Source organism: Odocoileus virginianus, chromosome 8, assembly GCF_023699985.2.
Source record: "Odocoileus virginianus isolate 20LAN1187 ecotype Illinois chromosome 8, Ovbor_1.2, whole genome shotgun sequence".
NCBI classification, from domain to species: domain Eukaryota; kingdom Metazoa; phylum Chordata; class Mammalia; order Artiodactyla; family Cervidae; genus Odocoileus; species Odocoileus virginianus.
In genome coordinates this window covers 15,718,719-15,862,897 of record NC_069681.1, presented here as the reverse complement: position 1 = coordinate 15,862,897, position 144,179 = coordinate 15,718,719, and the positions used below count along the sequence as shown (strand labels likewise).

Below are 144,179 nucleotides of genomic sequence, written 5' to 3'. Positions count from 1 at the left end.
AATAGTCAGATTGGAGGGGGGGAAATGAAATGTTCTTGTATGAAAGTTTACTCAATTTCAGATCAAAGGGCAGACACTAAGAATATGGCAGGGTGGGAAACCCTGGAGAAGAAAAAATTCATTTGTCAAAGACACTGGTTTGGGAAAGGAGAGATATTGTCTTACTGTCAGGCAAAGTTCTCCACTACACTTTGCAGTTTTTCTGCCTCTGATGTCTTAACGCCCAGTTGGTGGTAAAGTGAAAGTGTCAGTCGTTCAGTTGTGTCTGACCCTTTGGGACCCCATGGACTGTAGCCTGCCAGGCTTCTCTGTCCATGAGATTCTCCAGGCAAGAATACTAGAGTGGGTAGCCATTCCCCTCTCCAGGGGCTCTTCCCAACCCAGAGATTGAACCCAGGTCTCAAGCATTGCAGGCAGACTCTTTACCGTCTGAGCCACCATTCTGGTTAATCCGCTATCAATAAGAGCAACATTTAGTCATCAGTGGAAGAGCTTTAGGTACTCTTTTCCTTTTGATGTCTGTTCTAATCTACATTGAAATCAGCTTTCCATCAGTCTGGATTCCTGAACAAGAAGAGCAGAGAGCACAGCCTGTGATGGGTATGAGGCACAAGGGAAGATAGGCCATTACCACCTGAGCTTTCATAACCTACTCTGAATGAAAGCAGAAACTGGTACCAGGAATATGGTGACCCACATCATAGAAGGATAACATCTGACAAAATGATCATCTATGACAGTTTGGAAAGCTAACATATTAATACTTAGTGAACATGTTGAGCTTCCCTAAGTGGCTCAGATGGTGAAGAATCTGCCTGCAATGCAGGAGACCTGAGTTTGATCCCTGGGTTGGGACAATCCCCTGGAGAAAGGAATAGCTACCTACTCCAGCTGGGAAAACAGCTGTGAAAACACTTACTGACTATAGAAAGCGACATAATAATAAATGCTAAGTATTATCTTATTCTGTTCTTATTCTTGCCTGGAGAATCCCATGGACAGAGGAGCCTGGTGGGCCACAGGCCATGCGGTCACAAAGAGTCGAACTCAAGTGAGCAGCTAACACTGAGAACAGTGAACGTGTATCTCCGGAAGTGGTCAGTTATCAGAACAGTATAGCATGTTCTTAGCATCCTTAGCTTCATCTACGGGGTGTATTAATTTGCTATCACAAACTGGGTAGCTTTTACAATAGAAAAGTATGCCTCAGTTCTGGAGTTTAGAAGTCCAGGATCAAGGTGTTGACAGGGCTGGTTCTTCCTGAGTATTTAGAGGGACAATCTGTTTCATGTCTCTGTGCTATTTTCTATTGCCTTGATGACAAGTTTTGGCATTCCTTGATTTGTATGTGCATTACTGAGAGATCGGCCTTCATCTTCTCATGGTCTCAGTGTCTAAATTTTCTGTCTTTATAAGGACGTATGTTGTAGTGTGCATCCAATGACTTCAACTTGATTACCTCTACAAAGATGCAATTGCCAAATAAGGTACATTCGGGGTCAGGGAGGTCTGTGGGGTTAGAACTCCAATATGTCCTTTGTGGAGAATACAATTCAATTCATTACATAGGTATGACAAGAGTTGAAATCAGGCAAGAATAACCACATTACATTCCTAAAGATGCTTAATCAACACAGTGTTGCTTTCCCAATTAATCTTAGGCATATGTGATAACCAACATCACAAGTGTGAGCCCTTTCTAGGGTCCTTTGCTCCTTAGACCTCTTGAGCTGTAGCAAGAGGCATGACTGCATGGAATAAATAGACTCAGAGCAAAGCTTCCTAACAGAATGAAGTTCAAGCAAAAAGAGCTTAGAAATGAATCCCCATTTTTCCTAATGCAAACTTGTGCTAATTCTGAGTCTGAATTCTCCTCCTGCTGCACACATTTCTCATGGGGGATAAATGGTATAACTTGAGGTAATGAGCCTTTGCAGTTAGGAAACTGATGGGAAATCTAACAAATTGCAAGATCTTCAAGTGGTTCTTTTGGCAGAATCCAGCATCATAGTGAAGGCAAACAGAAACAAATTCACATAAAGCAAGAGGAACAGTTCATATGTTTTTCCCTAAGGATGAAAGAATGTATTGTTCTGTGTTTCTTCCAGCAACCATTTTATCCCACAGTTGTACATGTCTCTGGCTTATAAAATGAGTGAATCAATCAAAGGTGATTAGGCACAAGCACATTCTGTTATCTGGAGAGTGTAAGCAACCCCTGCCATTCTTACAAATCTAGGATTCCTGAGCTAGGATAACATTTCTATGGTCTGAATCTAGGGAAGTTCAAGTAACACATGTTTTATAAAGCTGACCTGAGGAAGCTGTAGGCTGATTCTCATCTAATGGGATTTATTCAACCTCTACTGACCTTTCTCTGCTCTATGATATTTAGATTCTTATTCATTATCACTTAATAATTCTCTAGCAGTTCCATATTTTAGTTTTTCTCTCCCAAATTATTCAGTGTAAGCTTTTTGAAAACAGAAAGCATATCTAACAGAGGTTATAGCTGTGAAAACACTAACTATAAAAAGCAACATAATAATAAATGCTATTATCATTTGTACCTTATTCTAAAACAGCATGGAAAATACCATCATTCAAGCTCTGTTTAACAAATGATTACATTTCTCTCAAGTCTACCAGAAGACTAAAATTAATTTCATACTAATTAACTCCAATCCACAAACTAAATCTCAGTTTTCAGCTTTAATCTTGGCTTTACATTTATGATCACCAAGAAAAAAGGCCACGGGTTACAGAAATGTCATGATTTCACAGTTTCCAAGGGGGAAAATTAAGATATGATGATAAACTCATTGAGAGATTTCGAAAGTTAGCTCTTTGATGTCATTGTTATTTTTTCAGGAGAGAGGAGACTTTCAAGCTTTTTAAGATATGAATGCATATTTAATCGGAAATGATATCACAGTGACAATGAACTTGGTGCCTGAGAACACACTCAGTAAACACTTTCCAGCTGATTAATAGGTGTGAGGTAACAACATGCCATACGCTTCAGCAGGACTTTTCTGACACAGAAGGCACGACCCACAACAGACAGTTCCTATTACTACCCTCGAAGAATTCTCAAGCCTGAGGACCTTCCTGGGGGTAAATGTGCTTGTGTGTCAAACCAGCAAATAAAACTGAGAATACAGAAAAGGCCATGGAGGCAGACGTGAAGCAGAGGCGCTGTGAGGAGGTGGCTATGAGTCAGAATCTGGAAAATGAAAACAAGGCAGACAAGACATAGATCAGGACATTGGAATGTAAGGCAAAAAACCTACAGCAGAAAAGAGAACGGAACGTATATCCAAAATAAGGAGTGAATATAAGCAACGGCATCTTACACAAAGCCTAGTTCACAGTATGCACTTGGTAAGTGGTTGGGGTTTTTTAATGATGATGTCATAGTTCATGGGCTCAGATGCACTGCGTTTCTGCCAGACTCCATACAGGGTCCTTTTGTCCTTGCCCATCGCTGTAAGACACACTCTGACATACAATGGTGTGATAACCTGACAACAACCAACAACGGATGCTAACAAATTACATCATGAGGAATATTTGGCTGAAGAGAGCGGTTAAATGACAGAATCTTCTCTCCTAAGGATTCATCTTGGATGCTCTGCAAAAGACTGTTCTGTCACCAGCACTCACCCAGTGTCTCCCACAGACACAGCCGGATACCAAAGTGGAGGGATGCTGCTGACAGCAGCTCATCACAGCTCAGTTCCCTTCTTCCTCCTGGCCAAAGCTGTTACCTCAGACACTGCAACCAGAGGAAAGTCTCCTGAGTTTTACAGAACTGACAAAAGATCAGAAGTTCAGTCTGGGGACAGACCCAAGTCTGGCCACCATTGGTACTAAGTCAAAAATCAGGGTGTATCCGAGGAAACCAGATCTGAAAGAGACACGTGCTCCCCAATGTTCATCGCAGCACTGTTTATAATAGCCAGGACATGGAAGCAACCTAGATGTCCATCAGCAGATGAATGGATAAGGAAGCTGTGGTACATATACACCATGGAATATTACTCAGCCATTAAAAATAATTCATTTGAATCAGTTCTAATGAAATGGATGAAACTGGAGCCCATTATACAGAGTGAAGTAAGCCAGAAAGATAAAGACCAATACAGTATACTAACACATATATATGGAATTTAGAAAGATGGTAACGATAACCTTATATGCAAAACAGAAAAAGAGACTCAGATGTATAGAACAGACTTTTGGACTCTGTGGGAGAAGGCGAGGGTGGGATGTTTCAAGAGAACAGCATCGAAACACGTATATTATCTAGGGTGAAACAGATCACCAGCCCAGGTTGGATGCATGAGACAAGTGCTTGGCCTGGTGCACTGGGAAGACCCAGAGGGATCAGGTAGAGAGGGAGGTAGGAGGGGGGATCGGGATGGGGAATACATGTAAATCCATGGCTGATTCATGTCAATGTATGACAAAAACCACTAAAATATTGTAAAGTAATTAGCCTCCAACTAATAAAAATAAATGGAAAAAGAAATCAGAGTGTAGTCTGAAAAGGAAGGAATATATTGGAAACTGGCACTGCAATGAAAAGACAAGGAAATCAATCTAGAAGTCAGACAGATTGATTTCCTCATTTTACTGATGAGGAATCCAGGTTTGGGAACTGCTCCCAGGTGCCTCAGCTGGCTGGTAGCAGAGCATGGGACTAGAGGCACATTTCCCAGAACCCAGAGGCAGCATCTGTCCTGCCACGCTGCGGCTCCTCAGGACAAGGGGTGGTGAACACACCTGGCTAGGAATGCTCAGGGACCAGGCATGTTCTGGTGATGTGTCTCCTAAAGCTCCCCTTCCCATCTCAAAACCAATCACCCTTCCTCCATCCCCAAAGTAAGGAGGAAGAGCATTTCTTCTTTTATTTTTTTAATTTCCAATGGCACTATTATTATACCCATTTTAATGCCTTAAATTTTACTTTTTTCTTTTTAAATTAATTTTTATTGGAGTATAGGTGCTTCACAATGCTGTTATAGATGATCTTATTGCAGTCAAGCATGACCAAAGTGACTTAGCACGCATGCCAAGTATACACTGCTATATATACTAGGTTGGCCAAAAAGTTTGTCCAGATTTTTCTGTTGCATCTTATAGAAAAAGCCAGATGAACTTTTTGGTCAACCCAAGATGTATAATGCTCTATATTGTATTTCCATATATTAGTGTAATATTATATTTTAAAATTCTACATATTTTAAAGTGCAAAATTATTTGCTCTAAAACTGAAATCACTAACAACATGAACACTAGTATCACAAGTTATTAAATTCATCACAGGTTTTCCTAAACCAGGGACACCAAGAAATCTGGTCATACCCAAGATTTCAATCTTCAGGCCCCAAATTGAACATGTTTCCAATTTCGTTCCTTTGATTCCTTGGTTTTCCTAGAAATCTGGTAACAGAGAAAATAGGAAGAGTGACTAAGATGATAGATCTTTGATACTGTGTTCTCACTCTATTTAACTGTGGTAAAAACACAACCTGAAATCTACCCTCTTAAATTTGCAACTGTGCAGTGAAGTCTTGTTACTTACATGCACATTGCTGTACTGAAGATCTCTAGAACTTTCTCTTCTTGTGTGGCTGAAACCTACGTCCACTGAGCTCCACCGCCCCTCAGACTCAACATCATCTCCAGCTGCTGGCATCCACCATTCTACTTTATGTTTCTAGTTGGACCACTTTAGATACTTCATTAAAGTTGAATCGTGTAGTATTTGTCCTTCTGTAACAGGCTTCTTTCACTTAGTATGGTGTCCTCAAGGCTCTTCCATGTTGTATCACATGATAGGATTTCTTTTGTTTTTAAAGTTGAATGATATTCCATTGTGTATATAGGCCATTTTTTTTAACCCATTCATCTTCTGCTAGACATTTAGGTTGCTTGCACCTCTTGGCTATTGTGAATGAGGCTAAAATAAACATGGGTGTAAATATCTATTCAAGATCCTATTTTTAATTATTTTGGATAAATACCCAGAAGGGAATTGGAGGATCATATCACAGCTCTAATTTTAATTCTTTTTTTAACCTTCATGTTGTTTCCCACAGCATATACACCACTTTTCATCCCCAGTAACAGTGTTCAAGGGTTCCCTTTTCTCCACATCCTCTCCACCTGCTTTTCAAAACTATACTATAGCCATCCTAACACGTGTAAAGTGGTGTCTTTTGGTTTCATTTGCATTCCTCTAATGATTAGTGATACTGAGCACCTTTCCACATGCCTATTGGCCATCCACATGTCTTCTTTGAAGAAATATCTGTTCAGTTTCTATTTAAAATATCTGTTTAGTTCAATTTAAAACCCATTTTTAAATTGGGTTTTGGAGAGTGTTTTGCTGTTGAGTTATATGAGTTCCCTATTTTGTACATTAATCCCACTTCCCTGATGGCTCAGTGGTAAAGAACTTGCTTGCCAATGCAAGAGATGTGGGTTTGATCCCTGAGTCAGGAAGATCCCTTGGAGAAGGAAATGGCAACCCATTCCAGTATTCTTGACTGGAAAGTCCCATGGTCAGAGGAGACTGGCAGACTACAACCAATGGGGTCACAAAGAGTTGGACACGGCTTAGCAACTCAACAAACAAACAAAACAGATGATTTGCAAATATTCTTCACTCTTTTGAATGTTTCCTTTGCTGTGCAGAAGTTTTTTTTTAGTTTTATATACTCCCACTTGTCTATTTTTGCTTATGTTCCCTGTGCTTTTGGTGTTATTTCTAAGAAATCTTTGCAAAGATGATGTTATCAAGATTTTATAGTTTTCTTGTAGGAGTGTCATAGTTTCAGGACTTATGTCTAAGTCGTGTAATTTTTATCCTTCCTTCTCTTTATGTGGTATATCATGCTGAATTTTTTAACATTGAACCATTCTTATATCCCAGGGATAAATCCCACTGCTCACATTGTACGATCCATTTAATGTACTGTTGAATTTGGCTTGCTAGCATTTTGTTGAGAATTTTTACATCTATATTCACCAGGGATATCACCTTGTGCATGTGAACTCAGTAGCTAAGTCATGTCCAACTCTTTGTGACCCCACAAACCGTAGCCCACCAGGCTTCTGTGTTCACGGAATTGTCTCAGAAAGAATACTGGAGTGGGTTGCCATGTCCTCCTCCAAGGAATTGTCCTGTAGTGGTATATTTTTTTGTAGTGTCTTTGTCTGACTTTGGCATCAGGGTAATGCCAACCTCAAAAAGTTAGTCTGGAAGTCTTTCTTCCTCTTCAACTTTTTGGAAGAGTTTGAAAAGAATTGGCTTTCATTATCCTTTAAATTTTTGGAAGAATTCTCCAAAATTCCTGATGGCTAAGCCATTAGTCTATGGCCCTTTCTCACTAGGAGGTTTTTGTTTATTGATTCAATCTCCTTACTAGTTACAGGTATGTTGAGATTTTTCATTTCTTTACAATTCAGTCTTGGTAGGTTGTTTCCAGGAATTTATCCATTTCTTTTAGGTTATCCCATCTGTTGTGGTATAATTGTTTATAGCAGTCTCACAATCCATTTTATTTCCATGACATTCTTATATCTCCTCTTTCATCTCTGATTTGGAGTCTTTTTTTCTTGGTTAGTCTAGCTAATAGTTTGTCAATTTGCTTATCTCTTTAATAAACCAACTCATTACTCTTTTTTTTTTTTTGCTTGTTTTTCTATTCTTTATTTCTGCTCCAATCTTTATCATTTCTATCTTCCTGCTAAATTTGGGCTTAGCTTGTTCTTTTTCTAGTTCCCTGAGGTGTAAAGTTAGGATGCTTGCAATTTTTTCAAATGTCCTTCATCTATATATATATAGTTTTAATAAGGAACATTTTTAAAGTCTTTATTGAACTTGTTACATTACTTCTGCTTTACACTTTGGTTTTCTGGCCACAAGGCATGTGGGATCTTAGCTCTCTGACCAAGGACTGAACATGTACCCTCTGCATTGGAACGTGAAGTCAACCACTGGACTGCCAGGGAAGTCTTGCCTTTTTAATGTAGGCATTTATCATTATAAAAGGAACCAAATTTCTACTGTTTTTGCCACTTTCATATGGTTTGCTTCATTGTATTTTTGTTTTCCTTTGTCTGAAGATATTTTCTAATTTGCCTGTCCATTTTTTACTTGACCCACTGGTTGTCAAAGAACATGCTGTTTAATTTTCACTTATCTGTGAATTTTCCCTTTTTTCTTCTGTTATTGATTGCTAGTTACATCTCACTATGGTAGGAAAATATACTTGGTATGATTTTAACCTTCTCAAATTTCTTAAGACTGGTTTGTGACCTAACCTACGATCTATCTTAGAGAATATTCTGTGTGTTCTTAAGAATGTGTCATCTGTTGCCTTTGGGTGAATATTACACATAGGTCAAAAAGCAGTCTTAAGAAATTTAAGAAGATTAAAATCATATCAAGTATATCTGCCTGGTCCATTGGGTTTATAACATTGCTGAAGTCCTCTGTTTTCTCATCTTCTGTCTGGATGTTCTATTCTTTCTTCAAAGTGAGATTTTGAATATTTTTTTACCACTATGTCACTGTCTCTTTCTCCCTTTAGTCTTGCTAATATTTGCTTCTTGTATTTGGGTGCTCTAAGGTTGAGTGCTTACATACTTATTATACATGTTATACTTCCCCTGGTAGATTGACTATTACTATGTAAAGTACTTATTTGTCTCTTGTGATGGTTTTGACTTAAAATCTATTTCATCGGATATAATTACAACTACTTCTGCTCACTTTTCGTTACCATTTGCATGGAATTATTTTCCCATCCTTTTACTTCCTGCTTATGTGTGTCCTTAAATCTAAAGTGATTTAGCCATATACCCCAATATTCCTAGTAGTATGATTTGCAATGTCCAAAACATGGAAACAACCCAAACACCAATCAAAGCTTACTGGCTAAAGAAGATGTGGTGTATATGTACACACAGAATATTACAAAGTCATAAAAAAGAATAAAATATTGCCATTTGCAACAACATGAATGGACCTAGAGAATATCTTAGTGAAGAGAGTCAAAGACAAATACTATCACTTATTTGTGGAATCTAAAAAATAATACTAATGAATCTATATACAAGACAAAAACAGACAGACATAGAAAACAAACTTATGATTATCAAAGGGGAAGGTAGGGGAATATTAGGAGTATGGGATTAACAGATATAAATACTATATATAAAATAGATAACCAACAGGGATTTACTATACAGCACAGACAGAGGAGCCTGGCAGGCTATAGTCCTTGGGGTCGCAAAAGACTTGGACACAACTGTATATGCATGCACTTGCAGGGAATTATATCTTGTAAAAACCTATAATGGAATGTGATCTAAAAAAATTACTGAATCATCTTGTTGTACATCTAAAACCAGCACAATATTGTAAATCAATTATACCTCAATTAAAATAAATTAAAAAAAAAAACAAAGTGATTTAGCATGTAGGTATTTTTTTAATTCATTCAGTCACTCTATATTTTGATTAGGGAGTTTAATTCATTTACATTTAAAGTAATTACTGAGAGGGAGGTATATTATTGTCATTTTGATAATTGTTTTCTGTCTTGTATTCCTTGTGTTCCTCTTTGTCTCTCTTGCTGTGTTTCCTGGTTCTTCATGGCTATTTTGTAGTGTCATGCTTTGATCCATTCTTATTTTCTTTTTTGAATCTTCCATAAATATTTTCTGTGGTTACAATAGGACTTACATAAAACATAGCTATCACAATCTATTTTGTTGATAATAAATTATCAATCACACACAAAATCATTTTTATTCTTCCCACACACTTTATGATATTGATGTCACAATGTCCAATAAGTATCTACTCATCAGAATTAAATTTGCCTCCCATTTTAAACTTAATTATGATGAGTAGAGACTTAAATCTGCCTCCCATTTTAAAGGGCTTCCTTGGTGGGTTAGTGGTAAAGAATCCGTCTGCAATGAGATAGTGCCAGAGACACAGGTTCAATCCCTGGGTCAGGAAGATCCCCTGGATGAGAGTCTGGGAACCCACTCCAGTATTCTTGCCAGGACAATCCCATGGACAGAGGAGCCTGGCAGGCTACAGTCCATAAAGTCACAAAGAGTTGGACATGACTGAATCAATTTCAAACTACTGCACAATTGCACTTATCTCACACGCTAGTAAGGTAATGCTCAAAATTCTCCAAGCCAGGCTTCAGCAATCCGTGAACTGAGAACTTCCAGATGTTCAAGCTGGTTTTAGAAAAGGCAGAGGAACCAGAGATCAAATTGCCAACATCCGCTGGATCATCGAAAAAGCAAGAGAGTTCCAGAAAAACATCTACTTCTGCTTTATTGACTATGCCAAAGCCTTTGACTGTGTGGATCACAATAAACTGTGGAAAATTCTGAAAGAGATGGGAATACCAGACCACCTGACCTGCCTCTTAAGAAACCTGTATACAGGTCAGGAAGCAACAGTTAGAACTGGACATGGAACAACAGACTGGTTCCAAATAGGAAAAGGAGTATGTCAAGGCTGTATATTGTCACCCTGCTTATTTAACTTATATGCAGAGTATATCATGAGAAACGCTGGGCTAGAAGAAGCACAAGCTGGAATCAAGATTGCCAGGAGAAATATCAATAATATCAGATATGCAGATGACACCACCCTTATGGCAGAGAGTGAAGAGAAACTAGAGAGCCTCTTGATGAAAGCGAAAGAAGAGAGTGGGAAAGTTGGCTTAAAGCTCAACATTCAGAAACCTAAGATCATGGCATCCAGTCCCATCACTTCATGGCAAATATATGGGGAAACAGTGGAAACAGTATCAGACTTTATTTTTCTGGGCTCCAAAATCACTGCGGATGGTGATTGCACCCATGAAATTAAAAGACGCTTGCCCCTTGGAAGGAAAGTTATGACCAACCTAGACAGTATATTAAGAAGCAGAGATATTACTTTGCCAACAAAAGTCCATCTAGTCAAGGCTATGATTTTTCCAGTGGTCATGTATGGATGTGAGAGTTGGACTTTAAACAAAGTTCAGTGCCAAAGAATTGATGCTTTTGAACTGTGGTGTTGAAGAAGACTCTTGAGAGTCCCTTGGACTGCAAGGAGATCCACCAGTCCATCCTAAAGGAGATCAGTCCTCAAGGAGATCCACCAGTCCATCCTAAAGGAGATCAACCCTGAATATTCACTGGAAGGACTGATGCTGAAGCTGAAACTCCAATACTTTGGTCACCTGATGCGAAGAGCTGACTCATTTGAAAAGACTCTGATGATGGGAAAGATTGAGGGCAGGAGGAGAAGGGGACCACAGAGGATGAGATGGTTGGATGGCATCACTGACACAATGGACATGAGTTTGGGTGGACTCTGGGAGTTGGTGATGGACAGGGAGGCCTGGCATGCTGCGGTTCATGGGTTGCAAAGAGTCATACACAACTGAGCAACTGAACTGAACTGAAGCAATTTAGCATGCACACATGTTCATTTTAAAGGTCATTTTCAACTTTTACAAACAAATTTAAATGTCTATTTTGTACTTCAAAACATTAAGGAAAAATGACTTCTCATAAAATTATTCTCATCTGAAATTTATTATGATTAGTTAAAACAAAGTAACAACTCCAATGCTGATTAGCATGATCAAAGCAACAATGATACACATATTTAAACTGAAAATATACAATCACAGATGCAAATTTATAAATGTATCCACTATCTTTGCTCCAGTTTCTACCATGCTCACCATTCTAGCAGCTTCTCAGACAGGAGAGCATGCATCTCAAGCTTTCTCTGCTGGAGGCTTAGCAATAAGAAAATTCAGGCAGCCACATATATTTCGTTCCTCTTTTGTCTGTACTATTATACACATAGTTTGACCTCTTTTTAAATGGCTTAAAGCCCTGCAGTAAACAAATGCTTATTGACAAATGCAACCATAATACTCAAAGAACAATTTGCCTACCTTCCAACTGTTCTTAAAATGAGAAGCCACAGAAGAAGGGTATCAAAAAAACAAAAAAAAGCACAGATCAAGCCAATGAGGAGCAAGTTTTCATGCTATCTCCAATTTCTTCCCATTAAAAGAGATGTTTCATAACATTTGTGCAGTGTAAAGAGTCCTGCATAATAAATACATACATGATGTATGTGTACTAAGTTGTTTCAGTCGTGTCCAACTCTTTGCAACCCTGCCAGGCTCCTCTGTTCATGGGATTCTCCAGGCAAGAATAGTGGTGTGGGTTGCCATGCCCTCCTCCAGGGAATCTTCCCCAACCCAGGGTCAAACCTGCATCTCCTGCATTGGCAGGCAGGTTCCTTACCACTAGCGCCACCTGGGAAGCCCTTACATACCTACAAGTTTTAACACATGTAGAAATACTAACTAACTTGTCTAAGACCTGAATGGTAAGAAGGAGTCTGGGGCTGAAGTTTCTGGAGGCAAGGTTTTCAGACAGAAAGAATAAACTGGGCACATGCCTAGAGGTCAGATGAGTTTGATGTACTTTAGGGAAGAAACCAGAGCAAGTGGCTGAAGGGGTTTCACATGTGATGGGAGAACAGCAAAAAAGAGCTTAGAGATGCAGACAAGGGCCAAGTCAGGTAGGAGACACAGACCTTGGCAGGAATCTGAATTTTATTCTAAGAGATGTAGAGAGCCATTTGACAATTTTAAGCTGGAGCATAAGAGATCTGGTGGATGTGCCAGAAGGCTCACCCTAGCTGGTATGTGGAAAACAGCTTGTGGGCTCTCTAGATGGGGTGGGAATGGAAGCTGGTAGACTATCATAAGCATCAAGACAGGAGGTGGGAGCAGTTTAGAATAGAATGGTATAGTGGAAGCTGGGAGAGAGGGAAGATTCAAGATAGATTTTGAAGATGCTGCTGATAAAGACATAATCAGGGGATAAAGGCAAGAGAGCTAACAAGAGTGACTCCTGGGCTTTGGGCTCTGGTGGCAGAATACCTATGCTAATAGAATATGGACAGTCTGAAGAGTGGGCTTAAACATGCAAGACAAACTTTCATAAAGATCAACTTAAAATTCTGTCCCTAAATTATTATTTTTTAACCCATTGCAAAAGTTTGAAAAGATTTGGTTTAACACAAGTGTATGTGGAAAATGTTTTGGAGTTTCCATTGAGTCCATGCTTAATAGAACCCCAGACAGCAAGCAACAGAAAATATGGTTGCTACTGTATCCATATGCATGTTTTAAATACATATGTGCAACACAAAAACACAGTGTTATAACTCAACATTGCATTACAGAATTGTTTGCTATTGAAAACCTTTCACAATGATCATTTTATAAACTGCATAATATTCTATTGATTAAGTATATCAAAACTTAAATATCCCTCTATGGAATATACAGATTATTCCCAGTTGCTCTACAATCTATGAGTTCTCACAGTGACTATCATGATGCACGTTGTATTTTCAATATTTGGGCTCATTTCCTCTGAGAAAAATCCTAGAGATAGAATTTTTTAGTTGATACCCATTAATTTCCAAGTGGTACATATTAGTACAGCCATACTGATTGATGCTTACATTTAGTCATACTGAAATATGTCCCTATAAGTTAGGCTATAACCACTGCCCAGCACCTCCTGAGTTTCCCACTCCCCTCCTTTGGAAGTATTTTGACATCTCCATGATCCCAAAAGGAAAGTGTCAACACCTGGCTGCACAAAGTGGCTCCAGCATTGTGACCAGGGTCCTGACTGGTCACACGCTATGCATTATTAGTTGTTAAATATCGTGATATTCTGGGGTCACAGGTATTTAAGATCATCATCGACATTGTGTAGTGTTCAGTTGTGTCCGACTCTTTGTGACCCCAAGGACTATAGCCTGCCAGGCTCCTCTGTCCTTGGGATTTCCCAGACAAGAATACTGGAGTGGGTTGCCATTTCCTCCTCCAGGGAATCTTCCCAACCCAGGGATTGAATCCACATCTCCTGTGTCTCCTGAATTGCAGGTAGATTTTTTACCACTGAGCCACCTGGGAAGCATTTAAGTTATAACATTTATATAAATTAGTCCAGCTTTAACAAGTGAACTGTAACTTTCATTGATAAATTGGTGCTATAACATTCACGGATGAATGACTATTTTATCCAATGCATTCTGATTCTTCTAGCCTCTTCTGGGGCTAAGACGACCTCATTAAGTTGCCCTGGGTGTTTCCCAGCTCCCACCCCGTTCTCCGTGTACCACATAGGGGCCTTTCTTCCTCCCCAAGACATTACAAAATAGTAGAGTCTATTTCTTTTTGGCCATTCCTCTCCTCACCTCCACTTCAGTACATTTTGGCCTCTACAAACAGGTTTTCTTTCCTCTCTCCTGTGTAGGAAGAGGTCTATAAATATTTTTATTTGTTGATGGTGTATGGTCTATATTTTTCCATTTTTGATTTGTTGGTGGTATACAGTCTATATTTTTTAGTGTTGTCCTAAAGACATTAGAGCTTTGGAAGATCACAAAAGCAGTATTTTCAGGGCTGGTAAGGGACCAGACAGCTCTGAACTCAATAAGTTATTTTTCTCTCTTTGAAACAAGTATTTGAAGATACCTGATCTTGACAAAATAATCATTGTCTTTATTTAATAAAAAAAATGCATATAAGTGATTTATGCTGAACATGTTTTTCTAAAAATGTTGAGCCAAAGCAATCAATCAGACATGGATTATTGCATGGTATGATAGTCACTACTCAGGCAGCTATTGCAACATACACTCTAAATTTAGTGTACTCCAAGTCACTTTTGGAAAATTTCCCACAGCTCATCTCCTTTCCTTTTAGCAGCTAGCTTTGAGAGTCACTTCTAAAACAACATGGTAAGTATTGATGTAGCATCATTCAATTAGAATAATAATAGAACAGGTGGACCCAGTTCTGAATGAGTGGTGATTTAATCCAGGGGTCCCCATCCTTTTTGGCACCAGGGACAAGTTTCGTGGAAGACAGTTTTTTTCTACAGACCAGGATAGGAGAATGGTTTGAGGATGATTCAAGTGTATTACATCTATTGTGCACTTTATTTCTATTATTATTACATCAGCTCCACCTCAGATCATTAGACATTAGGTCCTAGAAGTTGGGGTACCCCTGATTTAATCCACAGAGAAAATATATAATGGAAATCTGAGATGGTATGAGGCTATCTTAGGAAGAATCATCATGTTGAAATCTACTAAGGAAAAGTGTCCCAAAAAAAGTGAGGGTAGGAAAGATGATGCTCTTAGAAGAAAGATGGCAGCACTGGGCCAGCTCACACTCAACCCTATGCTTCCAATTACGCATTAAATTTAGTTGAGACAGAATTATGCTCCAGAAGAGGCTTCCTGCTTTGGATTTCTATTTTAATGACTATACCATGGCCTGCCCAGGAAGACTTCTCCTTGACAAGTTGAAATAGAAAACAAATAAAGGAAAGTAAGTATAATCCCAGTCCCTGAAATGAGGTATATACACGTACATACTTGAAGCAGAAAAAGAATGGCAATGGCAATCCAAGTTGACTAATAAATTTTAGAAAAAGTGATAAAAATCCATAAGTAAGAGTAATCACAACAAAAATAGTGATGGAATTGGTGCTTAAATAGAGTTCTTGGTGAATGTTCTGAGTTTAATCTCATATAACATCAGCTTGCTATGAAGATACCATGTAGATTAACTCAATTTAAGTACCAGAACAATTTTTAACTATTGGATCAAATATCATTCAATTTACAAGAAAGCAAAACAGATGGAAAAACAATAGTCCATGTCTTCTATTTAGTAAAAAATCCAAGAGTTTGGAACAACAGTGATGCTATATATTTAACAACCAGTTTTACAGAAAAGAAACTGGTCTGTAGTGCTTGCCTATTTCCATGGTGTAAATATCACTGCCATGGCAGATTTCAACCTGCTGACGCAAGTCACCGATTAGATTTGGAAAAAGATGAGCACAGTTGGCGCCTGCAAACTGGTACAAGCTATCTCTGGCACACCACTGAAATAGAGGGCCATGCACAATATATCATGTGAGTTCCAGTCATAAAAATAGCTTCATTAAGTATTTATAGTCTGGGGAAACAGTACAGCTTAGTGGCAAAAAGCTACACTTCAATGTTTATATATTTGGGTGATAAACGCTCCCCATTTACTATCGTGTGGTCATATACACACAATAAAGTTACAGTGGTCCCCCTGAGCCGCAGCTTCATTTTTCTAACTTTCCCAGTTACCCAGGGTCAACCACAATGGGAAAATATTAAATGGAAAATTTCAGAAATAAATAATTCATAAGATTTAAATTGTGCACCACTCAGAGTAGCCAGATGAAACCCTGCACTGTCCTGTTCTGTCCCAGCCGGGGTGTGAATCATCCATTCGTCCTGCTTATCCCACCCATCAGTCACTCAGTAGCCATCTGGTTCTCAGACGGAGTCTCTAGGTACTGCAGCTCTCATGTTCAAGTAACAATTATTTTACTTAATGATGGCCCCAAAGTCCAAGAATAGTGATGCTGGGACTTCAAACATGCCAAAGAGAAGCTATAAAAGTGCTTCCTATCAGTAAAGAGGTGAAAGTTCTAGACTTAAAAAGGAAGGAAGAAATCCTGTACTGAGATTGCTAAGATCTATGGTAAGAACGAAGCTTCTGTGAAACTGTGAAAAAGGAAAAAAAAAAAAAAAAAATTCAAGCTGGTTTTGCTGACACACCTCAAACTGCAAAATTACACCTGTGGTGTGTGACAAGTGCCTAGTTAAGATGGAAAATGCATTAAATTTGTACAAGAAGATACTTTGACAGAGATAAATACCACATTCACATAACTCTACTATACCATATTGTTATAACTGTTCTATTTGTAATTACTGTTGTTAATCTCTTACTGTGCCTAATTTAGAAATTAAACCTTATCACAAGTATGTACACATAGGAATAAACAAGTGTATATACATATATGCCCATGGAATTCTCCAGGCAAGAATACTGGAGTGGGTTGCCATTCCCTTCTCCAGGGCATCTGCTCGACCCAGGGACTGAACCCAGGTCTCCTGCATTGCAGGCGGATTCTTGACCAGCTGAAACATCAGGGAAGCCCTAAAACTACTTAAACTAATTTTATAATTGTTCTATTTTATAATTACTGTTGTTAATCTCTCAATGTGCCTAATTCAGAAATTAAACTTTATCACAGGTATGTACATATAGGAAAAAAACAAGTGTATATATATATACATATGTATATATATTTTTATATATATTTATTTATATATGTATATATACACACACACAGACACACATGCCACTTCACTTCAGTCATGTCCAACTCTTTGTGACCCTATGGACTATAGCCCCCCAGGCTCCTATGTCCATAGGATTCTCCCGGCAAGAACACTGGAATGGGTTGCCCGCCCTCCTCCATAAATATTCGCACTATCTGTGGTTTCAGGCATCCCCTGGGGGGTTTCTTGGAATGTATCCCCTGTGGATGGGGGGAACTATTGTATTTCAATGTACCTAGATTTACTTTTCTATACACACAATGTGCTAAGAATAGTATTCGCTCTATGTTATATAAGAATAAAACAATGCATGTAATCACTTGGCACAGGGCCTAGTACACGTGTGCTGTGTGTGCTTAGTCATTCAGTGGTGTCTGACTCTTTGTGACCCCATGGACTGTAGCCCCCCAGGTTCCTCTGTCCATGGGGATTCTCCAGGCAAGAATGCTGGAATGGGCTGCCATGCCCTCCTCTAGGGGATCTTCCCAACCCAGGGATCGAACCCAGGTCTCCGGTACTGCAGGCAGATTCTCTGCTGTCTGAGTCAGCAGGGAAGCCCAAGTACATAGTATAAAGGAAAAACTTACAAGTTCAGCTATGGATAGAATACACCCAAACTCCTTAGTATAATCAACATGTTCCCTTCCTAGCTACCTGGAAAACCACAGCCCTCACTTTCTTCTCTTACACCCCCTTATAGCCAATGACCAACTATAGTTCCCTGAACAGGCTCAGCAAGTCCAGATCTTGGTTTGTGTTATTCCGCCTTCCACTTCCCCCTTGAGTAAATACTTACTCTTCCTTTGCTAAGTCACTTCAGTCATGTCCGACTCTGTGTGACCCCATAGACGGCAGCCCACCAGGCTCCCCTGTCCCTGGGATTCTCCAGGCAAGAACACTGGAGTGGGTTGCCATTTCCTTCTCCAATGAGTGAAAGTGAAAAGTGAAAGTGAAGTCGCTCAGTAGTGTCCAACTCTTAGCGACCCATGGACCGCAGCCTACCAGGCTCCTCCATCCATGGGATTTTCCAGGCAAGAGTACTGGAGTGGGATGCCATTGCCTTCTCCTATTCTTCCTTCAAGTTCCTGCAAAAATCTTTGGCTCCTCTGCCAATCTTTCCTTGACCACTTAGTTCCTCAATCTTTTTTTTTATTATTGGAGTATAACTGTTTTAATGTGTGCATTTCTGCTGTACAATGAAATAAATCAGCTATGTGTATACATATCCTCCCCCACCCCCGCTCCTGAGCCCCCCTCCTGCTCTCCATCCCACCCCTCCAGGTCATCACAGAGCCCTGAGCTGAGCTCCCTGAGCTATACAGCCACTTCCCACTGGCTATTTATTTTACACCTGGTCATGTATATCTGTTGATACTACTTTCCCAGTTTGTCCCACCACCCCCTTCCCATCTAGTGTCCACATGTCCATTCCTCCTGTAAAACTGATCACTCCTTTCTCCATGCTTCTTCATCCCTTGTTCACATCTTTAACACTTATCACATTGTATCTTAATCATTTGTTTACCTATCTGTCCACCCAATACCTTGTATATCATAACTATTTTGTAAATGATAGTCTAGTGTCTTGACAGTAGGTTAGCATACTCCTCTTTATATCCCAATCCCCTGATACAGTGCTTGGCCTACTGCCTCACATATTTTTTGATGATTTATTGAATAGAGTCCAAACAATAACTGAAGAGCTGGAACAAGAGAAGGAACCCAAATTGAGTTCCTTTAAGCAAAACTAGTACTTATTAGAGAGTAATAAATTCAGAGAGCTTGCTATATTCATTGGGGTCTAATTAGAAGACAAAAGAACATACCAGTAATTTGAACAAGGACAATATTAATACCAAGAATTGTAAGCTGGGTAATAGGTAGTTAATTACTGAAAGATGTAAAAGAAAATGTTGAGGTATTAAAGGGTAGCAACTTCAGAAAGCTGTTGCCACTGATAAGCTCAAAGTGAATAGGGAAATTAGAAACTTAAAAGAGGGGTCTTCTCCCTGCAAGAGAGAGATTCTGACATTTGAGAAGGAACTGGTGGTTGCAGAAACACGTAGCCACTAACCACGGTGAAGAAACAGGCTCCAGTTTACTCGCCAGAACCACAGGCAAGAGACCCACTGAGCTCTGATCTGCCTGATGTCACAGGAGAAAAAGAGGCAACAGAAGGAAAAAGGTCCTTCTCATATTATCCTGCTGTCCTTTCCACAGCACCATCTATTGGCAGAGCTTAACATCAAGCCAGTTGGTAAAGGATAAATGCAGCCGTATAGCCAAAGCTATGGTTTTTCCAGTCTGCATGTATGGGTGTGAGAGTTGGACCATAAAGAAGGCTGAGCGCCAAAGAATTGATGCCTTTGAATGTGGTACTGGAGAAGACTCTTGAGAGTTCCTTGGACCGCAAAGTGATCAAACCAGTCCATCCTAAAGGAAATCAACCCTGAATATTCATTGGAAGGACTGACGCTGGAGCTCCAATGCTTTGGCCACTTGATGCAAAGAAGCGACTCACTGGAAAAGACCCTAATGCTAGGAAAGATTGAAGGCCAAAGGAGAAGAGGGAAGCAGAGGATGAGATGGTTAGATAGTATCACCGACTCAATGGACCTGAATCTGAGCAAACTCTGGGAGAGAGTGAAGGACAGGGAAGACTGGTGTGCTGCAGTCCATAGGGTCACAGAGAGTTGGACACGACCTAGTGACTGAACAACAAATGCAGTCAACAAAGCTAATATCCATTACCAAACATTAGGACAAACAAATAGTAGGTTTAGAGCTGAGACATAACTGATAGCCAGCACATTCCTGCAACTGGAATAAGTGCAACAAAGCCTAGGACCGCTGCTCAGATCTCAGGTGCTAGGAGCAGAGACTCAAACCATCAGCATCTTGCTTCTCCAGTCCCATCTTGCTCTTCTTTAGCAAAACCCTCATTCTACTGTTCAACCATGGATGGGCTCTTTCATGAGTTGAGTTCACGAGTTCATGAGAGATCATGAACACTGTCACCAGCCAGGACCATCCTTTCCAAATCAAGACCAAAGTGGAGGCTGAGGATTAGAAAGGATCCTGAAGAATCTCTGCCACATTATAAACAAACTCTGAAGGAATGTTGAATCATGGTCCCGACCCCTGCTGCCTTTTTTAATGCGTTTCTGTGCCCAAGAGAGTGTACAACTCCAGCATGTCTTAAATGACACGTGCTCATTTCTACAGGGAGGAGATAATGAGCTAGAACTGTAGAAGTGCATGGGGAGGAGACAGAAAAAGGAAGAGCTCCCCCAAAAGAAGGGGCAGAAGACGAAATAGCAACACCTGCTTCAAATACTTCAACAGTATCATCCTGTGCCTCATTTCTCTCTCCTTCAGGCCATTATTTAAGATCCTGCTACAAAGCTCAGTCTTCAGATCTACTACTCAGCAAGGCAATTCTGCTTCTACACAACTTACTTGTTCACTGTGTTTGATCTCTTCTGCTTCCATTTCAGCAATGACAGAAATAGATGGCCAAGGGCTGGTGGTGGACACCATGATCAATCACCGTGGAGTGAGTCATCACACTGGTCTCGCTTCATTGCTGCAGCTTCTTAATGCAGGGTGAAAAGAATTTGAAAGGCAAGTTAAAGTTTCATAGACAAGAAAAGATATGTTTAAAATTAAAAACCTCCTTTATAGAGAACCAATCATGATTATGACCAAGGGGGTTTTTATTTAAGGAGAGGAATACCCACTTAGATAGTACCTCATTTAGTGAGTCCAATTTATTCATCTATGATTTTAAAAACTTTCAAAATTGTTTTACTGAGCACCTGGACATCAGTTAGAAATGTGATTAATTAAATTCCCTTAAACTGTAATTATAAATTTAATATGATTGATTTCTTTGAAGGTATTAAAGTATATAAAATAGCAAATAACTGAAGTTCAGTGATTCCAAAATTTATAATACCTTAACATTAAAGCTAGTTATCAAAATGCTGAAAAAAAATACTTAACTTTGTTTCTTCTTGCCCCATACTCTGACACATTGCTAGTGCTATTTTCAGATGCTCTTAAGAGTTTTGTTAATCTAACCAGACACAAAAGAAAAAGATCATAGTCACACAAATCAAGGTTGCAGATTCTAGCTGTTGGCTAGGAAACTGCCTTGGGACCTTGATCTGACTGTAATGACCACAGTGATTCAAAGAAGTGACACTGAGTATCATAAGCTAAGTCTTTCTATGTAGTAAATGTTTTAAGTTTCATTTATTTTAAGTTGGTGCCTTTTCTGAAAATGATGTGTTCTTCAACTTTTGGATTTCTTGGTCCCTAATCCCTTGGCCTGACTCTGTGATATATGAATCTAGTCTATTTGCATTATTATTAAAAGTATATATTTTTTCTAGAATCTTTAAAATTTTAATTACTAGAGCCATCTAGGGTTTAATCTCTATGAATATCTCACTTCTTGAGCTGTTAGACTCAAGAGATTAGGCTATTAGAGATTAGGCTATTTTAGTAGAAATGAATTTTTGAAATTTCCATCTTCTTGATCAACAAGTCTGTTTAACTTTTATATTAATTTGCTGGTCATTTCATATGACCACAGTGCTGATCACTACTTCCTTTTCTTGGTAGAGCTCCTACTTTACACTGGATTCCTTTCCTCTTTACACAGAAACAAGTGTGTGTGTGTGTGTGTGTGTGTGTGTGCGCGCGCGCGTGCACACGTATACATGCATGCACACACATTTAATTAAAAAATACCACACATAGTAATATTTTCCACTGTAAAAAATAAAAACTTTAAAACTATCCAAATATATCTGTGCTCCTTTTATATGATAACTATTCTTTGCACACTTAACATCAACCATTTTTCAGATCACCAGCCCAGGTTGGGTGCATGAGACAAGTGCTCGGGCCTGGTGCACTGGGAAGACCCAGAGGGATCGGGTGGAGAGGGAGGTGGGAGGGGGGACCGGGATGGGGAATACATGTAAATCCATGGCTAATTCATTTCAATGTATGACAAAAACTACTGTAATGATGTAAAGTAATTAGCCTCCAACTAATAAAAATAAATGGAAAAAAAAAATAAAAATAAAAAAAATCAACCATTTTTCCTCAGGGTGTTAGAAATTAGCATCTGTAAAAAGCCATGAATTTATAACTATTACTATTATTTGATGCAAATTTCTAAGGGTTACTGTTCCTGAGTCTTCTTAAGTAGATCTCCTCACTCTTTTACTGACTCTTACATCTCCGAAAGCATTTTTGCTTTCTGACAAAATATTCCACACATAGATTGATTTCTTTCCTGGCTTGAGGAAGAAATCAAACACCTCCATGAGCTCTGGTCCCTTCTATGCAGAGGACAAAATTGGACATCAAACAAAATCTGGACACTAGGGTTACAGTATAGAAATGATGACGGGCAAAAGAAAAACATTATTGGACTTTTTTTTGAAGTGTCTGAGCAGGAACATGTATTTATCTTAAAAGTATGACTTCAAGTTAATTTTTCCAATTTAATGTATTGTATTTTCATTGCCACCTTTCCTTATAATATGCTATTTCATCAACCACTAGAATTTGTTTCTACATTGACTTAAGATCTCAATAGTTTAAAAAAAAAAAAAAACCTTGGAAAGGATAAAAGTTTAAGACTCTGCATTGCTTATACATCCAGATAATATTTACATGTAACAAACTAAAAGTAGAGTCATATGAGTAATTTTTTAAACAAAGTATAACTAAGAAGTAAAGAGAATTAGGAAATAGAGTATGGTTCATGATTTTGGAAAGCAGGATTATAATATAATAGTGGGAAATCCATGTCTGTGGTTCTAGACAAAGAATTATCATTCTTTTTTTTTTCATTTATTTTTATTAGTTGGAAACTAATTACTTTACATCATTACAGTAGTTTTTGTCATACATTGAAATGAATTAGCCATGGACTTACATGTATTCCCCATCCCGGTCCCCCCTCCCAAGTTCTAATGAGATGGATGAAACTGGAGCCCATTATACAGAGCGAAGTAAGCCAGAAAGATAAAGACCATTACAGTATACTAACACATATATATGGAATTTAGAAAGATGGTAACGATAACCCTATATGCAAAACAGAATTATCATTCTTAATCTTTCTTCTTTGAAAAAATGTAGAGCAGTAGAGGTTGGAGGAAAAGAGAAAAACATGAAACATGTTCACAAAATAAGTCAATTTCATGAGTTCATGAATAATGATGGTAGATAAATCATTCCCACTCAAAGGAAAATTTTATGGACTTCTATCACAAAAATATTTATTTCAAAATCATCTATTTGTTGAAAGTAATGCCATGGCTGATGATGTACTACTTCATTTTGTATTCATGAACGTAATAAAATTTGATTCAGGGAAGATGGTGGCAGTGGCAGATTAGTTTTTCTTAAATTCTTCTTAAGAAGAATAATTCTACCATTTAGAAGACTGATATCATGGCATATGGTCCCATAACTTCATGGTGGATAGATGGGGAAACATTGGAAACAGTGAGAGACTTTATTTTGGGGGGCTCCAAAATCACTGCAGATGATGACTGCAGCCATTAACTTAAAAGATGCTTGATCCTTGGAAGAAAGGCAATCTAGACAACATATTAAAGAGCAGAGACATTGCTTTGCCAACAAGGGTCTGTCTAGTCAAGGCTGTGGTTTTTCCAGTGGTCATGTATGGATGTGAGAGTTGGACTATGGAGAGGGCTGAGTGCCAAAGAGTTGATGCTTTCGAACTGTGGCATTGGAAAGGACTCTTGATGGTCCCTTGGACTACAAGGAGATCAAACCTAAAGGAGGGTCAATCCTAAAGGAAATCAGTCCTGAATATTCACTGGAGGGACTGATGCTGAAGCTGAAACTCCAATGCTTTGGCCACCTGATGCAAAGAATTGACTCATTGGAAAAGACTCTGCTGCTGAGGAAGATTGAGGACAGGAGAAGGGGACGACAGAGGATGAAATGGTTGGATGGCATCACCAACTCGATGGACATGAATTTGAGTAAGCTCTGGGAGTTGGTGATGGACAGGGAAGTCTTGTGTGCTGCAGTCCACAGGGTTGCAAAGAGTCAGACACAACTGAGCAACTGAACTAACTAAATTCTACTATATAAAGCAGGCAAGTAGCTAGAAAACAAAGAGATGATCAACATCTCCAACAAACTTAGGTGAGAAAGTATCTTCATATACCCCATAGTATGGGCTGGTATAAACAAACTTTTAGTAGCTATGAGATACATAGAGCATCTGCATCATAGAAAGCATAAGAAAGAGCTGGGTATTCTCCACAGTCTAAGACTACAGTCCTAAAATAGCCAGCAGAAACTCACTGGAAATTCCAGAGGCCAATGTGAGAACAGCAGCCAGCACTGGGTGAATTTTGCATAGTCTAGTGGTGGGTGAGGGTGTGGGCCCTGTGGAAAGTTTTGAAGAGACTGGAGCAGTCTGTATCCCTTGGACTCAAAGTCAACTGCCTAAACTCCCTTACAGGACAAAGTCCAACACTGAGCATGAAGTGCTAGGAACAAAATCCAGTTGAAAGACACAAGGTCAATGGAGAAAAACGAAGGAGGTGCTCACATAGAAGCTGGACATGAGAATAGAACCAGGAGATCAAGAAAACCCACAATACTTTGGGTGCAGTCAGTCATGTCCAACTCTTTGTAACCTCAGGGACTATAGCCCACCAGGCTCCTTTGTCCATGGTGTTCTCCAGGAAAGACTACTGGAGTGGGTTGCCATTTCATTCCCCAGAGGCTCTTTCTGACCCAGGGATCGAACCCACATCTCTTGCATTGGTAGGTGGATTCTCTACCACTAGTATCACCTGGGACTTTGTAACCCTACATAAAAGAGTTAGATGGGTTAGCTGTGGAGCATAAAGTTAGAGAAGTTATCTTGAACGAATGGCTTTCTAAAAGTTTAACAAAACTGATTGTATATAAAAATAAGCAACAGAGAAGGAAAGGTCAATCTCATAGCAAGTTAATTAATACACATATTAAGTTAATATAAGGAAAAAAAAGTAAAATATGCCCCTGTTACAGTAAGAGATTTGGATGTTGGAAAGCAAACAGGATATCTATGGAAAGATAAATATATCAAACCAACTTTGATTTTACACAGATCTGAAGGGTTTATGGTGTTTTTCTCCAGAGAATTGGAAAAGTCCACAGGACAGACATCAGAAGCAGAGCAGCCGGTCCAAGCAATGCAGATACAATCAGCCCAAGAATGAACAATATCCCTCCATCAGCCCAAGAATGAACAGAACCTTTCAAAGCAGCTGCACATGGTGTAATTTTTATTTCTGAAATGAAGATAGCTTTATGCTTGGCACAGAGATCAGATTAACTTTGATTACAAGGAAGCTAACCTCTATAGATGGGCTTCCCAGGGGGCTCAGTGGTAAAGAATCCACCTGTCAATGCAGGAGATGCAAGTTTGATCCTTTGGTCAGAAATCTCCTGGAGAAGGAAACGGCAACCCATTTCAGTATTCTTGCCTGGGAAATCCGATGGACAGAGGATCCTGGTGGGCTACAGTTCATGGGGTCGCAAACAGTTGGACACAACTGAGCGACCAAACACACACAACCTCCATAGAGGTTTCCTTAGAGAAATCTCTAACAAATTTCTTTCCAAGGAGACAGGTACCTATGAGAGTTGAACTTGAGCAAGTTTATAGTTATTTTAAGAGATCTGTGTATCTTACATGTTAGCAAGCAAATGCTTATAGGCTGAAAGAAGATGTCATCTACACAAAATGTTCTGACTGTTCAAATATAAGTAATTTATTTTATATTTAATAAAATTCAAATTATTTCAAAAATTATTGAACTCAGCTTTCTCTAACATTTAAGAGACTTTCATGTATGTTCAAATAAATAAGCAGATTTTCCCCTACTTTTTATTTTGAACAATTTCAAAGCTACACAGCAGTTGGAAGCATAGCACATGAACAGCCATCTGCCCTTCATGTAGATTCACCCATTTGTAACATTACTGGCAATACAGTCCCATTCTCTCTCACTCTCTTGGGTGCTCATCTATGACTTTTTTTTTTTCATTTTCCTGAAGTATTTGTAAGTGAATTTCAGACTTCACTTCTTCACCTCTAAATACTCTAATGTCTCTTAAGATTAAAATTAAGGAGGTATCAATTCTACAACCGCAATATGACTCTCATACCTATTGAAGAGAAGGAGGTGGGAAGGGAGGGGAAGAGAGACACTGAATTTAAATTTTACCAATTCCTAAAAATATTTTAAAAGTTAGGGCTTTTCCTCTGACCCAGGATCTAAACAAGATTTAGAAAATGAATGGTTGTTTTTCTTTCAGTATCTTTTAATACAGAAGTGTACCCTTTTTCTTATGGCATTGAGCTTTTGCCAGAGGCCAGGCCAATGGTCTTGTAATAGAACATGTCATGTAATTAACTTGTCTGATTGATGAATCCACTGACTAAAAGATTCAGCTAATATATTTTTGCAAAAAAAAGTTACAGGGGTGCTATCATATACTTATTTCACTAAATCAGGACACATAATAATCATTGTCTCACAATAAGGAACATTAATTTGATCATTTGGTTAAGTGAATCACATGCATATGTTCTCCAACGCAAAGAAAGATTCACTTCTGCCTCTGTAAATCATGTTATCTAATTTGCAACAAGGTATTAGCCAACTGAATGCAACAGCACATTAAAGAATCATTCATTATTATCAAGCATGATTTATCTCAAGATAGCTCAATATACACAAATCAATACATGTAATACACCACATTAACAGACCAAAGGTAAGAATCATATGATCATCTCAACTGATACAGAAAAAAATATTTGGCAAAATTGAACATCCTTTCATGACAAAAAACAGTAAGTTGGGTAAGAAGGAAGTCAAGTATAGAAGGAACATTACTTAGCATAATCAAGGCCATATACAGCAATGCCACAGTTAACATTGTGCTCAGTGGTGAAAAGTTAAAATCCTTTCCTCTAAGATCAGGTACAAGGCATAGAATATCACTTTTTGCCATTTCTATTCAATAGAGTACTGGAAATCCTACCCAGAGTAATTAGACAAGAAAAATAAAAGGCATTTCTATCAGAAAGGAAAAAGGAAAATTGCCTGTTTGTAGCTGATATGATTTTATATAGAGAAAACTCTAAAGACTTCATTAAAAAAAAAAACTGTTAGAATAAATCAATTCAGCAAAGTTGCAGGGTACAAAATCAACATACAAAAATCAGTTACATTTCTATACAGTAAGAGTAAACTACCTGAATGAGAAATTAAGGAAGCAATCCCAGTTATAACAGCATTAAAAATCAATGAAACACTTGGAAATATGTTTAACCAAGGAGGTGAAACATGTGTACAACAAAAACTGTAAGACATTGATGAAAAGATTGAAGAAGATACAAATAAATGGAAATAGATCCCATGTTCTTGAATTGGAAGAATTGATATTGCAAACATGTATACTACCCAAAGTGAACTACATACTTAATGCAACCCTACTCAAAATCCCCGTAGCATTCTTTACAGAAATAGAAAAAGATTACTCTAAAATTTGAAATCACAGAAGACCTTGTATTAATATATTCAAAGCAATCCTGAAAAAGCACAAAGCTGAGCCCATCACATTTCTAGATTTTAAGCCTTATTACAAAGTGATCAAAACAGTATGGTACTGGTATATAAGTAGGCACAGAAGGCAGGGGAATAGAACAGAGAGCCTAGACACAAACAATACATACATTGTGAACTCCCGGCAATCTTGATTCCAGCTTGTGCTTCATCCAGTCCAGCATTTCTCATGATGTACTCTGCATATAAGTTAAATAAGCAGGGTGACAATATACAGCCTTGACATACTCCTTTCCCAATTTGGAACCAGTCTGTTGTTCCATGTCCAGGTCTAATTGTTGCTTCACACAGACTTCTCAGGAGTCAGGCAGGTGGTCTGGTATTCCCTTCTCTTTAAGAATTTCCCACAGTTTGTTGTGATCCACACAGTCAAAGGCTTTGGCATAGTCATTAAGAAGAAGTAGATGTTTTTCTGTAGCTCTCTTGCTTTTTCAGTGATCCAATGGATGTTGGCAATTTAATCTCTGGTTCCTCTGCCTTTTCCAAAACCAGCTTGAACATCTGGAAGTTCATAGTTCCTGTACTGCTGAAGGCTGGCTTGGAGAATTTTGAGCATTACTTTACTAGCATGTGAGATGAGTGCAATTGTGCAGTAGTCTGAGCATTCTCTGGCGTTGCCTTTCTTTGGGATTGGAATGAAAACTGACCTCTTCCAGCTCTGTGGCCACTGCTGAGTTTTCCAAATTTACTGGCATATTGAGTGCAGCACTTTGACAGCATCATCTTTTAGGATTTGAAATAGCTCAACTGGAATTCCGTCACCTCTACTAGCTTTGTTAGTAGTGATGTTTCCTAAGGCCCACTTGACTTTGCATTCCAGGATGCAAGGAGATCTAACCAATCCACCCTAAAGGAAATCAGTCCTGAATATTCATTGGAAGGACTGATGCTAAAGCTGAAGCTCCAATATTTTGGCCACCTGATGCAAAAACTGACTCATTTGAAAAGACTCTGATGCTGGGAAAGATTGAAGGTAGGAGGAGAAGGGCACAACAGAGGATGAGATGGTTGGATGGCATCATTGACTCAATGGACATGAGTTTGAGTAAACTCCGGGACCTGAGGGAAGGACAGGGAGGCCTGGCATGCTGCAGCCCATGGGGTCACAAACAGTCGGACACAATTGAGTGACTGAACAGAACAGAATAAGGTTCTGAATTGGAACTGAATAAGGAACTGAATAACTAATTTTTAACAAGGGTTCCAAGACCACACAATGAGGGAAAAGGACAATTTCTTCAATAAATAATCCTGGGAAAACGGGATCAGTTCAGTTCAGTTCAGTCCAGTCGCTCAGTCGTGTCTGACTTTGTGACCCCATGAATTGCAGCACGCCAGGCCTCCCTGTCCATCACAAACTCCCAGAGTTTACTCAAACTCATGCCCATAGAGTCAGTGATGCCATCCAGCCATCTCATCCTCTGTCGCTTCCTTCTCCTCCTGCCCCCAATCCCTCCCAGCATCAGGTTCTTTTCCAACAAGTCAACTCTTCGCATGAGGTGGCTAAAGTACTGGAGTTTCAGCTTCAACATCAGTCCTTCCAATGAATACCCAGGACTGATCTCCTTCAGGATGGACTGGTTCGATCTCCTCGCTGTCCAAGGGACTCTCAAGAATCTTCTTCGACACCACAGTTCAAAAGCATCAATTTTTCGGCGCTCAGCTTTCTTCACAGTCCAACTCTCACATCCATACATGACCACTGGAAAAACCATAGCCTTGACCAGATGGACCTTTGTTGGCAACGTAATGTCTCTGCTTTTTAGTAGGCTATCTAGATTGGTCATAACTTTCCTTCCAAGGAGTAAGCATCTTTTAATTTCATGGCTGCAGTCACCATCTGCAGTGATTTTGGAGCCCAAAAAAAATGAAGTCTGACACTGTTTCCACAGTCTCCCCATCTATTTCCCATGAGGTGATGGGACCAGATGCCATGATCTTAGTTTTCTGAATGTTAAGCTTTAAGCCAACTCTTTCACTCTCCTCTTTCACTTTCATCAAGAGGCTCTTTAGTTCCTCTTCACTTTCTGCCATAAGGGTGGAGTCATCTGCATATCTGAGGTGATTGATATTTCTCTCGGCAATCTTGATTCCAGCTTGTGCTTCTTCCAGTCCAGTGTTTCTCATGATATACTCTGCATATAAGTTAAATAAACAAGGTGACAATATACAGCCTTGATGTACTCCTTCTCCTATTTGGAACCAGTCTGTTGTTCCATGTCCAGTTCTAACTGTTGCTTCCTGACCTGCCTACAGGTTTCTCAAGAGGCAGGTCAGGTGGCCTGGTATTCCCATCTCCTTCAGAATTTTCCACAGTTTATTGTGATCCACACAGTCGAAGGCTTTGGCATAGTCAATAAAGCAGAAATAGATGTTTTACTGGAACTCTCTTGCTTTTTCAATGATCTGGCGGATGTTGGCAATTTGATCTCTGGTTCCTCTGCCTTTTCTAAAACCAGCTTGAACATCTGGAAGTTCTCGGTTCATGTATTGCTGAAGCCTGGCTTGGAGAATTTTGAGCATTACTTTACTAGTGTGTGAGATGAGTGCAATTGTGCGGTAGTTTGAGCATTCTTTGGGATTGCCTTTCTTAGGGATTGGAATGAAAACTGACCTTTTCCCGTACTGTGGCCACTGCTGAGTTTTCCAAATTTACTGGCATATTGAGTGCAGCACTTTCACAGCATCATCTTTCAGGATTTGAAATAGCTCAATTGGAATTCCATCACATCCACTAGCTTTGTTCATAGTAATGCTTTCTAAGGCCCACTTGACTTCACATTCCAGATACAAAAGAATAATACTGGTCCTCTATCTTACACCACTAACAAAAATTCAAAACATACCATCTAAACATAAAACATAAAATTGTATAACTGCTAGAAAACACAGGGGAAAAGATACTTAACATTGGCTTTAGCAAGGATTTCTTGGATAAGACACCAAAATCACAAGCAACAAAGACTGCAATAAGTGGGACTAAATTGAAGAGCTTCTGTGTAGCAAAGAAAACAATGAATTGAAAAGGTAACATACAGAATGGGAGAAAATATTTACAAACTATACATGTGATAAGGGCTTAATATTAAAATAAAGAAATATTAATAACTCATAACTCAATAACACAAAAAGCAAGTAATCCGATTACAAAAAAGACAAAAAACCTGAAGACATTTTTCCAAAGATTACATATAAATGTCCAATATGCAAAGATGCTCAGCATCACTAGTCATCAGGGAAATGCACATCCAAACCAATGAGATATCTCCTCATACCTGGTAAGATGGCTTTTATCAAGAAGATAAGAGGTAAAAAATTCCTGGTAAGAATGTAGAAAATAGAGAGCCCTTGTAAACTGTTGATGAGAATGGAAACTGGTTAAGTGACAGTGTAAAACAGTATCAGGTTGCCTCAAAAAATTAAAAATTCAACCATCATATGATCTGGTGATCCCATGCCTGGAATATACATTCTAAAGAATCGAAACCAGTAGCTGAAAGTGATACCAGCACTCCTATATTCATTGCAGTGTTATTCTCAGTAGCCAAGGTACAAACACAAGAGCCTAAGTGTCCATTCACAGATGAATGGATTAAGATTTAATGTACCTTTACATATATAATGGAGTATTATTCAGCCCTGAGAAAGAAGGAAATTCTGACAGTGTGACCATAAGAATGGATTTTTAAGGCATTATGCTAAGTGACAAAAGTCAGGCAAAGAAAGACAAGTACTATATGATCTCACTTATGTAAGGAATCTAAAAAAGGTGAACTCATACACAGTAGAATTGTGGTTATCAGGGACTGGAGGTCTGGGGAAATGCAAGAAATGTTTAAAGGTACAAACTTGAAACCAGTAAGTAAGTTCTGAAGATCTAATACACGATATCATAATACAGGTAGTAACAATTTAGTATTACAAACCTTAGAGCTGTAATACAAACTTTAGATCCAGGAATACAAACTTCATGTTTATATACATATAAATATATCGTGGGTACTTGTGCTTAGCTGCTCCAGTCCTGTCCAGCTCTTTGAGACCACACGGACTGCAGCCTGCCAGGCTCCTCTGTGGGATTTTCCCGACAAGAATACTGGAGTGGGTTGCCATGCCCTCCTGACCCAGGGATTGACCTGCATCTCCTGCATTGCAGGCAGATTCTTTACTGCTGAGCCACTGGGGAAGCCCCGTAAATATATCAAATAGACACATTGTATATCTTAAAATTACACAATGCTATATGTCAATTACATCTCAGTATTTTTAAAGATAAAAAAAAAAAAAAAGCAAGTTATCTAAGGGATATTTCAAGACCATGAGAATTTCCTGATCCCAACAACCTTTGACCATCAACTTAAACAACTAATGATACACTTCTACTGAAAGTACCAAGACAGTGATTTTCTAACTTTATTATTCTTTATGCATTTATCTGGGCTTCACTGGTGGCTCAGTGGTAAAGAACCTGCTTGCCAATGCAAGAGATGTGGGTTTGATCCCTGGGTTGGGGAAGATCCCCTAAAGAAGGAAATGGCCACCCACTCTGGTATTCTTGCCTGGAAAATCTCAGAGGAGTCTGGCGGGCTACAGTTCATACGGTCGCAAAAGAATTGGACATGACTTCACAACTAAACCACAACAACAACGATGCATTCACTTACTAATGATCAATAGAAATGAAAAAAACTACTGTGATTTGAGAGTACAAGTCTTCGGAGAGGTTAGAAGCCACTTTGTCTAGGCAGACATGAGACATTAGGCTCAAGATTATGTAAATGTCCCACTTCCCCCACAAGCTCACCGCACCACTGCACAGGACAAGTATTTTTCCTATTAGAAGCTCTGATGATTGACAGCCCTGCTGTCTGAATTATTTGCAAAGATCTCATTATTAGATTTAATAGGGATAAACATAATTTTCTTTAAAAAACTAGAACCTCATTATTCCTGACACTTAATATTAGGATTCTAAAAAGCTGTATGAAGTAACTGAAAAAGCCGGCTTAATCTAGACTGTGAAAACACTAAGCAAGTGACTCCACAACCTCTACCTCCATACATGCTGAGAGCAATGAAATTTTAATATCTGCTACCTAATTTATCTTTATTTTAATTTCTAATATATTTGATACAAAGACTACATGAGGCCAAGTTGTTAAACTCTTGTACAAAACTGGTTACTTTGTAATTTGTGATTCCCTGGGTTTTTCTTGAAAACCAGCCAGAAATTGCTATAGGTACAGAATTTAGCAGTTTAAAAACTGTATTCAGGGGAAAAGAGGGACCAGTTTCCCTATGGAGATCCTTCAATAGGCTCTCATAAAAGAGCCGGACCTACACGTATTCAATGCCAAACCAAGGTCAGCATCGGTCCTGACCCTGTGAGGCTCTCAACACAGCATACGTTCAAACAGGGGTTTCATTCTTTAGAAATGTCTCCACAAAGGTGTAACAAGGTTTTTGTTGTTATTGTAAAGATTTCAAGATTTACTATCAAATCTGCCTGCATGATTAATGAGCCACTCTTTTCTAATCAGGAGTCATATTCTCCAAGGGAGATAGATGGTAGACATTTAAAATACAGCAGAAATCCAAGGTCATTATAGTCAATAGTCCATACCTACCTTCTGGATTCTGCTGTGTGATTTTTTATTTTCACTGTTAATCAAATTTGAAGGATAATAATGGAGTAAATACTTGTTGAAAACATTAATTTGTAGGAATTATGAAAATAAAGTAAGTAAAAGTAAATAATCCTTGAATGAAATTTAGGAATGGTTGAAATCTGGGGATGGATCCTGAAGAAGGGCCAGCTTCTTGAGAGAGTCAATTCCTAGGCAGGTTGGTAAGAAGTCTGGGGTCCTCAAGGAGGAGAAAGGGGTCTGGGGCTCTTGAAGCAGAGATAGGGGTCTAGAATTCTCAAGGAGGAGGAAAAGACAAACATTTTTTTTTCTTTTTTTTTTTCCATTTATTTTTATTAGTTGGAGGCTAATTACTTTACATCATTGCAGTAGTTTTTGTCATACATTGAAATGAATTAGCCATGGATTTACATGTATTCCCCATCCCAGTCCCCCCTCCCACCTCCCTCTCCACCTGATCCCTCTGGGTCTTCCCAGTGCACCAGGCCCAAGCACTTGTCTCATGCACCCAACCTGGGCTGGTGATCTGTTTCACCCTAGATAATATACATGTTTCCATGCTGTTCTCTTGAAACATCCCACCCTCGCCTTCTCCCAGAGTCCACAAGTCTGTTCTATACATCTGAGTCTCTTTTTCTGTTTTGCATATAGGGTTATCATTGCCATCTTTCTAAATTCCATATATATGTGTTAGTATTCTGTAATGGCCTTTATCTTTCTGGCTTACTTCGCTCTGTATAATGGACTCCAGTTTCATCCATCTCATTACAAACATTTTTTTTTTCCTCTCTACATTCCTTAGTCTTAGTCACACAGAATGTTTTCTTCTTTAAGCCCAGAACCAATGATTAACCAACAAACAACTCAGTTTATACTCTGTACTAAGGATTATATAACAACAATATATCCTGCCTGAGGAGAGTTTCTCCTTCCTGAAAACCTTCTAGCTAATCCTGTTATCTTAACATGTAAATTATGGGAGTGGGTCCAGTAAAATTTCTACAACCTTGAGACATTCTTTTGATTTATTGTAATAACTAATTTAAAAAGTCTATAACTCCCTTGCTAAAGACTAGGAGGGGGGCACTCTCTGTCCCCCTTCTGATGTCTATGTCAGAAACATTCTGTCCCTTTTTATACTTTAATAAAACTCTGCTATACAAAAGCTCTTGAGTGTTTAAGCCTGGTCCCTGGTCCCGAAGTTAAATCTTCTTTGGAGATCATAAATCCTACACCATTCACCGTAAACTATCATTCTCAAACAGGCAATGCTTTTTCAGAAAAGACTTTTTTTCAGATCAAAACAAACACTCTATCCTAATAGGATCCTAATAAATTTTTAAGTAGATTTCCAAGTATGTTTCAAACAGAATTCTTCTACTTAAAAATCAAACTGTAACTAGTAAGTTCACAAAATACATAGAAGTTTGCTTGTTAAAAGCAAAATGCATTTGTTCTCGAAATCTATCCTTTGAGTAACTATAAATAAGTCATTCATTTAAGATTCTCCACCTAACATTCAGCTTGGATTAGCATAGTTCTCACCAGAGTTCTTACTAAGAATCATCTGGTAAGATTTTACACACACACATACACACACACACACAAATACATGTGATGTACCCCAATGTTCATTGCAGCTTCACATAGCCAGGACATGAAACCAATCAAGATGTCAACTGAGAGATGAATGGATAAAGAAGTTGCAGTACATAAACAATGGAATATAACCCAACCATAAAAAGGAAGGAAGCTCAGTCAGTTGTAGTGACGTAGATGAACCTACAGACTGTTATACATAGTGAAATAAGTCAAAAAGAGAAAAACAAATATTGTATATTAAAGCATATAGATGGAATCTAGAAAAATGGTACTGATGAACCTATTTGCAGGGCAGGAATAGAGATGCAGACATAGAGAACAGACTCATGGGCACAGATGGAAGGGGAGGGTGGGACGAATTGAGAAAGTAGAATTGACATAAATACACTACCATGTGTAAAATAGCTAGCTAGTGAGAAGCCACCATATAACAGAGAGAGATCAGCTTGTTGCTCTGTGACAACATAGAGGGGTGGGATGAAGGGATGGGAGGCAGGCTCAGGAGGAAGGGGATATACATACTTATGGCTGATTCACACTGCTGTTGTACAGCAGAAAGCAATAAAACATTGTAAAGCAATTACCCTCCAATTAAAAATAAATTTTAAAAAGTACGTGTGCTGAAACACACACCCAGGCACTCAGATTTACTGGAGATTTACTAGAGTAAGGAATATACACATTTTAACAACTCCTCCAAATGATTCTGAGATGTACTGCCATTTGGCATGAGTCAGTGGAGAGAGTAAACATAGACAGGTTCAAGCAAATATTGCCTAGTTAGACAATCTTGGGAAAGATACTGAATATCTCTGAACATCCTTTCATTTGTATGTAACTGAGCCACACAGCCATGAAACGTCATCAAATATCATATTTCACTTTTAAAAACCATATTTGTAACTGTTTTAATTCTAAAAATCTGTCCACATATTTAATGTTTCATTTTTACTTTAAAAAGCTATTACTAAAGTCAAAGTGAGTCTTACAGTAAGTAATATCCTAGGATGAGGAAGGAAGATTTAGACTCAATGAAAATGCCCCAAAGTTGATGTTGCTGCTAGCTATTGTCTCTCTCTGCTATGCCTCAGTACCAGTCAAGAAGGACCTTAGAACCTTAAGAAAATTCAGTCTTAAAAGTCAAAGCAGGCCATTGGAGTCCCTGAAAATATGACTCTTTGTAGGAGTGACACCTAAATTGGGGTAGTCAAAGTCCATTTTTTTTTCCTTTGGTACCATCTCAGAATGTGACCTTAAAAATATGAGCTTAAAAAAATATATGACCTTAAAAATAAAAGTACCCAGAATTCATCCTAATCAAAATTTCAAGTCTCAAATTTAAGTTCTTATACAAGTTCTGCCTCTTTATACCATCTTCAAAAGACCCATATGCTCTTGCTTCTTTGTCTTAATTGCCTCTCCTAAGATACTTTTCGAAGAAGGCAATGGCACCCCACTCCAGTACTCTTGCCTGGAAAATCCCATGGACGGAGGAGCCTGGTAGGCTGTGGTCCATGGGGTCGCTAACAGTTGGACACGACTGGGCAACTTCACTTTCACTCTTCACTTTCCTGCATTGGAAAAGGAAATGGCAACCCACTCCACTGTTCTTGCCTGGAGAATCCCAGGGACGAGGGAGCCCGGTGGGCTGCCGTCTATGGGGTTGCTGAGAGTCGGACACGACTGAAGTGACTTAGCAGCAAGATACTTTTTGGGTAGGTAGCTAACCTTCATGTGCTTGGGACCATTGCATATTAATAGAGCTCATGGCATTCTGTTGAGGAGGAAGAGCTTTCTATCAGTGACACTGGAACACCTGCAGTAGGGGCTTCTCTTCCACAATGGACCGCTAGGGCTTGTTGAATTATGACCTCTCTCAGTGTATTAGGTATCTCTAAGTGTTTTAAATCCTACCTCTCTTCCATCTCCTCTCTATGAGCGATACTAGTGAAGGATGTTATGTTTTCACAAAGGACAGAATATTACAAAGTACAGGGTAAGAAGAGGACTCCACAGCAGAAATTTCTTTCATTATAGAATTGAATCTCCCTCCTATATATCTATGAGAGCTTCTAGTATAACAAAAAAGGGGACAGGGCAAGATGGCATCATAGGAAGCCCCTGAGCTTACCTCCTCCCATAGGCAGACTGAATCTACACCCACACATAGAACCACTCGTCCTGAAGAAGATCTGCGGGCTGAACAGCTACCGCACATCGAAGGACCACATGTTGAGAAGACAGACAAGGTATCCGTGGGAAACCTACTCCAACCTGCGTTTGGGGGGGGGGGGGGGGGCGGCGGATATAGCTGAGGGGCCTGAGCAGCTGGGACATAGCAAAACAAGCAAACACAAAAAACTCACAGCAGCTTAAAGGGCACCTAGACTATAGCAAAAGAAAAATCCATTTTTCTAACCCTACAGCTTCTACCAGAAGATCAAGGCACTGCTGGGGCCCTCTCCGGGGTCACCGGCTCTGAGGAGCATCACCAAGTCCCTTCATGAGTCATCTCAGCCCACACCTTCTACCGAGTGGGTGTGGAGATTAAATGATATGCTTTTATATGAAAGTATTAAACTATTCTTTTTTCCAAGAAATGCTGGTTTCTCCTGTTCTTCTTTCCTTCCTTCATTTCTTCTTTCTATCCTTTCTGTTCTTATTATCAGCTCCTCAAAGAAGAGACTAAGGCAAAGCTCCTCAAATAAGAGTTGCTGAAAGTAGGGTTAGAAGAGAGGTCTATTGAACAAATCAATGAAAACCCCAGACCACAGCCTCCTATCAGCTTCCACTAGATGTGAAATTCTTAGGCAAGTGGAAGTCTCAGAATCTCTACAGATGCCTGCCTTGCACAAGACTGACCAGACTTTAGTCTGAAATATAAAATTGAAAACTGCATTTATCCTGACAGATCTCCTCTTGAAATCAAGACAATACATCTCTGCCAATTCTCCTTGGTTCTTGGGATCTCAGAAAACTGTTTCTGTTCTCTTGGTGATAGTAAGTGGGATAATATTCAGGCCTGAGAGGCAACCCAAGTAGACCCTCATACACATTTGCTTCCACACTTGAGCACTAGTTGAGTTTCTTTGGTCAAAATGTACTTCTAATTGAGTTGTGTTGGCCTGGGAACAATTGTGAAAGAGAATGTTTCTGATTAACTCAGACTAAGATCAACAAGCTTTGCTATGGTAAATAGCAAAATACTGTGCTGCTATCTCTACATGAGTTAGTAGAAATGTCAGTCTTGTACTATGAAATCGACATTGAACAAAGACATAGACATTGGCAAGAAGAGCATAAGACTGCAACTTAGCCTATAACTCAGGTAGTAATTCTTAAGCACTTAAATGCCTAGTGGGGTATGATACAATAGATGGGAACATCACAGATTTCAAGTGAATCAAAATAAAATAGCTAGTAACTCTTGAGACTTATCTTCCACACTAGATTTCAACATCGAAATGATAAAAGAAAACATTTTATATTTCCTATGGCTGTTCCACATCCCTACTGGATAAACATCCTCCACTCAGTAAGCCCTGAATTCATCATCTGAAACAGAGACTGGCAAACCATGGTCCACAGGCCAGACACCTATTTTAAAATAGAATCTTACTGGAACACAGTCATACCATTCATTTGTGTATTGTTTATGGTTGCTTTTGTAACAGAAGAGTTGGTAGGGCAACAGAAATTGTGTGACCAAAAAGCCTAAAATATTCAGTATCTGGCCCTTTAGGGAAAAATAGTCAATCTTTAAATTCTAAGCAAAAGTTTCTGGCTCTGGGTAAGATGGAGTGAACAAACTCCTCGCTGTCTCTTCCATTGAAATCAGTTTTAAAACCTGGACAGAATATACAAGGAAATGATCAGGAGACTAAAAAGTAGTGGCAAGTGGGTTGGTGAAAAAGACTCAACTCAGAGTACCACCAAACCAGTGGTGAGTTTGCCATTGTCTCCCCTGTATTTGCAAACCCCATCATGTGTTCCCCTATGTGGATGCAGCAGTGGATATCCATTCCAACCAGGATAACTAAAGCCACAGATTTCTGGCTAAAAGTCTGAAAAGGAGATCCCCAGAAAGCTACAAAGTACTGAAGAGATTGTAGTGGTGAACAAGCATATGACAGCGACTTCACGAAGTTTATTAATTCCTAGGAACACCTCTGACCTGTGTACATATAAGCAGAAAATAAAATGTTTTGAGAACTGGTCCCAGGCTTGTCACTGGCTGATTCACACATGGCATACATTCAAATAACACTGCAAAGGCTTTGAAAGCTGAGTTGACATTAGTTGACATTGCACTACAGTGCAATGAAGGCAGTTTTAAACTTTCAAATTATACCTGATCAGGCATCCAAAAAAAATTTTTTTTCAACATCCACTGTAGGATTTAACAAGATCCATAATCTCACAACCTGATATTCAAAATGTGTCAGATTTAATCCTGAATTACTGAGCATATAAAGGATCAAAAAAATCCCATCTCCACTTCATATGGGAAAGAAAACCTACAGACATCAACATCAAGATGAGATGGATATTAGATCTATCTGACAGACTTTGAGGCAGCTGTTACACAAATGCTCCAGCAAGCAAGTCTAAATATTCCTGAAACAAATGAAAAAAGAAACAGAAAGTCTGCAAATAAACAGATAAAGAAAATCTGAAATTCTAGAACTTAAAAAACAAAATAAAAGAAATTTAATGGAAAGGACTAATAGTTAAAACTCTCCTGCCAGAGTCACTAGGATACTTTTTTTTTTCCTTACAACCCATACAGACATCGCTTCACCAAAACAGTATATATAAGTAAAAGGTCTGGGTCTTAAATTCTATAAAATTTTTCTAAAGATCCATTTCTGCCTTTTGAAAAACCTCTAAAATAAACTTACTAACCATGAAAAAACTTTGTTATTTTTACTTTATGGTTATATATTAGATTTTCTTGTTTGCTTGCTTAAACAAAACTAGTATCACCAAGATCTGTTTTTCATTATATGCAACAAAGTTTACTGGCAAATATGTGTCAGATATTTACCATATTTATTGGGACATTTTGTGCCAGTTAGAATGTATCAAAGACACCTGGGTTATATCAAGAAGGTAAGGAGCTAATTAGAAAGTTTCAATAAAGAAATGAGTGCAATTGATTGGAAAACAATGGACTTTTTAAAATTCATGAACTGATAATATTAATGTTAAGATAAGTAAAGGGAAAGACCAAAAAACTTTATTTAACAATTTTGTAAGTAACTGGGTCAATAATTTCTTATTCTGAAAGTTAACAATTAGAAAATAAGAGGAAAGAATTAGTCATTCTACCTTAACTTAGGTGAACTGGATAACTAAGTAGTCTTAATTGATGATGGAAAGCTGTTTCTTTAATCAAAATACTCTAGCTAAATCATGTAGGAAGGAAAAACAGATTTAGAAAATCACAATTTTATAGTCCCTAAGTAAAATAACTGAGCCAAGCAAACCGTCAATGGAAAGAAACCATTAGATGGAGAGTTGATGGGGAGCTTCACAATGGAGGGATCAGGATTTCAGGATTAAAACAACCAGACATCACTGTCTTCTTATGTGATGCAACAGGAGCACATAGCATCCTTCCTGTGAAGTATCCTTGCCAAAAATGTGGAGCCAGAACCAAATCAAGTGTCTAAAGCTAATGGTAATTTATCAAAGTAAAGCAAAGCAAAACAAACAAACCAAAAAAAAAAAAAAAACACGAACACAGGGAGTAGCATTAAAATACGCATGTTACCATGTATAAGAAAGATAGCAAGTAGGAAGCTGCTGCATAGCACGGGGAGCTCAGCTCCATGCTCTGTGATGACCTGGAGGGGTGGGGCGGGGTGGGCTAGAGGTGCAGTGGGAAGGAGGCTCAAGAGGGAAGACAGGTGCATGCTTACGGCTGACTCATGTTGTATGGCGGAACACAACCACACACAACTCGATTTTATGTAAGTACACAACATTGTACAGCACTTATTTTCTAATTAAAAATAAAATATTTAAAAAGCAAACACAAAAAACAGGAGCTAGACAAACACATTACATGACACCACAATGAAGCAAACAAAACTATTCTAAAATTAGGAACTTCTAGAGGTTTCTGTTGACAAGTCATTGACCAGGTGTTGCAACGAATCAAAATGTCATGAAAATGAAAAATAAGGATGGGGTCAATATAAAGGAAACCAGTCTCAGGATACATAACATCCAATGAATAGATCTTTCTTGGATTCTGACTTGAAGGAAAATTGCACAGAGACTTCTTTGCACCTTTGAAATGATGGTATGGCATAATCTTAAGGAATTAACATTTTATTAAGACAATGACACTGTAGCTATATTTAAATATGTCCTTTTTAGAGATGTATACTGAAGCATGAAGGTATAAAATGACATGATGTCTTATATTTGACTTCTAACACTTCAGAAATAGAAAAAAGAAAAAGCTATAGATAAAGCAATATGGAAAAAGTTCTGATAACATACCTTGATGTTGAATACATGGAAACTCATACTAGTCAGTCTACTTTGCTGCACGTACAAGTTTTTTTCTTAAAAATATTTTCGGTAAAAATTGCTACTGATCAAATCTTAAAAGAGACTCCAAAATCTGTCAACTAAGTTCTGAAAGCATCTCTGAAATAACAAATGATCTGGGTGCATTTGCACCCTCATCAAATACGTGGTTGTTCTCCCAAGGTGCATATTTTAAAGGAGCAAAAGAAGCAAAAGACTTTTGAGCTCTACGTTCTAATGTATTTTCTTTAAACTGCAGTCACTTTTATCTGTAATCTTAACGTGTCTTATTGTTTACCATAGGTAAAATCATCACACCTTTTTAAAAATATCAAAGCCCAGATCCTCCATTGATAATGGGAAAGAATATGAGGTAGAAGGGAGAACACTGACTATCTGAACCACATGACCATCCCACTTACCCAGAGATTTACCTTCTTATTACTTATAGCTGCTCCAAGGGGGCCTGCCACTCCTGTTTGATATTCCTACCTAGGTCACAACATGGGGGCTTCCCGGGTGGTTCAGTGGTAAAGAACACACCTGCAAATGCAGGAGATGTAGGTTCGATTCCTGGGTCAGGAAGATCCCCTGGAGGAGGAAATGGCAACCCACACCAGTATTCTCGCATGAAAAACCCCACAGACAGAGAAGCCAGGTGGGCTACAGTCCACAGGATGGCAAAAGAGTCAGACACAACATAGCAACTATTGAAAAACAACAATGTCCTAACATAGGACCCTTTTCTTACACCCTCAAGTAAAACTGAGTCAATGCTGAAACATTTACACAAGATTTTAGTTAAAAATTGGGAATAAAATGACACCAGGAGTAACATAAAACTAGATCAGGACTGCTCACACAGTGGCCATTGAACGAGCGGCATCACTTGGGAGTCTTTTATGAATGCAAATTCATGAACTCCCACCCCAGACATACTGAGTCAGAATATCTGGGGGTAGGGCCCAGGAATCCTTATTTTGAGAATTGTTGATATAATTCTTTTATAAGTACAAGTTCAAGAATCACTGAACTTGATAACCTCTAGAGATTCTGATTCAGTTAGTTTATGATAATCACCCTCAAACTTGGCAGCACATTAGAACCACCTGGGGAGCTTTTAGAATTCCTAACACCCAAGCCTTACAACAAACCAATTAAATCAGAACCCCGGGGTATATTCCAGGCATCGGTAGCTTTTAAAACTCCCCAAAGAATTCCAATGCACAGCCCAACTTGAGAACCATTGGTCTAGAATATGGCATGACCCAGACATCTGTATTTTTTAAAGAGCTCCAAGATCATGCTAAGTGCAGCCTGAGTTGAGAACCAGTGAATGATATAGTTTAAATCCAAGGTACATCAGTTTCAACAAGGGGTATTCTAAGTCATCTCACTGTCTGCTTTCACACATCATGGGTCATTTATCCCCTACATGCCAGGAATCCCCACAAGCACACCGGGATGCTGAGTCCAAGGAAATAACAGTGAAGATGGTCATTCTCTCTTCTAACTTTTTGTATGTGTCTTTCAAGTTCTGATGATTTGCCTTCCACAGACGTATAAGGTCAGGAGTATCAACCTGATTTTGAGAGGCCCCACTTCTTACTCACAGGGAGGAGAACTTATCCAAAAGACTTCAATAGAAATTGTATCAGAATCTGCCCCAATACAGTAGCTTCAACATTTGAACATGAGACACTAACTTAAAATATTAGATAAAACAGTTCACATTACCTATATATACCAAAAATAATGCAAATAAATATTTCAGTGTTCAGAAAAAGAGAAATAATTAAAGATATACATATACTATACATATGTGTAAGCTTCTCTGTGGTTTATACTTTAACTGATAATAGAGCCTGTGGGAATTAAATACTTTGTAAATTTCCAAGTTTTCTGAGAGCTTTACATTCTAAAGAATAAATCTGTCTCTTACTGATGCCATTCTGAACTACCACCAGGGAGATACCACCATATAATGAACTGTGTTTGAGATTAAGACAGACCTTCATTTGAACTGAACCCAAATTCACCACTTATTATTGAATATTGAATTAGTGATCCTGAATGAGTTATGTCCTCTATTTGAACTTTGATTTCATGTGTAAAGTGGGAATAATAATCATAATACCTACTTTGAAGGGCTTTTGGGAGAATCCATATATGTGATACACTAACAATTTGCTTACCATATGATTTGTGATCAATGATGGATATTTATTATTATTTCTAGAATACCCATGTCATTTCATGTCTCCAGGATTTTGACACACTATTTCCCCTGCCTGGAATGCCTTTCCCTTTTGTTAACCTGGTTCATTCAACTAATATATATATATATTAGTTGAATGAACCAGGTTAACTTCCCCAGTGGCTCAGACAATAAAGCATCTGTCTACAATACAGGAGACCCAGGTTCGATCCCTGGGTCAGGAAGATCCCTTGGAGAAGGAAATGGCAATCCACTCCAGTACTATTGCCTGGAAAATCCCATGGATGGAGGAGCCTGGTGGGCTACAGTCCATGGGGTCGCAAAGAGTCAGACATGACTGAGCGACTTCACTTTCACTTTTTAGTATTTACTATGTGCTGGACCTAACTAGGCACTGAGCATAGTTTAATTCTTCATGTAAAGATGACCCAAACTGACAAATGCTATGAAGGAAAAATATAGGATAAAATTCAAGTGAACCAAGGGGGCTTCTAGTCTGAGGTGTCATCAAAGAGTGACAAGGTTAAAAGCATGGACTGTGGAGTCACTTCCGGCTCTGCACTCCACTAGTTGTGTGACCTTGGGCACATCATTTCAACCTCTGTGTTCTGTTTCCATAGTACTTAACATATAACCTCATTGGGACAATTAAATACTGAGCAAACAGCATAATATCTGGCATATAGCAAGTACTTAAGTCTTAATCTGGTGAAAATCATCTTGCCTTTAAGTGTTATTTTTTTCTATGAAATTTTTCCTACCATTAGTGTAGTGCATATAGTAGAAACACAATAAGTGTTGAAAGAATCAATTCCACATGTACTGCAAATAAGTCAGAAGTTCACATCAAGTTATATATAGTATTTCAGCTAAGTATGGAAGCATTCATTTGGCCATCTAGCTCAAGGTCTTCCTTTTAACTTCCATATAATAACTGCTCATACATTCCACTGGCTTCCTCTCTATAGGAGTTTCAAAGGGAAGCTAAGTTTTAACATAGAAAACAGATTCTCTGTTTGAGGATAGTCTTCCTAAGTTTATTTGTGAATTAATTTTGTACCTGCCCATAATATTATCTTTTAACTTATAAAATTATATTTATCAATGCGTAATAAATTTGATTTTCTATGTATGGATATTATTAAAATTTCTATTTTATAAAGGAATAAATTACAGCTCAGAGGCTAAGTAACATGCCCATGTGCGTAACTAGTAAACAGCACAAACTTCCTCAAACACGTTTCCAAATTTCATGACCTTTCCACCTTCTTTCATTTCGAAAGACCCTTGTCATACTTAAACCCATCAATTTTAGTAAATGATTACCAACATCTACTAAATACTCCAAAACCTGAATCTGTCTTTATATTCACAGATGCTAATGCTCCACTACAACCAAGCCCTCATATAATTAGATTATGTCTAGCAAATCAGCTTTGATATAATTATAACAAGAATAAATCTTAACATTTATATTTATTATGTGCCAAGCACAAATCAAAACACTTTACAGGCATCATCTCTCTAAAGTCTCTCAACACCTCTGTAAGGTAGCCAGTACCATTACTCTATTTCACAGATGAGTAATTTGTAGCTTAGAAAATTTAATCTAAGTGACACAGTTCAATTTCCAGCTTACATTTATATTCAAAGCTCTAATTTTTAGCTGTTTTTTTCAGTCTTTTCAGCCTATCTGTGCTTTTGACTATGGACATAATAGCATTTTAACATTTCCTATTCCCAGTCTTCCCTATTGCTGGAATTGTAGTTTCCTGCTTTAAGATTATTGTTCTTCTTTATCATAAATCTTTTGTAAAATTTTTCCACTGAAAGGGTATCAGACTGGCTTTGAGAATCTCTCTGTTGAATTGTCAGACCCCATTCCTAAAGATTGTGTCTATCAGGGATCTGGGGGTAGGTGGCTAAGATATAATTCCTAAGCTATGCCTCTTTCTTAGAAGTCCATGAACCAAAAATACATCCCCACTGTGACTCTCAAGCAGATAAATGCAGAATACCCAGAAATTAGCTTGAATCAAGTCATCATGATCCTTGGGCACCACTTACAAGTTGAATAGAAATTGCTGAGCTGTTGTAGCACCATCATCACAACAGTTGGGGAAATGTGCTGTAAGTTATTGAGTGTTCCAGATATATGCATCACAGTACCAGTTACCATACCAGCTAAGTCTTGGATCAATTTACAGGTAGGACATTGTGTGTAACCCAACCTCTACAGGAACACAGATCCCTAAGAAATGGAGAGTTTAGGGAAGGAGAGATACAAGGCAGATATGTCTTGGCTAATTCAAGATCCCCACCCTCTTCCACCTACTGAGACAGGATTGCTTGAAAACAACTATTGCTGGGGCCAATTAGCAAGCAGACAAAGGATCCACTGGCAAGACCACGTACCATTAAAAACTTTCTCAGGAAGAACACAGGCAGGAATAAATAAGACCTGAGTTATGTGTGTGCCACTGAATAGTTATGGAGTATTTAATCTTGAAGGTAGCACGAATTTTTGTAAATCACATAATGTTTTGTGGCATTAGGGCATTAGAAGGGGCTTACTGGTGGCTCAGTGGTAAAGAATCTGCCTGCAATGCAGGTGACCCAAGAGACACAGATTTGATCCCTGGGTCAGAAAGATCCCCTGGAGGAGAGCATGGCAACCCACTCCAGTATTCTTGCTGGAAAATCCCATGGACAGAGGAGTTTGGTGGGCTATAGTCCATGGGGTCACAAACAGACAGTCAGACACAGCTGAAGCAACTGAGCACACAGCACACACAGGACATGAGAAGCTACACATGCTCTCAGATCCACACAAGCCTCCACTCCTCTGGCAAGATATCAAGTGGCATTTAAAGGATTAGGTGGTAAAAATGTCAAAAGTATTATTCAAAATAACATGAGAGAAGTATCATGCAGATAAACAAAATTGGATCCCTATCTTACATCACCCACAAAAATTAACTGGAATAGATTAAAAACTTAAAGACTTGAAACTATAAAATTCCTACAAGAAAACACAGGAGGAAAATCTCCTTAATATTGCTCTTGGCAATTATTTTTTTGGATATAATGCTAAAAAAACAAACAAAAAAGACAAATATCAACAAGAGACTTTGACACAGAGTGAAGTAAGTCAGCGAGAGAAAAACAAGTATTGAATAATATTGCTTATATGTGGAATCTAGAAATATGGTACAGATTAACTCATTTGCAAAGCAGAAACAGAGACACAGATGTAGAGAAAAAATGTATGAATACCAAGGAAGGGAGTGGGGAGAGGCGGGATAAATCAGGAGATTGGGATTGACAGATATACACTATTGATGCTATGTATAAACCAGGTAAATAATAAGGACCTACTGTATAGCACATGGGACTGAGTGCCCTCAGGTTAACTAAATGGGAAGGAAATTCAAAAAGAGGGGATATATGTATACATATAGCTGATTCACTTTGCTGTCCAGTAAAAATTAACACAAAGTTGTAAAGCAACTATATTCCCATAAAAATTTTAAAAATACCAAAATAAGAAAGAAACCATTCTGCTTTTCTACCTAGCACTGCCTAACACTGTAACCCAAACTCTGGGGCTTAAACAAACTCTTTGCATCGACCTCATAGTTTTGTGGGTCAGGAATTTGGAGAAAGCCTATCTGGGCAACTCTTCTGCACTGTGATGGCATCACTGTGGATCATTCATTGGTAATAGGCTAGTAGTGGGTAGGGATAAAAGGTCCAATATGTCTGTGTTCACATGCCTGGAACCTTAAGGTGAGTTGTCCTCACCTTCATGCATCCTCAGAGCCTCTCTGAGGGCCCTTCAGCAGGGCAGTCTGACTATGTGCTGGACTGGCCAAAAAATTCATTTGGGTTTTTCCATATGATTGAATAAGCTTGAATGAACGTTTGGCCAACCCAATACATGTGGCCCAGGAGCCTAAAAATGAACATTTAAGAGACAAATAGAAACAATGGCCAGGTCCGGAGCTGGTATGGGGTCACTTCCCCAAACTCTATTGGTTGAGACAGCACAGGCCAGCCCAGATTCAAGGAAAGTAGGCCCACCTCCCAATGAAGTCATCCTTCATCTGCTACCAAAGAAACAAGTTTGGTCCAAGGACAATTAGGTGTTTTCCAAGAAGATACTCTGCACATTTATAGAGTGTGCTATGCAGACTACCCGACCACCCAGCCGTATACACTGATTTTTATGGAGGGGAGCTACAGAACAGAATAAGCATGAAAGTCCTCAGGGTATTTGTAGAAAATTGAGGAGACCAACAGCTCTTCTTCAAGAGAAAACACAGCCCGTGTTGAGGAAGAGTGTCTTGTCAATGTCAGACATGGGAGAGACCAGGAGCCACTTGGACCCTCGGCCTCCCTTCTGCACCACAGACTAAGGTAGGCAGGGTACGGTCACCCCACACGGCCACCCCGTTACCTCACACAGGTAAGGTGTCCACAACCCCAGACCTCAGGGAGGAGGGGCTGATTTTGTGGGTGTAGAATGGGTCAGAGAATGCACTTCTATTGACACCCTCATGATCTCCCTTTTCTGTTGAGAAAACACGGGGCCATTGCTTAGAAGCCAGTTACCTTGAACGTCTACTGAGAACACAGAAGCAAAGTTTGCCCCCCAAGTGGGCTTGTAGACGTTGTGAAAGAAAATGGCAGTCATTTGGTCGTGTCTGACTCTGTGTGACCCCACGGACTGTAGCCCACAGGGTTTCTCTGTCCATGGGATTCTCCAGGCAAGAACACTGGGGTGGTGGCCATGCCCTCTCCCCTCCAGGGGATCTTCCTCACCCAGGAATCAAACTCGGGTCTCCTGCATTGCAGGCAGACTCTCTAACATCTGAGCCACCAGGAAAGCAGTGCACACTGCATGAATGGAAATAAGCAATTCCTAGTGAAAAATGGAGAAAAGGAGATGAGTGTGGCAGAGGGTGAGATGGTTAAATAGCATCACTGACTCAGTGGACATGAATTTGAGAAAAACTCCTGGAGATAGTGAAGGACAGGGAAGCCTGGTATGCTGTAGTTCATGGGGTCAAAGTGTCAAGCACAACTTAGTGACTGATCAACAATATTTAGTGACTGATCAACAAACAATGGCTTTCTTCCTCATTTCAGCATTATTGCCAGTCTGTCTATTCAAACGCTGCAGTAAAATGTTCTTAGGGATGTAGAGGTAGAGTTTCTTGTTACAATGGAGAGATTTTCCTTTACATTCATGAGAATGTAACACGATAGGTTCCCAGGATGAAAGTGAGTTCATTCACTAAGCAGACACAGTCTGCTCTCATAGTCCTGCAGACTCAATTACTTTACAGGCATCTCAGCACTGTACCAAAACCCATGCACATGGCAGCCAGCATTGACAGTATCATTTCTTTTAGAGGTGAGTGAAAATAATAATCTGAGGGAAGAAACTCAAGGGAAAAAAATACATAACAGACATATTTCTCAGCTGGTTTCCTCTCTTAGTATATCCACCCCTAATCCAAGCAGAAATGGAACTCCTATATGACAACCAGGACATTGTTTTTTATTACCATTCTGATCATCTGATACCCTTGGCATTTTTTAAAATATCTCATTTGTTAACTGTGTGATATAATATGAAACAGTGTTAGGACTCTGGCAGATGCAACTGACAGAAACTCAAAATCAAATGACCTTAAGCCTAAAGAGGGAATTATTGGCTCAGGAAACCAACAACTTTAAGGGAGGATGCTCTCAAACCCAGATAGATCTGGAAAAGCTTGAGTGATGTTGTTCACACTCTTTTACTTCACCTCTGGGCTCTGCTTGTGTCCATTTCTTTTTATATATTTATCTCATTCTTTCCTACTAGATGCTTACAGTTATTCCTCAAAAGCAAAAGACATTCTGTCTCCTAGGATCAATATTTAAAACCTCCCAAGATTCCACTTTAGTCCTCTTGTATCCGATATCCTCTCATCCAGTAATGAGAGACACAGGGGTCCCATGATCAGCCTAGCTGGGTCCTGTGATCACCCCAAGGTCAGCAGGCAGTATACAAGGTCCATCAGAATCCTGGGCTTAAGAGAGAACAATGTCCTCACTGAAAGTTGGGCACTGGGCAGTCAAAAACACATGTTCCCATCACATGATCAATCCTGTGTTTGGTTAAACTAGAAAGCGTGTGTTAAGAAATGGGGGGACAAAAAAGTAAAAAAAAAAAAATCTAAGTTTACAATGCAAATAAAAGATTTTGTTCATTTATTCTTTTCTATGCCACTCGAATCTGCTTTTATTTTGTTGTACTTCCATTCTATTCTATCCTATCTTAATCCCCATGTTATCCTACTTTACATAGAATGGATTTAATGTAGCTACAACTATCTCTTTTTTCATAACACTTTCAGTGCCCTTGCTATGGAATCATTCCTATCCTACAAGCACAATGCCAAGTTTCCATCAGAAGTAGGCCTACCTACAATTTAAGTACCTTGAAATTATCTGGATCCACCCAGATAATCCAGATAACCTCCCTGTCTCAAGGTCACCTGGTTAAAGACCTTAGTTTCATCTGTAGTTTACTTCCCCTTCACCATTTAATATATTCCCAGATTCCAGGGTTTGGGACGTGGACATGTCTAGGGGCTATTATTCTGCCGACCACAGACCCCAGGGCTGGCTGACCCCAGTTGACTTGCTGAGATACTCTTGTGATGAGGACTTTTGCTTCTTCTTCCCTCAGTTATCTTGATTTACTTTTTGAATAAAGAAATTTCCTAACAACATCAAAAAAGAAAAAAAGAGAGAGAGAGAGAAACAGCCTCCCCCTCACCCCCCACCAAGCCCCCCCCAAACTGTTCTGCCAACTACTCACAGTTTCTCGGCTCCTCTTTACAGTCCCAAGTTCCTCGCCAGGACCTGCAGAGCCCCATACGATCTGACTGCTGCCTGTTCTCCAACCTCATGTTTCCCCCCTCACCTCTTACTCTGTTCTCTATCTATGTCAGTCAGACTTTCATCCCACTCACATCCCAGACCGACCTCTTATCAACAAGGTCATAAAACAGTGCTAATTTTGAGATTCTCAATGCCCAATCCTCTCTTTGGTCATGCCTCCGCAGCATTTGGTGCTCCCTGGTCATCTTGGAAGACCTTCCTCTCGTGGACTTCACAGCACTTTTCTGTCCTGGGTTTCCCTCCATCTCAGTGGCCGCTCCTCCCCAGTTTCCTTTGCCAGCTGGCCCCCTGCCCCCCACTTCTCTTACTGACTTCTCTCTGGAGCACCTTGGAGCTCAGGCATTTTCTTTCTCTTCACTTCAGTTTACCCCTTAGGCAATTTTCTCCCAATCCTAGGACTTCAAAGATCATGTAAATAATGAGGAATCTCAAATTTATACTCCAATTCCAGGCTCATATATTCAATTACTTAATATCTCTATTTGAGTGTCTAAGAAGAACCTTGATTTAACAAATTTAACATTCGCTTTCCATCTCAATATATGTTTCTCCCATAATTTTTCACATATCAGCAGATGGCAACTCCATCTTAGTTACATGGGTCAAAAACTTCAGTTATCCTTGACTTCTATTTTTCTCTCATACCTCACTTTCACACCATCAGCAAGTCCCACTGGGTCTACCTTCATAATATATCCCAAATGCAGTGACACCTTATCACATTCACCAACACCAGTTGGCTCAAGCCTAGATTATTGCAGCAATCTCCACCTAGACTTTCTTTTTCTACTCTTGCTTCCTTCAGTCAATTTTCTATCCAGCTCAAAGCATTCTTGTGTTCTTAGGCGCCACACTTCTTACCAGGACCTGCAGAGCCCTACATAATCTGATAGTTGCCTGTTTCTTCAACTCCATATCCCACCAGTTTTCCCCTCATTCCCTTCACTATAGCTCCACTGGACTGTCAATTGTTCCTCAAGTATCCCAAGTCAATCATACATCTAGGATCTTCACAATTGCTTGTCCCTCTCCCCTGTTAGCTCAGATGGTAAAGACTGCTTGCAATGCAGGAGACCCAGGTTCGATCCCTAGGTTGAGAAGATCCCCTGGAGAAGGAAATCACTACCCACTCTAGAATTCTTGCCTAGAGAATTCCATGGACAGAGAAGCCTGGCAGGATGCAGTCTATGGGGTCACAAAGAGTCGGATACCACTGAGCCATTAACATTTTCTTTCTGGAAAGCTCTTTTCCCAGTTTCCCAGGATTCTCCTGGTTATTCAGCTCTTAGCTCTAACATAACCTCCTCAGAAAGATCTTTCCAAAGAATACAATCTAAAATACTGCCCACCCCTGTCTATCCTCTAACACTATTCCACTGTTCTCCTGGGCAGTCATCATCACCGGGCCCAATATTTACATATTAGTGTATCTATGGTGATCTACCTTCCCAAATAGAATGGAAGCTCTATAAGGGAGAACCATAACTGAATCCTGTTCACATAAGTATGGCTCAGCAGTAAAGAATCCACCTGCCAACGCAGGACAAACAGGTTCCATCCCTGGGTCAGGAAGATCCCTTGGAGAAGGATACGGCAACCCACTCCAGTATTCTTGCCTGGAGAGTCCCATGGACAGAGGAGCCTTGGCAGGCTGTAGTCCAGAGGGTCACAAAAGAGGTGGACATGAATTAGTGACTAAACAACAACAATCCACATAAGTATACCCAGCACCAAGAGCACTGTCTGGCTAGTGGGAGGCCACTAATAAATAGCTAACAAATGAGGAAAATGCCCGAGGCTGTTTAAGAGAAACTGGGAGGTGGGAGGGGAGGAGAGAATGAATAGCTGTCAGGGTAACTGGAACTGGAAAGAGGTTACAGAAAACATCCTTCTTTTCAATTAGAGCATTTTTATCAGACAGATAAAATCTAATTACATTTGCAGGAATCTAACTGATTTTTCAATACTGTTCAAAAGGCACAGCAAACACTGTAGAGAATGTCAAACTCCTGACAGGAAAATGACAGTTGAAATTTGTCAGGAATATGTAATGAACATCTTCTGCCGGAGGAGGCGATGATTAATAGATTGTATTTTAGAACTAATATGTTGAAGTGATGCATATGGAATCTGATAGTTTCAAAGATGTACAAAGATGGTTATATGGTATTTCTTCCTCATTTATTATTAAAGATTATTGATATTCATGATTTATTTATAGTTTAAAGTTTCTCTATTATAATCAAAAAGAAATATTCAATACCTCATGCCTCTCCATATTGAATGTGTTCATTTATACACAGTTCTCAGACTGCCCAAATATTGCAGAACTAAATAACTGTCATCTCTTCTCAGGAAGGGAACACATAAGGAATAAGGTAATAGTTCTTAAAAACCTTAAGAGTCTATATATATACACATATATATAGATAGAGAGAGAGAAATCATCTCCCAGAATAGCAGCCTGCTTTCACTATCCCAACTGAGTAGGTAATGAGCCACAGGACTGCTGACCTTCCTAAAGATAAGCAGAACAGATGTGGACAACTGATCCCCAAACAGACCATTCAGATGGTCTCCGCCTATAAATCTGAGATGGTCTTCAAAAATTCCAGCAAGAAAATTTTCACTTCCAAGAATAAAGAGTAGACATATTTTTTCCTATTCCTTCCACTAAGCATAGGTAAAACCCCTAGATGTCATATATAAAATGAACATAATACTCTGAAAGGTAAAAAGTGGGTGGCAGAATGCCGACGGCCCATGAGACCTAACAGTGGAACACACAGGTGGTTGAGTTTCTGGGTTTTCTTTTGCTCTCATGTAACCCAAACCAGTGCTGGAGAGAACAGCAAGCAACCTGGAAACACCAACAGTAATAAACAAACAAAAAAATGCTTCAACCAGAGCCTCTCTTGAGCCAAAGGATCAGGAAAGCAATAGCCTAGGAAGACAGAAAAGCTTTAAATAATAACCACTCTACTTTGCACACCAAAAAGTAAACTGTGGTCCCCATTTGGTAAACATAACTGTCGTCTTTAGAAATCGGTGTTGCAGTGGTAAAGAATCTGCCTGCCAATGCAGGAGATGTGGGAGATAGATTCAGGTTCGATCCACGGGTCAGATATATTCCTTGAAGTAGGAAATGGCAACCTACTCCAGTACTCTTGCCTGGAGAGTCCCATGGAAGGAGGAGCCTGGCAGGCTACAGAGTCACAAAGAGTCAAACACAACTTGAGCACGCACACAACCCCCAAGGATCTTGAACTAGAAGGACGTGGGAAATACTCTTATTACAGTAAACCCCCTACATACAAACAAGTTCTGCTCCTAGCGCATTTTCCTAAGTCCAAACAAGTTAGCCTTGGTACCCAACTAACACAATCGACTACTTAGCATTATTGATTATAATTGTAACCATGCCCTTGCCCAGAGTAATTAACCTATGATATAGGATGAGATGGTTGGATGGCATCACCAACTCAATGGACATGAGTTTGAGCAAATTCTGGGAGATGGTGAAGGACTGGGAAGTCTGGCGTGCTGCAGTCCATGGGGTCCCAAAGAGTCGGACACAACTTAGCAATTGAACAATTAACCTATAAGTATATAATGGCACTGAGATGTTCAATTTCAATGGGAAAACCTATTATTTTTCCAGTAGTTGACCCAAGTTGTTTTGACTCTACCTCACTATTTATCATTAGCTCATCTTCAATAATCAGAACCAAGTTGTTTTGATTCTACCTCACTGTTTATCATTAGCTCATCTTCAATAATTATAAAAATGAGAGAAGAATATTTAAGGGAAACATGATTGTTTGGAGGACGTATTTTTCCAAGCTGGATAGCATGAAGTGGAAGTTGCTCAGTCGTGTCCAACTCTTTTAGACCCCGTGGGGTGTAGCCTGCCAGGCTCCTCTGTCCATGGGATTCTCCAGGCAAGAACACTGGAGTGGGTTGCCATGCCCTTCTCCAGGCTGAATAGCATGAGTGGCCAACAATTTATACTACTGGGCTATATGGAATTGTCCAATTAGCCTAAGCCTAATTGTTATGCGCTTAGGCTTATGATCATTCTTATGTTCTCAATGTGTCCACAAATAAATGCAAAAGATGATTCTAATCCTGTCTTAAAAATAAAAAAAGAGAGAGAAATGATTCAGTGTAAGACATAATCCTCTCAGAAGCATTTTTCTCAGGTTTATTTAAAATAGCAATTATCCCTCTCTCTCATGAAATCCAGATTGACAAAAAATAGCTGCCATAACTGTTTCAGAACATGTTAGCTATATACTGCAAGGGACACTCACCCACCCAGGTATACACTTATTTAACACAGTTCTGTTCCTCACACTCTTACACATTAAGCTTGATCTACTAAATATAACCAGTTTTTAAGATTCTCACAGACAATAAGGGGACCACATCTGCAGTGGGTCAGAGAACTGACTGTCCATGAGTAAGCATTCTGGGATATGCAAAGGTAAGCAGCAAAAATTACTCTATTCAAAGTGAGACTGGTGAGGTTGTATTGATGACTTAGTGTATAAATCTAATCACATTGACCTATCTCATAGCTTGTTTTATGAAAGCAAAAAGTAAGCAGGCGCCTGTGTCCTATCATGAACTAGTCCTATTGAGAATAAAAAATTCAAACCAAAAAGCAATACAATATTTTAGAAATTAGAGACCTTGTACTATGACACTAAAAGAAAGTGAAAGTGAAGTCGCTCAGTCATGTCCAACTCTGCGATCCCATGGACTGTAGTCTGCCAGGCTCCTCTGTCCATGGGATTTTCCAGACAAGAATACTGGAGTGGGTTACCATCTCCTTCTCCAGAGGATCTTCCCAACCCACAGGTTGAACCCAGGTCTTCCACACTGCAAGCAGACTCTTTATCACCTAGGCCACCAGGGAAGCCCCATGACACTAAAAGTGCTTTTTAAATAGGGAGATATGAACCAAAATTGCATTATGGTCACACACACTGTGAATACCAGGATGGAACTTCATCCTATACTCTAATCTTAAGAGAAGTCTGGACCCCAGAAACGTTACCTTCAGGCAGTGTGACATTTTAACTCAGCAAATTATAAAACCATTATCCCTGACATTTTCTGTGAGAGGGACAAGTTTCCAACCTGCTTCTGCTCCTGTGCAAGTAAGGATTCAAACGAACAGACATTTTAATAAGATGAGCAATGCTATCTGAGTGTATCATACACAGCACCTTCCTTTCTTACCTCATAAAAGTGCTTTGTTATGGAAGCAGATTAACAGCTATCATAATTCTAATCCTCTCGGATTCATTTATTGAAGGCCCACCACACACCAGGTACTCTATTTGGTACTCCACAGCTGTCATCACATATAATCCTCACAATAATCCTGTGGGTTAGAAGAGGAAATGGAAGCTCAGAAAGATGAACCAGTCTAAGGTCACAAGCCAGAATACAACACTGCTGCCAAGAAAAGTCAGACACCTCCTGAATGCTTAGGAAAAGGGAGGAGAAAGATGGTGGTTGAGGTGGTGGGTGAGCAGGAGAGGTGGTGGGTGAACAAGTGGAACTTTTATTCCTATTTTCTATATCTGTGTTGTTTTTTTTAAAACTGGGAAAATAGGGTTACTTTTATAATTAAACAGAAACTACTGAATTCCTTGATCTGGTAAGATACTTGTATGGAAACTGCAAATCCCTTGAAAGTAAACACACAGCCTGCTTGAAGTAAATACTAGATAGAACTGAATAGGGTTAAAGTAATTTATTCTTCTTTCAAAACAATGAAAGCTAAAACCAGAGAACAATTAGCAAAGTATAAGTAATGTGACTGTATAATATGTATAAAGTACCATTAGGTTATAATGTATGCACAGATACCATTGTATAAAATATAGAAAATGTATCTAGAGAGTATTTACCATTGTTCTAACATTAGAAAATGTCAATGATTCTCAGCTTCTGCTGCACAAGTATTTCTATGGAGTTTTTGTTTCTTTTTTCATGAAGAAAATTTGGCCTCATTCCAGATGACCTGAATCTAAATTCCTAAGGTAGAATGCAGGCATAAGAATTTTGAAAAATCTCCATAGATATTTGTTGAACAGACCAGTGACTGAGAATCCTTACTAAAATTGTTCCTTTAAAAAAATAACTCAGGGTCCTCTCCACCTACACACTATAGTACTGCTGATTTTATTGGTATTTGAACTACAAAGAAAGGAACTGAAAACTAGAACTCAAATCTTATTTTGTTCTTTGTATTTTGATGAAAATTTTTGTTTTGATGACTTTTGCTCATGAAAATAGTGTGTTTGTTGTTCATTTAAAGTGGAGGCAAGATCATGTGAATTTTTTTTCATGTATGGGTATGAAAATCTTTTTTATACCAATATCTCAGTTGATAGAATATTAAATTTTTTGTACATTTTCCAAAACGTTTTAATAAATGTTTAGTGAGCATTTATATACCAAAAAATTCTCAGCAATTCTGCCCCTAAACACATGTTCAACAGAAAACACTTATTTACCAAAAAGGCATTGACTAGCCAAATAATAATTCATAGTAGCCCCAAACTGGATACTAACCAAAACCCTAGTAACAACAGAATGAGTCAGTTGTGGTCTTAACCTAGTAACAACAGGAAGAGTAAGTCACACAATGACTGGCAAAAATCAATCAAGAGCTACATGCAACAAGGATGAATCTCACAAAAAAAGATGTTGAATAAAAGTTGCCAGCAAAATAGTACATACTGCATAATTCTACCAACATAAAATTTAATAATTGATAAAACTCATTTTGCTGTTAGAAGTGGATAGAGTGACTGAAAGGGAAAATAAAGGGGATTTCTTATATGCTGGAACTTTGCTGTTTCTCAACCTGAGTGCTGGACACCTGGGTATGTTCATTTAAGGAAAAATGCATCAAGCTGCACACTTACAATATGTGAACTGGCTATAATATATTATATAGCAATATAATAAAGGCAAAATAAAACTAAAATGTCCATGGCAAAAGAAACAGCAGGCATGAGAAAGTTTAAAATTTAAAAACCAAGACATAATAAAATCCAAAATATATAGTCAAAGAAAATATGACCCAATAGATTAAGAAAAATGGAGACCCCAGTTAAGATTCCAACAGTAGCACTGGCCTGTGAGATTAAACTTGGACATACCTCTTGACTTCTGAGGGGCATCTGTGTCATAGACTCTTACTTCACCTGTCTTGCAGAGTTGCTGCCGGGACTATATAATAAATATGTAATGCATAGTACTTGTCACATGGTTCTATAAGCATTTATTTCTCTTCCTTGGTTTTAGAATAAGATATGACTGTAAGTTTCAAAGACAGCTGCTGGATGAATGAATAAAGAAGCTGTGGTACATATATATATATACAATGGAATATACTACTCAGCCATAAAAAGGAACGCACTTGAGTCAGTTCTGATGAGGTGGATGAACCTAGAGCCTATTACACAGAGTGAAGTAAGTCAGAAAGAGAAAAACAAGTATCATATATTAACACATACATATGGAATCTAGAAAGATGGTACTGGTAAACCTATTTGCAGGGCAGCAATGGAGATGCAGACAGAGAAAGACTTTCAGACTAGGGCCAATGGGAGGAAGGAGAGGGTGAGATAAATGGAGAGGGTAGCATGGAAGCATATACCCCACCATACATAAAATAGATAGTCAATGGGAATTGGCTGCATGACTCGGGGAACCCAAACTGGGGCTCTGGAACAACCTAGAGGGGTGGGAGATGGTTGGAAGGTTCCAGAGGGAGGGAACATATGGATACCTATGGCTGACTCATGTTGATGTATGGCAGAAATCAAACCAATATTGTAAAGCAATTATCCTTCAATTAAAAATAAATTTAAAGAAGACATCTGCTGTTATTCTTAAATGCAGGAAAAGTACATAACCAGTAGTCTAACTCAACATCAGTGCGGACAAGTGTACTACAAAGAATGTCCATGCCAAGATAGAATTAGACAAATCCATAAGATTTCTGAACATTTCCAACATTACATGCTTTTCTATGGTGGGAAAACAAATGGTAGGTGGTGACTAAGCTACCAGACAGACAGATATGTGTATATAGTGTGCTGCCTGAAAGAATATTGGCTGTGACACAGTTTTTAACAACGAGGAGCTGTGGTCCTGATTCAGTTGAGTGTCACTGTAATAAGTGTCAATGAACACTGAAGGAAGAAGTGATGATCAAACTCCAGGAGCCAAATTCCAATGCAGCAAGGGAAAAAAGAAGACCTGCATATTAAAAGATTTTTAACTTCATGGCAATTGGCGCTAGCATGTTTCCATTTAAATAAGGCAAGTCAGTATCAAATTTGACAAAAGCTAGTGTACTGTTAGGCTTGGTGCATTGACTGGCCTCAGGAAGTACTACTAAGAACAAAGCTAGTGGGATTGATGGAATTCCAGGTGAGCTATTCGAAATCCTAAAAGATGATGCCATTAAAGTGTTGCACTCAATATGCCAGCAAATTGGGAAAACTCAGCAGTGGCCAGAGGACTGGAAAAGGTCAGTTTTCATTCCAATCCCAAAGAAGGGCAACGCCAAAGAATGCTCAAACTGGACAACTGCGTTCATTTTACATGCTAGCAAGGCAAAAAGATCAAGCCCGAAAGCAGAAGACAGAAAGGGGAAACAGCCTCATTAACCTCATATTTCTACACAGTCATACTCAACCGCAGAAGACGGGGAGACAATATGTACAGTGCCCGTCTACCGCAGCCAAAAACATGAAAGCAAAGGAAATAAATGTTCACTGATGAAAGAATAAGGAAAACGTGAGGCTCACATACAATGGAATATTACTCAGCTTTTCAAAAGAAGGAAACGCTGCCATTTGTGACAGCATGCACGGCCACTGAGGCTTCCCCAGCGGCTCAGTGGTGAGGAATCCGCCTGCAATGCAGAAGGTGCAGGGGGCCTCTTGTTCAACCCCTGGCTCGGGAAGATCCCCTGGGGGAGGGCATGGCAACCCACTCCAGTATTCCTGCCTGGAGAATCCCATGGACAGAGGAGCCTGGCGGGCTACAGTCCACAGGGTCACAAGGAGTCGGATGTGGCTAAACGACTGAGCGTGCATGCATGCAATGGACCAGAGGACATTGTGTTACATGAAATCAGCCAGATCTAGAAGGACAAACACTAGGTGACACCACTTACATAAGGAATCTAAAACAGCCAAACACAGAAGAAAGTAGAATGGTATTTGGCAGGAAATGGGGAGGAGAGGGTAATGGGGAGGCATTAGTTGAGGGGTACAAAATTTCAGTTATACAATGTGAATAGGTCCTAGAGATGGGTCCTACTGTACTACACAATGCCTAGAGTTAACAACTCTCTGTTGCATACTTAAAAATTTCTAAAGAGGGTAGATCTTAAGCATCCTTATCACCATAAAAAAAGATAAGCGGGCAGGGGGACATTTTGAATGTGATAGATATGTTCATGTATATATTTATCACCTTATTTATGTCATAAACACAGATATGGCTGATGGTTTCACAGATGGGTACTGATCACCAGACTTCTCAAGTTGTATATATTAAATATGTATGGCTTTTTATATGTCAATCATACCTGAAAATGGCTATGTATCTCACTGATACAAATGCATACATATACTCACACACATGGGCTCCCATGTGTGGCACTAATGGTAAAGAACCTGCCTGCTAATGCAGGACACTTAAGAGACATGGGTTCGATCCCTGGGTCAGGAAGATCCCCTGGAGGAGGCATGGAAATCCACTCCAGCATTCTTGCCTGGAGAACCCAGTGGACAGAAGAGTCTGGCCAGCTACAGTCCATGGGGTTGCAAAAGAGTCAGACATGACTGAAGCAACTTAACACACGCATATAAATATACACATCATGTTCTCAAAAAAAGAAAATATGACAAGAATTTTAGACCAAAGTATAAAGATTGAGTAATGTTTTTGCACTATTAAACACTAAGGGAATACAGTTCCATGACTCGTTTTTTAAGAATCCACTAGAGAACAATCTTCAATCAACCAAGAGATAACTAGACAGCAATGGCAAAAATAGATGTTAGTAAGCATTCACCCCAGCAAACTGTAGGACTAAGCCTGTAGCAGGTGTGAGGACTATGATCACAAAGTGGATTTAATGTTATTGGGCCCCAGAATCATTTAGAAATTATATAATTAACAAAATTGGAAAAGTCAGAAAGAAGGTAAGAAGTAACATAAGCACGCTGATTTTCTCTTCCCTCATAGATATTATGTAAAGCTGATAAGTAAAGGCACATGTGTGTGCATGCTAAATCACTTCAGTCGTGTCTGACTCAGAGCAACCCTATGGACTGTAGCCTGCCAGGCTCTTCTGCTCATGGGATTCTCCAGGCAAGAATACTAGAGTGGGTTGCTATGCCTTCCTTCAGGGGGTCTTCCCAACCCAGGGATTGAGCCCGCATCTCTTACATCTCCCAGGTACACATACACTTAAAGTAAGGAGAGCTAAAAAGGCCTTGTTCACAGGCACAGCTCTGCGCTAGTCCTGCGTGTGTTACATTTTCACGGTGCATTCGTACGTGAAGTTATTTTCTCCAAATACATTACAGTCTTTGAGTTTTCTTTATGGCAAATTATCTAGAGGAAAGCACTTGATCTTTGTAGAGAAATTATGTGGAACCAAGTTCCTAAAATGCAGTTAACATGAACATTGATGGAAATGGTAAAAGCAGAGAATCTCCAACTGAGGGATAAAGATACTCCATGGAGAAGTCAGTGTTTTAAGTGGGTAAGATTGTGGCTTCCAAAAACTGTTATATTTCTTAGGCCTTGAAAGTTAACACATAAATGAAAAGAAATTTTTCATAAGTAGCAATTCTTCATAGACATTATATTCACAGAGAATATATATTCATAATAATATATTCATTAGAATAATTCTCTTTTATAGTGAGTCATTTTATTAGAGCCCAGTAGTGGTTCATAAAATGTGAAAATGTTTGAGCTGCCAATTTAAAGAACCCTGTGTTAGATGTGGGGAAAACATTAATAAATTGTTTGTATAAATATGTTAGTATATTATTTTAGATAGGTATTTGGTGGTATCTTTGAAATTTAATATTTTCAATACTAAGACATGATTTAGCCTGTTTAACAAGAAGAGACCGGTCAAATGAATCACAGTGTATCCTTCACTAGAGTTCTATTGCCTAAACTTTTTTAAAGTTATACATATAATTAAAGTTTTAATATATACACATATATATCATCTAGGCTTCCCAAGTGGCTCAGTGGAAGAGAATCTACCTACCAATGCAGGAGACACGGGAGACGTGGGTTTGGTCCCTGGATGAGGAAGATATCCTGGAGGAGGAAATGACAACCCACTCCAGTATTCTTGCCTGGGAAATTCCATGGACAGGGAAACCTGGTGGGCTACAGTCCATAGGGTCACAAAGAGTCGGAAATGACTGAAGTTACTTATAGCAGGCTTTATCCTGGAAAACAGTCCAGCGTAACTTGAGATGGAAAATAGAACAGAAAGAGTTATTGTATCTCCATGTGTAGTGTGGCCTTAGGAGAAACTACATTGAGGTAATGTTCTTTTCCATTTCAGGAGTTTATGGGGCCCTAGCAGATATTTTATAAAAGGCCCTGAGGAGTGTAACTGCCTGAATTATCAATATCAGGCAAAGAGAGGGAACAATAATTTGGCTTTAAAAAGTGACCTCAGGAAGGTGAAAACTTGCCTTTTCTGCTATGCTGTTATACTTCTGAGGAAGTCAATACTTCACATTGACTGATCTAGGGCTATTGAACCCACTGGAACTGATGAACCCAGTGTATGGTCCACTCATTTAATCCCATCAAAATTCAAGACTCCCTTTCTACCACATGGCCACTCACCATAACGAAGGGAGAGCTCCAATCTGGGTCAAGACCAAGGTCACAATTAGGCCATAAGTGCTATTTAATAAAAGATACAGCCTTCACTGAGAGGAACAAAAAGGTTAAAACAATCTATTCCAAGCAGTGAGCTCTGATTATTTGCTTTTTAGATCAGTGTATTTCCTCTCACAGGCTGTTTTTCTCATAGCACTAGTTTGGGAAAATTGACCCTAAGGGTTTCTGTTTCCTGGAAAGTACCTTAACCATCCATCTCCCCACTCCCCTCTGCCTTTTCTAGAACTTGAGTGGAATACAGATGAACTGTCCAAGCGGCTGTTAGGCATGGCTCTGACCCAACAAATTAACCCTCACAACCCACGTGGTTTAGTCTGGCTCACTGCGTTCCCTAGTTATGAATAAGAAGTAAATTTGCCTGGAATATTCCTTCGGCACATACCATAGACATCTAACTGGGTGTCTATGACCACAGTTGAGACAAAATTTGGAATCCTGCTCAAACATCTTTGAGATCCAACCAACAGACATATGTAAAATTGTATGAGGGCAATTCTTTGGGTCTAGCAAACACACTGCCTCACAATAGCTTTCCTGTCTTTTTGTAAGAAAGAGGTTATCCTTTTGCTCTATAGTGAGCACCTAAGAAACAATATTTTCATTCTTCCCAACTCTTGGATATGCCCGGTAGTAAAGTAGATATATCAGGAAACAAACTTGATACTTTTCGGACACTGACTGACTGGAGTACTATTTGTCTCTCCATTGAGAATGTACCAAGTGGCCTCCTCGTGATCTGAAATATGTGCAATGCCTCTTAAAGTACCTAAGTATGACTTGGGCACCAGAGCCAATCTGATGGAATAAAAACACATAGCAAAAAAAAAAAAAAAAAAAGGATAAGTCAAGTATTACCTTCCACTAACAGTGGACAGTCATTGTTTTACTAGTCTGGGCAAGAAATCTTTATTTGACAAAGGGGTCCATTCCATACAGTCCCCATGAAACAGTCAATCACTTTCCTCTCATCCCTCCCCACAGGTATGGGCAGGTGCAGGTCCCAGACTGGCCACCAATTCAAGGGCTCCGTTTCCCCAACCAAAAGAATCTGCCTGCAATGCAGAAGACCTGGGTGCAATCTGTTGGTTGGGAAGAGCCCCTAGAGAAGGGAACAGCTACCCACTCCAGTATTCTGGCCTGGAGAATTCCATGGACTGCATAGTCCACGGTGTCACAAAGAGTTGGACATGACTGAGTGACACTCACTTTTCATTCCCCTAGCCACCATGACTGGTTCAGAGACAGGCATGTGACCCATGCAGGTCCAATCAGGGTCCTTCCTGCAGGTAACATAGGAATGTCACAAGTTAAATCACAAATTATGTAAATTCAGAACCACCAACAACCATCTTTCCCAGTTGCATGAAGGAAGTTAGGTGTAGCTGAAGAGAATCAGGTTAGCCGAGAGGAAAACAGATTTCAGAGACAGAAATTGTCTGCATCTTTTTAGACCCTGGATCCAGCCATGCCTGAAGTATCAGTTCCATTCCTGCACTTTTCAGTTACATAAAAATCTCCTTTGAGCTTCTTTGTCTTGGATTTCTCCCATTTACCAATAATAATCTTGAATAATACAACTGCCCTGCTTAAAAGAGAAGCTATTTTTCTTTAACATCTCACCTTGAAGCCAGTGTATCTCAGTCATGTTCAGAACATAAGATCATTCCTGGTTCTCTTCTTATGACCTTTAATTAGTTTAAATATTTTTAAACCATTTTGTTTATAAACCTAACACATACACGCTTCAGAGAATTTATAAAATCCAAAGTAAACATAAACAAGAAAAAATGACTCTAACTCTTGACCTAGATGATTATTATGAATGCTTTCATGCATTTCCTTTCAGTCTAGGATCATGCGTATGTGTTTTTTAAAGCTGAGATCACACTCTATGGAATTTTTATCCTGCTCTTATTTGACACATGACTAACTTCCCACATAATGAAATGCTCTTCAACTATATGACTACTCTTAAAGCTAAATGCTCTTTCCTTTGCCTTCTCTCCTTCCTGAAATATCTCTTTCCCTTAGCTCCTAAGACTAAAGGAAGAGAATATTGCTGTTTTTCCTCCTTCCTCACCTCACCTCCACCCTAGCCTCCCTGACTGGTTCTCATTCACCTCTAAACATTGAGGTATCCCTAGATTCAGCTGTCCAACTGCTTCTTTGTCTGCTCAGATGTTTGGAGAATCTCATCCTATCTCATGCCTTTCACCATCATCTATACACTGACAATTTCCTAATTTACATTGCAGCCTCATCTATCTAGACCCTTGTATACAGTATAGTCACTTGTTGGTCACAAGACATCTTAAGTTTAACACATCCAAAACTGATCTGATATTCACCCAAATATTGCTCGCCCTTGAAGCACTTCAATGAAGGGCAATTCCATCCTTCCAGCTGCCCAGATCTAAAAACCTAGTCACCTCTCTTTCTCATATGCCACATCCTGTCTATCCATCAGCAAGTACTCTTGACACTGTCATCAAAATATACACAGAAAAAAAAAAAAATATATATATATACACAGAATCTGACCATTTCTCACAAACCCATTACCACTCTCCTAGTCCAAGCCACCATCCTCTCACGTGAAACGGACATCCTGCTTCCCTCCTACCCACTACCTAGCCCTCCTCTCATTCTGCTCCCAAAGCAGCCAGACTGATCAATTTAAATGTATCTCAGAGCGTGGCATACTCCCACCCACATCAAACGACCTCCCATGCCACTCAAGGATGAGGCAAATCCTTTCTCTGGCCTGTGTAAGGTTCTCCACAGAACTCCCAGCCCACTCAACACTACTCTAACCACACCGGCCTCCTTGTTTTCTCTCATCTGTCCCAGGCTTGCCCCACCACCTCAAGGTCTTCGCTCAAAAGAAAAACTTGCTGAACAATCTTCACCCACTCCCCACATATCTGCCCGAATCATTCTATTTCAAGTCATCAATCAAATACAAACTTCCCATAAAGCCTTCTCTGACCACCTACTATTACAAATCTACTCCAGTCCCTATCCCAGGCTTTATTTTCTTCTAATACCTATCACTTGTAAACATTATACAACTTATTATTTATATCCTTCCACCTCACACTCTCAGGACAAAATCCGCTCACCATCACCACATCACTCTTGTATATTTTAACATTTTCAGTGAAACTGTTCTTACTTCTTATTAAGGTGACCAACCAACCCATGTTGCCAATTTCAGTGGATTCTTCAATGCCTTCATCTAAACAGGCATCTCAAGATGGTAGACTTCTCAGTTGGCCTCTTTTGTTTTTTTAATTTTTATTTTATATCAGAGTATAGTTAAGAGTTGGCCTTTTTCTTTTTCTTGAGACACTTTCCTCTGTTGGATTCTATGATGTGGGAATCTCCTGCTTGTCTTCCACTTCTCAAAGGGATTTTTTTTTTCTTCTGAATCCTTCAAACCCTTAAGATTTAGAGTATAAATGTTGGCATGCTTGGTCCAAGGCTTCTGTTCTCCTCTGTCATAACCTCTGCTCTTTTAAGTACCATGATGTGGGTTGAGTAATGACCCCCAAAGATGTCCATGCCTCAATACTCCAAACCTGTAACTACAATACCTTAAAATGGTAAGCACAACTTCACAGATGTGCTTAGGCTAAGGGCCTTGAGATGGGGAGAGCAGTGTGCATTTTTATAGGTGAGCCCAATCTAATCATACAAGTCCTTGAAAGTGGAGACTCTTTCTCAGCTTCAGAGAACCAGGGAGGTGAGAGCATGAGAAGAAATAAACTTCTAGTCTCTAGCTTTAAAGATGGAAGAAGGAGCTACAGAAGCCAAGGAACACAGGTGTCCTCTAGAAACTGGAAAATAAGATTAGATCTAAGCTCCCCTGGACTCTCCAACAAAGATGCAGCCCTCTTGACTGTCCCTCTAAACCTCCCCGACTGGAGTAATCCAGGGCTCAGTCCTCAGACGTCTCTGCTTTCATAATCCCATTCACTCTCTGGCCGGTCTCACCTAGCCTCAGACCTCAAGTACCATCAACATACCACGGACAGCCAAGCTTATTCCTCAACTCTGTACTTACGCTTACCACCACCAAAGACTCCTTAAGTGAATGAATTAAGGCAGAAATATTGTCCATCTTCACAGTATTAGCTCCTCAAACTGTCTGACACAGCACTTAGTTTTTATCTGTGAAATTAATGAGTATTATTAAAACTAGACACCACTGTTAGCAAACTGAAAAGACAGACGACAGGGTCATTAGCTAATTTCAAGTAGTTGTTTCTTTCCACACGTGCCAATGGCATTAACAGAAGGCGATGCAGGACACTGCTTCCCAAGTGTGCAGTGGTCAGGGGGCCTGGCTTGTTCCAAACCTCAAAACTGGAACATCCAAAGGAAATGATGGATTACATACCACTTGGGAAATCTGTGAATTTTTTTTTTCTCATTCTTAGACTGTTAGTAAGATTTGAGTAATAGAAATCTCAGGGGTATATTGTGAAGAAAGAACATGGAATAAACAAATTCTATGCTGCCAATTCAGAACAAAATCAGATACAACTAAGTGGAGGTTAAAGTGGCCACTGTCTCTAAAAATAAAGCATAAAAGGACAGACAAAAGAAGGAGTGAGTTAGTCCAATGCTTCTTTGAGTAAAAACAAGTGACTGATGCCCCCAGACATCCAGGCCATTTAAGTTTCCCAGATTGCAATCTACTAAAAGAAAAATCAGTATTCTCACACAGCAATATGAATGACTCTTACGGTCATACTGTTAAGCAAAATAAGACAGACGCCAAATGAGCACGTACTACATGCTTCCATTTAAATGAAGGTCCAAAAAGGGCATAAGGGAACTTACATCATGATGGGAAATGGTAGAGATCTTGATTTGAGTAGCAGTTACATGAATGTATATATTTATCAAATGCATTAAACCATTTAAGATCTTAACAATTTAATGAATGCAAAATATAATGCAATTTAAACACATAGAAGTTTCCTGCAATGAGTACTCTGGGGGCTGGAAGGGGAGTGGGAAAAAATAGAAAACAAATGCCTTCACAGCAGGATCTCTCAGAACCTTTAACATGCTTTTGTGCACTGCTCAGTGGTAAAGAATCTGCCTGCAACGTGGGAGACCCAGGTTTGATCCTGGGTCAGGAAGATTCCCTGGAGGAGAAAATGGCAACCCACTCCAGTATTCTTGCCTGGAGAATCCCATGGACAGAGGAGCCTTGTGGGCTACAGTCCATAGACTTGCAAAGAGTCAGACCCATCCAAAGTGACTTAGCCCATGCACTGTAAATTCCTAAGATGAGGCTACAGGATACTGTATGTTCCAGACTCAATTGCTCAAAGAACTTTATTTTTTCTTACATATATTAACATTAATAAGGCACTAATATTTCAGAACCCAGTAACTTTAGCCTGGAAAAATTCAAACAAGGGCTATGAATACACTGTCAGTCACTGAAAACAAAAAATCAACATTTTTCAGTGAATCCCCCAGAATTAAACTAGTTGCAAAACGCACACTTAGACAAAGTCCAATTAAGTACTGGAGTAATTTGCCCAAAGTAATAAATTTCATTTTTATATTAGTGACCTCCAATTACTTCTGGCAATAATTAGAGAGTAAACCCTATCTTTACTACCTAAAAATAGTCTCTATTGAAGAACTCCAAGTTAGTAGCAAGAAAGCATTCATCGATATAGACAATGCTTATCTTTCTGTCTCTGTAAAACATGCAAGTCATCCTGAAGTGGCATAAAGGCACTGAAACACAAGTTTAAAAATGGAAGTCTTCGGTTGGGCTCCTCAGGAACCCTTGTGTGTAGATTCACTAGGGAAAGCCCCAGACCAACAGCTGTAGGGAAGCAGGGCCAGACAGGGGGAGAGTTTGAACTGTGATGCAGCCACAACAACGGTGGGGCACTCTGGAACAGGGGAGGCCATTAAGGGCTGTCCAGCCTTGAGGCAAGAGGGTCAGACTTTTATACCCTCACAACAGACCAATCACTGTTTGCTGGCTGCCCCAGGAGAGGGGCACAGCTATGGACGAGGTGGCCTCCTTGAGAGTAATTTTCACAGCTGAGAGCTGACAGCTACCAACACTTCCGGCAGCACACAGAGTGAGAGCCTTAGTCCTGAAGGGAAAATGAGTCACACATCACAGTGTTCACAACAGCCGCCAGGGCGCACCCTTTTCACCAGGCCCAAAGGGGAGTCTGATCTGCAAGAAACCATCCTAACCAAGTCTAAATCTTGTGCGACTAATAAACAATCTCTGTTTAAGTACCAGGAGCCAAGGACTGAGATTTCTGCCCACACTGTTTTGTCCTTGACAAGAATTCATGAAACCACAATAGAAACTACAAATTATCTCAGATGGTTACTAACAGAATTCCCTCATAGTATAAACTCTATATCAAGAAACTCACATGACTACCTTTACCATGACTGGAAGCCTAACTTTTTTCAGGTAGAATAATGGTCTGAGAACATCAGCTTTCTTTAAGACTGATAACACAGCACTCAGTATAACAAGATTTAGCATCAAACAGCTTTAGAGTCACTTTCCAACACTAAAGTGTTTTTTTTTTTAATATATCATATTCTCCTTTGCCTTTCTTTTCATTTGTGATTTTCAAAGTGATTCAATTTTATACTTTAATTTTTAAATTGATGTATAATTGATGTACAATGTTGTGTTAGTTTCTGATGTACAGCAAAGTGATTCTGTTATATATATATACACATATGCATACATATACATATATACATACATATATATGTATGTAAATATATATTCTCTTTCATATTATTTTCCATCATGGTTTATTATATGATATTAAATATAGTTCCTTATGCTACACAGTAGGACCTTGTTGCTTCCTTTGCCTTTTATAAACAAAATTAATTTAGTATCCCGTTGGACAAAACAATGAGAAAGGAGTTAGAATTTTCTCCCTGAATCAGTTCATTTATTCCTTAATAATGCATCTACCAAGGACATCCCATTAGGGGACATTATGTTTGGTACTGAAGGTACAGAGATGAATAAGATGTTCACCATCTAATAAAGACGACAGACATGTAAACAAGTGACTATAAATCATTCATTCGTTCCACGTCGTTCCACAAACACATCTAAGCACCAACTATTTATACCATGAATAACAAAAACATAGTCTTTGCCCTTCCAGCGCTTGCATGCAATGTGAGACATGTTCAAATAGAAGGTGCTATAGACTCTGCCTCCATGGGGAAAGAATACCATGGAAAGCTTTGTAACAGGAAGATAAACAACAATAGTTACAATAGCAACTAACCTTTACTGAGGGTGTAAAATGTTCCAGGCAATTACATAAATCTCAACCCTCACATCAATCCTGGGAGGTAGGTTCACAGAGGACAGAACATTGGAACTGAACCTTGAAAGCTGAGTAGCAGTTTGCAAAATGGACACAAAAGTGGTGGGGGGAGTATTCCAGACACAGTGAACTAGAGTAAAAATGCTTAAAAATCATCAGAAATTGACGAACTCATCTGCATGTAGGCTGCTGGTGGGAGGCGAACAAGAGTCCCAGCCCGAAAAGTGGGAGCAGTGAGGGATGGGCACAGACAGGAGCCACGTGCCCTATGGAGACTGAAGGAATGTTGGCACAAAGTGCCATGTTTAGTAATATCACTGAGAATATTAAGAAGAATTAAAATGGCTAACATTCTTCCAGAGCAGCCAGACATAGGTTAAATATTTCTACTCCTTATCACATTTTAGTTTTATTACAATCAAATGAAGCAACTTGACTGTCTGGGGTTCTACTCCTTGTGAGTAACAGCTGTGGTTCAAGCCTGGGGAACTCTGATTCAAAAGCCCGTGCTCTCTCGGCAGCTGGCTCTCCAACACGTGGCAATCACCCCCCACCCCACCGCACCCCTACCAGGGAAGCAGAGGAGTCCGGGAAGACAGGGAGGGCAGACAGGGGTGGCTTCCTGCTCCAGCCCAGGAGACAATGAGAAAGTGAAAGTGTTCATCGCTCAGTCCTGTCTGACTGTTTGAGACCCCATGGACTGTGGCCCGCCAGGATCCACTGTCCATGGGATTCTCCAGGCAAGAATACAGGAGGGGGTTGCCATTTCCTCCTCCAGGGACTCTTCCTCACCCAAGTATTGAACCCCAGTCTCCCACATTGCAGGCAGATCCCTTACTGTCTGAGCTACCAGGGCAGCCCAGGAGAACATGATACAGCCTTTAATCAAAGAAGCGAGGTTTGTAGGCTGGAGAAGAGATTTGAGAAATATGTACACAGAGGTGGCCCTGGAGACTTCTTAAGATCAGGCAGTGAAAAGGAGGGAAGAGATGTGGAAAACAGCCAGTTGTCTGAGAGATGGTGATTCTTTAACCAAGTGGAAGGATGGAAATATGCACGAAGAGGTGGGGGCAGAATGGGAGGGGGGAAATGAAGATGCTCAGGTCAACGTCTCCCAGGCTAGAGATAAAAGGACCTGCTGGGCAACTAAATATCTGAGGCAAATGTACCATGACGGTACCGATTTGGCCAAAAACATGTTGAAGGAATGAGAGAGGAGGTGTATTTGACTAAGGAAAACGTAAAGAATAAAAAGATGAACAGAAACCTAGAAAACCTCAACTATTCAGGAAAGAATCCATTTTCCCATCTGTAAAAATAAGATACATACACAGAGATTCCTGACATATCTACCTTCTTTAAAAATCTGAGAAGGGGCTTTCTTACACATAAAGGTGACTGCCGTTAGTGTTATCTCTGGAAAAACTTATTCCCTTCCCCATGTGAGGTATTGGATTACTTCTAGGGGGTATATTTCTGCTGAAGAAAATAAGCTAGTTGAGTGGTGTGTTTAAAATTTTGAAGAAAAAAAAATAGTAGTAATAGCTTCTCAGCATTATTACCAAAAATCCTCTAACCGTTCTGAGCCCAAATCGCGGATGTCAGTAATTCCACTTCAGGAATAAGCTCTCTGCCTCGAAGCACCAGCGCTCCAAGGAAATACCATTCTCAGGCTTTATTTACATTCTCTCTTCACCCTTCACCCTAAATAATATCACAGTGGGGCTTACCTGCCTTAGGAATCTGTACCAAAGGCGATTTCTCCTGTTTCTCTCATTAAAAAAAAAAAAAAAAAAGGGAAAAGTTCCCACTGTTAATATGTAGCAAATGAAAAAAAAAACCACCAGCCCTCCTGGTCCGCCCTCCCTGACTGTTGCTACCTTGCAGTTTCTGACACATAGCTAGAGGGAGGGCCGCCGGAGTGAACCGGGCGGCGGTGGGGCCAAGCCCCTTGCCGGGGAAGCAGGCGTCCCTGGGGCGGGCGGCTCTGCCCACGGGTACCGCGCGATGCGGTCCGCGCGGCTCTGAGCGGCCCGGGGACCATGTCTCCGCGCGCCCCGCGGGAGGGAGGGAGCACCCAGCCGGGCGGGGGCAGAGGGAGCCGCCGCGGACCTGGCAACGCTGGCACTGGCTCGACTCTCCCAGACAGTTTTGAAGTCAGCAAAACAGAAATCGAATTACTATGCTGCTGGCAGTGGCCGCTTGGGGAGAAGGGGCTCTCTCTGCCGGCTTGATCACCAGGAGAGATGCAGCGAGTCACAGATGAGCCAAGCGTGTCTCCCGGGCGGACCCTGAGGACCCGTGTAAGTTGCCCTGCTCACCGGCTTGCTGTATTTTACGGCTGTGTCATTTTCTTTCTGACTTGAAAGGCTGCTTGGCCGCCATGGAATTGTTTCGATGAGAATTCCCAGTGTGGAAAGTTGTCTGCTGATCCTTAAGACTTTTTTTTTTCTTTTCTTTGATTAACTAAGCCACAGAATACAAGCTGAAATTCCTGACCGGCAGCCGGGGCAATGCAGCCCAAGACTGACAACTCTAACCCAAAGTACCACTATACTTACTACGGAATTAACCCTGGATGTGTTTTTAATAGCCTGCCGTACTGTAGGCTGCCTGCAGCCCCACTGTTTGGGATCGAATGCTATTTTAATGCTGCTGTGGCGAAACTAGTATGATCAGTGTAACCAACGGAGTGAGGTAGAGCTAAATGACAGTCCTGGTAGTTAACAAAACTTTTCCTTTTTTTTTTTTTTTTTTTTTGGCCAGGATCACATTTTTCTCCCCGACTCCTTAAAACTCAGCAACCTCTCTCTTAAAAGTCCATGCTGCTTTTTTGATCTTGCTTTGGAGAGAAAAAAAGAAAAGAAGCTAGACAGAGGACTCTACTGAAATTGTGAAGGAAAGCACTATAAAGAAGCGGCCGCAGTTCTTTAGCTACTATTGTAATAATGGAAGAAGAAACGCTAACCGATGGAGCCCAGCACAGACGCCAGCCTCGCGGTGACAGAGCTTGGGGACATAATGCTGAATGGTGACCAGAGCCTGTAACTGGTGAGGTTTTTCTTACACTTCATCTGCTACAAGTTCCGGCTTAGAAATGGATATTCTCTGTGAAGAAAACACTTCTTTGAGCTCAACTACGAACTCCTTAATGCAATTGCATGCTGACACAAGGCTCTACGATCCTGACTTTAACTCCGGAGAAGCTAACACTTCGGATGCATTTAACTGGACCGTGGACTCGGAAAATCGAACCAATCTTTCCTGTGAGAGCTGTCTCTCACCACCCTGCTTCTCCTTACTTCATCTCCAGGAAAAGAACTGGTCTGCTCTGTTGACAGCGGTAGTAATTATACTAACCATTGCCGGAAACATACTCGTCATCATGGCAGTGTCCCTAGAGAAAAAGCTGCAGAATGCCACCAACTATTTCCTGATGTCACTCGCCATAGCCGATATGCTGCTGGGTTTCCTGGTCATGCCCGTGTCCATGTTAACCATCCTCTATGGTGAGTGGCATTTGCTTCCCAGCTGTACCCACACGGCTAACAAAATGCGTGCATGTCATTAGCAGATGAGTCCGGGCTCAGGGGACCAACTAAGCGTAAGGCTTTGTTTATGGAGGAGGGGCTACCACGTTACACTACTTAAATTTTAAAATGAGATCACATTTTAAAAGATCAGACAACCTATACTCTGTGATCACTGGAGAGTTTTGTGCTTTGAAACATATACAGTTTACGTGGGGAGATAAAGTGTTGTGCTTAAAAGCACATACATTTTATGTAGAATTATAAAGGTCCCAAGACAGTCCTAAAGCAATAGCATCTGTCATATCTGAATCCACTTGGTTTTCAAGCCTTTATATTCCCAACCAAATATCCCAACCTTCAAGACAGGCCAGTTTGATCTTGGTCACACTGTTTTCAGCACTTCTAATGGAGTGGTAAAACCTTCCCAGTTCCCTTGGAACATTTACAGAGAGAACATTAGTGGTGCACTGGGTTTAATGTTAAAATATGCAGCGTCTCCATTAGAATAAATGACTTACACTAGTTTTAATTGTTCCCTGCCTGAAGAAGCATTAATTTGGAGGTGTGCCTTTGAATTCTACCCCTCAGCTCTTTAAAAATGCATGTGCATAAACTCCTCCCGAATTGTTTGGAGGGTGGGAAACACATGGGAAGAGATTCATCTTGCTTTCTTCTCAGTGGAGTTTGAAAGAGTCAAACCTCTCAGCAAGTCAGCAAACACTGGGACGGTTTCAGCGGGAAGCAGAATGTGATATTCTTTCCAAATTATGAGTAATACAGCCAGATTTCTCCCTTTAAAAGTGGAAGAGGAGGGGAGACTATTGAGATTGCCGACACGGCACGCCAGCCCGTCACGCAGAGCTAGAAACAGGTTATGGGCATTTTCAGAAGGGATTTTTCTGGCTATGTCTTAAGAGCTAAAATATGTGTATCAATCCATGCCCAAGGAGTATGGAGGAGGAAGGAGGTGAGCAAGGGAGCGTGGGCGTCGGGTTTGCACAGGGTCCACAGCGCTCCTTGGAAGGCCAGCCCCCGCTTGACGACTCAAAATGTCACACAAGGATGATCTGATTAAATTCTCTTGTCATTTCCCAGACATCCGGGAGAGGTTCCCGCTTCCTAAAACCCTGCCACGTGGAAGGCAAACTCCAGGAGTGGGAGATGGGCCCAGAGGGCCCATCCGGGAACCCAAGCCCGGGTGGGAGGCGGGGAGGGGGGGGTCCCTAGAGCGGCAAGTGGGGCTGGCAGCCGGCAGCCAGGTTAGTAAGTCGAGTCCAGCCGGGCGCCGCCGGCTCGGGGTGCAACGGCGCCCCCTGGTGGCCGCGGCTCTGTGCGTAGTTGATCCCCGTCGAGAGACGCGCCTCTCCCTTGGCTGGTCCCCAGGACTCCGCAGAAATGCCCCCTCCTTATCCTCACCACGGAAACCTAGACTACGGTCCGCCGCTGCTTCCTTACAGAGACAACTCCTCCCATGGTCAGCATCAGTTCCGACCAGGCAGAGGGTGGCTTCCTCCCAGGCACTGGGCTCTCCTTGAAGCTCAAGCTCTCTGCATGAAGCATGAAAGGCACCAAGTCAGACTTGTCTCCTGCACTTTTACTTTTCTAAACATCAGTGGTGGCATCTTGGTAGAGATGGTTTGTGAACAGAGAGTTTGTTCAGCTTTGTGGGTCCAGAGCATGGGGAAAGATGGTCTTCATAATTTTCCTTCTTAACATGTGCGCAGATCTAACACCATGGCTTAGATTGTCATCAAAACTAATTAAGGTTATATAACCGTTTGATCTCCCTCTAAAAGAAACAGATACAGGAGACTGTGTGTTCCTCAGGCATACCCTATCTTTTTAATATAGCAGGTGACTTCCTGCCCTGCATCTCAGAGTGGATCCTTTGGGTAGCTTTAAGTCAATTTAAAGTTGAGGTCCAACTTCCGCCCACCCTCCTGGGTATCAGGACCCCCAGAAAAGCTGTTCAGCTGATTCGAATGTGCACCCCCCGGGTGAGAACCACTGCCCCAGGCTGTGGCATCAGTACCAGCTGGGAAATTGTTAGAAATGCAATTCTTCCTGCCCCACTGCAGATGCATAGAATAAGAACACCTGGAGGTGGGCTCCAGTGGCTCATTTTAAGAAACCACCTCAAAGATTCTGAGGCTCCTTCAAGTTTAAGCATCACTTCCCTGAAACAGTTCTTAGAATACTATGCTTTTCTTCACCGTTGTCTTCATCCTCCTGCCCCGCCTCTCGTCCCCCCAGTTTGAGTTTAATCCCCAAAGCATTGTTAGGGAAGCTTCATTTTCATGAAGGCATATACCAGTCTGTGGAGAAGGGCATGGCAACCCACTCCAGTGTTCTTGCCTGGAGAATCCCCTGGAGAGAGGGGCCTGGTGGGCTATAGTCCATGGGGTCTCACAGAGCCGGACACAACTGAGAAACTTAGCATGCACACATGCCCAATCTGGATTTTTAATCATTTCTTCATTCACACCAATAGCAGTTTTGGCAGACTACTAAATGCCATCACTGTGCAAGCCTCAGCAATTGTAATAATGGCTAAGAGATGGTCTAACCTCAGGGAACCTACAGTCTGAAAAAAAGTCAGTCAATAAATAAGTAGCTAATAGGATTCTTTGACCAGGCTGCCCTGTCCATGGTATTCCCCAGGGTTCTTTGATAGAGGAACCCAAAGTACATCATAACTCCCGACCTAAGTCATTAAAAAAAAAAGAAAAGTAGATATTGTTAGGTAGAGGAGACAGAAGGAGAGAAACCCTGAAGAGACACAGCCTGAGTTTACAACACACCAGCATGATTCCAGCCATACGTTTTCAAATCGTGCGTTCAACCAGTGCAGTCTTTCTCTGCTTAAGTACAGTTGACATCAGGCTGCTTTGAAGTACTGAAAATATCTCGTGTTGCCCTTTGCTGTTAACCATGCCTTTTCCCAGGATGAAAACTATTCAAGCAGAGTAAATTTCATACGCCAGAGAAGTTCAAGGTCACTCACGAATGATAACCTTCTGCATCCCAGGGTACCGGTGGCCTCTGCCCAGCAAGCTGTGCGCTGTTTGGATTTACCTGGATGTACTCTTCTCCACCGCCTCCATCATGCATCTCTGTGCCATATCCCTGGACCGCTATGTTGCCATTCAGAACCCCATCCATCACAGCCGGTTCAACTCCAGAACCAAGGCGTTTCTGAAAATAATTGCTGTTTGGACTATATCAGTGGGTAAGTGGAACAGTATTTCAGACTCTCATTTCAAATGACAGTTCATGCCTTCTAAGTAGACTTCTGTTGTGGTTTTTTGTTTTTGCGCTGAAACCTGACATTCTCAATCAATTGTTCTATTTGCTGCAAGATATGTTATAGCATAGTAATTCTTAGCTTTGCTTTAGAAAAGAAAAATCTGTTAATGTCACTGGCTGACAATATAAATTTGTATTGTTTTGCACAAGTAAGAATATACATATACACCGACAGACTCAAAACTGAGAATAACTGTGCTATGTGTGTGTTCAGCACTAAGTCATGTCCAACTCTTTTGCAACCCCATGGAATGTAGTTTGCCAGGCTCTTCTGTCCATGGGATTTCCCAGACAAGAATAATGGAGTGAGTTGCTATTTTCTTCTCCAAGGAGATCTTCCCAACCCAGGTACTGAACCTACGTCTCCTGCATCGCAGGCAGATTCTTTACCACTGAGTCACCAGGGAAGCAACTGTGCTATAGCCATCTTCAAACACTTTTCCCATCTTACACTTTCAAATTCACAAAGTTCAAGTGTCTGAATTTCCAAATCTTGAGTTTCCCAGAGACCTCAATGTTTATAATCACTGGACTTGTGGTCAGTGTAAGAAAACAGAGCCCAATACTGGAGAATGCACAGTTTCTGGGGGTAGAAAAAGGTACCAGGTACCATAACTCAGAGGGAGAGGTAAGGGTGACAGAGGGTGGCTGGACTTAGTCAAAGAGAACCCAGCACCTCTGTAACCCTCCCTCATCCTGTCACAATACAACATGCCAGAAGATTTCAACCCACTTCACTTAGGTTGATTACAGACCTTCACCTGTTGCCAGCATTGATTTTCTGCCAGACACCTAACAGTCAGGAAAGCCCAGGTAGTGGAAGCCAGAGACAGCTCCCAGGCAGCAAAGTGCCTTGCACCTGTCACCTCAGCTGACTTGGTTCCTAACCAAAGACTCCCTGGGATTTTAACGTTTTAAAGTTGCCACGTGGAAACCACAATCCCACCAGGGCCACGTGGCTGCCGGTGTCTACTCACATGAGAAACTATGGGGTTTGTTGGCAGGCTTGACATCAAGGCTTGTGTGAGTCCAGGCACGGTTTTGTAATGATAAAACATGCAAAGAAATTATTGTTGAGTCACTCGGTCATGTCCAACTCTTTGCGGTCCCGTGACTATAGCCCTCCAGGCTCAAGACATTTCCCAGGCAAGAATACTGGAGTGGTTGTCATTTCCTTCTCCAGGCGATCATCCCAACCCAGGGATCAGATCCGAGTCTCCTGTGTCTCCTACATTGGCAGGCAGATTCTTTACACAGGGATAGCAAGCACAATAATAGGATAGCTTGTGTTTTTCAGGTCCTATGGTTTGCCTTGCTGTTAAATACATCATCTGCAGAGTAGGTAACTCCGTTCTACGGATGAGGAAATAGGTTCAAAAAGTAAAATGGCCAAAGCCAGCAAATAGCAAAGATTGTGCTCGATTATGATGGGAACTTATTTAATTGACTTAAGGGATCACCCCTGGTGGCTCAGACAGTAAAGAATCTACCTGCGGTGAAGGAGTCTCAGGAGACCCGGGTTCAATCCCTGGGTTCGATCCCTGGGTTGGGCAGATCCTCTGGAGGAGGGTATGGCAACCGATTTCAGTATTCTTGCCTAGGAAATCCCATGGACGGAGGAGCCTGGCGGACTACAGTCCATGGAGTCACAACAAGTCGGACATGACTGAGCGACTAACATGATGGGAACACTAACAAACTACACTGGTGTGACTTCAGCGTTTTTAGAAGTCCTAGCTATTTTGCATTTTAAATGTCACAATACAGTCTGAAGCAGAGTGGGAGATCTTATTTTGTGTTTATTTGAAGGACTGAGGAAACAGGGCAGAGAAAGGTGTGTGGCTTACGGGGTCGCCTCTCCAGCTAGTGTCAGGGCTAGGACTCTAAGCTTCCGGCACCAAACCCTGTGGTCACTGCTGAACTTGGTAAATTCTTTCCTGAGAAAACAGATGTTGCTCCCAAAATATGCTTGCAGTTTCTGGGCCTGTGCAATCTTGAGCTCATCCTACTAGGATCAGGAGAATGAAGGATTGGTGGTGCTCAATCTCAGCTGCATGTAAAAGCCCTGGGAAGCTACTGATTTCACTGGTTGCAGCAGGGCCAGATGACTCCAAGGTACAGCCAGGGCTGAGGCCTGAGACAGACAGCTGCAGAGGGAGCTGCAATTAGCCAAAGAGGGGAAAGAATTTAGAGAAATATTATAAAGGCCTGGGCTAAATATTGCATGGTATTTTGCACCACTACTAAAGAAACTGGACATTTGTCTTCATGTTCTGCACAATTAGCATGTACATTAGTAATTATAATGGCTTTAAAACTGTCATTAACTAATGTTTCAAGGTACAGTATCTACTTATAGCAAGGTTCATCTTTGAAAGTGAAAGTTGCTCAGTCGTGTCCAACTCTTTGTGACCCCATGGACTATACAGTTCATGGAATTCTCCAGGCCAGAAGACTGGAGTGCGTAGCCTTTCCCTTCTCCAGGGGACTTCCCAACGCAGGGACCAAACCCAGGTCCTCTGCATTGCAGGCAGATTCTTTACCAGCTGAGCCACAGGGAAGCCCAGATGGTGGATATACATGTATATTTCACTGAATCTCCTTGATAATTTGAATTATTTGGGGGAAATTGTTGTTAGGTTAAATTGCATTGCTTTTACCCCTTAATAAAGCTAAAAACTTACTTGGGATTTAAAAAAGAAAAAAAAAAAAAAGAGGGGCAAGAATAACAAATGAAACAAGCCAAGTTATTTTCAAATTGACTCTAGCTCTATGCTTGACACTGTTCCAATGGTGAGAGACATGCTGGGAACGTCACCCAGTCTTTTACCCTCAGCCACACTGCCTTCCCTGACCACGTCTCAGCCAAGCTTAGTAATAGCCTTGTGTGTGTGTGAGTGTACTCCGTCACTCAGTCGTGTCCAACTCTTTGTGACCCTACGGGCTTACGGCCCATCAGGCTCCTCTGTTATGGGGTTTCCCAGGCAAGAATACTGAAGCAGGTTGCCATTTCCTACTCCAGGGGATCTTCCTGAACCAGGGATCAAACCCGTGTCTCTTGCATCTCCTGCATCAGCAGGTGGACCTGGAAAGCCCTAGGAGTAAGGGCTATTTCTGCACAGCAACCAGAGACACAGTAGTGTTCGAAGCACCTTTCAGGGGATAAACTGCAGAGAAATAAGTTGCACAGGATGACATAGCTCATAACTTGGAGTCACCCCAGGGCAATCCTGTTTGAAAGCCAACACTCGTACTACTGCCCAAAACACAATCTGCTTCCTGCTCCTTCCAGCCATTGCCCCAGGAGACAGTCAGGAGCCATCATTCATCCATTTGGCCAAACTTTTATTGCACAGCTACTATGTCCTTGGATGTACGTTTTGTGGTCCCTGACCATGTGGTCAGAGAAGGCAGATAAGAAAATACAAGAAACCCTGAGGTTACCTAGGCTCTGTACCAGAAATCTGTAAGAGGTATGGCTGAGGAGTTGGTAAAGGTTTTTTTAAAAAAAACTCAGTCCTAGTGAAGGTGTACACATACTCAATTGTATCTGACTTTGCAACCCCATGGACTGTAGCCCACCGAGCTCCACTGTGCATGGAATTTTAATGTAGCATAAATATTCTCCTGAATTATTTTTTTAATGTTTCCATTTGCATTGATTTTTGTTGTCGCACATTTAAATCCTTAGGCCAGAAATTTTGTGCATGGTCTAACATGCTTTCTTCTACCAAGTATTAAAGTCTTTTCAGCATCTACCGATAGCAATTTTTCCCCTTCAATTTATTGATGTATTTAGTTTTCTTTCAGATTTGAATATCAAACTGCTCTTGCTTGCCTGGAATATGTTCATAAATGAAGTTGGATTTGTATGATTTGATTAGTTGGTTTCTTATTCTTATAAGAAAGAATATTATATATTCTTTTGGTGGCTTTATTAAATTTGGGAGATTTCTTTTTTCTTCTTAAGATCTTGAAATATTTAAGTAGGAATGTGCCTTAAAGATTATATAGAATTCTAAATCTTTCTCATCCTGGTGGCTGTTAAAATGGTATCTTTAACTATATCACAAACCTCTTTAAATATTTTATCTACATTTTCTACCTTGTTTTGGGTTATTATCTACATGCAAAGTTTGTCTTTTGTATTGATTCATTATCATTAAATGCAATGCTTCTTGTTTTAAAGTCTGCTTCATCTGAAATTAGTATAACTATGCCAGGTTTTATTCTAGGGTCTTATTTTCTAGATATATTCTATTCTATCCTGTTACTGCCAAACTCCTTTTTGACTTCATATAAATATTAAGCACATTGCTTGTAAGAAGCATATAAAGTTTTGCTTTTATTCAGTCTGTCTTTTAATTGGACTATTTATTTGTATTTAATGTAACCCACATATATTTGGATTTAAATTTGCCATCTTGATTTTCTTTTTATTTCCCATTTTTCCTATGCTCCAGATGCTTTCCATTTTTGCCTTCTTTTGCACTAATTAAGAATTGTTAATTCATTATTCCCCTTTATAGAACTGTTATCTCAGTCTTCTAAATCCTTTTTAGTGATTATAACATTCATTTTTCCCTTAAGAGAGGCTAATACAATTACTTTATCACTTCTTAAATGATTCAAAAACCTTAGCATGTTTAAGTCAGTTTACCCCATCATTTGTATTGTTTTTCCTATTTTCTATTTATCTTTCTAAAACCTGTAAGTCATCATAAATGTTCTGTTCACTTAGAATTTGTTTTTCACATATTGACCCTTTCTGTTGCTATTTATTACTTCTGTCACTTCTGTGATTCTACCTGGGTTTATAGTCCTAATTCCTGAAGAATTTCTTTCAAAATATCACATAGGTTTATTTCAGCTTTGTTGTTTTTATAACAAACATTTTTATTTCACCTTCATTTGAAGCATATTTTTGTTCAGTATAGAATTCAAATTTGGGAGTTATATTTTTTCAGCAAGTTATGGATGATGTTCTAAAGTTCTAGTTCATATTGTTTCTTAGTAAGAACTTTTGCTGTCAGACTTGTTTATAATCTACCACCTCTGACCACCCTTTGCAGCTATAGGATTTTTTTATCTTTGTGTTTTAACAATTTGACTATGATGTCCCTCAGTGTGGGTTAGTTTTGCTCTTATCCTATGTGGTGTTTATACTGATTCTTAAATTTGTAGCTCAATGCCTTTCGTCAGCTTGGGAGAAATCTTGGTCAAATTATCTTTTCAAATATTGCTTCTGGTCCATTCTCTCTCCCGTCCTCCACTAACTTCTTAGATTCCAATTTCTCGTATGATAGAACTTTTACTCATGTTTATGACTCTTAAGGGGCTTTCCCGGTGGCTCAGTGGTAAAGAGTCCTGCAATATAGGAGATGCAGACACATGGGTTAGATCTCCAAGTTGGGAAGATCCCCCGGAGGAGGAAGTGGCAACCCACTGCAGTATTCTTACCTGGAAAATTCCCTGGGCAGAAGAGCCTGGCGGGCTACAGTCCATGGGGCCGCAAGGAGCTGGACACAGCCGAGCACACACACATGACTCTTGAACGCCTTTCTGCATTTTTCACTTTTCAATTCTCACTTTAGCCTGGATCATTTTACTGACTCTTCTTCTCCTAGGTTGTTAATCCCCTCACCAGCTATTTCTAATTGACTGTTAAGCCTATGTTTGTATTCTTAATTTGGTACTAGCATGTTTAGTTTTTAGAATTCCCACTTGATTCTTTTTTTGTAGATTCTAGTACGTAGGTGGTGCTGGTGGTTAAAAAAAAAAACCCTGCCGGCCAATGCAGGAGACTCAAGAGATGTGGGTTCAATCCCTGAGTCGGGAAGATCCCCTGGAGAAGGAAATGGCAACCCACTCCAGTATTCTTGCCTGGAGAATCCCATGGACAGAGGAGCCTGGTGGGCTACAGTCCGTGGGGTCACAAAGAGTTGGACATGACAGCACACGCACACACACACTCAAGTACTCTGGAATAACTCTGTGTTTTCAGGTTTTCTTAAATATTAATCACAGGTATCTGGGTGTCTGAGTTACCTGGGAATTTCTATTTTCTAGAGTCTTTTTCTATTAGGTTCTGTCAGCTGCTAAGCCTGGTAATTTTATTAAATAGCGACACTGGAGAAAAAATATGTGGATACTGTGTTGATGCTGTCATTCTTCAGAGAGGGGTCCATTACATTTAGCAGTTAGGTCTCCTAAATCCAGCCAGGTTTAGGATGAGTTTTTGTAAGCACTGGTCTATTTTCATTTTACCCTTGTACCTAGGATAAATTCCTTCACGACTTCAGATGAACATGGCTTCAGTCTCCATTTTCAAGAGTTCTCAACTCTAGTTTTTGTCTCCTTGGCACCATGAGGCTGCTGCTAACCCTTTTGTTTTTTTATTGGAGTATTATTGATTTACAACATCGTGTTACTTTCTGCGGTACAGCAAAGTGAAATGGCTGTACATACACCCACTCTTTGAGATTCTTTCCCCATATCGGCCATTACAGAGAATGAGCAGAGTTCCCTGTGCTATACAATAGGTCCTCATTGGTTGCCTCTTTTATATCGAGTAGTGTGTATATGTCTTTACCGCTCAATCTGTCCTTCTAACAAGTTGGGAAATGCCTTAAAGGGAAAGAAGGCTCATACCATCACGTTCCTTTTTTCCTCTTCCTTTCACTCCAGATCATAACCCCTGAAATCCTGACTACTTTGACAGCCCTAACTCCCAATTTTTGACCTCCCAACCCCTCCCAAGACAAGGATTGAGGCCTTGAATTTTGCTTTATTTGACACTAGTATACCACACCTCCTCCTCCTTGTTTGAATCTTTCCAATGTATCTTTTCTCACCCCTTCATTTTTAATATCTTTGTTCTTTTGTTTAACATACTTATTTTCACAGACAACTTACAGGTGGACTTTTTAAATAAAATCTGATTCTCTGCCTTTTGATAATGAAATTCAGTCTGCCTACATTTACTGACATAATTGGTTTTATTCCTCCCATTTTACACTCATCATGTACCTTTCTTTGTAATAGTTAATTTTCTTCCTCATTTCATATGTTTGCTGACTTGCACAATGTTTTGTTTCTTTCACCCCATCCCAGTTAGTTTGAATTTCTTCTTGGCTTTTCCATTCCTTTTTTGATTATAAAAGCTGAGTTGTGTCCAACTCTTCGCGGCCCCATGGACAGTAGCCCACCAGGCTCCTCTGCCTGCAGAGTTTTCCAGGCAAGAATGCTGGAGTGGGTTGCCATTTCCTCTTCCAGGGGATCTTCCCAACCCAGGGATCGAACCTGCATTTCTTGCGTCTGTCTCCTGCATTGGCAGGCAGATTCTTTACCACTAGTACCACCTGTAGTCTTATCCCAAACAATCATTATACTGACATTTCTACTACTATTAATATATGTAAAATAAATAGTAACCCCACTAAATTGTTTTATTTCCTTATACGCCCTGAGTCCCAATCATAGATTTTTCCGTTATTTTATTTATTTATTTAAATTGGAGGCTAATTACCTTACAATATTGTGGTGGTTTTTGCCATACATTGACACAAAGCTAATGGCACAATAGATCCTTTTTAAGCAAGTCAAAAAAATGCATAAACCATAAAGATCGATATAGACATAGCTTAATACATGAGAAATAGTACATTTTATATGGCTAAAATCAATATCAACAAAGTCAAAAGCAAACTTTCAATGTCTAGCTAACAGACCAAAGAGCACCCACATTTTGAAAAAAAATGAAAAGACAAGCAATTCAACAGGGAAAAAATAAACTGTATTAACAGGCAATTCACAGAAACCTAAGTTAAAATGGACAAAACTCATGAAAAACACTCAGCCTTTTTAACAGTCATGGAAATATAGTTTAAAACAATAATGCAATATCACTTTTTACCCATTTTATTGGCAAAATTAAAATGAGTGAAAACACCCACTGCAGTTTTGGATATGGTGCCCTGTGTATCCATATTCAGTCTGTGTGAATATGAGTTGTTTGTTCTTGAACAATCTAGCAAAAGTTATTAAAATTTGGCCTACCAGCCTCACTTGAGAGGATCTGTTCTACAGAAAAACAAAAGTACATGTAAGAATCTATGACAATTTGAGGAAACAGCAGAAAAGCTAGGTCATGGTTGAATATATTATTTTAAATTATGGAATATTCTGCAGCTCTTAAAAATCTTGAGTTGGGGTTATTGGAGATTCAATTGGAGGAATGTCTGTGAAGTTAAGTGCAGAAAGCAGGTGGCATGCATGGTCTGGACCCATTCTGGTAAGATAATAGTAATAATACATGGAGATGTTTACACATCATTAACAGCACTGAGAAACTATTAAGACTTCACACTTGCCAAGAAGGTGAAATTAGGAAGAATGGCAGGATTGTTATATTTTCCCTCACATGTATCTATACAATTTTTCATACAAATATGATGATAAAGTGTTTTAGATCAGGGGTCCCCAACCTCCAGGATCTAATGCCTGATGTTCTGAGGTGGAGCCGACGTAATAATAATAATAGAAATAAAGTGCACAGTAAATGTGATGTGCTTGAATTATCCCCAAGCCATCTCTCCCCAAGTTCGTGGAAAAACTGTCTTTCACAAAACTGATCCCTGATGCCAAAAGGGTTGGGAAGCACTGATCTATGGGTCCACGAATGAAACAGTTACACCTGCATCACAGGAGAGAGGGCTCCATGAGAGGTGCTGGTGGTCTTTAGTTGCTAAGTCGTGCCCAACTCTTTGCAACCCCATGGACTGTAGCCTGCTGGGCTCCTCTGTCCACAGGATTTCCTAGGCAAGAATACTGGAGTGGGTTGCCATTCCTTTCCTTTCTTCCTTTCCCAGGCAAGAATACTGGAATAGGTTGCCATTTCTATGCTGACCCTCAAAGTTTGCATGGATCTAACAGATGCAAGCTTGGTAAGCACATCAGAGCTGACTCCGGTTTTTCTGCTCTAGGTATCTCTGAGATTGGCTGCTTCTCCCCCGCTCCTTACAGTGACCAGCTTGGTCAGTTTACTTTTGCCAAGGCCTCTATCTAACTCTGAAGAACAATGAACATAATTACAAATTGATTGCATTTTCTATTTGTGAGTTTCTCTGAGTAAAGAAGTGATGACAGTCAAGATTGAAGCATTAGATTAAGAATGATCCTGAGCTTCTCTGAATTTCATTTTGCCTTTATAAACCCAATTCCCTTGATCAGAGGGAACTGTGACTTCAACTACAATATATAAAATGAGCAAACCTCTTCCTGATGATGATTGCCTTGCTAATGCTGCATGAGAAAAGAAAATAGATGTTTATTCACTGACTGTCTTTAGCAGGTGAAAGTCTGTATCGGATAGAAAACGTGAAAATTATTATTTTCACATTGTCATATCCTGACAACCAACCAAAGACACCAACTTAATTTTTTTTTCTTGCGCTTATTTCATTTTAGAATTGTATTTGCAGCTCATGAGTAATTTTGAAGTATCATGAGTGTCAATAAGGGTTTTTTCCCCCTCAAGGCTAAGCATGACCTTATATTTTATGCACTATTACTTTCATAATAGAAGAGACAACCTGTGTCAATTTATTCACTCCTTTACCTTCACAAACTGGGACACCACACATAGAATCCTAGACTAAATGTTTGGGTCATTGGATCCAACCTCATGCCTTCATGCAGGCCAAAACTTACCTTCCTAGACAACGTAGATGACTGAAGCAGCTTTGAGGGACAATGAAAATGCTACATCTCACTACAGTTTTAATTTGTATTTATCTGATTATATAGTATTTGAGCATCTTTTTATGTTTTGAGCAAATTTATATAAAGTTTGCTGTGTGGCTGCCTGTAGTTTTGGCTGTAGAACTTGGTGGTTATGAGCAAAAAGTCTGGAGCCAACTATCTGATTGTGTCTCCGATAAGCCGTGTGACCTTGGGCAAGTTACTCAACCTCTCTGCACCTTTGGTTTCTTGTGAGTAAATGACAATAACAGTACCTACATTGTGAGGTTGCTTTAATAATTGAATAAATACAGCATTTGTCTCATGTTAAATGCTTCCAACATCCTTTGAACTCCTTTCTGTAAGGTTCTTGGACTTTTCCTAACATAAAATAAGAGAATAAGCTATTTGTCCATGTTTTCACATTTATCTATATATTCCCAATAGGTTGTCACTTGCCATTACTTACGGTGGTTTTTTCCCTCACATACTTATATGTATGATTTTATTTATAGATGTTCTTTTCTCCTTTATGGCTTCTGAATTTTGAATTGTTACTAAAATTGCTTTTCCCACTACAAAGTTATAAGAGGAATTATTCCATATTTTCTTCCATTATTTTTATGGCTTTTTTTAAATACATTTAAGTCTTTGATCCATTTGGAATTTAACCTGTGGCCTAATTTTATTATTTCTACACTGCTTTTTATACCAGCTACTTATTATACCACTTATTTGCCCATTGATTTGATAGGCCACCTTTATCATATACTCAGTTCTTATATATGTATATTTGGGTTTATTTCTGAACTTTATGTTCTGTTGACCAGTCTGTTCATTCACTTACAGCATACTTTTAATTGTTGAGATGAAACATGGACTTTATTATCTCTTAAAACTAATATTCCCTCATTGCTCTTTTTCAGATTTTTCCTGACTAAAATTTTCCCTTGTTTTTTTTTTGAGTCTGAGTTTTTATTAGAAATCAACTTCTATCTAGTCCCAGAAAAGAAAATTTTATTAGAGCTGCATACAATTTTGTAAATCAATTTTCTAGACCTTTTTGCTGGCATATCTGTATACTTCTGGTCTTATTTAGTGTGTGTTTGTAAACAGCCTCAAATTCCATTTGGAATTAGGTGAAAGTACACACAGGTAACTACCAAAAATTTTAGCACTTAGGTTTTAAAAAATTATACGCATATTTAGGTCCAAGAGGAATAACGGTGAAATGTGTATGTCGAGTTTTCCTATCATACCGTATCTTCTGGGGGTGGGGAAAGGCTTGGAAAAATACAAAATAAGTCAGCAGAATAAAATAGGCTCAAAACCAGATGGTGTTCTGTTGCCCTTCTTAGTGGGGTACACCCCTAGCTCTGTCAGAAACAGATGTACCTGGGGACCCCACTTGGGGTTCTCTCCTCTGAAACGTTACAGGTTTATGCCCAAGCCCCTTGCTGCCAGGAGTCAACCTAGGAACCGGCTCTCTCTCCCACTGCATAGAGATCACATTGTAGGTGAGCAATGACCAAGACACTAGGCTGGCCAAGAAGTTCATTCGAGATTTTCCGTATGATGTTAACCCGAATGAACTTTTGGCCAACCCAATACAAAAGGAAACTGTTGAAGAATTCATCTAACTCACCTTTCCCTCAGTTTTCTCTATCTTCTGATTTCTCTCCCGGGCGCAGTAAGATCGACTCCCCTCTTTTCACCCCCGCCGCAATGCATTAACACATCAGAGATCCACAAGGAAGCTCTGGGTGCTGCCCCAGCCTGCAGGTGCGTAGGTCAGCGTCCAGGAGCAGCGATGCTCACAGCCCAGAGGGGCTGCCGTCCTTCCTTAGGGTGCTACAGCACCAGAGAGCTGCCAAGGAGCCCGCCACACTGTCTCTGCCCTGAAACAAAGCCTCTGCAGGCCCACCACTCTGTCCACCTCCTTGTCTTGACCCCCGAGTGAAGCACTCTTTTCCCTTTCCAGACACAGGCGCAAGAATTCAATGACATCTCCCCCAGCAGACAGCCTCATCTCGTACTTCTCATATACTTCCTCCAAATCGATCCTTCCCTTTGGGGTCAACAGGTAGGAATCTTCACTAAGTCAGGAACAATAGCAGATCACCCGATCAATTTATTGGAATGTCACATCACAAAAAGACTGGGCTCTTAGAAGACATGTCCTTGGTTGTGCTTCAGCACACCGCCCTCCATGGATAAGAGGAGGTTTAGTGGCCCGAGTAGTTTAGAGCCTGCCAGAGTGACAGCCGACTTCTATATGCATGGCAGATTCTAGCCATAGCCATGGGACTGTGTACTGAATAAAACAGCATTCGGTAGCATGCATTCTCCACAGCCACTGGAAACTGGTGGGGAAAATTAAGAAATGATCTGATGAAAAAGAAACACTTTTAGCCTTTATGGACTGGACCTTCATCGTAGACTGAGTTTCTTGGCTTTTTGCTCATCATTCTTCTAAGGTGGAAGAGTTAGAGGAGGGGGGCACAGAATTGGGGCTTTTATCGCTTCTGGCCGCTTACAGCAGAGAACTAGTATCCATAGATTGCCCCCTCCTGCCCTTGGGCTGCATCAGGAATTTGCAAGCTATGGAGGCATCTGCTTCCTCCAAATCTATCATTTCCTTTTGAGCCAGCAGGTAGGAAATCTTTACTAAGTCAGGAAGGGTAACAGATCATCTGATCAATTTGTTATCACTTTCACCCTTTGTGCCCTGGTACTTCTTCCTTCAGTGACCTGACAAAACCCCAGCCCTGGACTCCCAACCTTTACTGTTGCTGGAAAATTACACTCTGTGAATCGGGCACCACCCACCTGCGGTCTCCATGCTTGCCTGGACTCTCACTGTTTTCAGTCCTTTGGTTTATCTTTAGTGGATGTATTCAAATCTTTTTCCTATTCAAGTCTTATAAACCCTGGGTACCATGCTCTGAGCAGACAATCTTATTCCCTTTCAACCCAAGAAGGGGCCATCAAGCGCAATTCCTCTTCTACTCCCACTTTCTAATTCACTTAGTTTTCAGTTTCCAAATGGGCGTCCCCAGAATAGCCAAGTTCTTCCACACTTTGTCTCTACATCCTATCCTTCCCACCAGAACCTCTGACTTCTCCCCATCTCCCTCTCTCTCTGAATCAATTTCCCCTAAAAGTTCTGCTCACTTGCTCCATTTTGTCACCTCTCATTCACACTCCCACGCACCATCCGGCTTTGACCTCTCTCCTTTGTACTGTTCTTCAAGGTCACCTAATTCGCAATCCAATCCAAAAGTCTGTTTCTATTTTAATATCATACTCAGGTAACACATGAATGCATCCTCAATGTGAGAAAGTCAAACAGCTCTGACTATAGAATGAAGTTGTCCTTCACCCCTCCCTGCCTCTCCAGACCAGCACCCACAGGCACTGCGCTGACCTTGAACCTCACTGTGATTGCTCGGTGCAGGGCATAAGTACCACCAGGCCAAACCCCTGGTATATCCTCTGACTCTGCTTGCATTTCTGGTTATACCCTCCAGACCCTGTTGACCTGTGCTGCAAGTTCTGTGTTTTGGCCCTTTCTTCAGCTTCTTCTCTCTAAACCTAGCCCCACCTGCTGTCTGTCTTCCAGAGATGCCTCCATCATTTGTGAAATACTAAGATGACATTTTCGTGGGTCATTATAGTTTATTCTGATCAATGTGCTTTATTTTTTTTTTAATCATGAAATGGAATTTTAGGAGGGAAAATAGACACATGGACATGTGAGCCTGGGTAATACCTTGATCCAAGTTTTATTTATATATAGATAGACCATTCTTTATCTACAACCCTTTCATGCATTTAACTCTGCATCGACATCTCTTCAAAACTGTCTCCTTCAGAATCTTCCCCTCCCTCTCTGATCTGTTGCTTGTATAGTCTCCTTTTTCTCTTAATCCTTATATGGAAGTGTTCTCTATAGATCTATTCTCCACCTTCTCATTTTTTTTTTATTCTCCTTGATTTGCTGGGTCCCTTCCTTTTCCAGAGATTCACCTATTAGCAGAATACTGAGGGACTAACAAATCTATATTCTAGCCCAAAGTGCTCCCCAGAACTTCAGACCCCGGCATCCAACTATGTGATGAGGGCTTTGAGCCAGAAAATCCCACGGGGGCCTCAGTCTTACCAGGTCAAAAGCTGTGCTCACTGCCTGCCATTCCTCCTCCTGAAACCTCTAGTTCAGAATATGGCATTAACATCTACTCGATTACTAGATACCCAAAAGGGCTCCACATCTAAGCAATTGGCTCCCCTCTTGGCTTTGACTTGCCAGTCGTTTCATACGTCAGCTGCTTCTCCTTTCATTCAGCCCTGCCACCTGTCCTGTGATACCGCACACATCTCCCTGTTGACAGGGTTTTGAGTTTGTCTGTTTTGTGTGGTTTTGGGGGAGGCTGTCACTCTCCACCTTGTCACCAAAGTCACCCTGTGAAATAGTTTTGACCAAATCACTCTCCTGTTGGAAACCCTTTGGCTTGGCTGCTCCCAAAGGAATGGCTTTGCTGACTGTAGATTACAGATCCTTACGTAAGAGACACAAAGGCCCGTAAGTCTGGTCCCTCCCACACCTCTATTCCACCTCCTACCATACTTGGCCTCACATTTATCCTCCAGCCACAATAAATTGCCCATAATTCCCCTGTCATCTCACCTTCTTCAAACACATTCTCACCTCCTCACTCGGCTAATTTCTGCTTCTCTGTTGGTCCCGCCTCCTCTGGGAAGCCTTTTCATTTCTCCCTTCTCTCCAAGGACTAGGTATTTGCTCTGCTTTGATTCTTCCACAGCCTTTATATGTAGTATCTTTTCACAAAGTTTAATCACCTGTTTATTCCCTTGCTAGATGATGAGTTACCAAAGAAGAGATGAAAATATATATATTTGATCTTCAGCCCAAGTTACATAATAGATAATGCCTTTCCAGACTTGCATGCAAAAATTTATAGAGTCAGACTGAGGGTACCTTTAAGAAATTTAGTGTATGCTTGATTTCAAAAACCTATTTTCAACCTATTTTTAGATTACTTCCCCCATACTTTATGAAAGCCTAACATTAATATCCAAATAAATTGCTACTTTTATTTTTCTACTTAATACCTACTATGCAGTGGTTATTATAAAGGCCTAATTAATGGAGTCTGTAAGAAAGTTGTTGAATCTTTTCCCCCACCAGTTGATGAACTTTGGTTTGAGATTTAGTGGCCTGTTTGGAAAGCGTGGGACAATTCTCCTCCTTCAAAGCCAGGTTCTCTCTTGCCAGAATCAACATAGCACCTCAGTATAGTTTTTCATTGGCTGCCTTTTTAAAATAGTAACAAGAAGGTAAGTAATATATCTCTTGGAGGCCTCAAGGATCTCTCAGGCAGAATCTCATCACTGCAGCTGAACATCACTGGGGTCTCCACATTCTGCAATCCAAACCCTACCTTTGCAAGTTCACATTTTCTCTTCCTTTACCCCAGAATTAGGCCACTCTGGGGAAGCTGACTAACATGAGTCCAATTCAAATAAACGGACTTCTTTGATACATCAGTAACATATCCCCATCTTCCTGGACCCATTGACCCGCTTGGGATTCTCCTTCCTGGCTGGGCAAGCCTCTCAGATGGCCATACAAAATAGCAATGTGAAGTAAGGGAGGGTCCACAGTGGGCCAGAGGCAGGATAAGCGAGTTAGGGACATAGTGAGGCCTGAACAAACCTACGAGCACCTAGCAAAGGGCCTGACACATACAATTTCAAGCTTTTTTGTTTGTTTGTTGTGAATCAAAATATAAGCATACGAAGGGTTTTTAGTCTAATGGAGCAAGAACTGTAACAGAAAACAGAACTGCCATTATAATAAAAATGCAAAGAACTCAGCAGCATTTGAGGACGAGAGAATGTTGTATAAAAATAGAAATTTGAGTTGAGCTTTGAAGAAGGGAGGAAAGTTGGGAAAATGGAGAATGAGACAGAACTCTCCAGAAAGAGAATAACACAGGAGAAAGACGTGATATCGCTTGACAAACAAAAGGGTTGAGATCTATGAGTGTAGACAAACTTTAAAGGATATGTTTATAATAAAAACTGATGAATTACCCTTTTCCACTCTAGGGATTGTTGTTATTCTTTAGTCTCTAAGTCATGTCCAATTCTTTTGTGACCCCGGAAACTGTAGCTTTCCAGGTGCCTCTGTCCATGGAATTCTCCAGGCAAGAAGACTGGAGTGGGTTGCCATTTCCTTCTCCAGGGATCTTCCAGATCCGGGGATCAAACCCATGTCTCCTACATTGGTGGGCAGATTCTTTACCACTGACCACTAGAGAAGCCCCCCACCTCCAGGGTTGTCTGTCTTTAAATAAGCCAGACCAGTCATCTTGAATCAGAGCAGCTTTCCCCTGGGCAGCACTGCAAGAAGGCTGAAGGTTTCTTAGCTCTCAGCCTCTTTCAATATTTCATCTCAGTCATCCAAATATACATTATTATATACATCATTATACATTAATGTTGAGCTCTCAGATTAGCACTTGCTGGCCTTAGTCATGTTACAGGTGCTGGCTAAGAGAGGTACCTTGGACTCTCAGATAGACAGGGAGATATGTTTTTATCAGAAACATTTTCAAGACTTTCTTCTAGAGAGTTGCTTATGGGAAGACTTCTGCAGATGAAGAGTTTCATCATTTTATTATAATCCTTCTTGGTTTTCATTCTAGAAGGTGGCACTTTCTGATACTCCCCTGCATCTCACTCTCTTGCTTAATGAAGGGGAATGGCCTTTGTTTTGGCCACAGAATCAGGAAGCATGAACAATGCTGGCTCTTTAGAATGTCTCCCTAAACTTAGTTTCTAGTCTATCCTCATATTTCTCATCTTTTTAATGAAGGCTGATTTCAAGAGTTAGGACTGCTTGCTACGGTGGGGTATAGAGATGGATAGAAACTTCTTGCTCAATTTCTATTAGAGTGTGCCCATAAGAACCTTTATGATAAGTTATTGTCTTTGTTTTTTAAAACATTTTCCAAAACAAATTACTTTCTCTCCTACATCTCCCTATTTTCTATGGAATGGCTTCTTTCTCATATTCCTATTTTTAACTCCCAGATGAACCATTGTAAAGGTTTGATGGCTGACTGTGTTTACAGGCTGTCCTCGAATGGTTAAAACATGACCAAGTTAATGCCCACTGTGCGTTATATTCAAAGAAACTATCCAGTTTCTACATTTGACATAGAAACTTTGGCAACCACCCAGTTGATACAGAAACCAAAATCTGTCTATTCAGGGCTGTTCTTTTTTTTCTCTAATACAGCAATTAGCCTACCTGTTGGGTAAGGGCTATTGCTTATTAAACTTTTGCTTCATTCCTTGAAAGCTGTTCAAGCCTGTCTGGAGGAAATCTGATCTCCATTTACGGTCTCTGTTTGGCACGCTGCTTATTTTGTCTAGGCACTGGTTTCTGAGCCCCTGGTAGATGCGCATGGTGTACCACAAACATGCGCCTGTGTTGTGTCTACTTAAAGAGAAAGGAGAGGTGCTTATTGTGTTTCCCAGCTACCAACTCTCCAACACCATCTTATACAGGACTCTGCCAGTGTTCTGTTGTGGCTCCATGCTTTTCAGGCATCATTGTTCTTAGATGTGAATTGAGCCATCAAGCTTTGGATGGTTGGTATGCAAAAACCCCAACCCTGCCCATCTATCAGTGTGTATAACAGATATTCTCCCCAGGTACTTAAAGGTGAGATTGTTTCCTGTTGGTTTTGTCTCCTAAAGCCATCCATCTGACCCATATAAGATGGGAAAAAGAAAATCTTTGGATTTAACCTCATATAGGAGCTCCTTTATGCTTGTTGATTGAATAAATAAAATGAATGAATGAGAAAAGGAAGGAGAGAAAGAGGGGAAAGGAGAGGATAGGAAAATAAAGAGAGGAAGAGAAACAGGGTTGCCTAGAAGCCTTTGTAGTTTTCCTGATCGCAAGTCATCTTTAACATGTTCACCCAAGCCTGTTTTGCATATGGGGCCTCACCTGGCAAAGGATAACACATGAAAATTTACAAGAACATCTCCATAGTAGCTTCTCTAGTATTTTTGCTGATTTACTGTCTGTTTCCATAGAAACAGATTTGGCAAGGCTAGTCATAGAAGCTAAGAATGAAACACACATACCAAGAGAATTTCATGTTCTAACTTCAAGCAAAAGCTGAAAGTCACACTTTTGTCTTTTCTATAACTTGGTGGTTTAAACTCAGAAGAGAGCCTTATTAATTTAAGAAATAGCTTCATTACATTAATGATGTTTTCATTTTTGACTGTTTATGTATCTCATAAAAGTGAAAGCCATTATAGGAGGAGTGTTCCTAGGGGATGTCCTCCGGGGAGTGGAGAACTTTGGATTCAAGGTATGGCATTCAGAATGAACACCCCGCCAACCATCCTTTTTTCAATGAATGGTCTTAGCCAGAACTTGCTCATCTGCCTGTTTTCTTCACATTTGGCTAAACCATTCATAAGAGTGTTAGAGAAAAACTGAGTGAAAGACTCAAAGATGGAGACTAAACACTGAAATGGTTCTGTAAGCATCCATCATAACCATGTTATGTTTCTGAAACAAGATGAAAGACACAAAAATAATGACCCGTAACACGAAAATAATGAACCATTTCATCCTTGGATGATAACACATTTCTGTGAAGGATGACTTTTCCATAAGGAAACAATGGAATTGAGTTAGAGTCATAGGAAAGTGCATATTCTCAGGGTCACTCCCAGATAATCTGATTTAGTAGATAGTAAGAAGCAGCCCGAGGATTGGTGTACACTAAGAGGCACCTTAGTGCCTTATTCCTTGGAAGATAAGCTATGACCAACCTAGACAGCATATTAAAAAGCAGAGACATTACTTTGCCAACAAAGGTCCGTCTAATCAAGGCTATGGTTTTTCCAGTAGTCATGTATGGATGTAAGAGTTGGACTATAAAGAAAGCTGAGCGCCAAAGAATTGATGCTTTTGAACTGTGGTGTTGGAGAAGAGTCTTGAGAGTCCCTTGGACTGCAAGGAGATCAGTCCTGGGTGATCATTGGAAGGACAGATCCTGAAGCTGAAACTCCAATACTTTGGCCTCCTGATACAAAGAGTTGACTCATTTGAAAAGGTCCTGATGCTGGGAAAGATTAAAGGCAGGATGAAAAGGGGACAAGAGGATGAGATGGCTGGATGGCAACACTAACTCAATGGGCATGAGTTTTGAGTAAACTCCAAGAGTTGATGAACAGTGAGGCCTGGTGTGCTGCAGTCCATGGGGTCACAAAGAGTCGGACGTGACTGAGCGACTGAGCTGAAGAGGGACCCCCGAACGACCAGTTTAGAACTGGGATAGATTTTTTTAATGTATATTCTCATGGAGTGCCTGACATATGCACTTTAAGATTTCAGACACATACATTTTATGTACATTTGTTTCCAATGAACCAGTGGGACAATAGTGGTACACAGAGGTGTCGACCCATGCAGTAGGCCATGCTGGGTTTTGACCTTGCACACACATGGTCCTTGCTGTCTTTGATTCACTCATCGCTAGCATAGGAGGCACTTGATACATGCTGGCAAAGCTGACCATTAAAGAGCCCATTCTGATTTCCTCAAGCCAGGTGTGCTGGCCTTGGTTCTTCATAATCTCTTACATTATCTTGGATTTAAAAGTCTAAATTTAAGAGTAGTTTTCATCCCAAGTTGGTCAAAGTCACAGGAACTCTCTCACACCTCAAAGAGCACCATGATACTTTAAAGCAATCATTGTCCATCACAAACTTTACCAGAATTGGAGAGGAAACAATTGAAGATACAACTGAAGTAATTTCCCTGGAGTTCTATTGAAATCAAAAGACTTATGTGGGATTTGTCTAGAATTAAATTACATTTTGATAATCCTTTCCTGCTCTATAATTCCATTTTCTACTGTTAGATCTCAATACCGAAAATTGTCAGCAAGCCACTGAACAAAGAGGCTTTTGTTCTGGTTCCAAAGGATTCTACGCAACCTTCAGAATTATGCTCAGAACAAGTTGGGTTTCAAGATACAGAGAAAGACACTGAAACCTCTGACTGGCCTCACCAAGACAGGTGGTGTTATCTGCAACTCTTGTTCATTTGCCTACCTGGAGAGTCTATTAACACTCTACTTTGAAGTAGAGTTGGATTTTGATGAATAATCTAAATCACAGACTATGTCAACAGAATAATGCTAAAATGTCTATTTTCGGAATGATTTGCTTGTTTTTCTTTTACCATAATGGTTGAATGCAGAGTAGACAATGGATTATTTAGCAACCCAGTAAGCAACTCAGCAGCCTGAATAAGGCCAGGAGGGGACTGATGGACCAGCAGAGGTTCTCTTTTAATCTACCATCAAGTAGAACTGAGTAAATAGTAGGCATGAAAGCAGATAGGGTTTTATGATTGATTTCATTTTTGTTTTTCAGGTCAAAATGGGCCTGTCTAGTTTATGGGATTTTAACTGATTTCTCACAAGATATGAAATATGAATCAGGTTGCATTTATAGTTTTTTAGGAAGTTTTTTCTACATTAAGCTTCTAGCATGCAGAAAAGTCCAATTACTGGTAAGCTGAAATAATTCTCACAATGTAAAATATACTGAAAGTTGGAGGAGAGAAAGGATGATATGGGTTTGGTTAGAGTAATATTAATAGCAGTAATCTAACAACTTTTTAATGGGCTTCCCTGGTGGTTCAGTGGTAAAGAACCTACCTGCAAATGCAGGAGATGTGGATTCAATCCCTGGGTCAGGAAGATTCCCCTGGAGAAGGAAATGGGAACCCACTCCAGTATTCTTGCCTGGAGAATCCCATGGATAGAGGAGCCTGGAGAGCTACAGTCCATGGGGTCGCAAGAGAGTCAGACATGACTCCGTGACAAAACAACATTTTGAAGATACATCATCCAGCACTGAGCTCCTCTGGTTATAATACAGCGTCATGCACAGTTCAGCACAAGATATGAGAAGAGTATGAAGACTCAGACAGCCTGAGCTACTGTCCAACTTTGACTTTTGTCAGAATACAGGCAGTGTGTATTTCCTCACTTGTAAAATGAGTTTTGACTACTGAACTCCTAACTATATAGTCATGTCAAAGGATCCCTGAAGTCTTGGCATTAAATGAGAGTATTCAGTGAGATCCCAAGAAATGTTTAATTAGAATTTAACTTACATCACCTTTAAACCACTGGTTTAACTCTGGCCATTAATTTTAGCCCAATTTACATTTAAGTCTTCAAATTAAAATTGAATATAATTGGTACAGCTCCAGGATAAGGGGATCTAGTTCAAACTACCAACATTACTTTGCACAATATCTAATTACTAGAGATGCAAAGTATTGAGCCCACCAATATATTTCATTTTCCCTTTTTTCAAAAAAAAACAAAGCAACAGCATTAGAAATATTTTATTCCTAGAACTTTTTTTTTTGACTCCCACATAAAATGTATTTTAGCAAGGATAATATTATACATACTATATAACTATATTCTGACATTTCACATAATGTTGTATTAATGTACTTTTATTTTTCCACATAGGCTTCAAAATTAAGATTTTAGTGGCTACAACTTATTCCCTCATGTTGCTGTTTTAAAATCTATCAGCCATTTCCCCAATTCTGTTTCTAGTTTTGACTGATAAAGTAGTGTATTCAAAACAGTGGTTTGGCATATAGTATATCTGATTCCATCCTTGTAGTAGTCTGTTTGTCCTTTTACTTTCGCTTGCCTGTAAATTACCCTCAGATATACTTCCTTTGGTCCCAATAAATTTACTTTTTCAGTTTAAACAAACCTTTGACCCATTTAGAAGTTAAATTTAAAAGTCACAAATAAAAGGCATGTACATTTAAACAAATGATAGTTAATAAATTTGCCATTTTAAGAATATAATTTAGGAGTTTTATAGTCATAATCTCATGCAACCATTACCTTTATTTATTTCTAGACTTATCCCCACAGACAGAGACCCTGAGCGTTGAGTAATTATTCACCATTCCCTCCTGCTCCAGCCCCTGGTTTGTCTATGATTTATCCATTCTAGATATTTCATATAAGTGAAATTTTATTTATTCTTTTTTGTCTGGCTTATTTCACTTAGCATCTTTTCAAGTTTCGTCTATATTGTAGCACATATTGGAACTTGATTCTTTTTTATAGCTGAACAGTCATTACATACACATTTTGTTTGATTTATGTGTTAGACAGTTGGGTTGTTTCTATCTTTCAGGTTTTGTGAATAATGCTGTAATGAACATTGGCATACAGAGATCTGTTTGAGTACCGTTTACTGCGGAGTGTAATTGCTGGGTCATACGACAATTTTATGTTAGCTTTTTGAGGGACTGCCAAACGGATTTCCACAGTAACTGCACCATTTTACATTCCTGCCAGTAATGTACAAGGATTCCAGTTTCTCTGCATCATTACCAAAGCTTATTTTTTGTTTATAATAGCCTTCCAAATAGTTGTAAAGTTTTATCTCATTGTGGCTTTGATCTGCATTTCCTTAAAGACAAGTGTTATTTCACATACCTACTGACCTTTGCATATCTTGTTTGAAGAAATGTCTGTTCAAGTCTTTTGTCCATTTTAATTAGAATGAGTTTTAGGAGATCTTTATATATTCTTGTTATTAAACCTTTGTCAAATACAGTTTGCAAATATTTTTTCCCATTCTATGGGTTGTCTCTTTACTTTCTTGATAGTGTTCTTTGATGCATGGGATTTTGATGAAGTCCAATTTTTTTCTTCAGCTGCTTGTGCTTTTGGTATCATCACTATCCTTAGTCTCATCTCCATTTTTCCTCCTTCACATTCCTTTAGGTGACTTTATCACCACAAGTACTACTGTCAAATAGTAATCCAATAGTTATCTGAGAGTAAAAATAAAGACTTGTAAAAAGTTATTTTCCCATAATTTATGATATTTTAAAACAAGTATTGAAACTTCTGTGTAGCAATATAAATAGCTGACAATTTTTTCACCTTTTAAATGGCAATCTTCCAGTTGTTAGTGAATATAGATGTGGTTTACAAGTCGTTTTGGATACTTCAATGATGAATAGCCACCCTAGACCTCCTTGGGGAAGTGCTTGAAGATAAATATTGAAAATTCTGTGTAATGGATAAAATAGAAACCCAGCCAAATATAAGGACTTTAAGGTATTCTCCCTGTGAGCAGATTCTTTCAAAGAACTAAGTATAGTAACTACACATCTTTAAAGATGTGATTTCCTCATTTAAAGGGAAAAAATTCCAATGATGATATTTTAGGGAAATGCTAGTCTGCAATTTGAGTAGAAGTGTCCTTTCAGTCATATGGTCAGTTCCTCCAAATACATCTTCTGAATAGCATTGTTCGTAGCAATGCCTTCACCCTCAAAGACCTTGTACAAATGTTAAATCTCAATACCAAGCTGTCTGAGTTTTGCCTTCCATTTCATCTTCAGACTCCTTTTCCAGCTGCACAGACCCTTCAGTAATTCCATTCAGCATGCCTCTCTGACCCAGCTCTGGCAGCTTTGGACATTCAAGAATGCTGAACTTTCAGATAATTCAAGTATTATGTGCTCCCTGAAGTCTGACCTCCTTAGGGAAAAGACATCCCCATAACTTTACAGAGATGGAAAGAAAAGATATTTGAATGTGGAAGCAGAATGTCCACTGATGACATTAAATTGTGAATTTAACAGACCAGCTAGGTTCCCAGCTGCCTAAGGAAACCAACTACTTAAGAACTGACCATTTCTTTGCAGCAGTGCCAAGACAATTGATGAACTATCTTTTTTATTTCTTACTTTTTCTGGATATTTTTTACTTCAGTCAGGACAAAGTTAAAATTTAGACTTCAGGAAATTCAATTTGTGTATAAGCTTTATCATCAGTTCTTACATTTCCTTAACTATTCCATTGTTCTACCAAGATCTCTAATTCATTCAGAAATTACATGTGATGCCTAACAGGTGCATCTTAAGATTTTACTTTACTTGCAAGGTATCAGTCACAGGTTTACCTGCCACAGTTTCACAGATGCTGGCAGATGACATGAGACTTTTGGACCAACGGTTCCTGGCAATAATAGGCAGAGTATCATCGTTTTCTTGAACTGGTTGCCCGAGCCTTGTTTCACACAGGGCAATGGAACCACTAACAACCACACACAGTACACTACATTATGAGTAAGGAATCTGCATTCAGCAAACCCAAATCCTTTATGATAAGCTGTAAGCAGCCTTCCCTTTGCTTCAAATGGATACACTATCTCTGTCATCCAAGGCTGTTCACTATTCAAACATCCTTGATAAGATATTACTGAGGAAGAGCAGCTCAAAGTTCCATGGAGAATTGCCTTGCACAATTTTATAATACACTGTATACACATTTCTATCCCATTATGTCATGTTGATATAAATTTATAAGTGGTAGATTACAGAATAAGACACATTCAAATTGAAAATGTCCCCTTCCCTGAGACTGGCAATTTGTTAAGGTTTGGTGGTTAGCCTTCACTTTCCAGGATGAAGGTCACCTGTAACCAGCTTGTAGAGTAGTTATCTGCTAGCTAACTTTGTCTACTACATGCCTAGCACAGAGTAAGCATTTAAAGAATAGCTGTTGTCATTGTTATTAGTTCCAGGCAAGGGTCAAGAACTAGTTTTTACTTTACTGTTTTCCTGTGTATAGACTCAATTTCTATTGAGTCATGTTCTATTGGCTGTTAAGCCTTTGCTCAAATGCTTGTTTCTTGCAAGACCTACCCTGATCTCCCCAGAGAGGTTATCCCGTTCTTTCTTATCTATTCTCCATCCATTTTACCCAGCTTTCTCTCCCCACCACCTTATTTTATTGCCTTTTTAATGTATTTACTTATGTTTTATCTTCACCTAGAATGTATGCTCCATGAGGGTAGGGGTTTGTAGTCTAGTTCATGATGAATCTCCAACCCCACACACTATACCTAGCCCATAGGTGGTGTTCAGTTGTTCGATCGCTCAGTCATGTCTGATTCTTTGCAACCCCAAGGACTGCCGCACCCTAAGCTTCCCTGTCCTTCACTATCTCCCAGGGTTTGCTCAGACTCGTCCATTGAGTCAGTGATGCCATCCAACCATCTCATCCTTTGTGGCCCCCTTCTCCTCCTGCCCTCAATCTTTCCCAGCAACAGGGTCTTTTCCAATGAGCCAGCTTTTCGCATCAGATGGCCTAAGTATCAGAGCTTTGGCATCAGTCCTTCCAATGAACATTCAGAGTTGATTTCCTTTAGGATTGACTGGTTTGATCTCCTTGTTGTCCAAGGGACTCTCAAGAGTCTTCTCCAGTTCAAAGAGACTAAGTACCTAGTCTGGGTTTCTGTACTGTGCTGTGCTTAGTTGCTCAGTCAAGTCCAAATCTTTGTGATCCCATGGACTACAGACCAGGCTCCTCTGTCCATGGAATTCTCCAGGCAAGAATACTGGAGTGGGCTGCCGTGCCCTCCTCATTAACAAGGCAGGACTGGTCAAATGCAGGTCTTCTGATCTGATGTTCATGACTACTCCCACTGTGCAACACTTTCTTTCCTCAGCCTCATCCTATGCTAAGACCTCTAGGCAGGTCCAGGATAGCTTTAAGAGCTGAGAGACCTCAGAAAAAGGAGGGAGGCAGAGAAGGAGAACTGTGAGGCCAGGCTAAGGCTGAAGGACGGGGTCAGCTTCACAGGTAAGCAGATCAGGAAGTGGATCACCTGATCCCACTGTATCTACAGGAGCCGGCCTCCTGGGTAAAGAACACAGATGCTGAACCCTGGAAATGGGAACTGTCAGAAGTCTAATCTCTCCAAGTCAGGACTGCCTGTAGTAATCAACACTTCATAGAGAATTTTAATCTACAAAGCAATTTATAAAACTCTCACAAATGAATCCTCTTAGGAGTTCCAGCATGTGGGGCAAGATAAAGATAGCAGAACTTAATAATGAAGTGTAGACAGCGTAAAGGTCTCATGAGACGGCTAGAGGAAGCCTGGGAAAGCTTACCTCCTTTTGAGCTTCTACATGCTCCCTTTGCTGCTAACACCTTTTAGGTGTGCTTCAACTGAGCTCTGCCTCCTCCAGTCAGTGAGAAATGCTGATCAGCATTCCATATTGCAGACTTATCCCCTGCCCCTCCTGCATCAGCACAGGCACGTGTGTATATACATATACTCTAAGTAAATGACCCCAAAATACTGGGTTCACCAAAAAGTTCATTCAGGTTTTTCACTGTTTTACAGTAAAACCTGAACCAACTTTTTGTCCAACCCCAAAAAATGTTGCCTGGAATCCAGTAATTCTGAGTTGTCTATAAAATAGCCACTAGACTAATCTATTGCTATTTTAAGGCCCTATGTCCCTTGATGGCATTTCAAAGGGTTGGCTCCCTGGTCCTTAAAGACATTCCTAGTTGTAAGACTTGCAAGAGGCTTTGTAAAAGATTTGAAGCTCAGAGCCAGAGAAAGAATTTACAACTGTACAAAAGAAAATGCTTTAAAGGAAGGAAAGGGAATGTCTTTCACCTTATTTTTAATAAGGAGAATTTACCCTTTTGATTTTATTTTGTATTTGCCCTTAAAGTCTATACAAGTGATATACTGACTCAAAGTTGTATAGCCATTCATAATGTGACCTTACTTGACTGTTGGGAAGATAAGTCATAATTGAAGAACTTAAATTACAGAATTTTTAAAAGAAATGTTTACTCTCAGATGTACATGGTAAAACAGGGTTATACCAAAGAGTATCAGTACAGGGGTCCTTAATATTTTATTTGAGGAATAAGTTGTATAAATTAGAGATTTAAGTCATTTACACAGAGATGACCAAGTGCTTAGAAGCATTCTAAACATTAATATTTCCACCAGTAACTTGTTTTCTTTGTGGATCAAATGTCATTTTATAAGTAGTATCAGTATTTTTCTACATAATCCAACATAGGGCTTTCAAATACAGAAAGTAATATAATGAGCCAAGCAAAGAACTTAACTTTCCTTGACCCTGTTACCCTACTATAGGTCTTTGCCTCCTTTGTTGTGCTATTGAGGAAGTTACATGTAACAATCACATGCTCTCAGCAAGTTCTAACAGGAAAACTAACACCCTTTACTGCTTTATTAAAATGCTGGTTTCAATACTTGGTAAGATTCATCCTCAAGAAAGGGTCACATGGTCATTTACTTGAAGAAATTTCCAGCTGTTATTCATGTACTTTGCAGTTCATTTTCATAAAGTGCCTTCATGTTAATCAAGTGGTCAGAAAAGTGTCAAAATTTTTACATACTCATTAATCTGTGCACCTATTAGCCCAGTTAATTTGTAGGTGAACACTTGAATGCTCAAACCACCACACATTTGATGCCTTATTCAACAAAATTCTAATAGGAGTTATGTAAATAAAGATCTTTGATAACTTTTCAATGGCTTCCCATCACCCTCTGGATGACTTTGAAATATTTTCTCTAGGTTTAAATTTAGCTTAAATGTGCCCTTCTGCCCTGGGGGACCTGCCCATTTCTCCACCCTCACTGCACCCCACTTGTTTTGTGTCTCTCTTAGGACCTGCCTGTTCTTTCCCCAATTAACAGACTCTCTGACTTCAGGGCTGAAATACCACCCATCCTTCATTTCAATTCCTACTTTTTCTGTCAGTCTTGGCTCCAAATTTTGTAAAGTAGTGTACTTTACCACTGAAGTTCTCACCAATTAGAGGAAGCTCTTAGAGTTATCTGGCCCAACAGATGTTTTGTTTTAGGAAGGCTTCGTTTGCTAGAAGTCACTAACAACAGTGACAGACTTTATTTTGGGGGGCTCCAAAATCACTGCAGTTGGTCACTGCAGCCATGAAATTTAAAGATGCTTGCTCCTTGAAAGAAAAGTTATGACCAACCTAGATAGCATATTAAAAAGCAGAGATACTACTTTGCCAACAAAGGTGTGTCTGGTCAAAGCTACGGTTTTTCCAGTAGTCATGTATGGATGTGCGAGTTGGACCATAAAGAAAGCTGAGCACCAAAGAATTGATGCTTTTGAACTGTTGTGTTGGAGAAGACTCTTAAAGTAATTAGCCTCCAACTAATAAAAATAAATGGGAAAAAAAAAGAAATTTAAAAAAAAATAAAAATAAATAAAAAAAAAGAAAGAAAGAAAATCAGTCCTGAATATTCATTGAAAGGACAGATGCTAAAGCTGAAGCTCAAATACTTTGGCCACCTGATGCGAAAAACTGACTCATTGGAAAAGACCCTGATGCTGGGAAAGACTGAGGGCAAGATCAGAAGGGGCAACAGAGGATGGCATCACCAACTCAATGGACATGAGTTTGAGCAAACTCCAGAAATAGTGAATGACGGGGAAGCCTGGCATGCTGCAAGCCATGGGGTCACAAAGAGTCAGATAAGACTGAGTGACTAAACAATAACCACAAGACAATATCTTTTCCTTCTAAAGGAAGTTGCCCCTACACATATCCAGTATTCATTATCTTGGGCTCTTTGGCACTGTGTAAAGGCACAAGACAAACTGAGTTCCATTAGTTCATTAGTGATCCAGGAAGTTTTGGCAACACAGATTAAACCAGAGAAGGCGGCTTCTATTCAGAATTGGTGGAGGGCACCAACAGGCTTCTCCACTGCCGAAAAGTAGCTCTTGCAGAAGGGAAAACAGTGATTTCCCCAAAATAATTCATCCCACCTGCTTCAGCATCCATAGGACTTCTACTTGGGATAAAGTTTTAGTTGATAAGAGCTAATAGGTCCTAAGTTATCAGCCCTTCCAGAAATGGGTGCATTTTAAGTAGAGAGAGCCAGAAAGATCGAGATGCTCAACAAAGAAATGAATCTGTGATGGGAAAATCTAGGGAAAGTAGGAGAGACCTTGAGACCTTCCTTCCCAATGTCTCCCAATCTGTATCGCAAGAGCAAGTTTACTCCTTGACCCAAAGCTGACAGGGGAGCCCCAAGGATTGGTGGAAGGAGCTGTGTGGATATTTGTTGCTGGGTCCTGTGTCTGGAGGTAAAGAAAATTTAATAATGGTTTTGGGGACAAGGGAAGGACATTTATCACAGTCTAGAAGTATGTCAAGTGAGAAGGAAGCTGCTTAGAAGAAAAAAATAAAATCCTATCCTTTGAGAGCCCAAGCTCCAAGTTTCAAAAATGCTAACACTCCATCGGATTTCATCTTATTCTTTTTCTTGCTTCTAAGCCTTTTCCTCCATTTCACTTTGAACCTGATTGCTTTCTTCATTTGTCATCTCGGTTCAGTTACCTACCAGCTGTTAGGAAATAACTAGGACCTTTTAAAAGGATAAATTCTTTTTCCCCCTGCTTAGTTTCCCATTTCTGCCTACCACAAAAACATCTGGTGAGTCTAATTTTAAGTAATCAACCTTTTCAGCATGGTGATTAAAAGATATATATCTGAATTTGCATTCATTTGTAGAAATGCTTCCTGGGAGCCATTCATTTTTCATCAAGCTCCCTGTGTTTTCACTACTTCCTGCCATCCCCCCGGTGGTCAACCTGCCTGAGTAAGCAGCTCTATTTCACTCCCATCTCTTGCTCAGCAAATGTGAAACCATTAGCAAATGTTAATAATAGTAACCCATCAGACTTCATTATTTCAGTAATGGAATCTGTCAAGGTCAGCCACTGATAGCTGTTAATAACCACTTTGTTGACAAATAGGGGGTAACTGCAACAATATTCATTTTAAGCAAATAAAATATGTTCTGATTAAGAATTCATTCTCCCCAGTTGGAATCCAATTAAGCCAGCTTCTGCTGGAGAAAGGCTCACTCAGATCTCTCCACTTAAGAATATGGTCACAGAAACAACATAGTTTTAAGTGGAACTTCTTTCAATAAGTCTTTTCCTCTTTAGAAGCAAAGAGCTTTCCTTCATCCAAAAGAAAAACAAAAGATTATTTGGCAATCCTTCCTTGTCCCATCTCAGGCCCTCACACACAATGCACACCCACAGATCTTCCTGCCACTTTTCCATAATTGACCCCATGTGCTTATGTGCTAATTCGCTTCAGTCCTACCCAATTTTTTGTGACCCTATGGACTGTAGCGCACCAGGCTCCTCTGTTCCTAGGATTCTCTAGGCGAGGATACTGGAGTGGGTTGCTGTGCCCTCCTCCAGGGGATCCTCCCGACCCAGGGATCGAACCCGAGCCTCTTCCATCTCCTGCATTGGCAGATGGTGTCTTTACCACCTGCACCACCTGGGAAGCCCAGTTAACACCATGGTTTTGCTTTCATTTGTTCATGTTACCATTGAGGATTTCTTTTTCGTGTGGGGAGGGGCTACATTGCGTAGCATGTGGGATCTTAGTTCACCAAGCAGGGATCAAACCCTCACCCCTGCATTGGAAGTGCAGAGTGTTAACCACTGGACCACCAGGCAAGTCTTGGGGAATCTCTTCTTAAATTAGTATGGAGGTTTCCATGTATTACAGAGCAACATCAAGTAGACTTAGACCTCCAATTAGAAATCCAGTCAGGGGAACAGTCAAAACCCTTACTACTCTATATGACACAGATACCAACCAAGGACCCTATAGTACAGTGAAAGACAAATATGTAAACAAAATATAATCTGAAGAAGATAAAAGGGCTATGAATGAACAGGACATAGTATCAACATCACAATAGTAATAATGGTGACCATTTAGAGAAGATGTTCAGGAAAGACTTTTCTGAGTGTTTTTATTTCAACTGAAACTTGGAAAATAAGTAGCCACATAGTAATATCTTGAGGCTTTGGACAAATTATTAAAAACTTTGTTGCAGAAATTTGTGTGTGATTATTTGGGAGAGAAAAATGCCTGCAAATGCCAAGTTATAGTAATATTTTCTTTTTCCCCCCATATGTTTAATACTGCTGTCTCCTTGGAGAAAAGCAGTTTTTCAGTGAAATAATTCCTGATCCCTAATATTGATAGAAAAGGATAATATGATATCACTGCAAGTTCTTTACTGCAGACAGAAGTTATAACTGTTTCTTGTAGTGAACAAAAAGCCCAGTCTTTTAATAATTCACGAGTTCAGTAGAATGAAAACCGAAGAGTTATGGTCCATCTGTCCTGCTTTTCTCGATAGTTACTTTTTCCCATCACCCATCTTGTCTAGCTTATGAAGTGGCCAAGTCAGATGCCTGAACATCATTCTTGGCATTTTCCTTGCCTCCCAGAGCCCAAAGCTAGGTCTTTTGTCACTTTGGTGTCGCCTAATTTCATTCCTTTTTTCTCCATCCCCTCTGCCTTGGCATTCATTCAGGACTCTAACTTTGACGGGAATAGTGCTATATTGTCTAAAGTGGCCCAACTTATTCCCATTTCCAGTTCATGCTTGTGTTAGTGCCCAGTCTAATTTGTAAAGCACAGATATAACCAGGTCTCTTCACTGCCTAGACTCTGATTGGCTCCTTCCTGGTTCATCATGCATCAGGTGTGACATGGAAAGCCCATCAAGAATTACTTCCTGGGACTTGCCTGGTGGTCCAGGAGTTCAGACTTCACCTTCCAATGCAGGGGGTGCGGGTTTAATATCAGATTGGGGAGCTAAGATCCCGTATGTCTCAGGGCCAAGAAAACATAAAACAGAAGCAGCACTGTAACCAATTCAGTGAAGACTTTAAAAATGGTCCACATCCAAAACAAAAAAGTCTTAAAAAAAGAAAAGAATAAGAATTATTTGCTGCCTTTCTACTCCATCTCAACCCCTCTGTGTTACCTGCAACTCCTCACTGGGTTCTGGTCTCTTCCTCTAAGATACTCCCCCGGTCTGGGCTTCTTCCACCTCTATTGTGACCACTACTCTTCATCCTTCAAGGCTCAACTCAGTACTCCCTTCTTGCTAAGATCCTCCCCTGACACCTGAGGCTCTGGTCCTGGAGGAATCCTTAGCACCTTCCTTGTCCAGACTCCTGCCTGTTTACCAAGCAGTTCCTCTTGGTTGTACTCTGTCTCCAAGTCATTGCATCCAAAACTGACATTACTCTCTCCCTAAAACTTGTTCTTTTCTAGTTCATATTCCATGAGGGGTAGGTACCACCCCACAGAGCTAAAAACCTTCAGTCTTCATTTTTCTTTCTGTCCTCACATCCACACCTAGTCACTATGATTTACTGATTCTTAATGTTTCATTAATCCCCCACTTTCTTTGTCCCCACTGCTCACTTCTCACCTTGTGTTCGACACCAGCCTCTTTGCTGGATTTTCAGTTCATTTGCTCAGTCCTGTCCAACTCTTTGCGACCCCACAGACTGCAGCATGCCAGGCCTCTCTGTCCACCACCAACTCCCAGAGTTGACTCAAACTCATGTCCATTGAGTCGGTGATGCCATACTGGGCTAGTTCCCTTCTAATCCATTTTCCACACTGCCAAACCTTTCATCCCATCACTTCCATTCTCTGCCTTAAGTCATCTAATGGCTGTTTGTTGGCTCACAAGGCCCTTCCAAATGTGACTCTTGCATACCTCTTCAGGCTCATCTCTCCCTGGAGGATCCTTACCTCCTATTGAATTACTTTCACTTATTACATGCTGTGCTTTCCTGTCTCTAGGAGATGTATTCAGTTTGTCTGGATAAAGCCTTCTTTCTGAGGTCTCAAGTCTTTGATCACTTTCTGCAGAAAGCTTTCTTGATCTGATCCCCAAATCTAAGTGTCTCTCTGTGCTCCCTGTTGTACCCCAAAACTGCTGCCGCCCTAGAAGTTCTTAGCATTGTTAGTAATTCTTCCTACTGAACTGTAAACTCATAGCAGGGACTGCTTCGGCCAAGGGGGTATCCTTGGGGCTCAGCATCATGCCTGACACTTAGGAAATATTTGAAAAGTATTTTATGCATAAATGATATAAGTCATTAAATAATGATAGCCCTTTAACCTAAGTTACAAGTCTTTTTATAAGAAACCCTGATCCCAGGATGTAAGTATTGGGTTGACCAAAAAGTTCGTTTGGGTTTTTCCATGCCGTCTTGTGAAAAACCCAAGCAACTTTTTGACCAACCCAATACTTTCTGAGTGCTTCCATATGAACCACCATACAAGCCCCCTTCACCCTAATACTTTGTACTAAGAGTTGAAGAGGTTCTACTAGAGAAAGGCAAGCTGATCTTACCTTTTACCAATTTTAAGGTATTTATAAGACCAGTATTCACTCTAAACCTAACCCAAGCCACAAGGGAAGCCCAAAAATATTGGAGTGGGTAGCCTATCCCTTCTCCAGTGGATCTTCCCAACCCAGGAATCAGATTTCTTTACCAACTGAGCTATCAGGGAAGCGCCTGTATTCACATAAAAGATCTATATTCCTAAGGTTGAAGGATAGCCAAGCCCCACATCCATTTGGAAGACTCATTTCTATTCAGAACCCTGCGATTTTTACCTTCAGTTCCACAAGGTTCATAGTGAATGAAGTAATATTCTTACATCTTTACTTCCTATATGCCTTGATTGGGAAAAAGAGAGGTTAAGTAATAAGGTTTATTAAGAGTTCACTGGACAATAAATGCAAATACTAGGTACAACTTTATTTCAAGTCCTTTCTAAATCACATATTAGGTTGATTAGAAAGCCATGAGGGATTACTATTTTAATGAGATTTTTATAGAGAAGAACAATTCAAATTGAGTACTTTTACAAGGAGGATAAGAACCATATTGGTAAGACACAAATGCCTGAATCTTGTTCTTAACCCATTACTCAGAACACTATCATTTTTCCAAGAGAAATTTATAACCAGAGATGAAGCAGGACAAAAGATTGCTTTGTTCTACCCTCTTTTGCCCTAAAGGCGAATCTCTTATCTTGAATGTCAAGAAATATACCAGCAAGGAACAAGTTGTAGGAATAAGATGGTGACTAGAGGAAAGACCATTTTTCCCCAGAGCCCAGGGTTGTTTAAGACTTCTGGTGACTTATTTTTAGAGACTCCATCCACATAATCTTAAATATGTCAGTTTTGTTCAATGTGGCATATTAATGCAGCTAGGTAGCCAGCTCAGCACTGATAGTTAGAGGTTACATTGTATAGACACTAGATGTTTATTTTGAAAAGGTTACATATTTGTATTTTGGATTTTTTCCAGGTCTTATAATTTTCATGGCCTTTCAGAACACTAAAAGGTCTCCAACTTCAGACCTTTTTAGGGAAAGCAAGCTTTGCGGTTCTGTCCCCAGTTATAGTTTGTCTGTCTATATGGAATAGAGAGCAACCAATATCATAAGGAAAAAGCCAAAGAAAAAAGTGGCCAGGATACCCCCAGTAGGGAGCCCCTTCCCATTCCAGACAAGGGAGAGACAACCCTCCATACCACCCTAATGAGGTTTATTTAGGGGTCTCACACACACAAACACAAAAGGAATGTTCTATGTTGGATCATGTGACACTGACCTTTCCGAAGATCAAAGATGGCTAAATAGCAACATTTTCAGCCTTCAACCTAATAATTCAATGAGTGTCCTGAACCTAGCCAATCCATAGCATCACTTCTCCCAGGAGGCAGAGTGAAGGTAAAGGCGTGTATTACTTTTCTAGGCTGCCATACCAAAGTGCCACAAACTGGTGACTTAAATACATTTGTTTCACAGTTCTGGAGGCTAGCAGTCCAAAATAAAGGCCTGGGCAGGACTGGCTCCTTTTGAAGGTTGTGAGAAAGAGTCTGTTCCATGCCTCTCTCCCAGCTTCTGGTGGTTTGCTGATAATCCCATTTATTATTTGTTTTGGTAGATGCGCCACCCAATCTTTACCTTAACCTTCATATAGGTCATCCCTGTGTCTGTCTCTGCATCCTAACTTCCCCTTTCCATAAGGTCAGACATACAGGATTAGACATAGGGCTTATTCTAATGGCCTTCTTTGAACTTGATCATCAAGGAAGTCTATTTTCAAATAAGGTCATGTTCACAAATACTGTGAATTAGGACTTCAACTTATTTCCCAGGAACACTGTTTAACTCATAACCTTATAACAGGGGCAGGTGGCAGCAGGTGGGGGGGGCAGCGGGGAGGCAGAAGGTAATCTATGATCACTTGACCAGAGGACCTGATCTATTTTTCCCTAGAGTGTTATCTAATGTTAATTTTATGATCACATACCTGAACCTAGGAGTCTCTGCTGACTTCTCTTATTAGTGATATATACCATAAAATCCCTGGACAAAGCCTAGATAGAGCTGAAGTAGGGTCAGACCTGGAATAGTGATATTTTATTCTAATAGTGTTTCAAAAAAAGAAAAGAAAAACCACCACTATTGGAAGTCCTGACAATAAAAGTCAACTCTAGCAGCGTCTGCCCCGAGCCAGTACAAGCCTGAAATAAGCTAAATAGCTTATTTCTATTTTGCTTCTAAATAGTTCTGCAAGTTCTCTTATGTGCCTTCTTGTAAGCTAACAAAAAGTCTAATTAACTAAATTCTAACAAAATCTAATAAGCAATCCTAACAAAAGTGAACACTAAAGGTATGACTCACAGCCACAGAGAAACACCTAAGCCATTTGTAACACCACCTACTCGAGTATTCTCTTATTCTCAGAGCACTAATCCCCCTATAACACATTAGTTAATGTTTCTGTCCTCTTCACATCCAGGAGTTCAAGTTCAGCTAACATCTGTGGGCATCTCCTGAAAGATGACACTGCAGGGGAGGGAGGGTCTTTCCACTTTATCTCATTAAATCCTCACAACTCTGAGGGACAAACTTGTTAGGTAAGAATCAAATCCCAGGGCTCCCCTGGGGCTCAGTGGTAAAGAATCCACCTGCCAATGCAGGAGACATGGGTTCGATCCGGCCAGGAAGATCCCACACACTGTAGGGCAACTAAGCCCGTGCACCCCAACTACTGAGGCCCATGTGCCCTGGAGCCTGAGCTCCACAACAAGAGAAGCCACTGCAATGAGAAGACCACACTCCACAACCGGAGAGTAGCCCCCTCTCACCTTGGCTGCAACTAGAGAAATGTTCAGGCAGCAATGAAGACTCAGCACAGCCAAAATAAATTAAAAAGAAAAATGAATCAAATCCCAGACTTGGCACTGTATCCAGAGTCCTGAGATACCACCACCCCCCAATCTGATAGGAAAATACACGTGGTGCTGATGACCACAATCCATCTAGCTTAGTCTCTCAGGCTGGTTCCACTTTATTCTTCCAGGTGTAAAAGTAAAGAAGAGCCTCAAGGGGCTGTTACAAAGGCAGACCCTTTGGAACTGGAGACTCTGTCTACCCAGCCTAACAGACAAAGGTTATTCATGAATCTAAGGACTAGCATAGAAGCTATGGCAAACCTCTAGGAAAACAGGTTATCAGGTCCACACATGGGAGACACATGATCTAGACAGGAAGGCAGCCAGAGTCACAGACAGGGTAGAGGCCCCTCTTAGGGCCTCCCCACCACCCTTGGCAGGGGCTGCTTCCCTGGTGACCAGGCGAAGCAAAGAGACTGCAACCTCCGCCGGCGCCTTCTCCAGCCAGTGGGCTTGTTCGGGCCAACCAGGGCTGGGGCTGCAGAACTTGGCCTCCACAGCACATGAGCATCACCTGTGGGGTTTGAAAATCTTCTGTCCCGGGCCTCACCTGGGGCTCGAAGTCAGACTATAGGCTCAGCCAGGGTGTCGGTATTTTAAAGCTGAGATGTTTTCAACGTGCCCCAAGGTTGAGACCATTGAACGAGGGCACGGGGGAAGCAGGGAAGCAGTCCGCTGGTCCCTGGGCTCTCTCTCCTCCTGCTCCTCCCGGCCCGGGGGCCAGCGGAGGGTGCGCAAGGCCAGCAGCCCACGCAGGTGCTGTTAGCGGCACCCAGGCAGGATATGGACGAACAGGGGGGCTTTGGGTGCACATTCTAATACTAGAGATTCTCTGCACTGAAGTCCTTCTTCCTCCCCAACTGAGATCACCAGGAGGTGTATGGGCTAGGCCATGAGCTGTGTAACCCCTTCTCCTGGTGTCTCCATCAGCTGCAGCACAAACTCAAACAAAAGATACTTCGGCCTATGAGAAGCAATTCTATAAAGGGACTGCGTCCCCCAACCTTTACTCAATAATTCAGAAGTAACATAGCATACCAAAGGAACAACAGCAACCACACAGATGGATATGGGCCAAAAAAAAAAAAAGCGGTAACATAAGAATCCTCAAGAACTTTATGAAAAAAATAAAGCCTTACACTATTATGACAAAATAGTAAGACTTAACTAGTTAAATAGATATATAACACGTTCATATTGGGATAATTTGACATCATTAATTGCACAACTTAAGATACTAGTTTTCCCCTAAATTAAACCCACAGTTTCAATTCAAAGATCAAAAGGATTGGAGGAACTTGACAAAGTTGTTGTCACTCTTTATGGGAGAACAAAATCCATCACACCCATGGCTAGTCTGAGGAAGGGGAAGGACCAAGGACAGAAGGCACTACTTCCCAACCCCAGCCTCCTGCCTGTTTATTTCACCCCACATGACCACAGCTGCAAATGGCACTTTAATAGCATAAATAAAGGTGAAAAACAAGGCCGCTCTTCATATTCTGGAATAGTTTTCTTCCTCACAGGAGAGTTTAAAAATTAACACAGGAGCCTAGATGAGCACCAAAACTCATGAAGTTTTGAAGGATTCATCAGTTGAATCCTGCTCCAAACGCACAAAAGCAATGCCACTAAAACACCGAGGGCAGAGTGAGCTGTGCACAAGCAAAGGCTGTGTTCATAACCTGGAGAGCTCCCCCACCCAAGACCATCTCCCCGAACGTGCCGACCTGCAGCAATACCCAAGTATCCGAGCAGGAACCACTCCAGGCAACGTGTATCCTTTTCTGGGGCAGCAGTAGCAATTGTCACAACTGAGCAACACTTTGGTCAGATTTTTAAAGAAACACATGAATATATTACTTCCAGTTTCAGGTAGAAGTCTAAAATAGGTCTTACCGGACCGAGTCAAGGCATCAGCAGGGCCACATTTCTTCAGGGAGCTCGGGGACAAAGCATCACCTCACCCGTTCCAGCTTCCAGAGGCCAACGGAGGCCTTCTTCAAAGACCTGATCGCTCTCATCTGACCCTCCCCCTCTCTCTTCCACTTTAAAGGCTCCTGTGATTACAGTGAGCCCACCTGAATGAACCGGGATTCTCGCCCTGGCTGAAGGTCAGCTGACTGGCATCCTTAATGCTCACCTGCAACCTTAACTCCCTTTTGCTGTGAAACAACGTATTCAGGTTCCAGGAGTTAGATGTGAACGTTTCAGGGCATCATTATTCTGTCCCCCACAAAATGTTTCAGTGCAAATCTTTAGTGGGCTGGAATTAGTTAAACGATGTCTCTGCTACTGTCACAAAGTTTAGAAAAGCAATGAACATATAATTAAGAAGTTCACAGTTTACTTGGCCGGATCCACCACTACTCCACATGTCCAAAAGGTTGCTAAAAGGAGGGTCTCTCTCCCACTTAGTCTGAAACCATCCTACCCTTATAAACTAAGTGGAGAAGTGAAAATGAAAGTCACTCAGTTGTGTCTGACTCTTTGTGACCCCATGTACTATACAGTCCGTGGAATTCTCCAGGCCAGAATACTGGAGTGGTTAGCCTTTCCCTTTCCAGGAGATCTTCCCAACCCAGGGTTTGAATCCAGGTCTCTCGCATTGCAGGCAGATTCTTTACCAGCTGAGCCACAAAGGAGGCCCAAGAATACTGAAGTGGGTAGCCTGTCCCTTCTCCAGCAGATCTTCCTGACCCAGGAATTGAACCGGGGTCTCCTGCAAAGCAGGTAGATTCTTTACCAACTGAGCTGTCAGGGAAGCCCAAAACTAAGAGAACAACTGAGCAATTTTTCAGAAATCCCTGTTTCCATGGTATGGAAGTTATCTATAGGAGACTATTCTTCTGGTCTGACTTATTCTAAGAAGAGTTTCAATTTTAACATGTAACTTCTTGGACCATATAGACAGCTTAGTGCCAAAGAACTGATGCTTTCAAATTATGGTGTGGACTCTTGAGAATCCCGTGGACAGCAAGGAGATCCAACCAGTCAATCCCAAAGGAAATCAACCTGAATATTCACTGGAAGGACTGATGCTGAAGCTGAAGCTCCAATACTTTGGCTACCTGATGCAAAGAGCTGATTCATTGGAAAAGACCCTGATGCTGGGAATGATTGAAGGCAGGAGGAGAAGGGGGCGACAGAGGGTGAGATGGTTGGATGGCATCTTCGACACAATGGACATGAGATTGAGCAAATTTGGGGAGATAGTGAAGGACAGGGAAGCCTGGCGTGTTGCAGTCCATGGGGTTGCAAAGAGTTGGACACAACTTAGTGATTGAACAACATAACTTTGTAGATGTTAGAATAAATGAAATCATACTGAGTAGCAATTTTATTATCACTCACTGAAAATACGGCCTGGGAGAAATCAAAACCCAAAGTTCTTCATCTCAGGCTTCCTTAAACCAGACGGGAAGTTTAGAGGTCTTGGCCAACCAGTGCATGCCTGCGTGCTCAGTCACTTCAGTCATGTCTGACTCTTTGTGACGCGGTGGACCATAGCCTACCAGGCTACTCTGTCCTTGGAATTTCCCAGGCAAGAATACTGAAGTGGATTGTCATTTCCTCCTCCAGGGGATCTTTCCTGATGAGTTTTTGATAAAAGAATGGGAAGCTACAAAGCTCTACAAACCTAGCAGTTCAAGGAGAGAGTGGCTAAGACAGAAGGGAGATACAGAAGGGTAGCTTAAGTTAGAAAAGGGGGTCACTAGTTAGTGACTTTCTGTGTCCCCCTCCTCCAGGGACACTGTCAGAACAAGAGTTTATCTATCTGTGTGGCTATTGCATTGATCTGTCTCCAAGGGGAGTGTGTCTGCCACCCACACTGAGAAAGACCCTGCTTGATCAGAGGACTTAATAACCAAACTAAAACGTGTTTGAGCCTTCTGGCAGAAACAATGTCAGTTTATCAGTATAGGGACAGTGACCCCAAGAACATGGCAAGATGAGAAACCTATAAGAGATGTGAGTAAAGAAGGATCCACTTAAAAATACTTTAAAACTTTTTTTCCCACCAACAGGAGATGCAGTTTATTTATACCAGCAGCTATGGGGGCAGGGCGAATACACAATGCAAAAAAAAAAAAAAACTTTTTAAAGCTCCAAACCTGTGCCAAGCTAATTGAATAATTAAAAATTTGTCTGGCTCACAGATGTTTTGTTTGGCTTGCACAGGGTGTCTTTTTCTTAATTGAACCTGATCATCCTTAGACACGGTTCAGCTTACCAAGCTCTACTCTTCCATCCTCTTATACTCCAACACAGAACTCAGTTATATGACTACACCAGTCCCCTACTCATTCAAGTTCACACCTATTGGTATGTAACTTCCAGATTGATCTATGTATTAAGTATTTGAGTGTATGCTGACTGCAGGGATGACAGAGAAAGAGGACAATCACAGGAAGGAAGAGGAAAGTAGCAAAAGGCCAGGAATTCCAGCATTGTCATCTTTGATAAAGGCATTTCCCTGCCCCTAGCCCAGTGACAACAGCTGCAAATCGCACCATAGCTAGGTCCGGTGAAATGGGTATCTGGCATAGTCATAGCTGGTCATCTCTTCCAACAAACCTTTCCGTATTTGGAGAAATTCCCAAGAGGCAGAACTCAAATTTCCAGCCTTCCTTGCCGGTCAGACATTGACTCATGGCCAAGGTTCCTCCAAAGAGCAGCATTTGGCAAAACTGTGATATGCATAAGAGCAAAGTAAAAAAAAACAGAATGTCTTTGCCAGCATGGAGGTAGCTGAGGCGTCAGGTTCCCAGTGGCAGAGAACTGAGTCCCTGGTAGAGATGTGACGTTGACGAAGCAGGAAGCTCTGATGTGGACAAGGAAAACAGCAGAAGTTTCCTCATCACACCAGGTCTGCAATGAAACCTTGGTGTTTCAGCCACAGCAGAGATTTTCAGATAGAATGAAGGACTCTGCACATTAAGAAAGGCTGTTGAACACTTTTCTCTGTTATTTCTGTCTGCTAGATAGAATAAGACTTAACAAGTTAAGACCTAATATTTACTACCAACAGTAGAGCAATTCTCATTTATAGTCCTCATGAGAATTCTTTAATGGGGATACTATTAAATAATCCCCCATTTTATGGGAGAAAAAGCTCAGATGGATTAAGTGGTTTGCTTTAAGGCCACAGGGGATCCAAACTTGAGTTTTCTGAGTCGAAGTTGGTGGCCTTTTCTTCTCTATCATTGGTTTTCAGTATGGGTTCCAGGGATCTCTGGGACACTTTCAGGAAGTCTAGCAAGCTAATACTATTATCATCACCAACATCATCATCATCATCAACATTGTTATCATCATATCCAAAGAAAACGAGATCACTGTCTTAAAGAAATGTCTATACCCCCATGTTGTTTGCAGCATTATTCACAATAGCCAAGATATGGAAACACCTAAGGGTCCATTGATGAATGGATAAAGAAAACATGGTGTGTATAGACACAGAGGGAATATTGCTCAGCCATAAAAAGGATGAAATCCTGCCTTCTGTGACAATGTGGATAGACCTTGAAGGCATTATACTAAGTGAATGTCTGGCAGAGAAAGACAAATAGTGTATGATCTCACTTATATGTAGAATCTAAAATCATTGAACTTTTACAAACAGATCAGAATGATTGTTACCAGTGGCTGAGGGTTGGGGGAAATGAGAGTACAAACTTCCAGTTATAAGATGAATAAGTTCTGGGGATCTAAGGTACAGCATGGTGACTGTAGTTAACAATACCATATTGTATATTTGAAAGTTACTAAGAGCACAAAGCTTTACTGTTCTCACTGTACCAACAACAAAAAAAAATGATAGTTTTATGAGATAAAGGATGTGTTAACCAACCTTATTGTGGTAAACATTTTGCAAAGTGCATGTGTATCAAATCATCACATTATAGACCTTACACTTACATAGTGGTATATGTCATATATCTTGATAAAGTTTCCCTTTCATTGTTTTATGAGGGTGCAGTGGAATTTTCCAGAGGATACATGCCATGTGATGTAACAGGCTGAAGCAAAAGCATATGTGAGAATCCAGCTGTCTTTCATTAAGTCAGACATAAAAGAAATTTCCAAAACTGCAAAACAGTGCCATTCTTCTCACTGTTTTGTCCTGGAAAACATAATTATTTTTCATAATAATGTTATTTATGTTAATATGTAATGAGTTATTAGTTTTGTTTTAAAATGGATTGGTAAATTATTATTTTAAGTGTTCTCAGCTTTCTTTTCTAACACAACAAGTATTTATAGATATAACCCACAGAAACAAAACCTCTTTGGAGTCCCTAATAATTTTTGAACATGTGAAAGAGTCTTGAGACCAGAATATTTGCCAACTGCCATCCTGCATTGTTGTTGTTGTTGTTGTTAACTTGCAAAGTGGCGTCTCTTTTGTGACCCCGTGGACTGTAGCCCTCCAGGCTCCTCTGTCCATGGGATTTCCAGGCAAGAATATTGGAGGGGGTTGTCATTTCCTTCTCCATGGAATCTTCCCGACCCAGGGATCAAACCTGCATCTCCTGCATTGGCAGGCGGATTCTTTACCACTGATCCACCTGGGAAGCCCACCATCCTGCATGCAGTTCGGTTCAGTTCAGTCGCTCAGTCGTGTCCAACTCTTTGCGACCCCATGAATTGCAGCACGCCAGGCCTCCCTGTCCATCACCAACTCCCGGAGTTTACCCAAACTCGTGTCCATCGAGTCGGTGATGCCATCCAGCCATCTCATCCTCTGTCATCCCCTTCTCCTTCTGCCCCCAATCCCTCCCAGCATCAGGGTCTTTTCCAATAAGTCAACTTTTCACATGAGGTGGCCAAAGTATTGGAGTGTCAGCTTCAGCATCAGTCCTTCCAATGAACACCCAGGGCTGATCTCCTTTAGGATGGACTGGTTGGATCTCCTTGCAGTCCAAGGGACTCTCAAGAGTCTTCTCCAACACCACAGTTCAAAAGCATCCATTCTTCGGTGCTCAGCTTTCTTCACAGTCCAACTCTCACATCCATACATGACCACTGGAAAAACTATCGCCTTGACTAGACGGACCTTTGCTGGCAAAGTAATGTCTCTGCTTTTTAATATGCTATGAAGGTTGGTCATAACTTTCCTTCCAAGGAGTAAGTGTCTTTTTATTTCATGGCTGCAATCACCATCTGCAGTGATTTTGGAGCCAAAAAATAAAGTCTGACACTGTTTCCACTGTTTCCCCATCAATTTCCCATGAGGTGATGGAACCAGATGCCATGATCTTAGTTTTCTGAATGTTGAGCTTTAAGCCAACTCTTTCACTCTCCTCTTTCACTTTCATCAAGAGGCTTTTTAGTTCCTCTTCACTTTCTGCCATAAGGGTGGTGTCATCTGCATATCTGAGGTTATTGATATTTCTCCCAGCAATCTTGGTTCCAGCTGTGCTTCTTCCAGCCCAGTGTTTCTCATGATGTACTCTGCATATAAGTTAAATAAGCAGAGGCACAATATACAGCCGTGACATACTCCTTTTCCTATCTGGAACCATCCTGCATTATACCTGCCTTAAAAAAATATCAAGATTTACCTTGACTGCATTTTAACAGTTGGATGTCAGGACTAAACCTAGATTTTCTGCTTATGCCTCTGTATGCTCTTCCTCCCTAGTCTTGATTTGGATTGATGAGCTCATGAATGACAGGCAGAAGTCTTGAATTGCAGTGATTATAGACTTAAGCACCTTCTTCCTGTCAGTTCCTAAAGTACCTAGTTCTCCATATGTTCAATTAATATTTGATCACTGGATGAATGACTAAAATAGGCTGCTATCACAGAGAAAGGAACTGCTTCTTGTCACTGATAAGCATGTGCCCTTGCTCCTGAGTTCACAGTTGCATGCCAGGCATAGCTGAGCTCAGCGCTGGCAAGTGCACCCTGGCAGGTGGACGACAGCCCTACCTGGTCAGCAATAGTATACCTGCCCCTCTACCTTCGGACTTGACCCCTGTCCTGAGTCTGCTCACCCACGAAACCCAGCTTAACCACACAGTCTCCTATACAACTCTTTCCCAGAGACGCTAACCCACAATGACATCACATTCTGACATCGCGTAGGAGTGTTTGTCCACATCACCTATTTCTCCTCTTGGTCTCATTCTATCCTACACTGCTATCTTCTTATTAATTTTTTTAATTTTATTTTTTTAACTTTTTATTTTCATTGGAGTATAGCCAAATAACCTCAAGTATTCTTGCCTGGAAAATTCCATGGACAGAGGAGCCTGGCAGGCTATGGTTCATGGGGTTGCAGAGTCGGACACGACTGAGTGCATACACATAGCCATAACAATAACAATACACAATAACAATATTGTGATAGTTTCAACTGGATAGCAAAGGGACTCAGTCATACAGATACATGTATCCATTCTCACCCAAACTCCCCGCCCATCCAGGCTGCCACATAATATTGAGTAGAGTTCCCTGTGCTATACAGTAGGACTTTGTGGGTTACCCATTTTAAATATTGCACTGCTGTCTTTCTAAATCACCTGTGTCTATTTCGTTTTCCCTGCAAGATCTTAGGCTTCACAAAGGTTCTCAAAGTTCTGTAGTACTCACAGAGTCAAGCATGGTGCCAAGGACATTATAATAACTGCCATCTTAAAAGTTTACAAGATAATTCAGACACATTACCTTGTTGTTTTCTCACCAAGACCCTATAGGTAAGTTAGGGAAGTCTTCTTTTTATTATCTCCACCTTACAGAGGGAGGCTTTACAATTAAGCAGTCTAAGGTCACCCAGCTAGTGACTGACAGAGTCAGGATGCAAACCTATGTCTTCTGATGCCTTATCCTGTGTTTTCCTCACTGTCTCTAGTTTCCTAATATGTACCTGTGTAATTTACCTGATGGAGAGCTTTGAGAAAAACAACCCTAGATCTAGGTTATGAATCAGAACAGACAGGAATAAACCCAGGTCTCCTGATTCTTCCTCAGACACTGCATTTCACAGCATCTTTTCCCTGTGATTTTAGCTGTTCAGATGGCTGGCTCATGTTCAGGTTAATCCTCTATGTAGTTTTCTCAGAAAGTATACAAGTTAAGGATCCCATAATTATCTGATTTCCCTCTCTCTGCCCTAGATGGCTAACTGGTAAGCTCATTTATTGTGTTTTTCTGGCAAAAATGAAGGATAACATTATGAAATAACCCAGTAAATTCAAGTTATATCTATAAGAAGTATTATTATAATTTACCTTTGTAATTCCTCATCTTTTCTCCTCTTTACATTCACTTACTCAATCAGTCCCACAAGCATTTGCCCAGACCCAAGTATGAACAGCCCTGCATTAGCTACTGGAGGAACCTGCAATAAGTAAAAGAATCAATGTCACATAATCAACTATCATAATGAGATGATCATTTCATGGTTGAAATGGCAATTCTGGAGAAAAATTCTAAGGCATTAGAAGGGTGGGTGAGCTCAATAAAAATGATTTATGGAGGTGATGAAGATGTATAGCAATGCTGGAGATGCAGAGACCTGGGTCCAATCCGTGAGTCAGGAAGATCCCCTGGAGGAGGGCATGGCAATCCACTCCAGTATTCTTGGCTGGAGAATCAAATGGACAGAGGAGCCTGGCAGGCTACAGTCCAAGGGGTCGCAAAGAGTTGGACACAGCTTAAGCAACTGAGCATGCACGCACACATAAATGTCTATAGAGTAAAGGAAATGGGTTCTTATCTTAGAGAAAAATAATTAGAGGAAGGCTTTATACCAGGGGTGTCTTGAAAGGATGGTGTCATGAGATATGTCTTAAAAGAAATGTAGACTATGGTCTGGGAACATGATCTCCATCTACAGACTCCAGATCACCCCCAACTCATCATACAGTCAAAGTAAAAACAAATGCAGCCACAAGACAAGTTGCCTTGTCAACTGCCATCCCAGGTCCTTGCTACAGAGAAATTCTAGAGCCCCCCAGGAGCTGGCAGAGTTTCAGGGGAGGGAGTGGCATTGGAACTGATTGGAACTGATCTGGGGCAAAATGGAGAAGTGAGACCGTACCTCCTAGACTCTGCGTACAGAGCATTTTCCTTCCCCCAAGTTGCTCAAGGCTTTTAGGAACAACCCAATGTGCTATAGATACCACATTCCTCTCTGTTCTGCATCCCCAGATATTCTCAGTATTTCTCTCCTACAATGCGCTTCTTTCCAAGGCCGGTGCCCTCAGGAGTCTCTCCTGCTATGCACTTCTGTATTTCCACAAGGTGAGCTTGGATTAAGAGGTAACCCTCTGAAGTACTGCAGGTACACAGAATGGGACCCCTTGCTCCAGCAGTGGGACACCGCCATGCCCCAAGTATGCCACTGGAAGGAAACACAGGTGGGAGCAGGCAGACCTACTAGCTGAAGAGTCAAGCCGCATGTAATACCCTCCTGAGCAGTTCAAGATATGACATAAAGGGGACAGAGAACACCACATGGCTGTGTCAGAATCAAGAAAGGTGAATAATGACATTAAGACCAGAGCACAGAGATCTCACAGAGTGGGCTCAAGCATTAGGGACACTGTTTCTGCACACGCCTTCTAAGCCCAGAGGCCCTGAAATTAGTTGTCACATGTGAGATTCATTTTTCAAGCTTTCAGGAGGGATCACTCCAAAATCTATCCCTTTTTAAACACATGGAAGAAAATATATATTTCTTCAAAGATGCATGTTGGGCAGAGATGAAATTTTGTAAATAAACCTTTGCTCTTGAGCACATGGCTAAATATACAGTCTAGAAAATGACACTTTTCCATTGATGGCTAGTGTGATGTCCACTAATTATTATCAATACAGATGACAAGTTGAATGAAAGAATTTGAAAAGTTTCTCTGTTGTGATTTCACCAGGAAAATGGGACTCTGATCATTTTTTTCAAATTCCATCATATTATTCAGATTCTATCTGGGCTTCATGACATATGGTCAGATGAAGAAAGTGGTGGATAGACACTGATCTGCCTGGGATGAGGTACATGGATGGACTTCCAGGTATCCTATCCACAGCTGAAAATACACCTTCAACAAGTCAGAATACAGTCTCTTGATCTTTCAGTGCAAGATGATCACATTAAAAGCACAACTTCATTGGGGGTGAGGGTGGGGGATAAATCAAGAGTTTGGGATTAACATATAGACACTACTATATATACACTATTATATAGAACAGATTATCAATAAGGACCTACTGTATAGCACAGGACGGCTACTCAGTATTCTGTAATAACCTACACAGGAAAAGAGTCTGAAAAGGAATGGACATATGTATATGTGTAACTAAAGCACTTTAGCTGTATACTTAGTTACTATGTGGTGGTTGCTTAGTTGCCCAGTTGTGTCTGACTCTTTGCAACCCAATGAACTGTAGCCCACAGGCTCCTCTGTCCATAGGATTTCTTCACAGGTAAGGATACTGACATGGGTTGCCATTTCCAGCTCCAGGGGATCTTCCCGACCCAGGGATCGAACCCGCGTCTTTTGCATTGGCAGGCAGATACTTCACCACTGAACCACCTGGGAAGCCCTAAATCAACTGTACACCAACATAAAATAAAAATTAAATTTAAAAAAGTACAACTTCTGGGCTATAAACACAATGGAAAAGGAGTGAGGGTTGGAAGAGCAAAAGGCCACCTTTCTAGGAAGCAAGGACTGGGAACCAAGGCCACCAGCTTGGGCGGTGAGTGCAAAACTGCATGTACTGCAGGCAGATTTGGAGCATTTCTTGCAAGAATTGTATATGGACTGGGGCAGAATACAATCTTGAAAGGCTTTTTGGACATTTAGTCATAATAGTTAAAGAATTGCAACAAAGACTTGGGGCTTAACATAATAACCTCACTCAACACTTTTCTCCCCCAATTAACTACTGCTCAAGATGGAGGGATAAAGGGCAGGTTTCTTTTCCTCTCCATCAATTCTCCACGTTGCCTTGCTGTTTGCTGCAGGAAGTTGGCCTGAGTCTGGTGGAAAATTAATAGATTTATTTAATGAAGGCAAAGGGCAGATTGTTAAATTTTATTTGATTTGGTTTTATTTCACAATCATCACTTTTTACTGCACTTTTAATCCTATACATCTTGGGTTCTTGACACCGTTTGTAGATTAAGATCAGCTAGGTGTTCTTTTGTTTTAATAATAATGTCCCAGCAGGACCTGCGCATTAGTATTGTTCAAAGTACTAACGTTAGAACTTCTGGGAATGGAGCCCAGGCAAAGAAATTTTCAAGAGCTCCCCAGGTAATTCTAATATGCACATGAGGTTGAGAATAACTGCAATATAAAAAAGAAACTAGGTGTTGATTATAAGGATTTCAGTTTTAAAATGTCTGTCTGGCCTCAAAGATAATGTCTCACTAGAGAAAGTTTCAACTTTGAGATTAAAGAATGAAAAAGAAAGCAACAGAGGACCATTGGGGGTTGTGTGTGTATTCTGTAGGTAGGGCACTGATATAATTCAGGGGTTATTAACAGCCTTGGGAGCAGAAACTCTTCTGATAATCTGATGAAGGCTCTATCTCCTCTAAAACAATCTACATATACACACATTTTGCAAATGTTAGGCTATCACTGTGTTCCTACAACCAATGTTAAGGACCTCTGATACAGTCATAGACTGTTATAACTACCATAAAAGGAACAAATAAGCAGGTAAAAAAAATCAACCATAAGAACTGAAAAACCTAAGACTGGGTCTTAATTTTGCCCCTAAATTGCTGTGTGATTCTAAACAAATTACCTAAGCTTGCTAAACCTCAATTTTTCTATAAAGCGAAATGTTTATCTGCCTATAGGGCAGTGTGGATAACATTTTTACAATTTTGTAAAAATAAAATCAATTTTGAGTAAATGAATAACTGTAAAACTACTTTGAAAAGCTAGTTTATTATTAGAGATATGCAGGGGGCTTCCCTGGCGGCACAGTGGTAAGGAATCTGCCTGCCAGCGCAGGAGACATGGGTTCGATCCCTGACCTGTGAGGATCCCACACGCCCCAACTATTGAACCTGGGCTCCAGAGCCCGGGAACCACAATTGCTAAGTCCATGCGCTGCCACTACTGAAGCCCAGGCGCCTCGGAGCCTGTGCTCCGCCGAGCGCAAGAGAAGCCACTGCAATGTACTCGTGTATGGCAGCTAGAGAATAGCCCCTGCACGCCACAACTAGGGAAAAGCCCAAGCAGCAGCTAAGACCGAGCACAGCCAAAAATCAATCAATCAATAAATAAGATTATTTAGGGGCAAAAAAAGAGAAATTCAGAATTTATCTAAGAAGAAACATACAATTTCCTGGGTAACTGATATGCATATCTGGCTTTCACTGTTATGTACACCTGCCTTGTCAGCAGATCATCAATTTATAAGGAATTCAGCAACTCTTGAGCAGACTCAGAGCTATATTAGAAGCTCTGTACTTGAAGGATGGTAAGTCCCAGCCCCGGTTGGCCTATATATTCAACCTCTCTCTCCCTACAGTATGATGAGTAGCCTGCAGTTTTCATTTGTGGTGCTTTATGTCAAACTGCTAGTAAATCCATTCCTGTTACTTAAAAAAAAAAAAAAAACCATCATGTGTTAAAATGCAAAGGAAGAGTAGTATCAGGAGAAAGAAACCTATGAACCAGAATTTGGTCTTTGAGGCCCTGGGCATTCCCACTGGCTCCCTATCAGAGAATCTCTGCTCCTTGTTTCACAAGGAAACACTGTCTCAGAAATACCTTCAGTCCCAAGATATTAAAGTATAAAAATCTAGGACTGAGAATAAAGCTTGCTTTTCACAGTCAGTGCTGCAGAGTTAAGGCCATTCACCCTGACTGTGGTAAGATGTTAACCAGAGGGGCAAACTCAACACGCAGATTCTAAACAGGGTTACCCTAAAAGAAAGATCACCAACCAAAGCCTTCATGTTCCTGGGTATCTAAGGTTCCTATTCACTTCATTGTCTTAGTCTTAATAAAAAGAAATAAGCAATGCACAAGGAGGATCTGATACTGATACTGAATTTCATTTGCTGTTTTCCACTCCTCAGAAAAATATATTAAAATGCAGAGTAGCTCAAACTACTGTCTGTTTGTTCATAAAGGAAAATGCGTTATGTGCAGAAATTTCAAGTGAGAGGAGATCTCAGGTCTTCAAAAGCAGCTATTATCAAACAAAGCAACCAGAAAATTAAAGCACTGTAAATGGCTCTGACCACAGTCTTGGCTGTCTGCCAGCATCTTCCTCTCTCGGTAGGAGCGATTTTGAATTGTTTATTGTATCCACAAAGTCTCTCTGAGTGTTTGCTTCTTTGACGTAAAATTCCTCCCCCTCTTTTACAGACTATTACTTTAACTGTATAGTTAGTCTCTCCCTAAACCCTGTTTACCACCTACTATGAGTGAGGCCCTGAAAAGAATGGTACATGAGAACATTCAAGGTGTTTTTGTTACAGGTAAAGAGGAATGGCCATTTAAAGACCTAAGCAGCTTCATTCTGTCCCTCCTAACCAAGGTCCCCCCCAGTCGATGACTTACATGTGCCTCTTGCCCCACCCACTTTACAGTAGCTCTTCACCCCAGACAGCTGATGGAGGAATCTCGGCTTCTGTGATCGTTCCTCTCCCTCCCTGACCACAGAAGTTGGGCCATTCTGGAAGGGTGTGTGTATGAGAGAGAGAGAAAATGTCTTCTCCCCAAACAAGGACACACATCTGAATTCCAAATGATTGAATAATTTGTTCTCTTAAGCAATCCTATATTCTGGTTAATTGAGATTGCCACTTACATAAATTACCAGGTCACAAACAAATAGGGCAAGAGGCTCTCAAGATGGTGACTTCCTCTGTATTAATCAGGAAAATGCACAGCTCAGAGTTGAATAATAAAACCATACACTTTTTTTGGATGGTTGGTATTTTATTTGTGTATCATGACAAATCGTAATGGCTGTAATTCATCACATTAGAGAAGCAATCAACAGTTCTAGCTGGACAAAATTAAAATTGATTGAGACCCTTTGTCACCCTCGCAGAAGATAATAATTACATCATTATTTATTAACTATAGAGCCAATAGCCGAAAGTCTTTTTAACTTCTTTAGATTTAAGATCTATTATATATTAACGTGGGCTTCCTTGATAGCTCAGTTGGTAAAGAATCCACCTGCAATGCAGAAGACCCTGGTTCAATTCCTGGGTCGAGAAGATCTGCTGGAGAAGGGATAGGTTACCCTCTCCAGTAGTCTTGGGGTTCCCTGGTAGCTCAGCTGGTAAAGAATCCTGCCTGCAATGTGGGAGACCTAGGTTCAACCCCTGGGTTGGGGAGATCCCCTGGAGAAGGGAAAGGCTATCCACTCCAGTATTCTAGCCTGGAGAATTCCATGGACTGTATAATTCAAGAGGTCACAAAGAATCAGATATTACTGAGCAGCTTTCACTTTTTCATACATTGAAGTTCAGAATATACAAGCAAAGCAAAATATGACAAAATTAGAGAAAAAATCAAGTGAATGTATTTAATCTGAATAATCCTGGGGAAATGCTGCTGTTGTGTTTACATCCCATTGGTAGGACATCTACTTTGCACTGAACACTGTCCTGGGTACTCTGCATCTGTGGTTCATTTTATCCTCACCACATCCATGGAAGCATGTTGGTTGCATCCATTCTAAGTAGTGAACAACTACACTAACAAAGATCATGTAGATTAATACAGGAAACACCTTCTATAGATAGTGCAAACACCTAGAAAAATAAAACACTCTTCTTAGAAACTGCATCTCAACTTGCAGGGGAGCAATGGAGACACAGACATAGAGAACAGACTTGTGGACACAGTGAGGGAAAGAGGGTCGGACAAATTGAGAGAGTAGCATGGAAACACATACATTACCATGTGTAAAATAGCTCGCCGTGGGAATTTGCTGCATGGCACAGAGCGCTCAGACCCGATGCCCTGTGACGATCTCGAGGGGTAGGATGGGAGGGAGATTCAAGAGGGAGGGGACATACGTATGCCTATGGCTGATTCACGTTGATGTATGGCAGAGAGCAACACTAAATTGTAAAGCCATTATCCTCCAGTTAAAAATAAGTATTTTTTTCTAAAAAAGAGGTTTTTGAAGGATAAGCAAAACTGGTATGTATCCAAAATCTCAGAGGATGTTCCTGTTGGAGCCACATTTCTTCCATCTCTTCTTGGCCCACAGCATGTTCCCAGAAACAGGCCAGGGACAGAGAGGAATGAAGGAAATGAAGAGTCATCAAGCACATCGAGTGTCCTTAAGAATAGTTCTGATGTCATTTATCTCCACCTTCCAAGAATCCTGGGATGGCCTTGCACAGACAAGTGGCAGGCGCTGTCAGTTCAGCCTGTGACCATAAGGGCCAATGTCCCTGAGGAAGATGTGCGTCCGGCATTGCAATAACTCAAGCTGATGTACCCTCCTTGCAAGGATGGCCAGTGTGAGCTGACGTGAGGTTAGGACAGTCCGATCCCTGGTTGGATGGAGATGAACTCAACGGAAGTTCTTCATGGATAGTGGGAGAATGAAACTGTTGTTGGCTGGTTTGTGACTGCTTACTAGACTCTAAATGGTGGTCAGAAGCAAGGACCAGGGCACCCCCTGTTATACAGTTCTGAAAACATGGGCAGGAGATAGAAACTTTTTGCTGACTTTGTCCGCGGTGCTGCTGTGGTTTCTACCCGTCACGAAGGAAGCAACCTTAAACTAAGTTATAAAGAGCATTTGAGGACTTCCCTGGTGGTGCAGTAGATGGGAATCCGCCTGCCAAAGCTGGCGACACGGGCTCCATCCCTGTTCCAGGAAGATTCCACATATGCAGAGCAACTAAGCCTATGCACAGCTATTGAGCTGGCGCTCTAGGGTCCATGAGCCACGGCTACCGAATCTGTGCCGCAACTACTGAAGCCCACTCACCTAGAGCCTGCGCTCCACAGTAAGGGAGGCCCTGCAATGAGAAGCCTGTGCCCCACAACGAAGAGTAGCCCCCTCCCACTGCAACTAGAGAAAGCCCATGCAAAGCAATGAAGACCCGGCACAGCCAAAAATAAAACTAAAAAAAAAAGGAATATTTGATTCTTTCTGCATCATCCTGATTCTTCCTTTATGACAAACACATGATTTCCGGACCTGACCATTCCCAGACCAGTAAAGAAAGACATTCCCACTTCCCCAAAATTGTACAGTGATGGTGGTGGCCATCTGGTCATAACATCATGGGACAGAAACTAGCGTGATTAGAGGCCAACTGTTGCCTTTATCCCCTCTGCTCCTCCTCTGCCTGAACCTAACAACTCTAAAAGTTCCCCAAGTTTGAGTAACAAGGCAACTTGACCATGGACTCAAATTCCCATATATTTGGCTCATTCTGTCCCCAAATCTTATGTTTGTCAATAAGAAAAGCCCGTGGCTGCTAATTTGTTTGTAATCCACCCTTCTGAATGCTTTACTTATAAAATTATTATAAAAAATATATAATAACTTTTATGGGACTTTATGAATGTGGATACCCACTCTGTATTTAATAATATTAGAGAAATATTAAATTTCTATGTAGGAATGGGAATGGTATCATGATAATATCAGGATTTTTAAGAGTGCATGGCTTTTATAAATACACACTAAAATATTTACATATTGAAAGATATGATGTCTGGGATTTGTTTCAAAATAACATGGGAGGGTTGCAGCAGGTGGGGATATGGGTGAAACAAGATTGGCCTCCAGCTGATCATTGTTGAAGCTGGGTGATAGGCTCATTGTGCTGGATTTTGTGTTGTGGTGTTTGTATATGTCAGAAGTTTTCCATAATAAAAATCTTTTTAAAAAAAAAAAAAAGAATCAAAACAGGTTAAAGTTACTTTAAATTCACATTAGAAAATCATATTTTTCAAAAATGCTTAAAAATAGATGCAGTTTTATGATTTAACATTAAATGAGATTTAAGGCTATACATAAAATATTGCCTGCATATATATATATGTGTATGTATGTATATATACATATATATATGTATATATATGTAAATATATGGATGTAATGGATGTAAATGGAAAACTAAAACTATGGAAAAAGCAAATTATGGGTGCCTTGACTGGCAAGAATACATGTTATTATTCATAACCTGTTACTTTTTTTTTTCATTTTCCTAATTTTCTAGAAAGAAATACATTAAGTTTTTAATTTTATGACGTTATTTGTATAAATCATTCTCGTGATGCATAAGGTGAAAAACAGGGTTATAGAATTGTACATGAAATAGAATCTGAATTTGTTTTTAAATGTGTGTGCATGGTGTGTGTATGTGTATCTGAAATAAACATCATCAAATTGTTAATGATGATTATCTCTGAGTGATGGCATCATTGGTCATTTTTTTTGTCTTAGTCTGTTTCTTCTTCAGTTAATATCTCAGTCTTAGCCTGTTTCTTCTTCAATCAATAAGTATAACGTTATAATCAGAAAAACATAGCATAAGAAAAGTTAACTTATTGCTATTTCTTTATAAGTAAAGGATTGTCTATGTAGGGCAATATAAATATAAGGAACTATGTAATGTATACTTAATGAAACAGATAAGTCCAAGGGAATTTTAATTCTCTTTGAAAGTATATGTTAAGCTTTTAAACAACGCTGATATAGCGTTGTTCTAACAGCCACCATTAGGCAGTAATGCTCTTGCCTTCATATACTCACTTCCTTAATAATCGTGGCTCCTTTTCCGTCCATCTCCAGGTATATCCATGCCGATCCCGGTCTTTGGGCTCCAGGACGATTCCAAAGTCTTTAAGGAGGGGAGTTGCTTACTCGCGGATGAGAACTTTGTCCTCATTGGCTCTTTCGTGGCCTTTTTCATTCCCTTAACCATCATGGTGATCACCTACTTTCTCACCATCAAGTCGCTCCAGAAAGAAGCCACTTTGTGTGTGAGTGATCCTGGAACACGGACCAAATTAGCTTCTTTCAGCTTCCTGCCTCAGAGCTCGCTGTCCTCGGAAAAGCTCTTCCAGCGGTCCATCCACAGGGAGCCAGGCTCCTACGGCAGGAGGACTATGCAGTCCATCAGCAATGAGCAGAAGGCTTGCAAGGTGCTGGGCATCGTCTTCTTCCTGTTTGTGGTGATGTGGTGCCCCTTCTTCATCACCAACATCATGGCTGTCATCTGCAAAGAGTCCTGCAACAGGGATGTCATCGAAGCCCTGCTCAACGTGTTCGTTTGGATCGGTTACCTTTCCTCAGCAGTCAACCCGCTGGTGTATACACTGTTCAATAAGACCTATAGGTCGGCCTTTTCCAGGTATATTCAGTGTCAGTACAAGGAAAATAAAAAACCATTGCAGTTAATTTTAGTGAACACTATTCCGGCCTTGGCCTACAAGTCCAGTCAACTCCAAATGGGACCAAAAAAGAATTCGAAGAAAGATGACAAGACGACAGATAATGACTGCACTATGGTTGCTCTAGGAAAAGAGCATTCAGAAGATGCTCCTGCAGACGGTAGCAACACAGTGAATGAAAAGGTTAGCTGTGTCTGATGGACTGGTTGCCATAGCAACCGTGGAGGGCAACACGGAGTCCGCTTTCCCTCTCTGGGAGGGGAAAAAACTGGGAGACTGGAGAAAATTAGGCCAGTCTAGTGGAACCAACAATAATATCTATATGCCTCATTTTATTCTGTCAATGAAAAGCAGGGTTCAATGACACAAAACGTGCACTTCAAAAATATTCTGACAGCATTTCAGCTGTGAGCTTTATGATATTATTTTTAACATTGTAAATGATGTGTCTTTAAAGTTATTAGCTTTTATTGTATAATTACAATGAGGCCATAAATAAATCTAAATTATCCTCTATTTTCAAGTGGAAACCTCGCTGCTATGTTGTTAATTGATGGCATGAGTTGGGTACCTTTTGCTGTAAATAAAAATAGCTCTAAATAGTGAAATATTGGTTACATATAATGGCCTCTTACATAAAGAAAAATTCTCTTTAAAACTTACCATGATACATATTTTGAATGACAACAACAAAAAGACACTAAGGACAGTGTTGTGAAATCTGTATTGCTATGAAACTTAAAAGAAATACTTGACAACTTTTTCATTCCTGCTTTTCCATAGATGCCATTTTCAGATATTCACAGAGCTGCTGGCATTTGCTGTGCTTCGAGTTAACTCTCAGAAGTGAACAAGATTTTAAATGTTATTTAGTAACTATTGCTGCTTTCTCTTCTACTACTTGTGCTTTATTCTGAATTTCCAATGTGGTCTTGTTTAGTGTTTTCTCTACTAGGTAAACCTATCAAAAGGATAATCAGACATTACCAGATACATTTCTAGAACTTGCTTCTCCTAAACAGCACCGTAGAAGTGTTTGGTATCTTGCCCTTTAATGACTGCATTGTGCATGCGCTCCTCTGAGCAGTAAAGCAGTATTGATGTAACTGTCAGGATTGAGGAACAAACTCAGGTTTTTTGGCTACTGACAGCAGTAGAGTCTTAGGTTTGTTTGTTCAGTTGCCCAGTCTTGTCCGACTCTTTGTGACTCCATGGACTGCAGCATGCCAGTCCGTGGGGTCTTAGGACAACTCTGTAAAACGCAGTGACCCTCCTGTTGGCATCCATTAGGTAAATCAATGCTTTCAGATCAATGTATGTTATTTACTAAAACTGCTCAGTTTTGGATTCACAACTGGTGACTGAGTGTACACTACATGTGACGAAATGCCCTAGGTATAAAGTTATAAAAATAATTAAAACAAGATCTTTGCCTTTAAAGAAAAATAACCTAATTACAATGGTCCTTATCAAAAATAGTAATTAATAGACATTTAGAGAACCAGTTCAATTTATTTCCTTCTCATCTGGCTCAGAAACAGGTTTGTTTCTGCTCTGAGGGTCGTCTTCTCAGTTAGTTTCCTGACTGGCTGCCCATGAATACCCACCAAATGAAGAAGGGGGAGAAATACCACTGAAGGTCAAGATATGCAAATTAATTTAGGAATACGCACTTCAACCTTGACCCCAACTCTGATATTGAGCCCAACCAAATACTGAGCGAAATTTTTGCTCCACTTTCCTAAAAACAAACTCATTTATTACTCACTGACGCTGGACTCCCTACCCCTAAAAAAGTGGTAATGTAATATTTTGTAGGAAAGTTTGCTAAAGAGACAGAGATGAACAGCAGTTAATTCACCTTGATATTACATTACTCTAAGTTAAACTGCACTTTCTTGTTGGAACAGATGTTAGATATATTATTACAATACTGAAGCCTCTCTATGAATCAAAAGTAGTTTTCTGCTCTACGACATTTGGGAAAAAAACTCTATTTGAAAATAAAGAACGTGGGAAATACCATCGTGTAGTTTGGAAATGCATTTAGGGCTATCCTATTAATAATTATGTCCTTTTAAGTACATTGAAAGGTGTCTTTTTCAAAGCTAGAATTTATGGTAAGCTGCTAATACCTAGGCTCCATTTGAACTGAACTATTTTAATGATTATACCATTCTAACTGATACAAAGTTTTAAAAGTCTCTGCTCTAATGTATTTTGCCTTAGTTTATAACTCTGCACATCTCGTTATATAGTAAAGACTACAGATTCTACACCCATATACTCAATCTTGGTCAGAATGAACATAAATACTGCCTGATATGTCTTTTGACTACATATATATTACAAATGTGTATGTTTTTCTCTCCATAATTATCTCTTCAAGTGTATATAGACAAACATGTATCTGTATACTTGTACAGACATGTTCCCATGCACTTTATTCAATATTTATATATTTATATGGAGGAAAGCAAGACTCATTACTGAAAACATTTAGTATATACACAGGTGTGCATGTTTGTATCATGTCAATTTAAATGTGAATTTCATGTTCTAAAGTTTCTATGATCTTCCATTGCTGTCAAAGCAGATTAAAATGTAACAGAGGTGTCAGCTCTTTAAATAAACTGGAAGTTGACCTAATTTTGTGGGAAGACTAACACAATTCTATGAGGGTGATGAAAGCAATGTTCCTTTTACATACTTGATTGATCCTAAATAAAATGGTAATTTTGGGCTCTTTGTTAAGTCTGGGGACTTTTGGATTACTAAGTTTTTTGGGTGTTTTTTTTTTTTTTTCACCCCATCACACAGCTTGCAGGATCTTAGCTCCCTGAACAGGGATTGGACCCACGCCCTTAGCCGCAAAAGCACGGGAATCCTAACTATTGGACCACCAGGCAATTCCCAATAAGGCTTTTTAACATACCTCTTACTCCAGTGAAACAGTCCTTGACTTATTTATGGATCTGTGATTAAAAGACTCATTCCTAGTCAATATTAAAGTAGAGTGACCAATCTTATTTCACTTTAAGTTGAATGGTAGATTCTTCCACATTTAAAGAAAAGAATTAAGTGTCATAGTTAGAGAAACCTGTTTAAAACATGCTTAATCTACTTGGGCACAGCACCATCTCATGGTCATTTTTTGAAGTGCTACCATAGAAAAATTCAACTAAGTCACTGTAACTGCTTTTACAAAGGGTGCTTTCTCCACTTGTGCATCAATGAAACGTATTTATAAGGTGTTCAATTATTCCGTGCCATATGGAACACATAGAGTGAAGATTATTTTATGTTATGATCTTAATCAAGGCTAAATCGATTTTGAGAAAGAATAAATAATTGTAAATAAACTATACTCAAAAATAAAGGCAGTTTTGTGAGTCTATAGCTGTATCTGCTAAAGAAAGTTGCCTGAAACCTCCCAAGTGACCAGGCTTGGAGCTCCAGGTACCGTCCAGGCATTCTGAGGGTACAAAGCCTATGCTTCTGGAGCTCAGTCACAAGAGCTAGGACCCTTCCGCTTGAGTTAGATTTATGGTGACGGTCCAGTTTCTAGTTATCTGTAGCAGACAAATGCTCCATGTTCCATCACCATATCTGGTCCCACCTGTGGGTACACATATACAGGTGTACCCAAAGACATTCATAGGTACATACACACACACACACAATTTTCACACAAGCTAGTTTCAAGAATTATTTAAAGTAGAGATGCTGTATCATTGAATAGACAGGAAAGTTGCTCTGATTCATCATTTCACCTCTAAATGTAGGGACAGGGAAGTAGGGGTAGCAAGGATCTTTCCCAGGTATTTCCAGCTCCATGTATTGAGAACCTATCTCACTGCCAGGCAGTAAGTTGTTTGCTTCGCTTGCTTCACCTGATGGAAACATCACAAGCCTACAGGTATGTATTATTACTCCCTCTTTTTCACAGATGGAGAAACTGAGATTCAGAGAGGTTAGTGACGTGCCTTAAGGTCACAGAGCTGTCAACAAAAGTGATGAGTGCAAGCCTGGGTCATCTGACCCTGAAGCAGAAACTCTGCCCCCTGCTCAGTTTGGTGTAGGAGAAAGAACACTGGGCTTAGAACCAAAAGATGCGAGTTCCCATCTTAGCTGTCTGTGCACTGATTATTTGAACATGGACAAGTCATTCCCTGGGCCTCAATTTCATTGTCTCTAAAGTGGAACTACTAGTACTTGTCTTGGCTAACTAACCACGTTGCTTAAATGAGATCATGGCTATGACTGTGTGTGATAACCTATGAAATACTTATAAATGTTGTAGATGTGTTGTTATTAAAAAGAAAAAAGCCTCTATACATTATTAACCATCAGAGCAAATTCTAGACAAAACTGGGAGCTAAGCAACATTATTATTCAACAGCTACTACTGTCCTTTTTTTGAATGCTTCTCATTTTTGACAACTATTTGTTTCTGTTTTGTTCTTACCATAGTGGAGAATTCCCTTCACTGGTTTTTTTCTATTTACATCAAAACTTATTTACATTATGCGCCATTCCCTCTAGTTTCTCCTCTTTTCTGGAGCACTAGTAAGTAATTCTAACAAGGAATTCAGGCTTCCCAGGTGTCTCGATGGTAAGGAATCCACCTGCCAGTGCAGGAGATACGGGGTCGATCCCTGGGTCAGGAAGATCCCCTGGAGGAGAAAATGACAACCCACTCCAGTTTTCTGGCCTGGGAAATCCCATAGCAGAGGAGCCTGGCGGGCTACCATCCATGGGGTTGCAAAGAGTCAGACATGACCGAGCAACTAAACAACAACAAATAAGTAACTCAAGCTGATAACTCATTGTCTCTCACAGATCCCTTCAGCTGCCCACCATGAGGATAAACCAAAGGCAAAGATTTTAAACACAAGAGAGACAATGCGGGAAGAAACCTGAGGGCAAGAAACATCCTCCGGGTATTGTTCAAATGATCCACAGAAAAACAGGTGCCTTCAGACACTTCATAATTTATATAAAGTTTTATAACTTAATGCTGAGCTTTAATCCACAGTAACAACAACAGTTTTGAAAGAAGCATCTGTGACTTTAACTGTGCTGTTCTAAACTGAGAACAGTATAATGTGACTAAGCTTTCTCTTAATGGATATTTTCCCCAGTTGTTGAAAACAATTTGCACAATGTGAGAGTTGCAGGTTAAGTTTCACTTGGGGCAGAATGAGGACTGCAGCCCAGGTTACCGCATTTCAGATAGCCACGAGAAAGTGCTCCAAGGAGGTGAGGGGAAGAGTTAGGATGTATAGGAGTTTTGCAGCAAAGGGCAGGTAACCAGGAACATCAAAAAATTACCGTCAAAGAAAGCAGATACGTCAGGTTAAGGAATTTAGTGCTTTTCTATGTATTGGAAGATGCAAGAGTCTGGGCTCACTAAAATCATTCCTTTGGTACACACCTCAGCTATCTGGGGCCAGTATCCTGTGTTTTCACATCTGAAATTTCCTCAGGGCTCAACATAGGGAGTAGCTGCAGTCTGATGGCTGCTAGATGGCTTGTATTCTTTCCTTCCTGAGTTTCCTCAGGGCTCACCAGCTTACGGTGGAACGCTGCAATCACTGATGAGGATGACATTCTTGTTTATTGACATGACAGGAAATAACTCCTTTTCTCACAGTAAATATGCAATAGAACAGAACTTCTTTGTTAATTTTTATCATTTTTTAAATGCTAAATTTTATCATTTTGTAGTCAGTTTGCAAAAACAAATAGCGTTCCCATTTTCCCTTAGTGGTATTCCCATAAGTCTTGGTTCTGTTATTTGTTTTTGATATATAACACCAGATGTCCACCTGAGCCATCAATGTTACAGGGAGTTTTCACATCCAGTTGGAACCTCAGGACTTGCTGTGATTCCACTGGAGCAGAAGACTGAGACAGAAAACCTACATCTGCTGCTAATATCTGTCCTTGGTCTTAGTTGAAGCCTCTTTTCCCTCAAGGGTATAATGAATACTTAGAGTCAATGATCTTTGCAGAGTCTAAGGCTATGCTTCTCTGAGTGCTAGGGAATCCAGTTAAGGTTTTGACGAACCAAGCCATAACTTCCTGTGCAAGGAATATTCTGGAACCCACAATTCACACAGTTTCTTAAATTCTTTAGATGAATTTCAAATAAAAGCTTTAACTCTTATATGGGGATCTTATGAGAAAAATCAAGTTAATGATTTCAGGAGTTTCTAAGATATGAGACCAAGAGTCTGATATCAATAGGAAGGATTTCTGCTGTGGCCTTTTTTCTCAAAGTCGGCCCCTCTTTTGTAGTTTCTAGCTGTTTCAAGATATCAAGTTGCTCTTTTAAACAGCCCCTAGGCTCCCTGAAAAACAAATGTTCCCACTATTCAAGTCCTTGAAGGGTTAAAATTTCAAAGGCCAAACAGATGCAGAATGCATAATGCAGAGAAAGCTCTTTTTTTTAAAAGCTAGATTTTTGTTGAAAATGAGCCAAGGTCATTTAAGTTTTTATTTATAATTAAGATTATGAGGTCTTAAAAGGGTGTTTATTCTGGCTTCTAGAGAAGAGTACGATTTGTACTTCCTATCTTACATTGACTCCAGATATTGAAAGGTAATAGTATGCTACTATTCAGATGATCTTGTCTTAGTTGAGGTGACCCCAAGTGCAGAGCTGAGACAAGGACTGGGATGCAGGCTGTTTATGTGCGAAATGATGCCAGGAAGCAGAAGGAAATAAGGAAGATGTAAAAGTCTAATTAAGGGTATGGTATCAAGGATACTCTAGACAATTAGGACCCAATTCCACCAGCAGTAGGAGACAACTTGGAACTGTGCAATGCAGGTAACTGAAATCAAAGGTGAACCAAAGACACCTGATCAAGGGTTTAATTCAGTTGGTAATTAGTCATGGTTAGCTTCCCTGGTGGCTCAGCTGGTAAAGAATCCGCCTATAATGAGGGAGACCTGGGTTCGAGACCTGGATTGGGAAGATCCCCTGGAGAAGGGAAAGGCTACCCACTCTAGTATTCTGGCCAGGAGTATTCCTTGGACTATATAGTTCATGGGGTCGCAAAGAGTCAGACATGACTGAGTGACTTTCACTTTCAAAAATCATTATGCTTCCTCAATAGAAAATGGTATCATTATAGTCAGTAACAATCTTAAAATAAAGATATCTTCATACTACATGATCACATCTAAATTTATTCCTGAGACCCTCCAACCAGCATGCATGTTTCATACAGAATCGATCTCAGAAGCACGCTGAAGATAATTCTTTTCAACTCTGCCAAGACAGTTATGGACAGTCATTATCATTCCTGCAGGAGCTGTAGAAGACCTAAAAAAAAAAAAAAAAAAAACTCTATAGTCTGGATATGTAAAAGAGAAATTCTTTGTATAAGTTCCATTTGTTTAGCCCAATTTTCTGTATGAGTTCTATTTATTTAGCCTAAGTGATCAATCTAAAGTATTGAAATGGAAAGAACAGAAAGAAACATAGTCAATATATTTAAGAGCCAGAGGAGCCTAGACACCATGCAGTTCAGGCTCTTTATTAGCAGAATCGGTGATGAAAAGTCAGAAAATTTAAATAAATTATCCAAGGTCACCTGACCAAGTAGCATCCAAGTCAGCTATGGGATTCAGGCCTCCCAATCTCTACTTTTCTCCTTATATGAACAATGGATCTAAGAAGGGTCCATTGGTTTACGGACTATGTGCCTTATTTGGTTATACCACTAAATAAATATTTAAATCAAGTTCAGATACCAGTGTTGCAAACTCACTTACTCTCTCAACAGGCTTATTAGCGAGGTCTACTATGTGCAAGTTATATCTAAGACATCACTAAGTATGATAAGACTAGGAAGGGAAATACTTTTTAAAAAAAACAATAGAAATAAGACATTTCAAGAAGAATTATCCTGCCTTCTTTATAAAATTTATGTTGATTTTGTGGAACTTGCTAACTTTGTCAAAAATTGGCCTAAATAACATGTGGATAACTTGACACAGCTACCCAGGGATGCCCCTCGTGAGACTGCATCTGACAAAGGTCCCCTGAAGCAATGCCACCACCATTGGTAAAAGTGTTAAACAGCATTTGGAAATTAGTTTTAAAGGGAAAACATTAAAATTAGATAAAATGCTCTATATCACTATCTGCAGTTTCCACTACTAAAATCTACATTAGAAGACTCATGGTTCACAATAGCATATATAAAAAAAGAATATCTGAAAGATGGGAATCAAGTCAACATAGAAAAGCAAATGAAGAAGATTTTTTTTTTAAAGAAAAGGAAAAAAATTTAAAACAATGATAAAAATTAAAACTAATTTGCTCAGCATGCACATATTTGATAATTTGAATTTGCCTCTCTGACCTCTAAAATGAGACATATCTACAAGTATTTAATTTCTAAAAATGAGATGATGGTTTTTTTCTAAATTAGCAGGAAAACAGAAAATAGTTATTCATGAATGATTTGAGTATGACACATTTAGGAAAACTAAACAAGACCGAAGAGAAAGAAGAGTGATTTGCATGAAAATGTATGTTATACTTAGCCTTCAAATATAATCACCAGAGGACTCAACTATGGTTAATTCATCCCTGAAATTGTCTGAAGTAGAAGGTAGAAGCTATTACTCACAGTTGGTCCACTACCCATTCACTAGATAGATCAGATCGAGTCCAGAAACCCATTAAGACCACTCAAAAGGAGTTCAAATGATAATCATGATGCAAATAGCAAGTTATCTCAATTTATATTAAGTATATAAATAAAATATTAAACCTATGGGTGTACTTATCTATGTTCTTTAAGAAATTTGTTTTAATGACTTTGAAAGACAAACTATTTTCCCCTTGGAGAAGAATACCTTTTATTTAAATTTAGTAACAGCTTCTATTGCTCATGGCTTTGAGCAGTCCTTCTTGGTTCTAAGAATTCAGATAAAGTACAACTACCCACTTATAGGTAGATAGGTAGGTGTGTCTATAAATGATAAATTAGCAATGTTTTGACATTTTGGGGGAAAACAATGAAATTAAACCCAGAACCTTCAGCCTACCTTCCTTACTATAGGAGAGAAAAGCAGAAAGAAGATACAGATGTAAATATTTATTTACATTCCAACAACCATCTATTTATCTCATCATAACCAATGAGGAAACTAAGTCGAGAGGGAAATTAACTCAATTTCACCAAACTAAGGAGCAGAATTCAAGAGCAGATCTGTATGACTTAAGTTTGTACTGTTTCCTGCTTCTACTATGCCGAAGATCAGAAAACATTTTCAGTAAAGAGTCAAATAGTATATGTGTTAGGTTTTGTAGGCCATATAAACTGTCATGGCCATTCAACTCTGCTGTTGTAACGTGAAAGGAGCCACAGACAATAAGCAAATGAGAGGAGGAGGCTGTCTTCCAGAAAGACTGTATTTACAGAAACAGGGTGTGGTCCAGACAAATCCCACTGGCTATGGTTAACCAATCTCTGAATTAGACCATTCAAGAACAATAAAAATAATTACATCTAATACTATGGGCTTTCTTGCTGGCTCAGTGATAAAGAATCCTCCTGCCTAGGCAGGAGATGTGGGTTCAATCCCTGAGTCAAGAAGATCCCCCTGGAGAAGAAAATGGGAACTCACTCCAGATTCTTGCCTGGGAAATCTCATGGACAGAGGAGCCTGGCCGTAGTTCGTAGGGTTGCAAGAGTTCAACATGACTCAGCGACTGAACAACAGCAATACAGACTACACACTTCATAACTATGTATTTGAGCCCTAATTGAAAGCCAAGTATTGTGTTAGGTCTTTAATATATCATTTTATTTAATTCTCATAAGATCAAAACTATATGCTTAATGCTACCATCATCTGCATTTTGTGTATAAGGAAACTGGAGATTAAGTGACATGCCCCAGCTCATACATAGTAACTAACAGAGTCAGACTTTGAATCAATATGCATATTCTCAGTTATTTGCTCTATTTCGTCCCTAATTCAAAAATGCAAGAGTGGGGGTTGTCCAGTGGTTAGGGCCCTGTGCTTTCACTGCAGGGAGCATGGGTTCAGTCCCTGGTTGAGGAACTAAGATCTCACATGCCACACAGCACAGCCAAAAAAATATAGTAAAATAAAAACTTAAACAAAAATACAGGAGCATATCACCATCAGGCCTGAATCTACCTGGCCTAAGTTAAACTGAAAAATGAAGCTTAACAGAACTCTAACCTTGAGACTTTAAGCAAGTTCCGGGAGTTGGTGATGGACAGGGAAGCCTGGCATGCTGCAGTCCATGGGGTTGCAAAGAGTCAGACACAACCGAGGAACTGAACTGAACTGAACTGAACCTTGCAAAGGCACAGTTTTTTCCCAAAGTACCTAACTTACAATACAGGTTAAATTAGACTTTGCTGAATAAACATAATTTTAACCCATAAGGACAGTTCACCACCAACAAGATTAGTTCTCTCTATAAATGATGGTTCTTGATCTTACATGATACTATCATGATAGGTGGGTTGTTGTTTGTTCTCTTGGTTCACCTTCATGCCTGCAGAATATAACATTAAGTTCCTCTTAAAGGGGAAAACAAATAAACCCTATGCCTTTCATTCAGTAAAATTATGCCCCGAAATAACTTTCTTATCTATCCATTCTATTTCTTGCACTAACAAATAAAACCTGAAGGGGGAAGATGCTATTTAAAATGAGTGTTAGATCTGCTAATTTGTTGAAACATCTCCATCAAGTTCCTCGATCAATAAAGGAATTTATGATCAGGATAAACACAGGAACGTGCAAGCAGGAATCACTGATGTCAAAGAGGCCCCTCAGAAGCCCAGAAAGAAAAACACAGCCAGCTCTGTGCCAAACCTAGGGCTGCCTGGGGTTACACAGGACCGAGTTCCCCCACATTTCCATGGGATTCAGCTGCTCCCTCCCAGGCTGTTCCTCTCTATGCCCCCTCTTTCTTCTCCAGCTCCTACTTCCTTCATTTTCTCCTTCCTTTTCACATCCTCACTCATGCTCAACCATGACCACGTTTGTCTTCTACACCTGCCTCTTATTACTTAGTCTTTTCCATACTCCTCTGTTCAGATTTCTAATAGAGGGTGAGGGGGTTGGTCGAGATTCTCCCTGTCGGGGCAGAGATTTTGTTCTGAGCCTCTCTTACAGGCTTTTCACCAGAGTTTGACCAGATGCCCCAATCCAACCAGCTGTGGTGGGTGATGCAGAGTGTTTCCCTGTTGGATCCCTGGACAGAAGAAAAGTTTTCACACAAGGATCTAAGAAGTGTCAGTACTGTGTCTGGTCAAAACCTTCTCCAAAAAAAAGAGAGAATCTATTGACTCTGCTAAGGGTTGTTGTCTCTTTCAAACAGCACTCCCATTTCTTACTTCACTTTTTGTTTCCTTCCAGGATAACTATTTTCAATTTCCAATCTGTTGTTGTTGTTTAGTAACCCAGTCATGTCCAACGCTTTTCAACCCCATGGACTGCAGTACGCCAGGCTTCCCTGTCCTGCACCATCTCCCAGAGTTTACTCAAACTCATGTACATTGAGTCAGTGATGCCATCCAACCATCTCATCCTCTGTCGCCTAATCTATAACAACAGAACACTCACACTTTAAAGAAAGTCACCAAAAAGCTAGCCAGCCAACTTTTCTTTAATGGCACCATCTGCAAAAGAGTCATTGCTAAAAATATACAGAAGCTTAAATATGAAGTTCAAGAAATACAATGGACA

At 40.2% G+C, this 144,179-nt stretch overlaps 1 protein-coding gene across 1 annotated transcript; it reads left to right on the top strand.

Moving 5' to 3' along the window:
• Nucleotides 1–72,228: 72,228 nt before the first annotated feature.
• On the top strand, nucleotides 72,229–135,173 carry HTR2A (5-hydroxytryptamine receptor 2A). The gene is made up of 4 exons (XM_020900724.2): nucleotides 72,229–72,649; nucleotides 73,113–73,855; nucleotides 76,908–77,108; nucleotides 131,818–135,173. The coding sequence occupies exons 2-4, from the start codon at nucleotides 73,444–73,446 to the stop codon at nucleotides 132,615–132,617; spliced, it is 1,413 nt and encodes a 470-aa protein (XP_020756383.2). The 5' UTR covers nucleotides 72,229–72,649; nucleotides 73,113–73,443; the 3' UTR covers nucleotides 132,618–135,173.
• The last annotated feature ends 9,006 nt before the right edge of the window (nucleotides 135,174–144,179 follow it).

Excerpts from the sequence above, each read along its gene's own strand:
- HTR2A (XM_020900724.2), top strand. The coding sequence starts at position 73,444 with ATGGATATTCTCTGTGAAGAAAACACTTCTTTGAGCTCAACTACGAAC. Across the intron at positions 73,856-76,907 it reads CATGTTAACCATCCTCTATG|GGTACCGGTGGCCTCTGCCC; the intron begins GTGAGTGGCATT and ends TCTGCATCCCAG. Across the intron at positions 77,109-131,817 it reads TGTTTGGACTATATCAGTGG|GTATATCCATGCCGATCCCG; the intron begins GTAAGTGGAACA and ends GTCCATCTCCAG.